This window comes from Manis pentadactyla, chromosome 1 (assembly GCF_030020395.1).
Source record: "Manis pentadactyla isolate mManPen7 chromosome 1, mManPen7.hap1, whole genome shotgun sequence".
Taxonomy (NCBI): Eukaryota; Metazoa; Chordata; class Mammalia; order Pholidota; family Manidae; genus Manis; species Manis pentadactyla.
The window spans coordinates 181,562,677-181,706,855 of NC_080019.1; the positions used below are offsets into that span (position 1 = coordinate 181,562,677).

The 144,179-nt window shown below is 38.8% G+C and overlaps 4 protein-coding genes and 1 long non-coding RNA gene across 12 annotated transcripts in view; 1 reads left to right on the top strand and 4 right to left on the bottom strand.

Annotated features, from left to right (window-relative positions):
* Positions 1 to 19,125: 19,125 nt before the first annotated feature.
* Positions 19,126 to 80,797, bottom strand: RNF168 (ring finger protein 168). Of its 2 annotated transcripts, XM_057503817.1 has the most exons (7): positions 80,137 to 80,797; positions 79,555 to 80,064; positions 43,061 to 43,137; positions 38,597 to 38,776; positions 36,499 to 36,614; positions 29,798 to 29,879; positions 19,126 to 25,040 (listed from the first exon to the last, which is right to left on the bottom strand). In XM_057503817.1, exons 2-7 carry the CDS (start codon positions 79,784 to 79,786, stop codon positions 24,081 to 24,083), a joined length of 1,647 nt encoding a protein of 548 aa, XP_057359800.1. In that variant the 5' UTR covers positions 79,787 to 80,064; positions 80,137 to 80,797; the 3' UTR covers positions 19,126 to 24,080. The 2 variants fall into 2 exon arrangements, with proteins under 2 accessions (XP_057359800.1, XP_036782196.2); XM_036926301.2 differs by lacking the exon at positions 80,137 to 80,797 and having other exon boundaries at positions 78,883 to 79,747.
* A 648-nt stretch (positions 80,798 to 81,445) lies between these two features.
* SMCO1 (single-pass membrane protein with coiled-coil domains 1) lies at positions 81,446 to 85,351 on the bottom strand. Its single transcript, XM_036926305.2, has 3 exons — positions 85,170 to 85,351; positions 82,563 to 82,712; positions 81,446 to 82,114 (listed from the first exon to the last, which is right to left on the bottom strand). The coding sequence occupies exons 1-3, from the start codon at positions 85,217 to 85,219 to the stop codon at positions 81,670 to 81,672; spliced, it is 645 nt and encodes a 214-aa protein (XP_036782200.1). The 5' UTR covers positions 85,220 to 85,351; the 3' UTR covers positions 81,446 to 81,669.
* An 8,481-nt stretch (positions 85,352 to 93,832) lies between these two features.
* On the bottom strand, positions 93,833 to 101,808 carry LOC118932653 (uncharacterized). Its single transcript, XR_005032832.2, has 3 exons — positions 101,316 to 101,808; positions 100,761 to 100,866; positions 93,833 to 100,059 (listed from the first exon to the last, which is right to left on the bottom strand). It is a non-coding gene; the product is annotated as an uncharacterized LOC118932653 (long non-coding RNA).
* A 47-nt stretch (positions 101,809 to 101,855) lies between these two features.
* On the top strand, positions 101,856 to 132,996 carry USP16 (ubiquitin specific peptidase 16). 7 transcript variants are annotated; one of them, XM_036926294.2, is made up of 19 exons: positions 101,884 to 101,990; positions 102,745 to 102,930; positions 104,919 to 105,020; positions 106,685 to 106,863; positions 109,911 to 110,014; positions 111,392 to 111,495; positions 112,407 to 112,594; positions 113,162 to 113,257; positions 113,793 to 113,923; positions 114,236 to 114,323; positions 115,350 to 115,428; positions 116,724 to 116,815; positions 117,166 to 117,222; positions 118,160 to 118,336; positions 126,299 to 126,965; positions 128,016 to 128,110; positions 129,001 to 129,087; positions 132,319 to 132,475; positions 132,578 to 132,996. In XM_036926294.2, the coding sequence occupies exons 3-19, from the start codon at positions 104,960 to 104,962 to the stop codon at positions 132,700 to 132,702; spliced, it is 2,487 nt and encodes an 828-aa protein (XP_036782189.2). In that variant the 5' UTR covers positions 101,884 to 101,990; positions 102,745 to 102,930; positions 104,919 to 104,959; the 3' UTR covers positions 132,703 to 132,996. The 7 variants fall into 7 exon arrangements, with proteins under 7 accessions (XP_036782188.2, XP_036782191.2, XP_057359784.1 ...); XM_036926293.2 differs by lacking the exon at positions 102,745 to 102,930 and having other exon boundaries at positions 101,856 to 101,990; XM_036926296.2 differs by lacking the exon at positions 102,745 to 102,930 and having other exon boundaries at positions 101,856 to 101,990; positions 112,410 to 112,594.
* A 1,138-nt stretch (positions 132,997 to 134,134) lies between these two features.
* CCT8 (chaperonin containing TCP1 subunit 8) overlaps positions 134,135 to 144,179 on the bottom strand; it is an 11,370-nt gene continuing 1,325 nt past the window's right edge. Inside the window, exons 2-15 of the mRNA XM_036926304.2 lie at positions 142,894 to 142,984; positions 142,122 to 142,201; positions 140,598 to 140,747; positions 139,911 to 140,091; positions 139,733 to 139,794; positions 138,694 to 138,831; positions 137,659 to 137,837; positions 136,905 to 136,971; positions 136,743 to 136,830; positions 136,536 to 136,651; positions 135,958 to 136,029; positions 135,715 to 135,879; positions 135,253 to 135,372; positions 134,135 to 134,377 (exon numbers count right to left, since the gene is read on the bottom strand). Of these exons, the coding sequence (XP_036782199.1) occupies positions 134,300 to 134,377; positions 135,253 to 135,372; positions 135,715 to 135,879; positions 135,958 to 136,029; positions 136,536 to 136,651; positions 136,743 to 136,830; positions 136,905 to 136,971; positions 137,659 to 137,837; positions 138,694 to 138,831; positions 139,733 to 139,794; positions 139,911 to 140,091; positions 140,598 to 140,747; positions 142,122 to 142,201; positions 142,894 to 142,984 (1,587 nt within the window). The 3' untranslated portion in view covers positions 134,135 to 134,299. The remainder of the gene's footprint in view (positions 134,378 to 135,252; positions 135,373 to 135,714; positions 135,880 to 135,957; positions 136,030 to 136,535; positions 136,652 to 136,742; positions 136,831 to 136,904; positions 136,972 to 137,658; positions 137,838 to 138,693; positions 138,832 to 139,732; positions 139,795 to 139,910; positions 140,092 to 140,597; positions 140,748 to 142,121; positions 142,202 to 142,893; positions 142,985 to 144,179) is intronic.

Here is a 144,179-nt window from a genome sequence, read left to right on the forward strand (position 1 = left end):
TTGATAACCCTTGAGGTCTTTTGCTCATGTTTGCAAGATAGCTTTCGCAGCTCCAGCCATTCACACCTATGTCTGAAGCAGGAAGAAAGGGGAAAGGCAAAGCAAAAATTGTCCCAGAAACCCCTAGCAGATTTCTGCATTTTTCTCACTGGCCATGATTATGGTAAAGGGCATAACTGCAAGAAAATAACTTCTCATCCAAAAGTCCCTGACTTTCCTGATGATGGGACCTAGATATGTGTCCCAAATTAGATTCCACAGGACAGAAACTCCCTTTTATAAAAAGCTGCTCAGGGCTGTGTTCATGATACTATCTGTGGCAATCAAAAAAAACTACCTACAAATTCTTTGACATGCCTCCATTCAAAAAATGGCACCTAACTTCTCCTTTCTGTAGTGTGGGCCAGATTTAATGACTTGCTTTTAATGAAAAGAACATGGTAGAAATGACAGCATGAGAGCACCCAGACTATGTCATAAAAGGCCCTGCTCCCTCTTGGATCACTTTCTCTGAGGAAAACCAGCTGCCATGTCATGAGAACACTCAAGCAGCTCTGTGGAGAGACCCATATGGCAAGGACTGGAGGCCTCCTGCCAACAGCCAGCACTGGCTTGCCGGCCTCAATCAAGTTTTTGGATGACTGTAGCCCCAGCTGTCATCTTGACTGTGACCTGATGAGAGCCTGTAGCCAGAACCACCGGAGATAATCTGCTCCAGAATTCTTGACCCACAGAAACAATGTGAAACAATAAATGTTTTCTGTCATTTTAAATCACTAAGTTTCAGATTAATTTGTTACATGGCAATTGACAATTCATGCATTGTCTCTGGGCTCCTTGGTTGTTATGCAAGCCTGGATCTAGGGTGATCTATTCATCTGTATCCATTGGGATGATACCTCTTTGTTATTCCCTCAAGAGTGTTCCTACTGGAATATGGATCCCATTCCCTCCACTCCCTTCCTCTGGGGAGTGTGAATCCTCTCATGGGCCTTGTAAACCTAGAAAGAAGAGGGGAGCCACTGCTTCAGGTTACAGGCACTTGAAGCCTAATGTTTCAGCCATGCTATCTGCCATCTTGCTTCTCAGACAAGATAGTCCAGTTTCGGGGCCTTGGCTATCTACCTAAGAGGGAAAATGGGTACCAACCAAACTACATACTGTGGGGACTCTAGTATTTTCTGGCTTCTGAGACAATGTTTTCCCCAAGATCAACTTAGCCTCTGCATTAATAGATGTGACTTCTCTTTGTGAATTTAGGAATTGTCCATTTTTACCACAAAGTAGTCGTGAGAGATGCTTGCACTTCCCTAAACTCTTGTCAGCAATCTTAAAATCTTAATTCCTCCCCTGGGTGCTGGGAGCTGGAGAGTGCTTTAGGGACCAGCTTCATCCTCCAAACTCAGTTTCTCCCCTCGTATCCGGGTCACCATTTTTACAGCAGATTAAGAGGTGTGCCAGTTTTGGAAGGGTTTTGAGATTCTCTGTTCTGACTGCTGCAGATTACACATCCTGTATCTATCTAGGAAATCTGATTATTCTGTAGGACCCTTTCATCTTGTTCCCATCACAAGCAAAGACTTTTGAGGGGTCACATCAACTCTACACACTGAATTTACAACCAGATCACAGCCTTTAGTCTCAGGATGACTTGGCTCTAATCCTAGTCTAGGGTGAGTAATCAGTCTTCAAGCAGATAAGAGTTGAATTCTAAGACATCCTGAATGAGCCCCACAAATAGCCAATACTGACCATGAACCCATAGTTGTACAATAGCTTTACTCTTCTATAAGGCAATTGAATTTCTACTGTGAGCCCCTGTTATCTGGGGTGGCAAAATTTAATTTCAAAGTTGGTTTCCTCATGCTTTACCTGAGTCATGCCTAAATTCTAGTGGGCCTTGCATTAGAGCCTTAGGGAATGAATGTGGTCCTTGGTTATCTCTGCACACCAGCATGTTTGAGATGTCAGCACAGCCTATCTGGTGCTTAGTGTTCCCACCCTGCCTCCCCACCAGAAATAGAGGGACTCTCCCTTGTTCTCATCTGCAGAATTTCTTTGGGCCCAAAGCCCTTGTGGCCTACATATCTGTGTTACTCCTGAGCATACCAGAAATGTTTTACTGTTTGCATCCCATAGTGGGGCAAGGGAAGCTCTAAGGTTGTCTCTCTGTTTCCCTGTTGTTCTGAACATGTTTCTGAGACACACAGGGGTCTGGGGTATAGGGTCTCCCTCTCTAAGGACACATACTGTACCTGAACTTGTAATGCTCCTTTTTCTTCCTACCCTACCAGCCCAGAGTTTCTTTATTTGGTCTGAGAACAGGGAATCCTGCTTTACTCATGTAGGGGAGCAGACAACCTTTTTTTCTCTGTCCTTTTAGTTTGGGTACTGGGGCTGTGCAAATTAAACTGACAAAAGATAAATTAACAAGGAAAAACTAGTTTATATGTGCAATGTAACTCAGTGATGAGTAATTCAAGCAGGGTTTAGAATTTGGGGCTTACATACCATCCATCTTCATAGGTAAATGGGAGTTGGGAGAAAGGCACTTTTAGGCAGATAAAGGACTTTTTAGACAGATTTTTAAAATTGGATTTTCAAGAGAACAAATAGGAGATAAGAAAAGTTGTAATGTGTGTCTGCACAGGTATGATTGGTCTTCCCATCTCCTTCAAGGTCATAACATTTCCCTGGAGAAGGAAGGTTTTATTCATGCTCTCCCTTCTTAGAGTAAATCTACCCTGAAGAGATATTTATGGCAGCTTATTTCCTAGACATTGTTGCTTTTAGTTATATAACGAAGCTCTGAGAAGGCTGATTTTCTGTACTTGTGGTTAATCTTAAAGATAAAAATTATTTACCAGCAAAAATAGGTTTATTCAGGAATAGAAGAGATTTGCAATACGGGACGTGCAAGGTACAGCAGAACCTCAGGCATGTCCAGAGAACAAAGGAGAGGAACACTCTTTTTTGAAGGAAAATGGCTGATAATTAGGAGGGCTGATCTAAACAAAAAGTCCATTGGAGGAAACTGGGAGTCCCACATGTTGTGGCTTTTCATTGGCTGAGTGTAACCATCTCTCATTGGCTGGGCTGTAGTGGGAGGTGGGAGGTGGAAGCTGCCTTCTACCTGCTTGCTGGTAACGTGGTTGAAACAGTGTGGTGTCCCTCTCTTCTGGTGGGATCTGTGTTTTACAAAGAGTGGTGGGCATGAGAGCTTCTTCTGTAGACCTCCAGAGGCCATGTCAGTGAGCTTTCCCTTAACTAATTTTCACACTGATTTTAAAGGTCCTAAAGATCTTAAAGATCTTAAAGGTCTTCAGCTTAAAATAATCTTTATGATAAGTGTGTATTTCAGGTGGGGTATCCCAATCCCCTTCACTCAACATCAGGCATTCTTTCAGATCTATTGTCTTGTGTTGGATTCTCTGGGGGATAGAGGTTGAGACTCAAAAAGCCTAAAACTAACTTCTTTTACCTGTGCTTTTTTTGTAGGTGAACCTTTGCTGACACAATAAATCTCAAATAGTCAGCTGGTTAAATGTGGGAAGGACCAAATAATGCAAGGACAGGGTAAAATATTGGTTAATATTTCAAAAACATATGCTGCCACACATATGTCATATCATTTCATCTTTTCAACAACTCTGTGAAGAAGATATTTTTGTCTCTGTTTTAACAGTTGAGGAAACACTCAGAGAGGCTGGGACTACATATCTAGAAGCCACATCTATCTGATTCTAGAACTGTATTCTTGCCATCTTACCATACACTATAGGCACTTGGAAGTGTAACCTTCAATGCTCCAGGCCTTGTCAGCCTGTGGGTAAATGGATTACATTAGCACTTGCCCAAAAGTTTGCTGGCAGGTCCCTCTGTTAGAGTAGGGAGAGCCAGGCAGAAGCAGGGAGAGAGAGGGGGCTTAAGCTGGCGTTTCATTTGGCTAGACACTTGCTTACATTCTACACATTCCATACAAGCTGTTCTCATGGGATGTGGGGGGTGAGAATACAGATAACAGAGCAGCCAAACCCAGCTGGTTCCAACATGGAGGGGAATTTGACCCAAACTTCACCCCAAAATGCATTACACACTCTTTAACATAGTAAAAATCACACCTCTCCATGCCAAGACGCTTTCAAGGAGAACCAAATATAGCCAAAAAAATTCCCACCCCGACTTGAAGGTGGAACAAGCCCAAACTCTGAAAAAACTCCACCTGTTCCGTTTGAAACCTAGCCCCACTTAGTGAATATTCATCTCATTTTGTATAAAAAAAGGCTTCCTATTCTGCCCACACCCCAACTCTTCAGCATGTACTTTTGTCTTTCTCTGAACTTTTATTCCCCAAATAAACTTTTAATGCTCAACTGCTTTTTGTGTCCATTCTTGAATTCTTCCTCGCAGTGAGACCAAGGCCCCATCTCCAATGACAATCCCTCATTTGTTCATATAAGATCTCAGCTCCCTTCAAAATGTCTCCCAAGAAGATTCTTACAGACGTTCAAGAACAAGTTTACCTTATCTATTAAGTATTGGTGCTCTCTTGTCTCTTCTTGGCAAGCAGAATGGACACAGAAATGATGCTACGGCTTTCTGTTGTTCCATGAATAATAAGGTCCTTTTTCTCTGACCCAGGAATCTCAGGTCTTCTGCTGCATCCATGAAACAGTAATAGGCTAACTTTTTAACTACTAAGTAGGGTAAAGTCATACCCCAGACTTGGCACCTGGCACAGGCTTGAGGTCAGACACTGTGTTGTGGTCATCACCTTAAGCTGTCCAGAGCTCAGGCAGAACTGGCTGCTGTAGCAGCAGCAGGAATAAGAGGCAGGTAAAGCCAAGGGAATGCAGAGAGGCGATGCAGTGTCCCTACTATGCTTCTCTCTCCTCAGATCTTGTACAGACACCATCCATGCTCACTCTCAACTAAGAATGGGAAAACCGGAAACATCAGGCAAGAGCTCCACTGGCCCATAGACACTAAACCACAAATCTACACAAGGCCCCTCTCATCTTGTTCCCTCTTTCCCTGTCACGACAGAAAGGCCATTCTTCTCCTATGCAAACCCTATCCCTTCTTTTGCTGGGTGTGTATATGAAAATGTTCTTTCACAACTGGACCCTCTCTAATGACACTTTAATATGCCCATGTTCTCCCCTTCCCACAAAAGCTGCATACTAATCTCTCCTACCTCCTCTTGAAATCAAACTTCTACAATGTTGACCACTTCTCCCAGGCCAAGTCACTGAACTGGGGCTTAATGACCAACCTAACTGCAGTTTCAGACTCTCCCAGAAGTGAGATTTTAAACCAATCAGTCTGGAATTTCTAATCACTTGTGAGATAACCTTCATAAGACCCTCTGGCTCTACCTCCTAAAGGAAGGTGATCTAACCTGAAATAATGCTTAATCTTTTCTTTTCCTAATAACTTTTTGCCCTAACCTCCTGTCTATAAAACCTTCTATTTGGCACAACCCCTCAGAGCATTTCTGTACTTGGTAGACAGGATGCTGCCAGAATCATGAATTGCTTAATAAAACCAACTAGATCTTCAAATTTACAGGGTTGAGTTTGTTTTTAACATAACTGTTTTCCATTTTCTCACTTCAGAACCCACCTGTAACTCCAGGGAGAAAATCCTGGGGCAAAATACCTTTGAAACCGAAATCAAAGGGAGAAATAAAGTGGGAGAAACCTGTTTATTGCTTATAAGCAATTGCCCCCTTCTGCTCACCATGTCTCTCACCACCTGGCTGCAGCAAAAATGGGGCCCCACCCAACCTCTCAGGTTCAGATATGCCTTCGCTGGCCTTTGTAATCACCTACTGATATGGAGATAAACTACTTCACCCAACCTCTTGGAAACACCCATTGATATGGAGATGCACTAAGGCCAGGCAAGAGCATGAAAATATTGCAATTTTACCCATAGCCCACCCCTCCAGAAATCTCGCCTCACAATCTACTCATTCCTCATCTTCTGCAATGACCCCTGTGTGAGAAAACTGGAGCACTGTAACCAGACTAATAACATACAATAGCAAGAGCAATAAAATCATGAAATCCTCAAGCCTGAAGATTCAACTAGGTTCAAAGTCCTATTCAGATTAAGTCCATAGTGACTATACCACAGGCAGTCAGTAGCTGAACAGGCAGGGTGTTCAAAGCAATCATCACGTGGCAGCTGCAGCCAGGGGGCAGGTCCAAGCCATAAGAATGGTAGAAAAAAATAAACTGAAGGGCAATAAGATAGATGTTTTAATGATACCAGCATAGGCAAATCTTGTCCATCAGGTAGGATGCATGCAAGAGAGTGGTCCTCTGGTAGAACAGTGGCAGGAATGGGATCTCATCCCAGTCTAGTATATCAGACTTTCACCCCATCCCTGTGGGAATTACAGATGGGTCAATATATGGGGCTCCAGGAGGTACATGCACTGGCCATAAAGATAAAACAAAATTTCCTGATAAGATGCTCTTATCTCCTGCACTTTTGGGGTACACTACTATGATCTTTGGGGGTCACTCTACTGTTATTCCAGGAATACATGGGAGGAAAGCTTCAAGGCCCTTTCCCCATGTGTCAAAATGTCCAGGGCCACATCCACTCAACAGAGTCTTCAGGGTTTAATGCAGTTGGGGCTGGCAGCAGGATGTGGCTCTGCTGGCCATATCCTGGCTTCAATAACTCCTCTTTGGTTTGCACATACAGTTGTATAGGAGAGGCAGCAATGTGTGTTAGCATGTCCACAGGGCTCAAGGTTCCTTTTCAGGGCTTCTTATTCAAACATCGTAGCACTGTCCATAAATGAACTGACCAGCCCCGTAGATTATTGGTGTCTGATTTCAGCCAGATTTCAACAAACCATTGTACCTCTCTATCATGCCTGCCCCAGTAGGTTTATACGGTACATGCAACTTCCACTTCATTCCTAATTGCTGCACCCATCCTTGTAACGCATGTCCAGTAAAGTGGGTGGTTTGATCTCTCTCAATTACATGCGGCTGCACCATAGGCTGCAAAGAGATGCTCTAGGCACCTTTTGGGGGTTTGCTGATCTGCACGATGTTCAGAAACAGCAACCAGTAGTCCAGTAGCCATGTCCACATAAGTCATGGCATACCAATACCCTTCTGATATGGGCAGAGGCCCAATACAGTCTATCTACCACTTGACAAGGGGTATTGGCCCCTTTACTATTGTTCCATGTTGCTGTGGGACTTGGTGAAAGCCCCTCTTAGAGCACACAAGGCACTCCTTCTGGGCTCTGCTGACTACTTCAAAGGTCAACAGCAAGCCCCATTGACAGGTTACAGGCCACATTGTCTTTTGCCCCGCATGCAACAAATGCTGATGTAACCATTGGACTACATCAGAGCCAGGCTTCCCTTCTAGCCAATGTACCCAATGTGTCTGCTTCATCATTCCCTGGGGATGCCAAAGGCAAATGGCCAGTCACATGATATATGGTAATGGTATTAGTCTGAACAGAGGCCCATAGGTCTTGCCACAGCTCTTGCCCTCAAAGGGGCCGGTGACCAACCATCCAGTTGGCATGATACCATGTTGGTAGTCATAGGGTCAAGCCCCAATAGATGGTCCAGCTGTCAGTGCAGACAACAATAGGGAGGGCTCCTGGGTGATCGCAAGCCATACTGCCCACAACTCAGCCCATTGACTGCTCTTCCCCTCTCCATCCTCCATCCATATTGTCTCAGTCTCAGGATGGAAAGCCACAGCCCTCCACTTTTGGGGCTGCCCACAGCTGGAGCTATCTGTGTACCAAGTGTCCCGACCCGCAGGACAGTCAATGGGGGTCGACGACCTGGAGGAGAGAATGAAGGGGCAAGGGACACAAAGAACGGACAGCAAGACAGGATATCTGATCAAGCTGACACAGTTTATTGTTTGCAGGCTCAATTTATACAGGTAGTGAGGAAGGGGTGGGTCAGAAGGTGATTGGGCCTTAGGTGGCGCCGGCGGGAGCGGAGGACCAGGAAGAGAAGCAGGGAGTTTGCCATTTTGTGGGTGGGGGCCCTTGGGAGGGAGGTTTTAAGGGTGGGGCTTTCGTAACCAAGCCTTCCTAAAGGCCCACAGGTTTGCTCCCAACAACCAAGCACCTTCAGGTATAGAGGCTTTTCTCTCCTGATAAGAACTTTCTGCTACCAATGGCTCAAAAGCAAGTTCTTGCTTTCCACTGGTGTATGTCACTGGCCTCAATAAGCGTTGGAGTTCTCTACTTAAGGAGTTAGTAGAGAGGCTGCTATGCTGCTGTAAATATGCACCCCATTTGGTCAGTGTAGGCGTCTGTGCCATGCCACTCCGTGGCCTTTGGGTCCAGTCTTGCACCCACCCCAGGATGGGACAGGTGGTTATTACCTTGGTTGGAACTGTTCTGGTGATGGGCTCTGTAGCCAGCAAGACAGTACATGGCAGCCAGTTCCTCTCTATTAAGGTGTACCAGACCTCTCTGCTCCTTTTCATAGTTGTGACCAGAATCCAATAGGTTGGAGTGTCCATTCAAGCCACTGCTGAAGACCCCATCCATAACCATCTTTGGTTACATGAACATCCAGCTCACAGGGCCATGATGAGCCCATTACACACAAGGCCTGTATGGCCTTGACTATTCGCTTAGCAGCAGTAAAAGCAGCTGTGCATACCTTATCCCAGTCCCACCTGATACCCTTTCGTACCAACCAGTATAAGGGCTTCAGAATTTGTGCTAAGTGAGGGATAAACACTCTCCAGTAGCCCAAAAGACCCCAAAACTCTTGTAATACTGCCACAGTGGTAGGGGTGGGGAAAGCCTGGACTTGTCTATGACGGTTTCAGGAATAACTCTTGTTTCACCCGACCAGACAACCCCCAAGAATTTTTTTTTTCTGTCTTCCTGTTCTGTCCTGCATCTTTTTTTTTTTCGGTATCATTAATCTACATTTATATGAGCAACATTATGGTTACTAGACTCCCCCCATCATCAAGTCCACCCCACATACCCCATTACAGTCACTGTCCATCAGCATGGACAGTGCTATAGAATCACTACTTGTCTTCTCTGTGCTGTACAGCCCTCCCCGTGCCCCTCCCCACATTATGTCTGCTAAAAGTAATGCCCCCCTTTTCCCCCTTGTCCCTCCCTTCCCACCCATCTTTCCCAGTGCCTTTCCCTTTGGTAACTGTTAGTCCATTCTTGGGTTCTGTGAGTCTGCTGCTGTTTGTGTGTGTGGGTTTTTTTTTGGTATCATTAATCTATAATTATATGAGGAACATTATGTTTACTAGACTCCCCCCATCACCAAGTCCCCCCACATACCCCATTACTGTCTCTGTCCATCAGTGTAGTAAGATGCTGTAGAATCACTACTTGTCTTCTCTGTGTTGTACAGCCCTCCCTGTGCCCCCCTCATTATACATGCTAATCATAATGCCCCCTTTCTCCCCCCGACCCTTATCCCTCCCTTCCCACCCATCCTCCCCAGTCCCTTTCTCTTTGGTAACTGTTAGTCCATGCTGTGACTCTGCTGCTGTTTTGTTCTTTCAGTTTTTGCTTTGTTCTTATACTCCACAGATGAGTGAAATCATTTGATACTTGTCTTTCTCCGCCTGGCATATTTCACTGAGCATAATACCCTCTAGCTCCATCCATGTTGTTGCAAATGGTAGGATTTGTTTTCTTCTTATGGGTGAATAATATTCCATTGTGTATATGTACCACATCTTCTTTATCCGTTCATCTACTGATGGACACTTAGGTTGCTTCCGTTTCTTGGCTATTGTAAATAGTGCTGCAATAAACATAAGGGTGCATATGTCTTTTTCAAACTGAGCCGCTGCATTCTTAGGGTAAATTCTTAGGAGTGGAATTCCTGGGTCAAATGGTATTTCTATTATTAGTTTTTCGAGGAACCTCCATACTGCTTTCCACAATGGTTGAACTAATTTACATCCTCACCAGCAGTGTAGGAGGGTTCCCCTTTCTCCACAAACTCGCCAACATTTGTTATTGTTTGTCTTTTGGATGGTGGCCATCCTTACTGGTATGTGGTGATATCTCATTGTGGTTTTAATTTGCATTTCTCTGATGATTATCGATGTGGAGTATCTTTTCATGTGTCTGTTGGCCATCTGAATTTCTTCTTTAGAGAAGTGTCTGTTCAGATCTGTGCCCATTTTTTAATTGGATTATTTGCTTTTTGTTTATTGAGGTGCATGAGCTCTTTATATATTTTGGATGTCAACCCTTTATCAGATCCATTATTTATGAATATATTCTCCCATATAGTAGGATGCCTTTTGGTTCTATTGATGATGCCCTTTGCTGTACAGAAGCTTTTTAGCTTGATATAGTTCCACTTGTTCATTTTTGCTTTTGTTTCTCTTGCCCAGGGAGATATGTTCATAAAGAAGTTGCTTATGTTTATGTCCAAGACATTTTTGCCTATGTTTTTTTCTAAGAGTTTTATGGTTTCATAACTTACATTCATGTCTTTGATCCATTTCAAGTTTACTTTTGTGTATGGGGTTAGACAATGATCCAGTTTCATTCTCTTACATGTAGCTGTCCAGTTTTGCCAACACCAGCTGTTGAAGAGGCTGTTATTTCCCCATTGTATGTCCAAGGCTCCTTTATCATATGTTAATTGACCATATACGTTTGGGTTAATATCTGGACTCTCTATTCTGTTCCACTGGTCTATGGGTCTGTTCTTGTGGCAGTAGCAAATTGTCTTGATTACTGTGGCTTTGTAATAGAGCTTGAAGTTGGGAAGCAAGATCCCCCCTGCTTTATTCTTCCTTCTCAGGATTGCTTTGGCTATTCAAGGTCTTTTGTGGTTCCATATGAATTTTAGAACTATTTGTTGCAGTTCATTGAAGAATGCTGTTGGTGTTTTGGTAGGGATTGCATTGAATCTGTATATTGCTTTAGGCAGGATGGCCATTTTGATGATATTAATTTTTCCTAGCCAAGAGCATGGGATGAGTTTCCATTTGTTAGTGTCCTCTTTAATTTCTCTTAAGAGTGTCTTGTAGTTTTCGGGGTATAGGTCTTTCACTTCCTTGGTTAGGTTTATTCCTAGGTATTTTCTTGTTTTTGATGCATTTGTGAATGGAATTGTTTTCCTGATTTCTCTTTCTGCTAGTTCGTCGTTAAGTGTATAGGAAAGCAACAGATTTCTGCATATTAGTTTTGTATCCTGCAACTTTGCTGAATTCAGATATTAGATCTAGTAGTTTTGGAGTGGATTCTTCAGGGTTTTTATGTACAATATCATGTCATGTGCAAATAGGGACAGTTTGACTTCCTCCTTACCAATCTGGATGCCTTGTATTTCTTTGTGTTGTCTGGTTGCTGTGGCTAGGACCTCCAATACTATGTTGAATTATTCAAGTGGGGAGAGTGGGCATCCTTGTCTTGTTCCTGATCTTAGGGGAAAGCTTTCAGCTTCTCAGTGTTAAGTATGATGTTGGCTGTGGGTTTGTCATATATGGCCTTTATTATATTGAGGTACTTGCCCTTTATACCCATTTTGTTGAGAGTTCTTATCATGAATGAATGTTGAATTTTGTCGAATGCTTTTTAAGCATCTATGGAGATGATCTTGTGTTTTTTGTCCTTCTTTTTGTTGATGTGGTTGATGATGTTGATGGATTTTCTAATGTTGTACCATCCTTGCATCCCTGAGATGAATCCCACTTGATCATGGTGTATGATCGTCTTGATGTATTTTTGAATTCAGTCTGCTAATATTTTGAGTATTTTAGCATCTATATTCATCAGGGATATTGGTCTGTAATTTTCTTTTTTGGTGGGGTCTTTGCCTGTTTTTGGTATTAGGGTGATGCTGGCTTAATAGAATGAGTTTGGAAGTATTTCCCTCCTTTTCTATTTTTTGGAAATCTTTATGGAGAATGGGTATTATGTCTTCTCTATATGTCTGATGAAATTCAGTGGTGAATCCATCTGGCACGGACCCCCAAGAATTTCCAGACCAACCTGGTCCCTGAACCTTGGTGCTATTCACAGCCCATCCTTTCTCTGTAGATGTTGCTGCAGTCTCAATACTGCCCCTTCTAAATCTGAAAGAGAATCAGATGTGACCATAATATCATCAGCATAGTAATACATCTACACTGTTTGCAGTTTCTTCCATAGTCCTGGGCTACAAGTTCATGACAGACGGTGGGACTGTGGAGGTATCCCTGTGGAAGGACAGTAAACGTCCACTTCCGGCCTTCCCACATGAAGGCAACCGGTTCCTGGCTTCCCTGTGCTATGTCAATAGAGAAGAAAACATTAGCAGGGTCTGCAACATAATGATACATCCCTAGTTCATGACTGATTCTTTCCATAAGGGCTTCTCTAGAGGGGATAAAAGCATGCAAAGGGGGTGTGACTTTATTCAATTCCCTGTAATCCTGTCATACACCAGGAGCTGTCTGGCTTTTTCACTGGCCACAGCAGGGGATTAAAAGGAGTATGAGTGGGCTTTATGATGTCCACCTTCTCCAACTCCTGTAGAGTTTCTCCAATTTCCTTGTGCCCCCAGGGATTTATACTGCTTAGTATTTGTCACCCACTGAGGTACAGGAAGAGCTACAGGTGGATACTGAGCATGTCCCCTCAGCCTTTACCACATAACCTCAGTCTGAACTCACCAGCAGTGGTCTGTAACCACAGGCCCTTCAGGACATCTACTCCCAAAATATATCCTGGAATGGGAGAAATGTACACAGTATACTCCTTTGGGGGTAAACACCCTATCCCCAATGGGATTTGGGCTTTCTTCACTCTGTCTCACCCCCATAGCCATATATCACAGCAGGGGTCCCAGGGAAATGCTTAGGGTTGCCATAATTCAGCGAACATTCAGCAGCTGTGTCCACCAGTTCCAGGACACACTGTACATTTTGGAGGACCGATGAATTGCTAATTCTACATGTGACCTTTGGTCCCCACGGTGAGGGCCTTGACCCTCCCCTCAGTCAAACTGCATCTCCCAATCATCCTCCTGTGGGGGTGAGGGCCCAGGCAGAGCCTGAGTACTGTCCCCAGGAAGCCTTACAGAGACACAGGCTGGACATGGGGTTTTGCCTCTGGTTTCCACATCCTGGACCTCAGCAGCTGAACTGCTTGCTCTGTCTTTAATTGGTGCCACAGTTCTAATAAGATCCTATCGGGTTGCCCATTAAGTTTTTCTTTCACTACCCTGGCCTCTATCAAACCAACCCACATTTGGGTCCTCAAGACCTTCACAGGGCCTTTTGCACCTTTCCTTTCAGTCGTAGCCTGTACTAAATCCTCTCTGTGCCCCATTGTTTCTGGGTGGCCCACCAAGTATTTGTTACCAAATATTCCGTGCTCTTATTGCTTCAACCTCCCCCAGGTCTGCTAAAGTATGAGTAGCCTCACTTATGGGTTATGAGTATATGAGACTCACTCATTATGTGGAGGACAAGAATAGTCACTAGGGACCCAAAGAGAGATGGGGGAGGCGTACGGAGCACCAGGTTTCTCTTTCCTACAGTGAACAACTCCTCATCGTGGCGCTAGGGGGCCATATTATAGATGACATTTTTCATGCCCAGCTTCTGTAACACCTGCTGGAGCTCTGCATATGTTTTCCAACTAGTGGATAAATATGGTAAATCACTCTGATTAGGCCAAAGTGCCCTGATCGCACGTGTCAGCCAATCCAGAAATGCCCGATTCCCTGAGGTGTGATGGGCACTTTGCAACTGCTGCTGGAGGGAAGGGTGAGTCATCAAGAAAGCCAATCTACTCATTTCATACCCCAACATAACAATGTTTTCCACCCCCATCTCCCAGAGATGCAAAAGTCACGTAGGCAGAGGTTCCACTGGCAGCCAAAAGTGGATGCTCATGTCCGCCAGCTCATCCTGGGTATAGGAACAGAGCATGGAGTGCTGCACAACTTGAGGAGGGGGCGGCTCCTCCCCCTGAGTTTTTAATTACAATCGGGTGGGCCTTTAATATGGGAGAGGCTGGTGCTTTGGGCGGTGGCCTTGGCAACAGATCAGCTGAGGGCCCACCCCTTCATCCTCTCCCAGCATCTCCTCTATCATCTCCAGGGCTGAGGGCACTGCTTTTTCCTCCTCCTCCCCCATGGCCTCCTGCAATGCAGCTTTTCCTGCTGCCTCCGCCCTCACTGCTAATATATCTTCCAGAAGCTTGCCCTGTCTTCTCAATAACTGTTTCTCTTTCTTAAGGGCATCCCATAGGTCATTGCACAGCTTTTCCTGGCAATGCCAAAGTGTCTTTCTCTCCTGGCAAAGTTTCTCTCTTTCCTCGATAACCCTTTCCACCATCTTTGAGGAAAAGACATCCCACAATCCAAGAAGCTACACGGCCACTCAGGGCCTCTAAGCAGTCTTCTATCTCACGGAGGGCTAATTCCACAGCTTCTTGTGTCGCCACCCTTCCCCAATTCTGGGGAAGGCCCTACCCATCTAGGAGGTACTTTACCCTAGGCTAGTTTCCCACTAGAGGGCTCCCCAATTGGAAGCCCCACAGATAGGGTGCTCCTGGGTGAAGCTGCACCCTCTACCACTGCAGCCACTGGGGCCTCCCCACCATCTCTAGAGGTAGCCTGTCCAAGGGTAGTACCCATGTAGACACACTTCAGGTTCAGAAGTCCTGCCAACTATGGCCAGATGTAACTCCAGGGGAAAATCCCGGGGCAAAATAGCTGTGAAACCGAAGTCAGTCAAAGGGAGAAATAAAGTGGGAGAAACCTGTTTATTGCTTACAAGCAGTTATCTACCTCTGCTTGCCATGTCTCTCGCCACCTGGCTGCAGCAAAAAAGGGGCTCAACCCAACCTCTCAGGTCCAGATATGCCCTTGCTCGCCCTTGTCATACCTGCTGATATGGAGATGGACTACTTCTCTCCACCCCTTGGAAACACCTGTTGATATGGAGATACACACTAAGGCCAGGCAAGAGTCTGGAAATATTGCAGTTTTACCCACATCAACTAATGTCCGAGTTATAAAAGACCAATACATGCAAAACATCACAGAAGTGTCTTTCTTCTGTGGTGCTGCTCCCATCCCTCCATAGGGGCTAAGGGAGGCTGCCCCAGGGTGTGCCACTGTGGCAGGCAGGTTATGTTGGAGTGGAAAAAAATCAAGGACTAAGGTAGAGGAACTGATCCAGGAGATCTGTCACCCCAGATAACTATGGACTAAGGTAGGGGAACTGATCCAGGAGATCTGTCACCCCAGATAACTATGCTACAATGTGAAGGAGATGTGGCAGCCAGGGAGGGATGTGGCTAAGTCCTCTCTGCGCCCCATTGTTTTTGTGTGGCCCACCAAGTATTACTAATATTTACTCTATTCCAGTGAATTTTCTTCCCTTTTCCTTTGAAGTCTCAGTCCCCTCGCCTTTCTCCTTAGTTCAGGATGACATGTGTACCTCACTTTCCCTGTCTTTGGAGTCTGTGTCTGTGGATTCCTTGTGCGTAGGTAATTAAACCTTGGTTGTTTTTTTTTCTCCTGTCAATCTGTCTCATGTCAAATGAGTCTTAGCCCACTACAAGAACCTCGAGAGGTAGAAGAAAATTCTTCCTTCCAACACTTCCTTATCGTGAGGGTTGAGGGGCAATCGCGAGATATGTGGTATGCTGGTTAGTAAGTTTAAGGAAAGAGCAGCAAGACCTCCTGTGAAGAGGTTTTTTTGGGGTGGCCATTCATGGGGAGGAAAGGCCATTTCAAGCTCAGCAGTTTCTCACTTCCTGCCATCTGACCTTAGTTAACTATTGATGCATAACCCTGTGATCCTAGGGTCTTCAAACAACACAAGTATATTATTGCACGCTCAGGATTCTGGGCACAGCTTAACTCCATTTTCTGTTTAGGATCTCACAAGCTGCAATCAAGGTGTTGGCCAGCGCTGGATTCTCCTTCGGAGGCTCCACGGGGGAAGGATCCGCTCCCTGCTTTCGTGGTTGCTGGCAGCAATCAATTCCCTGCAGCAAAACTTTAGTTTTTGGCTGGTTCTTGGTTGGAGACTGCCCTCAGCTTCTAGAAGCCATTTATAGCTCCTTGCTAAGTGAGGCTCCCCAACGTGGCTTCAAACACTCTTTACTAGAACAAGCAACCTGGGCAGCCAAAGAGGTGCAGTGGGTTTGGAGAACGTAGTGGGGATGAAGGGAAGTATCAAGGGATCCCCGCAGTGGCCAATCTCAGAAAAACATCAGCAAGCTTTTGTCTTCAGAGGGCGAGGGTCCCACTCTGTGTGGAACTCCTGTGAACAGATCTGAGAGCAAGTACAGCTGGGCATAAGTGCTGGAGGGGGCGTCAGGGGGCAAGTAGAGAGGAAAGGTGAGGAAATGATAGAAGCTCAGTGATGGCAAATGAGAGGGGATCCCTTTTGAAAGCAGAGCAGTTATCCCTTGGTAGCAGCCACTGGTGATGAAGGAAAGGAAATGGCTGGAGGTAAGAGACTTTCAGAAACAGAATGGGGTTCTGGTTTATATAGAAAAATAACAATAGCCAGCATATTGTGAGAAAAAAAGAGCAACGAGGGGTAACTTGCTGTGTCATAAAACTTCAGTCATTAAGTGGGCTATTAATGCATGAATGCATAGCATGCCGATGGACCAGAATAGGAAATCCAGATATAGAACCTAATATGTATAGGAATTTAATATATAATAAGTAGGCATCTGAGATTAGTGGCAATAATGCACTTTTTAAAAAATGGTGTTTTCCATAAACAATGGGAAAAGAGCCAGGCCATATCTTATTCCTTATGCCAGGTTAAACATCAAATGAGTCAAATATTGAAATATAAAAAATAAAACGACACACATATTGGAGGCAGGGGAGAAGGGTGACACCTTTATAGTTGTGGAGAAAATCCTAACAAAAAATTTCAAAACTCATTTTAAAAAATTATCGCAAAATCAGCATGGCAAGACGAAAAGCCTCATAACCACAGTTAAATGACAAATGACAAGCTGGTATCAAAGTATGAAATCAGCAGTCAATAACTGAGACCCCAAATCTGAGTTTAGTGCTTATGTGAAGGACAGGTATGCTGATGGTCATGTGATCAGCCTTGCACAAAGCAAACTGATCTTACCTATGGAGGCCTTAAGGTATTGTTTTGGAAGTGTGTTTACTGGCTTGAGACAACCTTGATTAGCAGACTTTCAGACCAAACTCATTGGTTGGTTTTCAGAGGTATGTTCAATGAACCACATTGTCATTGATTGATTAGACAAGTTTATAACCTGTTCTGGTGGTTACTTATTACCATGGCTACAAAACAATCTTTTCCTTGGAGTGTAGGGTCTCTTTTATTCCCGTGGGGAAATTTTTTTTGGTAACATATTACAAAGAAGGGGGTCAATTTTCCTAATATATAAAGAGCCCGTAGAAGTTGGGAAGAAAGCCTAACAACCCCACAGAAGAATACGCAAATAATGCAATCAGAAAAATAAATACAAAATGGGCCTAGAACATTGAGAGAAAAAAATCCCACAACCTCATTAAAAGTAAATTTTCTGTAGTAATTGCTCTCAAAAGACTCTGCAAAAAACCACAAACCACATTCCATAGAGTTAAGGTAAAATGTCAAAATCACTCTGATATTTAAAGATAATTTAATGAAAAAGGCCCCAAATTTAGAATAACATTTCAGAAAAATACATGATACATACATATATTTTTAAGCTAAAGAAAAGAGGTATGGTTGGGTCTGCTCTCATCGTGGCAGCTTTTGCTATTATGCAACATTAAAATTGTCTCTTCTTTCCTTCTAAAGACCCAAGTCTTAGGCAATTAAACCTTTTATCAATGCTGAAGGAATTTTCTTCTGAAAACGAACCAGGTAGTTTAATTTTCAGCTTTAAATGTTTTCTAAGCATTTTCCAATATAAAGAATCAAGTAATTTTTTTCGTTTACAAGGTGCTTTCCCAAACAACCATTCTTGAGATCCTGAGTAGTTGTATAAATCACAATACTTTAAGTTCTTTGGGAGTGAAAAGATTCTCACATGCTAAAACCAAATTTAGTATAATCAGTGCCTCTTGGTAAAATTATTATGCAATTCTTCTGTCATTTGATTTTCTGCAATAGGCTTGCTCTGGAGTTACGTATGATCTATTTCACTCACTCAAATGTCCTCCTTTAAATCTTATCATGGTGTTCTATTATTTCTTAGGCGCACCCTCCTAGGAGCTCTGGGAATTTAGTGATGCCTGAGACCTGAATGTTCTATAGAAATTTCAGAGTCCGGTACTTGGCATCCCTGTAGGTGAGGAATTGTTAAGCTGGTAGGGATTCGGGACAATGGTGGTGGCTTTAGGTGATTGTGTATGGTGTGGTACACACAAACCTTACTGTCTAATCATTGCTCTGGTCAAGCCGGGGACACTTGGATATGATCAGAGCAACAGAAATCAAATAGCCGGGAGGGCTCTCCAGTTTTCCTCTATGGCTCCTTAGTGAGGTTTTACCTCTCCTGGGCATTTGTGTTTAAGCCCATATTTTGCATTTTTTCCCTCCTCCTGAGCTCATTCTAGTAACCCAAACCGAGCTTGTTCCCCAGCTTTGAGGGTGGCAATCACTTCCTGCAGTTATCTTTGGGCTCAGGGTTCCTTTTGCTCCAAAACCTAATCAATTACCTATATAGTATACCTTCTGTTGAAATTCCTATTGTGGTTTTTGTTTTCTTATTTGGATCTCAAGCAATACATCCAGTATAACCTAGCTTTTCTAGTATAAACTGAGCAAGGGGTGAGGTCTCATCCCGATCCTGGGACTCAGCAAAGTCCGTGGTCAGTCAGCCTAACCTGCAGTAAAAAAGAGACACCCAACCTTTTTTTTGGTCTTAAGAGATAGAGAGGGATACAAAAAGTGGACACTCACTTTATGATCCCCAACTGGAGAAAGTTTTCTGAATTGAACTAGTTTCGCAGATAGAGCCTAATTGGAGCTGCCAGGGACAACAAAAGCCAAGGTGAAGGAGAATGTGAAGTAAGGAAACTCTACGTTGAACTCAGGGTCCATGTTCTCCAAACCCTATCAAGACAAGGCAAAACATTCTGGGGTGGGGGGGTGGGGGGTAAAAAGTCAGGCTCGAAATTTTAAGTCGTATTCATTAAGATTTCTACACAGGAAAAAGAAATGGGTAAACACATGGCGGTAGCTCAACTCTCATCTTTTTAATCTCCCGAAGTTATTAGCACTTTATACTCCATTATGCATACCAAATAAGACAGCCACAAAGCACTCCCTAAGAACTGGTTTTCTATAGGGACAAGGTCTCCTGTGACACAGGGAGCTGTGGACACATCTAGCAGAAGTGAGTAGAGTCTTCATCAGTAGACAAAAGATAATTTCAATTTCTTGGATGCCATATCTAGGGACTCACGGGAGCACAAAGTCACTGGATGGAGGAAGACTCTTCCCAAAGTGGGAATGGTGGAGGCGGGGTGAAGTATAGTCGGGGGAAGGAACTTATGAAGGTTCTTTTTTGAGTCAGGGCCTGTGTCAGGTCCTCTATATTACTTAACTCTTGACAGTAACTTGGTTACGTGAATCCCATTCATAAATTAAGAAAGCAAGGTAATGAAAGCCCACCTAAGGTCATACAGGTAGAAACCAAGGTTTAAGACGGAATTCTCTTCCCTCCTGCACTGTATACCCTTGGTCCAAACTTATGCACAAATTACTAGTTCCAAATTAAATTCCTTATGGATTAAATATTTGTGAACTAAGGAATCTAAAAGCCATTTAAAACTATTCTTAAATCACAGGCTCTATAGAAACAGGTGGCATGCGGTGCTGGCCCCTGGGATATAGTTCACAGATGCAGGGCTGGGGCTCTCAATGGACGCCTTGGTGTGTTCCACGGGCCTCTTGCCCCTGCTAGGGCCTGAACTCTAGTCTTCTGTCTTCACCAGCATTGTTGAGTCTGAAGACATCTTTCTGCTTTTCAAGCTTTTAGGCTCTGCCCTGACCAGTTTCAAAGTTCTGCAATTATCTTGATGGGAAAGCCAGCTCTGTGTTTGATGACCTTCAAGTTCCAATATTGTCACTCCAGCTTCATGAGGCCAAGTGCTCTGCCAGTTTCTGTTCATCAGCAGCAGCTCTAATCCTTGTCCTGATTCAGAATAGGAACATGCTACCAGCAAAACCACCTTTCAGATGCAAACATCAGTTCACCTCTTAATTCTCCCTTCTCTAGAATCTTAGCTCCTAAATTTAGTCCTCATTATTTCAGTAATTCTCTGATGCTTTTAAGTAGACAATTTTACATTTTTATCTGGCTTTTCTCATTGTTCTCAGCAGGATTGTAGGTCTGCTGCAATGCTACCTGGAAGGCATAATTTTTGCTTTCAAATTAATTTTAAAAATAGTTTAAAGCTAAATAAATTTAAAGTCATTCACAATGCTATTTCCAAAAATTCACAATGCTATTTTTTTCACACTGAAAAAGCATTTCTGAATTAAAATTTAAAGGCAAAGAAAGACCATCTATAGTGTTGTTGGCTGAGATGCATAAGCTTCCCTTATCCTGCAATACTTTTAAGATCATTTAAATTTTGACTAGATGATATACTGAGTATGATTGGAAAGTTCAAAAAGTATAAAATAGTAGATACTCATTCTTCCACTCCTATCTCCCAGCCACCCAGGTTCTCTCCACAGCAATGCCTATTTCTTTCTAGAGATAACTTATGCAAATATACACATATATATATTTTTGACAAATAGTTGCACACTATATATGCTATTCTACATCTTGTATTTTTAATTCTGTATCTTCTAGTTCTTTTCATACCCATAAAGTGGTTTTCTTGTTTAATCACTGTATAGTGTTCCACTGTATCATTTATCTAGTGTCTACTGATTCATTAAGGTTGTTTCTAAGCTTATTACAAAAAATGCCACACAAACATGTTCTGCACATACCAGTCTAAACACATGTGAAGACAGCTTTAAGAAATTTCTAGAGACATAGTTACCAAGTTTAACTCCATTGGAATTTTTAATTTTGTATTCATATACCAAGCAACATGAGTGCCAATTTCCCCACATTCTTGCCAAGGAAAAAATCCCACACTTATACACACAAAAACAAAAGCACCTTTCTTTTTACTAAGGGTAGAAAAATACTAGCATTAATGTTAAGTGATATTCATATTTTTGCATATTTAAGAGCCATTTATCTTTCCTGAGAACTGTTTCTTTGGGAACATAAGCTTTTCTAATTTTCCTTTTGTTTGTTACTATTTTTTAATGTATCAGCAGTTAACTTTACATAAAGAAAATTTAGTTGTCAATTGCATCTATTTCCTCTCCAGTTTGCCATGTCCTCCAATTTTCCTTTGATCGTTATATAGAACTTTTAATTTTTATTTTTAATTGTGGTAAAATATAAATGTCCACTTTATTTCTTACGATTATTTTACTTTTCAGATTCTAAACCTCTGCAGTTTTAGTACTTCCTGCAAAACAAAATACTCTCAGACCCCTTCCACAAAAATGAGAAGAAAAAGTAAAACATCCTAATGACCAACACAGAACATCAGTTTCTAATGAAAAGGCATACATACTTGGCAGGACTACCAGAAAGCCTAACAGAGAAATTAAAATTTACCTTAAAACCAACTTTAGTCAGGAAGACGTCTTCACAGACAAATCAGTGGTTAAATATATAAATCCTAAATTGTCACACCATTTTCCCCCCTTTTTGGTCATGGGCTATTTATTCCAGGAAGATTTAATTATATAACTTTTAATTTGAGGAGTTCTGGCAATGTCTACCCTAAAACGTAAAGTGAAATTGCTCTTAGAAAAATACTACTTTGATGATAATAGATTTTAGTTTATTTTAGGCAGATTTGGTTAGTTTCTGACTACACTTCATTAGTTATTACTCAGAAGGCAATCACATTTTTTTTTAAAAAGGGCAAACTAAGGCATAGAAGCCACAGGGCATAAATCTGCAAAGAAGTAAAAAGCTAACCTTCTCAAAGAATATTGCTTCCCTCTCACTTACCAAATTTACATTTCCTGTATGGCCCGGGAAGACGGCTGGTTAACCAGAGACGGGTAAGATTCCTCAAGGGAGGAACAACCTAAGACAGGCACAGTCGCAGGGGGACCATCAGGTGAGAAATTGGGGATTAACAGAGGTGAGGCTTAGAACCTCACCCCCACGGTTTTGAGAGAAATCTTCTGCATCTGTGGATGTTTTGTTGCCCTTGTCTAGCTTGGATTAATACTTAGTCTATAGGCACACACCTGATCGTCTACATTTGCCTCCTTACAGCACTAACTTATGCTTTCTATCTTTATCTTGCAACTACCTACCACTTCAGCATTTTATTTAAAAAAAATAATAATAAAATAAAATAAGGGAGAAATGTGGGATTCATATATAAATCAAGTATAAAAATCAAATGAATAATCATATCTGACTTGTTTATAGTTCACGATGCGTGATCAAAACCGAAAGTTTCTGTGATATGACTGCCCTTGCACTGTTCACCATGTAAGAACTTATTCACTATGTAAGAACTTGTTCGTTATGCTTCAGAAGATTGGAGACTGTTGAGAGTTAGGCTTGGCGTTGATTAATGATTGTGCATTGAGTCCCCTATACAGAATTTTATTGTTGTAAACAACCATTTGATCAATAAATATGAGAAGTGCCCTCTCAAAAAAAAGGGGACGAACTAAATTTTAAGTTAGCATCAAAATTCCACCCATAATTACCCAATATTGAAATAGATACCATCAAAAATGCAAAGATTAACAGAATTTCAGTTATAAGAAATTTGGAGGGGAAAAAAACCTCAATAATGTATAAAAATATTGACAAATTTAAGCTAGCATTTGCTGTAGGACATTTTATTGTATATTTTTTACCTTAAAAGGATGGATAATAGACAACAGAAATGCTGTTAAAACTTATTGTTTGCTCAGTTATTCATATTAATAAAACAAAAGATTAATAGTCCAATTTCACGAAAGGACGTCATTGCCTTCTGATTTAACTTTCAAGGGTAAGACAGGGCAAAACCCAAGTATCATACTTTTAATTTTTGTCCATCAATACAAATAAGTCAGTATCAATCAGTACAACCGATAACATGGAAATAAACATGGTTAAGTCTCAAGTTCCACAACATAGGGTATTGTGATATAACTCTCCTACAGTAAATTCCAATTTTATTTTTCTGGAATAGCAGATTAACAGAAATGTGCATCTTCAAAATTTCAAGTAATTTAGTAACTAATTTTGATGGGGACACTAGAAACTATGGTGTGAAAGCTGGAAAACCCAAATGTTTTGTGTCATTGTTTTAGCAAAGAAAGGACGAGAGAGAATGCTCTGCCAAACTACACCTACTACTCCATCCTGGACCGAGTTTCTGATCAGTCACTCATTCCATGCTTCCCAACTGTCAATCTACCCAACCCAGCCTCATCCCAACTCTTTAACTCCTTTTGCATCAAGCATCTAGTTTCCTGTTACTAATTCATAACTTTTGTGATTTCATGTTCATCCAACCCATTTGAAATAAAAGAAAATGCTATAATGCTTAAAATAACTGAAAAGGAGATGGAAACTGGATTACTTTAGTGTTAGGGAAGATGAATTTCAATATGGAAAAATAGCAAGAAAACTTAGATTTTAAACCCTGCCTGGATTCCTTAACTACTTGGTACAATGTAATATTGCTTTAATTACTAGTCAGGACAAAAGGTGAGCAAAGGCCATAAAACATGCATTTTGAGGAAAGAGAATGGCACTTCAAAGATTTCTTGGGAGTTGGCCAAAGCATTTTATACCTGTAAGGTATGGCATATCAGTTATGAAGGAAAGGGTTGGCACTCTTTACGACTGAGTTTAGTAGAAGCATATTTATATATTCCTCCCTTACAACCCCACAGTCCTTTAATTAAGGACAATGAATGTGTCCACAGAGAAGAATTAATGAAAAATTTATAGACTCGATAGAAAGGAGAGTTTCCCAATCCCACTTTACCAGATTATAGAACACCCATCTTTTACCCATGCATTACTTTGTGTACCTCTGAAACATCTGAAAAATACTTTTCTGTGACTTATTAGGCTGTAGGGAACGAGTATTTTTAGATACATTACAATTATCTCTAGCAGAATTTGGCATCTTTCTTCCACCAACATTAACCGAATGTTTCAACTGAACCTTAAAAGAAGGTTGCCAATTCTCATTTTTTGAGCCTCTCTGAGGTTTTGGATCCTCTGTACCGGTTTGCCTTTTAAAGTTCCTATCTTCGGAATTCTTCCTCTGTCCATTTTGCACTTTGCTTGGAGGTGAGGACGTAGGACGCAACTGATACTGACCTGGGGATCCTTTTTGCCGGTTTGGCGTCACTTGTTCTTTATCTACCTCTTTCTGAAGTTGCAATGCTAATAGCCTGTCCTGTTCTTCTTGTTTATGTCTCTCAAAAAGCAAATGTTCCAAATCTATCAGTTTTTGGGCAAAATTCATTTCTGTTTCCTCTTGGTCTGAGGAGGCTTTGGGGATTGTTTTCTTTCTTTTTGCAGAAAAGCATGGATCCCCGACTCCTTCAAACGAAGATTCCTGGTTTTTTCTTTTGGAAATATCCTCACTGATTAGTAGGTGAGACCCTTCATTTTCTGTCTCAACTGTGTTATTTCCAATTACCTGTGTTACACCTAATATAGTACACCCATTCTCTGTTTTGTCATAATTATTAACTGCAGCTTCTCCAGAGCAGGGAACTCTGGCTTTAGGTCCCACATGACTTACGACACATAACTCTTCATCATGATTGCTTAGACTTGTTTTGAGTTTTCCTTCAAGGCACCATTCTGTACCAGTCGCATATACCTGAGGCATAGGGGACTCTATTGAAGACTTTGCACCTTGTTCTGGAATTTCAGGGTGCATTTGCGGAGGAAGTGTTGGCATAGCTTCTTCAATTTCTATGTCTTGCCATGTAGGGCTTTTTACGTCATTACTGTCAGTTTCCTGAAGAAAACAGAAAAAGAGTGAGTGAACCAGGGGAAAACATCATGTCATAATATTTAAGTCTAATTATACTGGTGTCATAGTTGAGTGGTCACCTTAAGGTGTTAGTATTACTACTAAGGTTATTAATTCTTAATACTGTTTTTATTCTGTGTGCCAATTTAGATTAAAGTATTTTTTCATTTTCACTCCCATGAAAATCTACAGATTTAAAATCCACAAGCTAGATTCTACAGAAGGCTAATACATATGGTCAATTCTACATATGGAGAGGCACCAGGGCCTGACCTCTCTTTCACCTTATGAACTTCCTCTAGTCCAGGTGTTAACTCTTTTTTGTGGCACAGACTCTCCTCCTTTCAGCATTTTGGCGAAGCTTACAGACCTCTTCTGAGAATATTTTTAAATATGAAAATAAATACATGGAATTACAAAGGCAACAATTTATATTGCAACAATTATTAAAATATTAAAATGTATGATGTAATAATGTGTATCTATTAATACACTGAAGGTAAGATCTAGTGGAAAATCTAATAACCTGTAATATTGAAGTAGGAAGGGCATAAATGATATTTCAAGAATCTGCGACAAACATAATGCATGAACAACCTGTGCTCTCCTAGGACGACAGAGTCACAGGCACTGGCAATAGTACCATTGTTTGCTATGTTCATAACTAAAGGAAACACTAAAATAAGTAGTTAGGTCAAAGCAGAGATCTACAACTTCTTCCATGTAGTTCACATGTACTCCCTGGATTCTAACCATGCACCTTAGGTGAAGAACCCTTGCTTTTGCCAGTATAGTTCTTCTCATTTATAGGTTTTAGGTAAGTCAAAATCTAAGATTATTTTTGATCATGAAAAAGCCTTAAGAAGAAAGGCTTCAATGAATTTTCCTGAGAACAAAAATTAATCCTTGTTGTTGGATACCTTAAATCTGTTCTTTTACCTAGTTTGCTTCATTTATCATTCCTAGTAGTATTTCTTATGAAACAGTGTGGTTTACATTGGACAAATTCTAGGTTGCTTACCTAGCTTTGCTGTGAATTTGTGAACACCAGGGTAGGAAGAATATCACAGCCCTATGATGCCTTTCCCATCAACCGTCAGTTCCTGTATGAGCCAGATCATCTGGATTTGAATCCTCCCTTTATTATCTCTACTTAAGGGACTTTGGGCAAGTCTCTTATCTGTGTGCCTCAGCTTTCTCAACTGTAAAATGGGCACAAGGATAGCTTACAGAGTGGGTGGTTGTCATGACGATTAAAGATACATAATTTGGCACATAATGTCCATTAAATGATAGGTGCTATATAAAACTACCTTGTTAAAGTAGATAAATTTTAAGAACCTGTGAGTAAAGAGTTAACGAAACCTCTATGTAACTTGTATGCAGGCAATAGACCTTGGTGTCAGGTCACCTTTCCTAGTTCTGTTTTCCTGGAAACATGACAAAATGGAATGACACCTGTGTTACCAGGCCACATAACTTATGGTAAAAGTGACCCTCATTGGTCAACTGCATCTACACTAGGAGAACTCTGAGTGATCTATGAACATCTAGTGGGAAGATAAAGCTCAGGGCTTCCGTAAGTGACCTGCAACTCTTTTGACTGGGTGTGATTCTTACCAGGACCCCAGGAAGCTACACCCATGGGTTATTAAAACAAATAATAGACTCTTATGGGGCCTGGGGCTTGTAGGCCAGGGTGGTTACCACCCTTATTTGCACGTATTCATTTCCAGGTTGCCACTTGGCAGCTCTGCAATGGGGAGTCTTGCAGAACAGACATGGCTGTGCCATCCTACTAGCATGCTTTGTTTCCCATCCGGTAATCTTTATTTTATTTTATTTTATTTATTTATTTGTTAAATTAATTGATTTATTTATTTTGTTGTCATTAATCTACAATTACATGAAGAATATTATGTTTACTAGGGTCCCCCCTTCACCAAATCCCTCCCACAAACCCCATTACAGTACTGTCCATCAGCATAGTAAGATGCTGTAGAATCACTACTTGTCTTTTGTGTTGCACAGCCCTCCCCATGGCCCCCCCACCATTATACATTCTAATCGTAATGTCCCCTTTCTTTTTCCCCACCCTTATCCCTTCCTTCCCTCCCTTTCCCTTTGGTAACTGTTAGTCCATTCTTAGGTTCTATGATTCTGCTGCTGTTTTGTTCCTTCAGTCTTTCTTTGTTCCTATAGTCTTTGGGTTTGAGGTCTCTTGTAAGCAGCATAGATGTGGGTCTTGTTTTTTTATCCATCCTGTTATTCTGTGTCTTTGGATTGGTGCATTCAGTCCATTTACATTTAGGGTGATTATTGAAAGATATGTACTTATTGCCATTGCAGGCTTTAGATTCGTGGTTGCCAAAGGTTCAAGGTTAGCTTCTTTAGTATCTTACTGTCCAACTTAACTCACTTATTGAGCTATATTAAACACTGTCCGGTCATTCTTTATTTTTCTCCCTTCTTATTCCTCCTCCTCCATTCTTTATATGTTGCTTGTTTTATTCTGTGCTCTTTTGTGCTTCCTTTAGCTGCTTTTATGGGTAGTTGATTTTATTTTTTGCCTTTAGTTAGTATTTGGTTGGTCTGCTTTCTTTGCTGTGATTTTATTTTCTCTGGTGACATCTATTTAGCCTTAGGAGTGCTCCCATCTAGAGCAGTCCCTCTAAAATACCTTGTAGAGGTGGTTTCTGGGAGGCAAATTCCCTCAACTTTTGCTTGTCTGGGAATTGTTTAATCCCTCCTTCATATTTAAATGATAGTCATGCTGGATACAGTATTTTTGGTTCAAGGCCCTTCTCTTTCATTGCATTAAATATATCATGCCATTCTCTTCTGGCCGGTAAGGTTTCTGTTGAGAAGTCTGATGATAGCCTGATGGGTTTTCCTTTGTAGGTGACCTTTTTTCTCTCGCTGGCTGCCTTTAAAACTCTGTCCTTGTCCTTGATCTTTGCCATTTTAATTATTATGTGTCTTGGTGTTGTCCTCCTTGGGTCCTTTCTGTTGGGAGTTCTGTACACTTCCATGGTCTGATCGATTATTTCCTCCTCCAGTTTGGGGAAGTTTTCAGCAATTATTTCTTCAAATACACTTTCTATCCCTTTCTCTCTCTCTTCTTCTGGTACCCCTATAATGCGGATATTGTTCCTTTTGGATTCGTCACACAGTTCTCTTAATATTGTTTCATTCCGGAGATCCTTTTCTCTCTCTCTCTGCATCAGCTTCTATGCATTCCTGTTCTCTGGTTTCTATTCCATCAATGGCCTCTTGCATCTTATCCAGTCTGTTTATAAATCCTTCCAGAGATTGTTTCATTTCTGTAATCTCCTTCTGGACATCATCCCTTAGCTCTTGCATATTTCTCTGCAGCTCCATCAGCATGGTTATGAGCTTTATTTTTAATTCTTTTTCAGGAAGACTGGTTAGGTCTATCTCCTTCTCAGGGTTTGCCTCTGTGATCTTGGTCTGTATCAATTTCTTCTGCCTTTCCATGGCGATAGATATATTTGTGGGGAGCTGGTGTGTGTGTTGGGTAAGAGAAAGTCCCTTCTTGCCAGTTTGTGGCCTTCCTCTCCTGGGAGAACAGCGGCCTCTAGCGGCTTGTGCTGGGCAGCTGCGTGCAGACGGGGCTTCTGATCTTGCCCGGCCGCTATGGAGTTTATTTAGCTCTGCAGTTGCTGTGGGCGTGGCCTGCCTCAGGATGCTTCTCCAATATGGGGGAGCCACATTGGAGGGGGAACAGGAGGGAGGCTGTTTATCGGGTGAAGGGCCTCCGAGCTGCGCTGTGGAGGTTTGGGCACCCAGAGTTCCCCGGGATTCCCAGATGCTGGGCTAAGTGTCCTGGGGCACTTCCGTCCAGCTGTGAGGTCCCTGTCCCTCTAAGACTTTCAAAAAGCACTCACTTTTTTTTGTCCCGGGTGCGTCGGCTGCGGGGACCCGCTCACAGGTCTTACTGTCCTGTTTCCCTAGTATCCAGCACCCCATGCATGCACTGTGTCTGCACTCTGGTGCGGATGGCTAGGGCTGGGTGTTCAGCAGTCCTGGGCTCCCTCTCCCTCCCCGCTCCAACTCCTCTCCTCCCACGGGAGCTGGGGTGAGGGGCGCTTGGGTCCCGCCGGACCGCGGCTTGTATCTTACCCACTTTGCGAGGCGCTGGGTTCTCGTGGGTGTGGATGTAGTCTGGCTGTTGTCCTGTGTCTTCTGGTCTCTCTTTTAGGAAGGATTAGTGGTATTTGTTGTATTTTCAAAAATATATATGGTTTTGGGAGGAGATTTCCGCTGCTCTACTCACGCTGCCATCTTGGTTCTCTCTCATCCAGTAATCTTTTAAGTGAAGCTTGTACTATTGAGTTTCATGAGTTTGATTAGTTAGGCTAGGGATCCACAAACTATGACCATGCACCAAATTCAGCCTGCTGCTTGTTTATGTAAATAGCTTTACTGGAACAAAGATAAGCTCATTTGTACACATAGTTTATGGATGCTTTCTTACATGACAACAGCATGGCTGAAGAGTTGTGACAGATACCATATGGGCTGCAAAGCCTGAAGTATTTACTATCTGGCTTTTTAAAAAAAAGTTTGCTAACTTGTAATCTAGGTGAGCTTAAGATGACTAGGAAATGGTGTTCCATTACTATAGAGACTTAAAAAAAAAAACGTTAGGAAACTACTATTAGCAATCTAAAGCATTAATAAATTTGCCAAAGGAAGAACATTCTTTAGCATCCACATACCTTAGACATGGAGTTTTTCTTGCCTTCTTGTTCAACTTCAGGCTGTGATGCTGACCGAAACTGAGATATAGGTGACAAATACCTTAACAAAAAAAAGTTTACCAAAGCTTGAATGCTTTGAAAGAAAGTGGTATGCACTCAATATAACAAAGCCGGATTAACTGTTCACGCCAAAGGTTGTCTGGTTTGCTGCTTGGCTGATTTATCAGAAATAGTATATTCCATCTCCTTGTCTCAAGTATTTTGGCTTAATTCCAGGGCAAAATTTAAAAGCTGTGCTAATATTTCAATGAAAAACAGCATAAAAGAAAGAAAAAAAATCACATCTAAGTATTTCTTAATTTTCAAAAGAATTAAAAAAAGGTAGATAGCACCAAAACAATGCAAGACTGTATAGTCTTCCTAAAAGTAATGGAAGTGACATTTTAAATCAAGAGAGAGGATATGTTAACTCTGGCTGTTTACTATACAATACATCACGGTTACTGGGAGTAGGAAGGATTCCAACTGGGAAAGGGCACAAGTGAACAGAAATAATTCTGTACCTTAATCTGGAAGGTGATTTATACACAGGTAAAAATTCACCAAAAAGTACACTTAAAGTTAGTGCACTTTAATATATGTATGTTATACTTAAAAAAAGTTTACAATTACATCATCATGGAAACACTTATTCTTATCAGAAAAAAAATCACGGATTTTTATTAAAATCCCTGAAGGAGCCGCTTGTCTCCCATTTCAGAGACACTGACTATCCTGAGTTTCTTACCTTACTTTTAAAAATAGTTCTACCACATATCTATGTCCTAAACACTTAATTGCCTAGTATTGCATCATGCTGAACTTTATGGATATGAAGTCATACTACTATATGTATTCTTCCAGAGCCCTCTTCACCTATTTTCCTGAACCATGGATGTTTTCCTTAGCTAGAATTCATTTTCAATGCAGGAGAGTATTCAGTCCTACTGTCAGACATTTGGGTGCTTGTGCTCTTTGGTATTACATATAGTGCTGCTGAGAACATTTCTGGCCATCTTCTGGGGTTTCTTTAGTGGCTACAATACTCAAGAATCAGAGTATCAACCTTTACACTCCTGACCAAGTTTGTTAAGTGCCCCTTGTCCTTTACAATACTTAATATTGCTAAAGAGTTTAATTTTTTCAATAGGGTATGAAATGTTACCTCAATGTAATTTTACTTTGTTTTTTCCATGATTACTAATAAAGTTAAGTATTATTAGTACTTTTTCACATATACATTGCTTTTACGTTTAATTTTCTATGGAGTCAAAGTTTTTTGCCTATTTTTCTACTGATCTTTTTCTTATTCATAGGTGAGGAGTATTCTTTAATAGTAATTTTTTTAAGTTAAGTTAAAATATCTTCTTGAAGATACTTATCTTTTCATTCTCTAAGAGCATTTTGATAAAGACATCCTTTCTTCTTATAGTTTTAGTTATGTTTTGTTCTTTTAAAACATCCCTCCCAAAAGATAGTCTCCTTATCTTCTTAAAGTTTTGTGGTTGTGTCTTTTAATACAGGTCTTTAATTTACCTACATTTTTATAGATATTACGAGTAGAGATCCAAGCTCATTTAACCCCCATAAAATCAACTGTCCCAGCAGAACTTATTGAAAAGCTTGTCCTTTCCCCCAGACCAGAAATGACAACTACGATATTAGTTACCCAAAGTACCCCAAACCTTAGTGGCTTGAAACAGCAAACATTATCTCACATAGCCGCTGAGGGTCAGGAATCTAAGAGGAGCTTAGCTGGTTGGTTGAGGCTTGGATATTGAATGAGGGTCCAGTCAAGATGTTGGTCAGTCAGTCATCTGAGGGCTGGACTGGGGTTAGAGTATCACCTTCCAAGAAGGCTCATTCACGAAGGCTTTCTGGAGTTCTCATTTCTTTACTGGCTGGTGGCAGAAGCCCTCAGGTCCCTATCATGTGGGCTTCTCCATAAGGCTGCTCACAACATGACAGCTAACTTTCCCAGAGCAAGTAATCCAAAAAAGAGAACTCGCAGTGCCTTGTAAGACTTGGTCTCTGAAGTGTACAATGTCACTTCAAGTAATTTTATATACTTAAGTCCAGCCCACATTCAAGGAGAAGGGAAGTGGGCTCCATTTTTTTAAAGGGAGGAATATCAAGGAATTTGTAAGCGTATTTTACAAACACCAAAGCTATCACAAAGGCTCGAAAACTTGTGGTGCGCTTCTAAGGTTATCTATAACATTGCCTCAATCATTTGATCTATCCCTATGCCATTACACGTTTACTTACTATAAATTTGAAGCATCTAACCTTTCATCACACATTTTATTTTTCTTCGGGAGTACCTGAAGGCCCTTTCTCTTCCATATACATTTTATCAGTATGTCAAGTCAAAAAAGTTGGGATTCTGATTTCAACTGCACTGAATCTTTCATCAGTTTGGGGAGACCTGACAATTACCAAAATTATAATATTAGGCATCTTCCAATCCACAAATACTTTATACATTTCTTTAGTAAAAATTTATAATGTTATCCATAAGCTCTTATGGATTTTTCAAAAAATTCATTTCTAAGTATTTGTTACTTTCTGATGCTATTACAAAGAGAATATTTAAGTTACATTTGCAATAGACTTTGTACAGATTTTCTATCAAAGTTTCTAAACTCTTAATTCTAAAAATGTATCTCTGAACTCCAGAATTTCCTGTATAATTATTCCACCTCTAGTAACAATAGCTTTTTTCTTTCCTTTCCAAGTTCATATTTTTTATTTCCTTCTATTGTCTTACTGTGCCGACTGAAATCTCTAGCACAACATTAGAACAGAACAATAGTACAACAACATAAGTGGTAAATAGCAGGCCACCCTTGTATTTTCCTGGACTTAAAAATGAATGATTTCAATGATCAACTATAAGGTATAACATCTGATTAAATGTTTTTAGTAGATAACATTTAACAGGTTAAGTTTCTTTCTATTCCTATTTTAAGAATCATCATTACCATGCTTTCCATGTTTAAACAGTTAGTAGGTTAACTTGTACTGATTCATTTTCTAATACTAAGCCAGCAATGTATTCCTGGGATTGTCATTTTAAATATATTTTCAGCCTTTCTTCTTTTTCTGATATGGCACTTAAAAGCCTTCTAAATACCACCTTTAGCCACATTCCAGAAGCTTAATGCCTAACATTTTCAGTTCTATATTTCCATCAATTCTTTAACCAATGAGCTTCTTAGTAGTTTTTCTTAATTTTCAAGAACTTCAGTAATCATCTCATTAAATTTTAAATTTGAGATTAAATTCAGTAACATAAAATTAACCATTTGTAAGTGTGCAGTTAGGCAGCATTTGTAATTTCACAAAGTTGTGCAACCATCACCTCTATTATTCCAAAACATTTTCATCATCCCCAAAGAAGGCTCTGTATATATTAAGCAGTTAATTCCAATACCTACCAGCAACTCCTAATCTGCTTTCTGTCTCTATATATTTACCTATTCTAGCTATGTCACATAAATGAAATCATATAATAACCCTGTGTCTGACTTCTTTCACTAGTCTATGCCTGAGGTTTATTTAGGTTATAGCACATCTCAGTATGGCATTTCATTTTAGGGCTGACTATTCCATTGTATGGACATACCAAATTATGTGTATCCAGTCATCCTTCATTTAGGTTGTCTCTACCTTTTGGTTACTTAAAGTACTGACACAAATATTTGTGTTCAGGTATTTGCTTGAATAACTGTTTTCAATTCCTTTAGGTGATATTGCTGACTCAGATGATAATTCGGTTTAACTTCCTAAGAACTGCCAAACTGTTTTACACAGTGGCTGCAACATTGTACATTCTCACCAGCAATGTACAAGATCCCATTTCTCCATATCCTTGCCACCAAAACTTATTTTCCCCTTTTTTGGATTACAGACATCCTAGAAGGACTTAAGTGGTATCTCATTGTGGTTTTTATTTGTATTTCCCTAAGGACTAATGATGTCGAGCATCTTTTCATGTGCTTCTTGGGTATTCACTCATCTTTGGAGATCTACTCAAGTCCTTTGCCCATTTTTAAATTCAGCTGATTGCATTTTTTTGAGTTATGAGAGAATTCTTTATATATTCTGCATGATTTGATCTTACCTATTTTTAACTTTGTTTTAACTTTAATACATTAGTTTCACTAATTTCTCAATTTCTTTTAAATTCATTGTTTATTCTTGTAGTGCTGGCAATTTAAACATTTTTTATTGAAGTATATAGTTTATATATAATCTTATATTAGTTTCAAGTACAGAACACAGTGGTTAACCAGTTACCTGTGTTATTAAATCCTCACTCCAACTAGTGCGGTTACTGTCAACATAGAAAGACGGTACACAACTATTGGCTATATTTTCCATGCTGTACTACCATCCCTGTGAAAAACTTGTATTATCATTAAGAAATTTTGTGTCCCATTATCCCCTATGCATCCAAACCCCTCCCTCACAGTAACTGCCAGTCACCTCTCAGTGTCTGAGTCTACTGCAATTTTATTTTCTTGTTTTTAGATTCCACAAGTAAGTGAAATCATGTGGTATTTATCTTTCTTTGCCTGACTTATTTCACTTAGTATAATACCCTCTAAGTCTATCCATTTTATTGCAAACGGCAAGATTTCTTTCTTTCTAATGGCTGAATTATATTCCATCATGTATATGTACATCTTCTTTATCCATTCATTTATTCATGGACACGTAGGTTGCTTTTCTATCTTGGCTATTGTAAATAATGTGGTGATAACCACAGGGGTGCATATATCTTTGATTCAGGGGTTTTGTTTTCTTCAGGTATATTTTTAGAAGTGGAGTTACTGGATCAAATGGTATTTCTATTTTTAGTTTTTTTGAGGAACCTCCATCCTACTTTCCACAGCAGCTGTACCAAGTTGCATTCCCACCAATAGTGTAGGAGGGTTTCCTTTTCTCCCTATCATTGCCAACACTTGTTATTTGTCTTTTGAATAACAGCCATTATAACTAGTATGAGATGGTATCTCATTGTGGTTTTAATGTGCACTTCCCTGATGATTAGTGATGTGGAACATTTTTTCATGTGCCTGTTGGTCATTTTTATTTCTTCTTTGGAGAAATGTCTGATCATCAGGTCCCCTGAACATTTTTTAATTTGGTTATTTGTTTTTGGGTGTTTAGGCATATGACTTCTTTATGTATTTTGGATGTTAACCCCTTATCAGAAGAACCATTTACAAATATATTCTCCTATACCATAGGTTGTTTTGTTCTGCTGATGGTGTCCTCTGCTGTACAGCTTTTTAGTTTGATGTGGTCCCACTTGTTCATTTTTTTGTTTCCCTTGCCCAAGAGATGTGTCCAGGAAAAAATTGCCAATATTTATGTTCAAGAGATTTTTGCCTATGATTTCTAAGAGTTTTATGTTTTTATGACTTACATTCAGGCCTTTGATCCATTTCAAGTTTACTTTTGTGTATGGAGTTGACAGTAATCCAGTTTCATTCTCCTGTATATAGCTGTCCAGTTTTCCCAAAACCAGTTACTGGAGAGGTTGTCTTTCCCCCACCGTATATTCATGGTTCCTTTATTGTATATTAACTGACCACATACACATGGGTTTATGTCCGGGCTCTCTATTCTGTTCCATTGATCTATGGGTCTGTTCTTGCGCCAGTACTATATACTGCTTTGGTTACTGTAGTTTTGTAGTATAGCTTTAAGTCAAGAAGCATAATACCCCCAATACTTTTCTCTCAGGATTGCTTTGACTATTTGTGGTTTTTTGTGGTTCCATATGAATTTTAGAATTATTTGCTCTAGTTCATTGAAAAATGCTGGTGGTATTTGATAGGGATTGCACTGACTCTGCAAACTGCTTTGGGCAGGATGGCCATTTTGACAATACTAATTCTTCCTATCCATGAGCATGGGATAGATTTCCATTTTTTGTGTCTTTTTAAATCTCTCTCATGAGTGTCTTACAGTTTTCAGCAATTATTTCTTCAAAGCCACTCTCAAATCTCTGACTTCCTGACCCAAATCTCCACCACCACAAATCCAAAATTTCTATGAATCTTGGAAGAAGATAACCTGCACATATTGAAACAAAAGCCCTTATATAACTTTCACATCTACACTGTGGTTTTTAAACTTTTCCAACTATTTGTTACTATGTAAAAGCTTATTTCCTCAAAAAGTCATCAGTTTTACCTGTTGCATGTCAGAGGTGTACTGGGCAAACTAAATCACTCCATTGTTGAATACCTGAATCAAGCTTTTTGTATAGTACAGAAGAAATATAACAAAAACTGAGAAGAGGGTGAGGGAATGATCTAGATGCCAAATCGTAAATTCCTTCAACGAGGATGCCCTTACATGGGATCAGCTTTTCTTACTGGAATCTAAACCAAGAGAAAAATGAATCCAACAGGCTAATTTTGAGAAAATGGGAACAACATGGAAATTCTGAGCAATCAAGATAAAAAAAAGACTTCTTATCTTTCTTTACTTAGCCAGGAATCTATGCTATGTGAGTAGCTCCCTTATTTTCACTTTACATTAATCTCAGACTACCTGGAGGGACCTCAGGATCAAATTTTGATAATCAGTGGACTACATGAACAAAAATCAATGGCATACAGTAGGTGGTGAGTAAATAATTAATAGTCACATTCACTTACTTCTGAATATCTCCAGCATTTGTTTGTTTGTTCTTACTTTTATTTTGTGAGCTGGGTGTGACTGGACCAGATTTTCTGGAATTCAAGGGAGATGTCAAGATGCTTCCATCACAGTTCTTCAACAACAGAAAAGGCATAAAAGACATTATTACAAAGAATTTTATAATAAAATAAGCTATGTATTTGATGAATTCAGAATTCAGAAACAGAATTTTTCAGGAATTACACTCACATTAAAATTCTACATATCTGAATAATATAATGCAGAAATTAGTACACATAAGATTAAGCCCATCCAAATTTTAACTTCACATTATAAAGCAAAAATGGCATGATGATACTTATCTTAATAGCTGATAATTTAATTTTTCTTGTGAACAGTTTTACATAACTACTTTTATCTACTGGGGGAATTTAAAGGACTATGGATATATCTGGAATAAAAGTTAGTTTTTTATAAAAATAATTCAATTTGGGGATTTAAGGGCATATCAATAAATATAATCAGTATTTACCTGCTATACCAGTCTCATGTCTCTCACTATACTCTTGGAAAAATTAATATAATTGGTGATAGTAGACATTTGGTCTTGGACCACTAAACTTTCACCAGTGAAACAGAATTCTAAAATGTCATTAGATCTATTCTTATAATCCCTGTGAAAACAAGAAGTAGAACAACTTGTGAAGATAAAGATGACTCCAGATTGTCCTCTGATGTATTTTCTTTCCTAGTCTATTTGTTATTCTATTGGCCAATGTCTTTTAATGTTCTGATTATATACCTTTCCAAAGCTATTCTACTTAAATTTTAAAAAGAATATATTAAAAAGGACAAACAATCTATAACTTGGTTATATTGGTAGGCCTCTTATAAAAAAAAGGAAAAAAATCTCTATTTTGGAAATACAGTTGACCCTTGAAAATATGGGATTTTTTGCACAGGTGCATATATATGTGGAAATTTTTCAATAAACATATTAGGAAACTTTTTGGAGATTTGTGATAATTTGAAAAAACATTTTCTTTTGTCCAGTTTACTGTAAGAATACAGCATATAATACATATACGTAGTATATGCCAAACAACTGTTCATTTTATCAGTAAGGTTCTGGTCAACAGTAGGCTATTAGTAAAGTTTCTGGGAAGTCAGATGTATTTTCTACTGTGCAGGGGGTCAGCACCTGTAACCCACACACTGTTCAAGGGTCAAGTGTACTTCATTTTGGTAATTATACTGAAAGTTATTTTTTGTTTGAAATCAGAGGAATTGTTTCTCAAGGCTCTCAAACCTGAATATACATCAGACTTCTCTAGATGCCTCTGAGAATAGTATTCCCTAAATCCCATCCTCAGAGATTTTGATTCAGCAGATTTAGAACAGGTATGGGAATTTATATTTTAAAAGAACCCCAGGTGATCCTACTAGGTTCTTTCAAATCACTGGGTCCCAATGATCCCTTGGTTTTAAAATATATTGTTTAAAGTATATATATTTTATCACTCATTATTCCCAAGGCAGTAATTCAACTGTAGCAATATAATAAAATCCAGGTTTAATATGTTACTTCAGAATTTAGTGTACTCCACTTTCAAAAAGTGATATGCATCCTTATAATGGAATACTATGTCACTCTTAAAAAGAATTACATAGACTATATGTAGTAATATGAAAAATGTCTTTAGATGTACCATGTAAAAAAAAAGCAAGGAAAAAAACCATGAGTGATACATCCTTTTTAGGTGAATAAGAAAAAAGTTATGAGAAACTGTTAACAGTGCTAATCTTGGAGAAAGAGAGACTGCTGCAACGGAATAGGAATTGGAGTGGGGAGATGGAAGGGGGAACAGAAGCTTTCACTTTTCAGTGAATAGCTTTCTTGCATAACCTGAATTTACAAACATAAGAAAAATTTTGTTAAAGTATACCTGGATTAAAGAAAATGTGTAATAATAATATGCAAAAAAAATTGTTTTAAGTAGAGCAAGTATGTCAGAAATCAATTCTGGTTATGGTGAACACTTCTTCAGATCTTTGAAAACCACTCAGTCAAAGCAAGAGAATGTTAATACTTCAAAGTTATCCCCTAAAACTTACAATATTAATGCTTAACTTTCTTGCCAATTCTTCATCACTTTTCAGTTGTTCTTCCATCTCTCTTCGCCTTTTTTCTGCTTGTTCTTTTTCCTCTTCCTCCTCCTCTGCCAGTAATCTCTGTATGTATTCTTGACTGGCTTTGTTTTCTTCTTCCTCATTGGCTCGTCGTTCTGCCTCCACCTTAGGAATGATTAAAGAAGAAGAATCTTTCTCAGAACTTTTCAGTATACTTGCAAGATTTCTTAAGAATAGCAGAAGTTTAAAAAAGAACACAATGGCAGGAATTAATATTTCAAATGAAGTAAAAATCTGAAGAGGCAAATTCCCACATAACAGTCATCAAGAAGTCTCTCTCAGGAAGCCTCTCCCTGTCAGGTCAATAAATCTTTGATTGAAGCCTCATCCCTCCTCCCCTCAGTAGTTAATCACATATTCTATACACTTACATTGTGGCAGTGTTTCTAGGCAATATTCTTCCTCAGCAGCATGCCATGTGCTGACCACTTAGGCCTAAGTTTCTGAGCTAAACACTGTCAAAGGGGATGGAGAGATAAAAATGAGAGACTACTCAGGGCCTTGCCCTTGAAGGTAGGATGAGTCCCCAAACAATGGGCAGAAGTGGAGCAACTGCTGAATAAATAACCACAATGGTCAGTATATGATTTATAAATGGAAAGAAAAAAAGACACAGAAAAGCAAATAACTTTTCTAGATCAGTTAGTGGCAGAGTAGACTCAAACTCAGACTCCAGGACTTAATGCCACGCCTGTAGTCATTTAAACCACACTTCCTGAAAGAAATAATTGAAGGACCATTTTTAGAAATTCAAAGGATTTGACTCAAGAGTTAAGTCTTTGATCCAACTGAAGTGAAGGTGAAATGAGAGAAAGTTCATTAAAAAACTTCCAAGTTTTCTTGCTCATAAAGGAAAAGCCATAAAGGAAAGAGACTGCTTCTTCCTCCTCTGCAATGTTGTATATGCACCTGAGGTTTGAAACTGCAGTGATCTTGCTATAAGCCTGAGGACAGAGCCAGCTGACAAAAGTTAGCCAAGAAACGGAGCTAGAGTTCAGGATGAAACCAGCCCTTAAGCCCCCAGTACCTCTGGAATTCCAGTTAATTACATTTTTAAAATTGTTCTAAGGTAACTTAAGTTGGGCTTTCTTTTACTTGTGAAAACCATTCAACATGTTGAGACCTATTCTTACTATATTTTTGTAACGATTAAATTATTCCTGTGAAACCTTTACTTAAGAACACTGCTTAGATAATATGCTAACAATTAACTATCATAACTAGCAGTTTTTACAGAGCTTGCATAGTCCAATATAGTAGCCACTAGATGCTTGTGACTATCAAGCAGTTGAAATGTGACTAGTCCAAATTGATATGTATTATAAGTAAAAATTACACAAAGGATTTTAAAGACTAAGAAAAAATAATGTAAATCTCTCATAATTAATTTTTACATATAACTTTTTGAAATTAAGACTGGATAAAATGAAGGTTCCTATGGCCAGGATTCTCACCAGGCCCTGGTTGGTTAGCTCACTACACATGTGTGGGTAGTGCATCATTATTGACTCTATATAAAGAGCCCCTGCCCAGTGCTCTGGGCAACATGGTGGCACAGCTGCAAGGCTGCAGGAGGGCAGAGCAGAGGCTGGAGTGGTGGCAGTGCTGAGGACAGAGACTGGGACGGCTGTGCAGACAGAGAGGCCCAGAGGCAGAGACCAGCTTGCTGCATGCAGACTCACTCTGAGTGGACAGGATTCTAGTGATTGACCTGCCATGGTGGAAATAAAGTTGGGTATAAACCCTTTCACTCCAAGAACATTCTACTGTCATTTCTTTCGTCATACTGAATCCACCGTGAACTTGCCCAGGGCTAAACCCATTGGCAACACAATTGGCATAGGTGGCAGGATTTATTGTTGACCAAGGAAAAGAAAAGGCCCTCATGGAAGGAGTGTTTCAGCAGGCTATACCTATGGACAGGGAGGCATTCCAGTGTCCCCCAGTGGATATGTTGTACTGTGAAGGCTATTAGTAAAGTTTCTGGGAAGTCAGATGTATTTTCTACTGTGCAGGGGGTCTGGGTCCACCCCAAGAGAAAGAAAATTTGTTGCTGACTGAAATGGCGTCACTATGAAGTGCTGTGGAAATAGTAAAAGATGTCATGGCAGCCCGAGAGGAAGCGGCCGGAGAAGAAGCAGCATGAGAGCGCAGGCTGCCAGGTGCCATGGGGCAGGTGAAGGATGTAGTGGAGCCGTCAGCCCCAGAAATAGAGGTTTGACGAACAGGTGGGGGTGCAGGCCCTGCCAGTGCCAGAGGCACTGGCCCCTCCTTGGTTGAAACCCCACCTGGTTGAAAGCTGTTGGTGGAAAGCCAGAAGGACTTGGCAACTGTGGGTTCTTTCAGGAGAGGTGCAGCCCCCTCCTCAGGTTGTGGAGCACTCCATGATCAGCTTCTATCCTCAGGTTCAAGTACAAAAGGAATTATGGTCTGCTTCTCAAAGCAAGAATTTAATGGGCCCCATGAAGGTCATGAGGATTCAGGTGTGGGTTGGTTTGAAAAGGCAGAAGCAGATGTAAAGAAATTGGATGACTGGAGTGTGGCAGTGACTGGTACGGGAGTGGTGGTTCCGGCTGCTGAGGACGAAGCAGAAGGCAGAGATAAAGCAACAAGATCGGCCTGTGTGTCTGCAAGACTTTTTGCTAGAAAGGCTGGAGAAAGTGGGTATTGTAAGGCCCACCCATGGTCTTTTTGGTTAACTCATCTGAGTAGAACTGGTTTGAATATAGCCAAGATGATCACTTGGTAGCAGTGGATCTCCTCAGGCTTGAGGATTACTGTAATTTGTTGTAATTTTTTTTATTTGTGCATTATCGTAGATTATGGAATTTGAATACAATGTTCCTTGCACAGGGACCATTGCAGAGGATTGAGGGCACATAGATTGAGAGGCAAGAATCCTGAAGGGGTGGAATGTGGATAAAATTAAGGTTCTTGTGGCCAGGATTCTAACATGGCCCTGGCTGGCTAGCTCACTACACACATGTGGGCAATGCTTTGTTACTGACTTTATACAAAGAGCCCTGCTCAGTGCTCTGGGGGACATGGGGGCATTGCTGCAAGGCTGCAGGAGAGCAGAGCAGAGGCTTAATTGGTGGCAGCACCGAGGACAGAGACTGGGACGGCTGTGCAGGCAGAGAGGTCCAGAGGACGACTATGCGGGCAGAGGCCCAGAAGATGGCTGCCCAGAGGATGCTGTGCAGGTAGAGAAGCTAAGAGAATGGCTGTGCAGGCAGAGAGGCCCAGAGGCAGAGAACAGTTTGCTGCAGACAGACTTGCTCTGAGTGGACAGGATTCTAGTGATTGAACCGCCACCGTGGAAATAAACTTGGTTATAAACCCTTTCACCCCAAGAATGTTCTATTGTCATTTCTTTGGTCACATAGAATCCACAGTGAAGTTGCCCAGGGCTGAAACCCATTGGCAAGACAAAGACCTAATTATATAATCTGACATATAACTTTAATTTTATATAATACTCTCTATATTGACTACATAGAATATTTTAGATATTTTCGGTTAAAAATATGTATTAAAATTAATTTTATTTGTTTAAAAAAATCCTTTTAAAAAATGTGACTACTAGAAAAATTTAAATTATATATGGGCTCACATTCTATTTCTCTGGAATAATAGGGCTCTATAACTAAGCAGGGTAGTAGGAGGAATAGGAGGAACACTAGGGCTCTCCCAGTATTAGTGAAATTCAAAGGCTCTTCTGTAAGCACTACTCCCTCTCTTCCTATTTAGATACTTCACAATTAGCCCTTCGTGCCCTCCTCACTAAACCTCACTGATTTGACCCCCAAATTCATATGTTGAAGCCCCAATCCCCAATGTGATGTTATTTAGATAGGACCTTTATGAGGTAACTGGTCATGAGGGTGGAGTCCTCATGAAAGGGATTAGTGCCCTTACAAGAGAGAATGATCTCTGTCTCTCTCTCTTTCTCTCTGCCATAGGAGGACATAGCAAGGAGGTAGTTGTCTAAAAGCCAGAAAGCAGGCCCTCACCAACCCAGATCTGTAAGCACCTTAATCTTGGACTTCCCAGACCCAGAACTGTGAGAAATTTTTAGTCACTTCAATCTATGGTATGTATTTTTGTTATAGCAACCCAAAAGGACTAAGACACCCATAATCTACCATGTTTTTTTTATTCTTTAAGCTCAAACCTTCAGGGAAATGAAGAGCACCAATTATGTATAAATAAATTAAAGCTAATTTGTAACTATTTTTAACACATGTAAAAAATGGAGCCTTTATAAAGTACATTAAAATTATTTACATCTCAACACAGTATACTATTCATATGAGCACATAAAAGTGTAAAATCTGGAACTGAAAACAAAGCACAGAATTTTCCAAAAAAAACCAACTTAGTATCTACCTTACTTATCTCCTCTTCATATTCTCTTCTCAATTCCCCAGGTTTACATAATAGTCGAACTGGCTGACAGTCATCAACTGTTTAAGATCAAGAAAGATAATAATATTATAGACAACATAAGACTTTTATGGCTAGCTTCTTCTATTAAATCTAGTAATATATAAACATGTGAAACTAAAATAAATGTACAATTACTAATAGCTACAGCACTATCTTCTTCACGGAATTCCATTTTAAAAGAATGTTTTCTGGTTCAAAATGGCATGTAAATACATATATTTAGCTCCTTCTCCAGAATCCACTAAAATAACAGTAGCAGACTTAAAAAAAGTAATCCTACAGTAGCAAAGTGATTAGGGGAAGTATCAATCAGTAAACAAGAGAGTTCAGAGTGAGTAAGTGTGGGATAGGGACTTCAAAGTTTATGATTTGTTAGATCAGGACACTTGGCTGGTAGGCATTTCTTCCTACAAATGTGTGTAAACACACACATGCACATTTCAAAGGTTGTTTTTTTAAAGTAACCAAATTATATGGAGAAAGCCAGTGCAGTTAATATGAGAGGTGGAGACCCAGAACAAAGCCCACTGAAATCTGGTATAAAATCATAATGGCCAAGCTTAACCTCACTGTTTGCCAGGCTCACTGTTTGCCAGGCTCCAGTGACTACACATGTACACAAGGTTTTTCTGAAGTCTCAGTTTTAAATATGAAAGCAAAACCAAGGACCACCAGATGTTTGGAACAAATCTACAGGATTAAAGAGAAACACTAAGGGGATTAAAGAAGGCAGCATGAGAGGTGAGACAGAGACCTCCTCCTAAAACTACATTATAATACAAAAATATAATTAATACAACTAATCCAGAAAGAGCAATGGGAAGGAAGGCTGCACCAGACAGCATACACCTGGAGAAAAGACCAGACTGTATGGAACAGGGTAACGTACCAAAGCTACAACCCAGCAGGACCCAAGCCCTTCCCCCACCCCACCTCACTAGTGGGAGGAAGAAAAACAGAGTGGGCAGGGAGTGGAGGCCTGGAACTGCTGAACACCTAGCTCTGGAGATCTCCTCTGGGAGCATGGTGCTCTGGTGATTAGTGGGGTTGGAAAGCTAAGACAGGCGGGATACTTGCAGAGACTGAGTTCCAGCTGCTTGTGGAAAACGGACGCATATCCGCCTGATCTGGGTGGGTAGTATGAGAGACTTCCTAAAAGCGAGAAGGCTGCTAAAGGGGCAAGGATTGCACAGAGTGTACAGCTCAGGAGAAAGGACAGGTAGACAAAATTGGCTGGGTGCACTCTGCCCAGCAGGTTGGGAACTTTCACAGTCTTCAAGCACTCCCATCCCCCTGGCTGGCTTTGCAGCACCAAGGCCCCCCACTGTGATGTGCAGCCTGCTGCACCTTCCAGTCCATTCCTGGCTCGCAAACTGGCAAACCCTACCATGGCATCAGGCCAGACAGAGGGAGGCCCCGCCTACAGCAGCTATAAATACAAAGCATAGAAGCTTACACCTGTGTTTGGCGCACTGGTTCTGGCAGTGGAGACAGGCATAGCAGTTAGGAAGGAGGAAACAGCTCTTTCCTCCCCACAGGCAGCAGCACCACTCCTGTGTGACCTCCAACATCGCTCCAGGGGCTGAGCAGCTACAGGGAGTAGAGCTTCTGGGCCCTAGAGGGCGCCATATACAAATATGAAATGTCAAAGGAACCTGGTTCAAAGCAAAATCCTCAACAACAGAAAAAGGGTGGAGTGAGACTAAACTAACCAATCTTCCTGAAAGAGATTTCAAAATAACAATCATAAGCATGCTCATGGAAGCACAGAAAAATATTCAGGAACTCAGGAACGATTTTAGGATGGGGATCAAATCATTGAGTAATACAATGGAGGGTGTTAAAAGCAGATTAGATACAGTGGAGGAGATGACAAATGAAATAGAAATTAGAGAAGAGGAATACAAAGAAGCTGATGCACAGAGAAAAAAAAGGATCTCTAGGAATGAAAGAATACTGAGAGAACTGTGTGACCGATCCAAACAGAACAATATTCATATTATATGGGTACCAGAAGAAGAAGAGAGAAAAGGGGATAGAAAGTGTCTTTGAGGAAGTAATTGTTGAAAACTTCCCCAATCTGGAGAAAGAGATAGTCTCTCAGGCCAGGAAGGTGCACAGATCTCCCAACACAAGGGACCCAAGGGGTACAACACGAAGACATATAATAATTACAATGGCAAAGACCAAGGATAAAGACAGACAGTTAAAAGCACCCAGAGAGATCAAAAAAGTTCACATACAAAGGCAAACCCATCAGGCTATCATCAGACTTCTCAGCAGAAACCTCACAGGCCAGAAGGGAGTGGTATGATATATTTAATGCAATGAAGCAGAAGGGCCTCGAACCAAGAATACTCTATCCAGCAAGATTATCATTTAAATTTGAAGGAGGGATTAAACAATTTCCAGATAAGCAAAAGCTGAGAGAATTTACTCCCACAAAGCATCTCTACAGTGTATTTTGGAAGGACTGCTATAGATGGAAGTGTTCCTAAGGTTAAAAAACTGTCACCAGAGGTAATAAAAGGGGATAGACAAATAGTACAGAATATAATACCCAATATATAAGAATGGAGAAGAAAAAAAGGAGAGAAAAGAAAATAACCTTTAGATTGTGTTTGTAATAGCATACTATGTGAGTTAAGTTAGACACTTAGATAGTAAGAAAGTTACCCTTGAACTTCTGGTAACCACGAATCTAAAGCGTGCAATGGCAATAAGTATATACCTATCGATAATCACCCTAAAGGTAAATGATCTGAAAGCACCAATCAAAAAACAATGAGTCACTGAATGGATTAAAAAACACGACCCAACTACATGCTGCCTATGACAGACTCACCTTAAGCCCAAAGACATACACAGACTAAACATGAAGGGATGGAAAAAGGTATTTCATGCAACTAATACGGAGAAAAAAGTAGGAATTGCAGTACTTGTATCAGACAAAATAGACCTCAAAACAAAGAAAGTCACAAGAGACAATGACGGACATTACATAATGATAAAGGGATCAATCCAACAAGAGGACATGACCATTATACTTATCTATGCACCTAACACAAGAGCACCTACATATGTGAAACAAATACTAAAATAATTAAAAGGGGAAGTAGAATGCAATGCAATCATTCTAGGAGACTTCAACACTCCACTCACTCCAAAGGACAGATCAACCAGACAGAAAATAAGGAGAAAGAGGCACTGAACAACACATTAATACAGACAGACCTAACTGACATCTACAGAACACTCCACCCAAAAGCAGCAGGATACACATTCTTCTCAGGTGCACATGGAACATTTTCAAGAATAGATCATACACTAGGCCACAAAAAATTCCTCAGTAAATTAAAAAAGATTAAAATTGTACCAACCAGCTTCTCAGACCACAAAGGTATGAAACTAGAAAAAAATTACGCAAAGAAAATGAAAAAGCCCACAAACGCATGGAGGCTTAACAACATGCTCCTAAATAATCAATGGATCAATGACTGAATCAAAACACAAAATCTGTGGGACGCAGTGAAGGCCGTGCTAAGAGGGAAGAATACTACAATACAAGCCTACCTCAGGAAAGAACAATCCCATATGAAAAGTCTAAACTCACAAGTAACGAAACTAGAAAAAGAACAAATGAGGCCCAAAATCAGTAGAAGGACGGGCATAATAGAGATTAGAGCAGAAATAAATAAAATAGAGCAGAATAAAACAATAGAAAGAATCAATGAAAGTAGGACCTGGTTCTTTGAGAAAATAAAATAGATAAACCCCTAGCCAGACTTATCAAGAAAAAAAGAGTTTACACACATAAACAGAATCCGAAATGAGAAAGGAAAAATCATGATGGACACCACAGAAATACAAAGAATTATTAGAGAATACTATGAGAAATTATATGCTAACAAACTGGATAACGTAGAAGAAGTGGACAACTTTCTAGAAAAATACAACCTTCCAAGACTGACACAGAAAGAAACAGAAAATCTGACCAGACCAATTACCAGCAATGAAATTGAACTGGTAATCAAAAAATGACCTAAGAAAAAAACCCCTGAACAAGATGGCCTCACTGCTGAATTTTATCAAACGTTTAGTGAAGACCTAATGCCCATACTCCTTAAAGTTTTCCAAAGAATAGAAGACGGAATACTTCCAAACTCATTATAAGAACCCAGCATCACTCTAATATCAAAACAGGCAAAGAGAACAGAAAAAAAAGAAAATTACAGACCAATATCCCTGATGAACAGAGATATAAAAATACTCAAAAAAATATTAGCAAACCGAATTCAAAAATAAATAAAAAAGATCATCCATATCATGTTCAAGTGGGAATCATCACAGGGATGCAAGGATGGTACATTAGAAAATCCATCAACATCATCCATTACATCAACAAAAAGGACAAAAACCACATGATCATCTCCACAGACACTGAAAAAGCATTTGACAAAATTCAACATACATTAATGATAAATACTCTCAACAAAATGGGTATAGAGGGCAAGAATCTCAACATAAAAAAGGCCATATACGACAAACCCACAGCCAACATTACACTTAGTGAGAAACTGAAAGCTTTTCCTTTAAGATTGGGAACAAGACAAGGATGCCCACTCTCCCCACTTCTATTCAACATAGTACTGGAGGATCTAGCCACGGCCCTCAGACAACACAAAGAAATAAAAGGCAGCCCGATTTGCAAGGAAAAAGTTAGACTGTCCCTGTTTGCAGATGACATGATATTGTACATAAAAAACCCCTAAAGAATCCACTCCAAAACTACTAGATCTAGTATCTGAATTCAGCAAAGTTGCAGGATACAAAACTAATACACAGATATCTATTGTATTCCTATACACTAACAATGAACTAGCAGAGAGAGAAATCAGAAAAACAATTTCCATTTACAGTTGCATCAAAAAGAATAAAATACCTAGGAATAAACCTAACTGAGGAAGTGAAAGAGCTGTACCCTGAAAACTACAAGACACTCATGAGAGAAATTAAAGAAGATACCAACAAATGGAAAAATATCCCGTGCTCATGGATAGGAAGAATTAATATTGTTAAAATGGCCATCCTGCCTAAAGCAATCTACAGATTCAATGCAATTTCAATCAAAATACCAACAGCTCTTCAACGAACTAGAGAAAATCTAAAATTCATATGGAATCACAAAAGACTTCGACTACCCAAAGCAACCCTGAAAAGGAAGAATAAAGCAGGGCAGATTATGCTCCCCAACTTCAAGCTCTACTACAAAGCCATAGTAATCAAGACAATTTGGTACTGGCAGAAAAACAGACCCACAGACCAATGGAACAGACTAGAGAGCCCTGATATAAACCCAACCGTATATGGTCAATTAATATATGATAAAGGAGCCATGGATATACAATGGGGAAATGACAGCCTCTTCAACAGCTGGTGTTGGCAAAACTGGACAGCTACATGCAAGACAATGAAACTGGATTATTGTTTAATCCCATACACAAAAGTAAACTCGAAATGGATCAAAGACCTGAATGTGAGTCATGAAACCATAAAACTCTTAGAAGACAATATAGGAAAAAGTCTCCTGATTATAAGCATGAACAAATTCGTCCTGAACGCATCTCCTTGAGCAAGGGAAACAAAGGCAAAAACGAACTCATGTGACTACATCAAACTAAAACGCTTCTGTATGGCAAAGGACACCATCAGCAGAACAAAAGGCACCCTACAGTATGGGAGAATATATTTGTAAATGACATATCCGACAAGGGGTTAACATCTAAAATATATAAAGACCTCACACGCCTCAACACCCAAAAAGCAAATAACCCAATTAACAAATGGGCAGAGGACATGAAGAGACAGTTCTCCAAAGAAGAAATTCAGATGGCCAACAGACACATGAAAAGATGCTCCACATCCTAATTATCAGGGAAATGCAAATTAAAACCACAATGAGATATCCCCTCACACCAGTTAGGATGGCCAACATAGAAAAGACTAGGAACAACAAATGATGGTGAGGATGTGGAGAAAGGGGAACCCTCCTACACTGCTGGTGCGAATGTAAACTAGTTCAACCATGACAGAAAGCAGTATGGAGGTTCCTCAAAAAACGAAAAATAGAAATACCATTTGACCTCGGAATCCCACTCCATGGAATTTACCCAAAGAATATAACTTCTCAGATTCAAGAAGACATATGCACCCCTATGTTTATTGCAGCACTTTTTACAATGGCCAAGATATGGAAGCAATCTAAGTGTCCATCAGTAGATGAATGGATAAAGAAGACGTGGTACATATACACAATGGAATACTATTTGGCCATAAGAAAGAAACAAATCCTACCATTTGCAACAACATGGATGGAGCTGGAGGACATTATGCTCAGTGAAATAAGTCAGGCGGAGAAAGACAAGTGGGAACTGATTTCCCTCATTTGTGGAGTATAACAATGAGGCAAAACTGAAGGAACAAAATAGTGGTAGACTCACAGACTCCATGAAGGGACTAATGATTACCAAAGGGGAGGGGTGTGGGAGGGTGGGTGGCGAGGGAGGGAGAAGGGGATTGAGAGGTATTATGTTTAGTACACATGGTGTGGGGGATCACGGGGAGAACAGTGTAGCACAGAGAAGGCACATAGTGAATCTGTGGCATCTTACTACACTGATGGACAGTGACTGCATTGGGGTGTGGGTGGGGACTTGATAATATGGGCAAATGTACTAACCACATTGTTTATTCATGTGAAACCTTCATAAGAGTGTATATCAATAATACCTTAAGAAAAAATTAAGAAAAAATAGTTAAAATGGTAAATTTTATGCATATTTTACTACACATAAAAAGCTATAAAAAGTAACTCCCATTACACATTATATACAATAAAAATTGCTAACATAATTTACAAAATAATAAGCTTACTATATTAGTTTCAAAACATGAAATTAATCAAAACTCAATTAAGAATGTGTGGTACTGGAAGGTGGAGCCAAGATGGCGGCATAAGTAGGACAGTGGGAATCTCCTCCCAAAAACATACATATTTTTGAAAATACAACAAATACAATTAATCCTAAAAAGAGACCAGAAGACACAGGACAACAGCCAGACTACATCCACACCTGCGAGAACCCAGCGCCTGGTGAAAGGGGTAAGAAACAAGCCCCCGCCCGGCGGGACCCGAGCGCCCCTCACCCCAGCTCCCGGCGGGAGGAGAGGAGTCAGAATGGGGAGGGAGAGGGAACCCAGGACTGCTAAACACCCAGCCCCAGCCATCCGCACCAGAGTGCAGACACAGTGCATGCGTGGGGTACTGGATACTAGGGAAACAGGACAGTAAGAACTTTGAGTGGGTCCCGCAGCCAGTACCCCTGTGACAAAGAAAAACGAGTGCTTTTTGAAAGTCTTTAAGGGACAGGGACCCCACAGCTGGATGGAAGCATCCCAGGTCACAGTCAAGCAGCTGGAAATTCCAGGGAACTCCGGGTGCATTAACCCCGTGGGCAACAGCTCTGAGAACCCTCATGGAGGTAAACAGCCAAACAGCACCCCCCACCCCGTCATTAACCCTCCGGGCCCCGCCATAGCAGAGTGGCGGCCTGAGGCTGGCCACGCCCACAGCAAGGGAGCTTCCTCCATTCCGGCTGGGCAAGATACAGAGACCCATTCTACACGCAATTGCCCAACACAAGCCACTAGGGGTCGCAGTTGTCCCAGTAAAGAAAGGCCAGGAGCAAGTGGAAAGCCTTGGCTCTCCCAGCTGACAGACGAGTCAATAGCTCACCATTGCACCTATCAACATGAAAAGGCAAAAAAATTTGATCCAGACAAGACTAACCCAGACAGCTTCGACATCTACCCCTGAGAAGATAACCCGGGGAGATAGATTTAACCAGTCTTCCTGAAAAAGAATTCAAAACAAAAGTCATAACTATGCTGATGGACTTGCAGACAAATATGAAAGAACTAAGGAGGGAGAATACAGAAATAAAACAAGCTCTGGAAGGACTTCACAATAGAATGGACGAGATGCAAGAGATCATTAATGGACTAGAAAACAGAGAACAGGAACGCAGAGAAGCTGATGCAGAGAGAGATAAAAGGATTTCCAGGAATGAAAGAATTTTAAGAGAACTGAGTGACCAATCTAAAAGGAACAATATCTGCATTATAGGGGTACCAGAAGAAGAAGAAGAGAGAAAAAGGGATAGAAAATGTCTTTGAAGAAATAATTGCTGAGAACTTCCCCAAACTAGGAGAGGAAATGGCCTCTCACACCACAGAGGTACACAGAACTCCCATGACAAGGGATCCAAGGAGGGCAACACCAAGACACATAATAATTAAAACGGCAAAGATCAAAGACAAGAACAAAGTATTAAAGGCAGCCAGAGAGAATAAAAAGGTCACCTACAAAGGAAAACCCATCAGGCTATCATCAGACTTCTCAACAGAAACCCTACAGGCCAGAAGAGAATGGCATGATATACTTAATGCAATGAAACAGAAGGGCCTCGAACCAAGAATACTGTATCCAGCACGATTATCATTTAAATATGAAGGAGGGATTAAACAATTCCCAGACAAGCAAAAGTTGAGGGAATTTGCCTCCCACAAACCACCTCTACAGGGCATCTTACAGGGACTGCTCTAGATGGGAGCACTCCTAAGAAGAGCACAGAACAAAACACCCAACATATGAAGAAGGGAGGAGGAGGAATAAGAAGGGAGAGAAATAAAGAATCATCAGACCATGTTTATAATAGCTCAATAAGCGAGTTAAGTTAGACAGTAAGATAGTAAAGAAGCTAACTTAAAAATCTTGGTAACCACAAAATTAAACCCTGCAATGGCAATAAGTACATACCTTTCAATAATCACCCTAAATGTAAATGGCCTGAATGCACCAATCAAACAACACAGAGTAATAGAATGGATAAAAAAGCAAGACCCATCTATATGCTGCTTACAAGAGACTCACCTCAAACCCAAAGACATGCACAGACTTAAAGTCAAGGGATGGAAAAAGATATTTCATGTGAACAACAGAGAGAAAAAAGCAGGTGTTGCAATACTAGTATCAGACAAAATAGACTTCAAAATAAAGAAAGTAACAAAAGACAAAGAAGGACATTACATAATGATAAAGGGCTCAGTCCAACAAGGGGATATAACGATTATAAATATATATACACCCAATACAGGAGCACCAACATATGTGAAACAAATACTAACAGAATTAAAGGAGGAAACAGAATGCAATGTATTCATTCTGGGAGACTTCAACACACTACTCACTCCAAAGGACAGATCCACCAGACAGAAAATAAGTAAGGACACAGAGGCACTGAACAACACACTAGAACAGATGGACCTAATAGACATCTACAGAACTCTACATCCAAAAGCAACAGGATACACATTCTTCTCAAGTGCACATGGAACATTCTCCAGAATAGACCACATACTAGGCCACAAAAAGAGCCTCAGTAAAATCCAAAAGATTGAAATCCTACCAACCAACTTTTCAGACCACAAAGGCATAAAACTAGAAATAAACTGTACAAAGAAAGCAAAAAGGCTCACAAAACACATGGAGGCTTAACAACACGCTCCTAAATAATCAATGGATCAATGACCAAATCAAAATGGAGATCCAGCAATATATGGAAACAAACGACAACAACAACACAAAGCCCCAACTACTGTGGGATACAGCAAAAGCAGTCTTAAGAGGAAAGTATATAGCAATCCAGGCATATTTAAAGAAGGAAGAACAATCCCAAATGAATGGTCTAATGTCACAATTATCGAAATTGGAAAAAGAAGAACAAATGAGGTCTAAGGTCAGCAGAAGGAGGGACATAATAAAGATCAGAGAAGAAATAAATAAAATTGAGAAGAATAAAACAACAGCAAAAATCAATGAAACCAAGAGCTGGTTCTTCGAGAAAATAAACAAAATAGATAAGCCTCTAGCCAGACTTATTAAGAGGAAAAGAGAGTCAACACAAATCAACAGAATCAGAAACGAGAAAGGAAAAATCACGACGGACCCCACAGAAATACAAAGAATTATTAGAGAGTACTATGAAAACCTATATGCTAACAAGCTGGAAAACCTAGGAGAAATGGACAACTTCCTAGAAAAATACAACCTTCCAAGACTGAACCAGAAAGGAACAGAAAATCTAAACAGACCAATTACCAGCAACGGAATTGAAGTGGTAATCAAAAAACTACCCAAGAACAAAACCCCCGGGCCAGATGGATTTACCTCGGAATTTTATCAGAAACGCAGAGAAGACATAATACCCATTCTCCTTAAAAGTTTTCCAAAAAATAGAAGAGGAGGGAATACTCCCAAACTCATTCTATGAAGCCAGTATCACCCTAATACCAAAACCAGTCAAAGACCCCACCAAAAAGAAAACTACAGACCAATATCCCTGATGAACGTAGATGCAAAAATACTCAACAAAATATTAGCAAACCGAATTCAAAAATACATCAAAAGGATCATACACCATGACCAAGTGGGATTCATCCCAGGGATGCAAGGATGGTACAACATTCGAAAGTCCATCAACATCATCCACCACATCAACAAAAAGAAAGACAAAAACCACATGATCATCTCCATAGATGCTGAAAAAGCATTCGATAAAATTCAACATCCATTCATGATAAAAACTCTCAACAAAATGGGCATAGAGGGCAAGTACCTCAACATAATAAAGGCCATATATGATAAACCCACAGCCAACATCATACTGAACAGCAAGAAGCTGAAAGCTTTTCCTCTGCGATCAGGAATAAGACAGGAATGCCCACTATCCCAACTGTTATTCAACATAGTACTGGAGGTCCTAGCCACGGCAATTAGACAAAACAAAGAAATACAAGGAATCCAGATTGGTAAAGAAGAGGTCAAACTGTCACTATTTGCAGATGACATGATATTGTACATAAAAAACCCTGTAGACTCCACTCCGAAACTACTAGAGCTAATATCAGAATTCAGCAAAGTTGCAGGATACAAAATTAACACACAGAAATCTGTGGCTTTCCTATACACTAACAATAAACTAATAGAAAGAGAAATGAGGAAGACAATTCCATTCACAATTGCATCAAAAAGAATAAAATACCTAGGAATAAACCTAACCAAGGAAGTGAAAGACCTATACCCTGAAAAGTATAAGACACTCTTAAGATAAATTAAAGAGGTCACTAACAAATGGAAACTCATCCCATGCTCCTGGCTAGGAAGAATTAATATCGTCAAAATGGCCATCCTGCCCAGAGCAATATACAGGTTTGATGCAATCCCTATCAAACAACCAACAGCATTCTTCAATGAACTGGAACAAATAGTTCAAAAATTCATATGGAAACACCAAAGACTCCGAATAGCTAAAGCAATCCTGAGAAGGAAGAATAAAGAGGGGGGGATCTCACTCCCCAACTTTAAGCTCTACTACAAAGCCACAGTAATCAAGACAATTTGGTACTGGCACAAGAACAGAGCCACAGACCAATGGAACAAAACAGAGACTCCAAACGTTAACCCAAACATATATGGTCAACTAATATTCAACAAAGGGGCCATGGACATACAATGGGGAAATGACAGCCTCTTCAACAGATGGTGCTGGCAAAACTGGACAGCTACATGTAAAAGAATGAAACTGGATCACTGTCTAACTCCATACACAAAAGTAAATTCGAAATGGATCAAAGACTTGAATGTAAGTCATGAAACCATAAAACTCTTAGAAAAAAACATAGGCAAAAATCTCTTAGACATAAACATGAGTGACCTCTTCTTGAACATATCTCCCCGGGCAAGGGAAACAAACACAAAAATGAACAAATGGGACTATATCAAGCTGAAAAGCTTCTGTACAGCAAAGGACACCATCAATAGAACAAAAAGGTATCCTACAGTATGGGAGAATATATTCTTAAATGACAAATCTGATATAGGGTTGACATCCAAAATATATAAAGAGCTCACACACCTCAACAAAGAAAAAGCAAATAATCCAATTAAAAAATGGGCAGAGGAGCTGAATAGACAGTTCTCTAAAGAAGAAATTCAGATGGCCAACAGACACATGAAAAGATGCTCCACATCACTTCTCATCAGAGAAATGCAAATTAAAACCACAATGAGATATCATCTCACACCAGTAAGGATGGCTACCATCCAAAAGACAAACAACAACAAATGTTGGCAAGGTTGTGGAGAAAGGGGAACCCTCCTACACTGCTCTTGGGAATGTAAATTAGTTCAACCATTGTGGAAAGCAGTATGGAGGTTCCTCAAAATGCTCAAAATAGAAATACCATTTGACCCAGGAATTCCACTTCTAGGAATTTACCCCAAGAATGCAGCACTCCAGTTTGAAAAAGACAGAAGCACCCCTATGTTTATTGCTGCACTATTTACAATAGCCAAGATATGGAAGCAACCTAAATGTCCATCAGTAGATGAATGGATAAAGAAGATGTGGTACATATACACAATGGAATATTACTCAGCCATAAGAAAAAAACAAATCCTACCATTCGCAACAACATGGATGGAACTAGAGGGTATTATGCTCAGTGAAATAATCCAGGCGGAGAAAGACAAGTACCAAATGATTTCACTCATATGTGGAGTATAAGAACAAAAGAAAACTGAAGGAACAAAACAGCAGCAGAAGCACAGAACCCAAGAATGGACTAATAGTTACCAAAGGGAAAGGGACTGGGGAGGACGGATGGGAAGGGAGGGATAAGGGTGGGAAAAGAAGAAAGGGGGCATTTCGATTAGCATGTATGGTGTTGGGGGGGCACGGGGAGGGCTGTGCAACACAGAGAAGACAAGTAGTGATTTTACAGCATCTTACTATGTTGATGGACAGTGACTGTGAACGGGGATGTGGGGGGGACTTAGTGAAGGGGGGAGCCTAGTAAACATAATGTCCTTCATGTAACTGTAGATTAGTGATACCAAAATAAAATAAAAAAAAAAAAAGAAAAAGAATGTGTGATACTGACACAAATATCAAGAGATTTAAAAAATAAAAAGACTGAAAACAGCCCTGGAACATAGGCATTTGATTAGGGAAACAACATAAAATGAAGACATATCATTCACCAAGCAGTGTGGTTATAATTGGCAATCCCTTGTACTCCATGTAAGAACTTGTTCGTTAAGCTTCAAAAGATTGGAGACTGATGAAAATTAGGCTTGGGATGGATTAATGATTGTGCATTCAGCATTGACCCGATAGAGAATTTTATTGTTGTCAACAACCATTTGATCAATAAATATGAGAGATGCCCTCACAAAAAAAAAAAGTACACACTTCCAATTGTAAAATAAATAAGTAACCGGGATGTAATGTATAGCATAAGGAATATAGTCAAAATATTGTAACAACTTGGTATGGTGATAGCTGGTACCTAGAATTATCATGTATATAAATGTTGAATCACTGTGTTGTACACCTGAAACTAATGTAATACTGTGTGTCAACTACCCTTCAATAAAAAAATATATATAAAAAAAAATAATAATAATTGGCAATCCCTGAGGGAAAGAAACTAAGATGCCTGCCTCATACAAAATTCAAATTCTAGGCGAATTAAAAATTTTTTTTACAGAAACAAACTGTCAATGACTGAAAGGAAATTATGGGAAATTCAAAATCTTAAAACAGGATGGATTTCCTGAATAACAGAAGCAATCCAAACAATCAAAACCTCTATATGGTAGAAAAAATCATAAAGTTAAAAACGAACAACAATCTGGGATAAGTTATTTACAAGCACATAAATTAATAGAGAATGAATGTCCAGAATATAACAAGAACTTCTACAGATTAAGAAAATCACACTAAGATAATGGGCAGAGGAAAGGAACTGGAGATTTATAGGAGATAAGTATAGTAGGAAGAGAATTTTTAAAAAACTTGGAACTACTAAAAATTTTAAAGTTTACTTATTGGACACAAGGTAAATCTAAACTAAGATTAATTACTCTTTCAGCCAAAGGCACAACAAATTAAAATTGTCTTAATATACTTCTAATATCTAGGTACAGTAATTATTTGCTCTTCTTAAACAATTTCTAAGTGTATGAAGAATTTGAACAAAATCAGTCTTGTAGACTAAATATGACTATGACAGTAAATTTCCTCCAACTGTTGGAAACAATTCTCAACACTGCTTAATTTTGGTCAACTCTAAAGTTTCTGTTAGGGATTGAGTTTATTCTCTTGGTTCTTGTCCCTGCTGCAAAAAATAATTGAAAGGCAGAAACATGGTAGCAAAGCAGAATGAAAATTTTGTTTGAATACACTCCAAGTTTTATTTGAATACACTCCAAGGGAGGAGCATGCTAGAGTCAAGGTAGAGAAAGGCAAGAAAGGGAAGCTTATTTAACTCCTGCTCAGCATTGGGCAAATCCCTTGCCAACTTCTAAAGCCAGGGTTATCTGGCATCCAGTGTCTGCTTGAATCTGCACAATATGGGAACTAAGTGCTTACCATCCCAGGACTTGGGGGAGCCACAGAGAGCACTGAATGGAGTGAGACTATGTTCTGAGAACTTCCCAAAGCAAAGAAAGGAGATTTTCAGGCAGGCTACTAAAAAGCATTATTGTACAGTTACAGTCCTGTCTGGGTCACCCAGGTGACGGGAACTTGCAAGCCCAAATCAGAGCTCTTAGTAGACCCTCCCTACTTATCTGGAGTAGAACAGAGAAGAAAGGGGACTACAGGCAACCTCAGAGAGGAGGTGCACTTATGGGTTTAGGGTCTGGGGTTCATAGGGCCTTTTTGGGTAGGAGTTAGCATAAGGCATGATGTATACAGGTGATTCATAATTCCTTTGAAGTTTTGTTTTAAGAATAAGGTTATTTAGGTGACTGTGTTGGATTGGACTTCAGCATTTGTTGTCCACATAGGTTTACTTACACTTCAGAGGTCTGTCTCCTGCCCTGGTTACAGAGTTACTTAATTAAGGAACTGGAAGAAGAGGAAGAACAGCATATAGGTTAAGTTAAAGAATAAGCTGGGTCTTTTTCACAGGCTAAATAGATTTTACAATGGCGAGATCTAATTGGTACAATGAAGACATGGACAGCACTCAGATGATTTCTTTATCTAGGGAATATCTGGACATTCCAAGTTGCTCCTAGCCTTTGGAACTTCAACTAATTAACCTATTAACTCTTGTGAGTCCTTTTTGGCTCTCCAGTTTTATCTGGTTTAACTTTCTGAGTCCTTTTAGTGGGCTTTACTGGCTTTATTCTCTCCCCACCCTAATCATGTCTGTTTTTCTGCCTAACATTCCCACTGTACTTAATACTGCTTTTTTTTACCATAAGTGTTCTTCCTCAGTAGCCAGGATTCATTAAAAGTTTATTCCCATTAAATAAATAAATAAATAAATAGATAAATAGATAAATAAAGTTTATTCTCCTACTTTTAATTTCATTCTGAAGGATAAATCCAAGTTAAAGAATTGAATGTCCAATACTGAACTAAAAGTGAAAATAAAACCTAACTTGAACAAATAAAATTATTCTTCCATCACTCAACTTGACTCTACCTGCATCTTCATGGAAATAAACAGTTTTCTTCTCCCAGTTACATTTGCTCAGCAGCACCAAGATCCCTCTGAAACCTGTAGAGGAATCCTCCTTCACTCTTCCTAGCTTCTAGTTTTGGTGTTCCTTGGCTGTCTTCACATAATGTTTTCACTGTGTATCTTTATACCATCTTCCTTCAGTGTGTGTCTTTGTGTCCAAATTCCCCCTGTACAAGCAACCATAATGAATTAGTGATTAACTTGATTACCTCGATAAACATCCTATTTCCAAGAAAGGTCACACTCTGAAAAGTATTCGGGGTCAGGACTCCAACATATCTTTTTGGGGAGACACAATTTAACATGTAACAATGTATAGTATGTCCTCACTACATTGTACACACATTACTGAGAGAAATTAAAGAAGACCTAAGTAAATGGAGATAGATAGTATTTTCACTGGTGTGAAGTCTCTATATTGCTAAGATGTCAATTCTCCCCAGACTGATCTATGGTTTCAACACAACCCCACATTTCTACCAGACTTTCAGTAGAAATTGACAGGTTGATTAAAACATTTATATGGAAATAGAAAGGACCTAGAATAAATACCAAAACCAACATGAAAAATAAAGTTGGAAAACTACCACTATGTGCCTTCAAGACTTACTATAAAACTACAGTAATCAAGAGTGTGATTTTAACAATGGAATCAGTGAATCGATCAGTAGAATAGAACAGATCCATACTAACAAGAAAAACCTTTTTAACAAAGGTGCAGGAATAAATGATATCCATATAGGAAAAAATTAACCCCAATTCCTCTCTCACACACCATTCAAAAATCAACTTGAAATGGACCACAGATCTAAACATAAAAGCTGAAACTATACAGCTTTTAGAAAAAAACAGGTAAGTTATATTCCTATGGGATAAGGAAAGCTTCTTAGATAGGACACAGAAAGTAATAACTGTAAAAGTTTATGAAGTAGACTTCATGAAAATGAAAGATTTCAGCTCATCAAAAGACACCATTAAGAAAATAAGTAGCAAGCCACAGACTATAAGAAATTATTCACAAAACATATCTGGTAAAGTACTGCTATCCAAAATATATGAAGAACTACTACAATAATACAAAGATAAACAACTCAAGGGGCAAAAGACTGAAACAGACAATTCACAATGGAAGATGCACAAATGGCCAGTAAACAATAAAAAAAGACTCAACTTCATTAGTCACCTGGAAAATGGAAATTAAAATTATGATGAGATACTATAATAAACCCATCAGAACAGTTAAAATTAAAAAGATAACACCTAATGTTGGTGAGGATGTTGTAAGTGAACTGAATGTGTCCCTCAAAATTTGGTTGAAAACCTACTTCAATATGAGGTGGCATCTTGGGAAGTAATTAGGTCATGAGGGTAGAGCCCTCATAATTGGGATTAGTTCCCTTATAAAGGAAAAGAGAGCTATAAATAGCTCTCCACCATGTGAGGACATAACCAGGAGGAGGCCCAACAAGGGACCATGCTGGCCAGCACATCTGATCTTTAGACTTCTCCCAGACTCCAGAACTGTGGGACATAAATTACTATTGTTTAAGCCCAGTCTAAGGTATACCTTGTTTTATTGCACTTTATAGATAACTGTGTTTTTTTACAAATTGGGAGGTTTGTGGCAACCCTGCGTTGTTTATCAGCACTATTTTTCCAACAGCATTTGCTCACTTCATATCTCTGTGTCACATTTTAGTACTACTCACAATATTCCAAACTATTTTTTTTTTTTAGTTAAACTTAGTGAGGAAGGCACATCAAAAGCTGAGACAGGCTGAAAGCCAGTAGACTTGTGATTTGTACACTTTCATAGGTATTTTATACTTCAGTAAAATTTACATGAAACACAAAGTGAGGAGGATCAACTTTCAGAATGGTAGAGTAAGGAGATCTGCACACCTATTTTTCAACAAAACCACCATCACTGGAGAAAGGTATAAAAAACTGGTCCTAAAAGTCCCTGGAAATTGCCCTTAGGAGTATATACAGCAAATGCAGCACTTCACCCACAAAATCTACTAAAAAGCGGCACTTGGGCCACAATTTGTTCCCTACCACCCAGCTAAACCAAAGGAAAGCTCCAGTCCAAGTGAGCATGGCCAAGACAGGGATTCCCGTTTCCTCAGCTCCCAATCAAGAATTATAGCATCCCTCCGAGAAGAGCAGACTGTCAGTATTTCTTATCCCTTCCAGTCCAATGTTGCAGAGGCACCATAGGTGAGTGGAGCTGACAGTCTGTGGGCTTCCTTCCTCAATCCATTTCCCACTCATAGAATGGAAGTCTTACCCCAAGGCACAGCAGGCACAGAATGTGAGGTGGCCCATCACCCTCATCACAGCTCACTCTTAAGGCAAAGGATTTAGGAGAGACAAGCCAATAAGACCAGAGGTTACCATGCCTGCCCACCAATCTGCTCATAAAGAGAAAAAGGAAGCCATTGTCTCTGCCTGTAGCTCCAGAGATTTTGCCCAGGGAAAGAGGCAGGCCCTAAGAACTGAAGGCTTCAAAGAAACTGACTTATTTAGAAAAGAATGTGGAGAAGTTCTAGCATAAGGGCACTCTTGAACATAATGGCAATTTTAGTGGTAAGCACTTAAGAGGAGGCTAGTGGGTGATGTCAGCAAAATGGCAGAGAAGGCAGCTCCAAGCTCTAACTTCTCCATAGAAACTATCAGAGTCAACATCGTCAGAACTCTGGAAAATAATCAAAGGTTTACAGAAACCAAGAAAATGATGAATCAAGAAAAAGACCAGGAGGAGAAAGACAAATGCCATATGATTTCACTTATATGTGGAATCTAAAAACAAACAAAAAGAACAAAACACCAGTAGACTCACAGATACTGAGAATGATTTGGTGGTTACCATGGGTGAGGGGTTGGGGCAAGGGAATGGGGACAGAGAGGCATAAAAATTTCAATCATAATGTAAGTTATTCACAGGGATGGAAGTGCAGCATGGAGAATATAGTCATGGGTTCTGTAACATCTTCCTATGTTGACAGATAGTAACTGCACTAGTTAAGGTGAGGATTTGATAATGTGTGTAATTGTTCAATCACTATGTTGTGTATGTGATGATACGGTATGTCAACTATACTTCAGTAAAAAAAATGAATCAAAAAGAAAAAGGCAACTTCAAAACAGTTAAGAACGTTTTGTGGTATTTGTACTTGCTTCTGCTCTACCTCCTCCTCGGTCTTAAACAGGGAAACCCAAGTTCTCAGAGGGAAACACTGGTCCCTGGTTCTAGAGGGAGCAGAACAGACCGAGAGTAAGGCACATCCTCAGAAAACACCCAAGAAGACCCAAAGCTTTCACCTTGGGCTGATCCACGGTCTAGGTGCAAGCCTGGCTAAGTGCGGAAGGACAGCTTTGGCACAGAACCAATGTGCCATGACAGAAAGGTACTTTCTTGTTTTGTTTCTTTTTGCTATTGTTTTTCAGCTCCTGACATTCAAGGAAATCTGACACAAGGTAAGGCACAGAGCCTCAGTGACCACACACAAGAAGGAACACAGTTTTTGCAAAAAAAAAGTTTGGGAAAGTCAGTAAACAAATGGACTATTACATTACAACTTTCAAAAAAAAAGGTTCTTTCCCAAAGAAAGGGAAGAATCTGATTTCCAGGGTTCCCACATTAAAATATTCAAATGTTCAATTTTTCCCCAAAACAACAAGGCACACAAAAAACAAGAAAGTGTGAACAATTCAAAGGAACAAAATAAATGAATAGAAACAATCCCTGAGGAAGTCCAGACATCAGACTTAGTAGATAAAAACTTTAAAACAGCAATGTCTTATGAACAAATGATACTGGGAAAACTGGATATCTACATGAAAAGAATGAAATTGGACCCTTATCTTACACTATATACAAAAATTAACACAATCAATTAAAGACTTAAATACAAGACCTGAAATTATAAAGCTGCTGGAAGAAAACAGGGAAAAATCTTATGCCATTGGATTAAGCAGTGATTTCTTAGATATGACACCAAAAAGCATAAGCAATAAAAGCAAAAAGAGACAAATGGAACAAATTCTGACACCTGCTACATGTGGATGAATCTTGGAGACATAATGCTAAGTGTAATAAGTGAGAGACAAAAGGACAAATACATATTATGATTGCGTTAATATGACTTATCTAAAGGAATCAAATTTGTAGAGACAAAGTAGAATGGTTATTGCCACGGACTGGAGGGAGAAGGAATTGAGGAGTTATTATTTAATGGGCATAGAGTTTCAGCTCTTTGGGAAGATCAAAGAGTTCTGTAGATGATGGTGATGGTTGCACACCGACATAATGTACTTAATGCCATTAAATTGTATGCTTACAATGGTTGAAATGGTAAATTTTGTTATGTATACTTTACCACAATAAAAAAACTATACTCCAAGATACCGTTTCACACCTACTAGGATAGCTATATTTAAAAACAAAACAGAAAATAACAAGAAATGGTGAGGATATGGAGAAAGTGGAACCTTTATATACTGCTGGTGGGAATGTAAATGGTGTAGCCCTGTAGAAAAGTTTGGCAGGTTCTCAAAAAGCCAAACATAGAATTATCACATGATTCAGAAATTCCTGGGTACATATATAAAAGAACTGAAAACGCATTCAAACAAATAATTGAAAGCTGAATGTTCATTATCATTATTTAAAGAGCAAAAGGGTGGAAGCAACCCAAATGTCCACTAATGGATAAAGGATTAAACAAAATATAATATATCCAAAAGAGGATCAGCCCTAAAATGAAATGAAATACTGATACATGCTAAAAGCATGCATAAAACTTGGAAACATGCTGAGTGAAAGAAGGCAGACAACACAAAAGATCACATACTGTATGAATACATTGAGATATCTATAACATGTAAATTCACAGGGACAAAGTAGATTAGAAACTTGGGAGCATGCTTAATGGTTAAAGAATTTGGGATGATGAAAATGTTGTGGAAACAGTAGTGATGGCCACACCACACTGTACATGTAATTAATGCCACTGAAATGTACTCTTCAAAAAGGTTAAAATGGGAAATTCTACGAGTTTTGAAAAAAAAAAAAGTTAAATACCAAAACCATTGAATCACACTTTAAATAGATCAACTGTATGCAATATTTCAATAACACACTTAATAAACTGTAACTACTGTTAAAAAAAATAATTAAAATGGCAAGTTTTGTAATATACACAGACAATTAAAAAAAAAAAAAAGCCAGTACACCAGAGCAGTTACCACATTCAAAGCACTCACAAGAAATACGGAATGCCTTACTGATCAAGCTGCTAGGATAAAGAGTTTAGTTCTGGGCAGACTGATCAATGACTCACCACAGTGGAGAACTTTAAATAAAAATGACTGAATTAGTCCCAGGAGCCAAGATGGCGGCGTGAGTAGGGCTGCAGAAATCTCTTCCCCAAATCACATATATTTTTGAAAATACAACACATACAACTATCCCTAAAAGAGAGACCAGAAGATACAGTACAACAGCCAGGCTACATCTACACCTGCGAGAACCCAGCGCCTCACGAAGGAGGTAGGATATAAGCTGCAGCCCAGCGGGACCGGAGAGCCTCCCCCAGCCCAGCTCCCCGGCGGGAGAGAGGAGTTGGAGCGGGGAGGGAGAGGGAGCCCAGGACTGCTAAACACGAGCCCTAGCCATCCGCACTGGGAGCGCAGACACACAGCACGTGGTGTGCTGGATACTAGGGAAATGGAACAGTAAAACCTGCAAGTGGGTTCCCACAGCCAGCACCCCTGGAACAAAAGAAAAGTGAGTGCTTTCTGAAAGTCTTAAAGGGACAGGAGCCTCACAGCTGGATGGAAGCATCCTGGGACACTCAGCAGGGCAGCTGGGAATCTCAGGGAACTCCGGGGGCTCTAACCTCATGGGCGGCAGTGCAGCTCTGAGGCCCCTCACGGCAACAAATAGCCTCTCGCGTGTTCCCCCTCCAGCGCACCCTGCCATAACGGTGCAGTAGCCTGAGACCGGCCACGCCCACAGCAGCCACCCGGGCCAGACTCAGAGGTCCCATCAGCCCGCGGTTGCCCATCACAAGTCGCTAGGGGTCGCCGTTCTCACAGGAAGGGAAGGCGACAGGCAAGCAGGAAGGGACTTTGTTCTCCCAGCTGACACACACGCCAACTGCCTATGACTACCTCTATCGCCATGAAAATGCAGAAGAATTTGATACAGACAAGAATAACCCAGACAACCCTGAGAGGGAACCTGGGGAGATAGATTTAACCAATCTTCCTGAAAAAGAATTCAAAATAAAGGTCATAACCATGATGATGGAGCTGCAGAGAAAAATGCAAGAGCAAACAGATAAAATTGGGAGGCAGAATACAGAAATAAAACAATCTCTGGAAGGACTTAAAAGCAGAATGGATGAAGTGCAAGAGGCCGTTAATGGAACAGAAATCAGACAACCGGAATGCAGAGAAGCTGAGGCAGAGAGAGATAAAAGGATCTCCAGGAATGAAAGAATATTAAGAGAACTGTGTGACCAACCCAAACGGAACAATATCCGCATTATAGGGGTACCAGAAGAGAGAGAAAAAGGGATAGAAAGTATATTTGAAGAAATAATTGCTGAAAACTTTCCCAAACTGGGGAGGAAATAGTCGCTCAGACCATGGAAGCCCACAGAACTCCCAAAAGAAGGGACCCAAGGAAGACAATACCAAGACACATAATAATTAAAATGGCAAAGATCAAGGACAAGGACAGAGTATTAAAGGCAGCCAGCGAGAGAAAAAAGGTCACCTACAAAAGAAAACCCATCAGGCTATCATCAGACTTCTCAACAGAAACCTTACAGGTCAGAAGACAATGGCATGATATATTTAATGCAATGAAACAGAAGGGCCTTGAACCAAGGATACTGTATCCAGCACAATTATCATTTAAATATGAAGGAGGGATTAAACAATTCCCAGACACGCAAAAGGTGGGGGAATTTGCATCTCACAAACCACCTCTACAGGGTATTTTAGAGGGACTGCTCTAGATTAGAGCACTCCTAAGGCTAAATAGATGTCACCAGAGAAAATAAAATCACAGCAAAGAAAGTAGACCAATCAAATACTAAATAAAGGCAAAAAATAAAATCAACTACCCACAAAAGCAGTCAAAGGAAACACAAAAGAGCACAAAATAAAACACCTAACATAAAGAATGGAGGAGGAGGAGTAAGAAGAAAGAGAAATAAAGAATCATCAGACTGTGTTTATAAGAGCTCGATAAATAGGTAAAGTTAGACAGTAAGATAGTAAAGAAGCTAACCTTGAACCTTTAGTAACCAAGAATCTAAAGCCTGCAATGGCAAGAACTACATATCTTTCAATAATCACCCTAAATGCAAATGGACTGAATGCACCAATCAAAAGACACAGAATAATAGAACGGATAAAAAAGGAAGACCCATCTATATGCTGCTTACAAGAGACTCACGTCAAACCCAAAGACATGCACAGATTAAAAGTTCAGGGATGGAAAAAGATATTTCATGCAAACAACAGGGAGAAAAAAGCAGGTGTTGCAATACTACTATCAGACAAAATAGACTTCAAAACAAAGAAAGTAACAAGAGATAAAGAAGGACATTACATAATGACAAAGGGCTCAGTCCAACAAGAGGATATAACCATTATAAACATATATGTACCCATTACAGGAGCACCAACATATGTGAAACAAATAGTAACAGATTTAAAGGAGGAAATAGAATGCAATGCATTCATTCTGGGAGACTTTAACACACCACTCACTCCAAAGATCCACCAGACAGAAAATAAGTAAGGACACAGAGGCACTGAACAACACACTAGAACAGATGGACCTAACAGACATCTACAGAACTCGACACCCAAAAGCAGCAGGATACACATTCTTCTCAAGTGCACATGGAACATTCTCCAGAATAGACAACATACCAGGCCACAAGAAGAGCCTCAGTAAATTCAAAAAGATTGAAATTCTACCAACCAACTTTTCAGACCACAAAGGTCAAAAACTAGAAATAAATTGCACAAAGAAAGCAAAAAGACTCACAAACACATTGAGGCTTAAAAACATGCTCCTAAATAAATCAATGGGTGAATGACCAAGTGAAAACAGAGATCAAGCAATATATGGAGACAAATGACAACAACAGCACAAAGCCCCAACTTCTGTGGGATGCAGCAAAGGCAGTTCTAAGAGGAAAGTATATAGCAATCCAGGCATATTTGAAGAAGGAAGAACAAACCCAAATGAACGGTCTAAAGTCACAATAATCGAAATTGGAAAAAGAAGAACAAATGAGGCCTAAAGTCAGCAGAAAGAGGGACATAATAAAGATCAGAGAAGAAATAAATAAAATACAGAAGAATAAAATAGAAAAAAATCAATGAAACAAGAACTGGTTCTTTGAGAAAATAAACAAAATAGATAAGCCTCTAGCCAGACTTATTAAGAGAAAAAGAGAATCAACACACATCAACTGAATCAGAAATGAGAAAGGAAAAATCACGACAGACCCCAGAGAAGTACAAAGAATTGTTAGAGAATACTATGAAAACCTATATGCTAACAAGTTGGAAAACCTAGAAGAAATGGACAACTTCCTAGAAAAATACAACCTTCCAAGTCTGAACAAGGAAGAAACAGAAAATCGAAACAGACCAATTACTAGTAACGAAATTGAAGCGGTAATCAAAAAACTACCCAAGAGCAAACCCCCAGGCCAGATGGATTTACCTTGGAATTTTATCAGACATAAAGGAAAGACATAAAACCCATTCTCCTTAAAGTTTTCCAAAAAATAGAAGAAGAGGGAATACTCCCAAACTCATTCTATGAAGCAAGCACTACCCTAATACGAACACCAGGCAAACACCCTACCAAAAAAGAAAATTAAAGACCAATATCTCTGATGAACATAGATGCAAAAATACTCAACAAAAGATTAGCAAATCCACTTCAAAAATACATCAAGAGGATCATACACCATGACCAAGTGGGATTCATCTCAGGGATGCAAGGATGTTACAACATTCGAAAATCCATCACATCATGATCAGATGATCATCTCCATAGATGCTGAAAAATCATTTGACAAAATTCAACATCCATTCATGACAAAAACTCTCAACAAAATGGGCATAGAGGGCAAGTACCTCAACATAATAAAGGCCATATATGATAAACCCACAGCCAACATCATACTAACAGCGAGAAGCTAAAAGCTTTCCCTCTAAGAACGGGAATAAGACAGGAATGCCCACTCTCCCCACTGTTATTCAACATAGTACTGGAGGTCCTAGCCACAGCAACTAGACAAAACAAAGAAATACAAGGAATCCAGATTGGTAAAGAAGAATTCAAACTGTCAGTACTTGCAGATGACATGATATAACATAAAAAACCCTGAAGACTCCACTCCAAAACTACTAGAATATCGGAATTCAGCAAAGTTGCAGGATACAAAATTAATACACAGAAATCTGTGGCTTTCCTATACACTAACAATGAACCAACAGAAAGAGAAATCAGGAAAACAATTCCATTCCCAACTGCATCAAAAAGAATAAAATACCTAGGAATAAACCTAACCAAGGAAGTGAAAGACCTATACCCTGAAAACTAAAAGACGCTCTTAAGAGAAATTAAAGAGGACACTAACAAATGGAAACTCATCCCATGCTCTTAGCTAGGAATTAATATTGTCAAAATGGCCATCCTGCCTAGAGCAATCTACAGATTCAGTGCAATCCCTATTAAATTACCAATAGCATTCTTCAACAAACTGAAACAAAGAGTTCAAAAATTCATATGGAGGAGGGGGCAGAAGATGGCGGCGTGAGTAGAGCAGCGGAAATCTCCTCCCAAAACAACATATATCTATGAAAATATAACAAAGACAACACTTCCTAAAATAAAGACCAGAGGACACAGGAAAATATCCAGACCACATCTGCACCTGAGAGAACCCAGCGCCTCGCGAAGGTGTAAGATACAAGCCCCGGTCCCGCGGGAGCCGAGCGCCCCTCCCCCCAGCTCCCGGAGGGAGAAGAGCAGGCAGAGCGGGAGGGAGACGGAGCCCAGGACTGCCGAACACCCAGCCCCAGCCATCCGAGCCAGAGTGCAGGGCGCTCGATACTAGGAAAACAGGGCAGCAAGAACAGTGAGCGGGCACTGGAGGCTGGGCGACAGAGGGCATAAGAAAAGCGCGCGACCATTTTTTTTTTTTTGCTTTCTTGCTGTTTTGTTTTGGCGAGCACTTTTTGGAAGTCTTAAAGGGATAGGGACCCCAATACTAGGGAAACAGGGCAGAAAGACCGGTGAGCAGAGGCCTGAGGCTGGCACCGCAGAAAAAAGAAAAACGAACGACCACCTTTTTTTTTTTTTCTTTTTTTTTAATTAAAAAAAATTTTTTTTCTTTTTTTCTTGGTGGGTGTTGTTTTGTTTTGGCGGGTGCTTTTTGGAAGTCTTAAAGGGGCAGGGCGGGTTACTTAATCCAGAGGTAGGGAATCCGGGATCTCTGGGCACCCTAACCCCTGGGCTGCAGGGAGCAGGGAGGCCCCTTACGGAGATAAATAGCCTCCCAGCCGCTCCTGCTCCAACGCGACTCCACCATTTTGGAGTAGCTGCCCGAGCCAGGCCACGCCCACAGCAACAGCGGAGATTAACTCCATAGCAGCCGGGCAGGAAGCAGAAACCCTGTCTGCGCGCAGCTGCGCAGCACAAGCCACTAGAGGCCGCTGTTCTCCCAGGAGAGGAGGGCCACAAACCAACAAGAAAGGAAGTCCTTCCAGCCGTCACTCGTCCCAGTTCTGCAGACTATTCCTATCACCATGAAAAGGCAAAGCTACAGGCAGACAAAGATCACAGAGACAACACCAGAGAAGGAGACAGACCTAACCAGTCTCCCTGAAAAAGAATTCAAAATAAGAATCATAAACATGCTGACAGAGATGCAGAGAAATACGCAAGAGAAATGGGATGAAGTCCGAAAGGAGATCACAGATGCCAGAAAGGAGATCGCACAAATGAAACAAACTCTGGAAGGGTTTATAAGCAGAATGGATAGAATGCAAGAGGCCATTGATGGAATTGAAATCAGAGAACAGGAACGCATAGAAGCTGACATAGAGAGAGACAAAAGGATCTCCAGGAATGAAACAATATTAAGAGAACTGTGTGACCAATCCAAAAGGAACAATATCCGTATTATAGGGGTCCCAGAAGAAGAAGAGAGAGGAAAAGAGATGGAAAGTATCTTAGAAGAAATAATTGCTGAAAACTTCCCCACACTGGGGGAGGAAGTAATCGAACAGACCACGGAAATACACAGAACCCCCAACAGAAAGGATCCAAGAAGGGCAACACCAAGACACATAATAATTAAAATGGCAAAGATCAAGGACAAGGAAAGAGTGTTAAAGGCAGCTAGAGAGAAAAAGGTCACCTATAAAGGGAAACCCATCAGGCTAACGTCAGATTTCTCAACAGAAACCGTACAGGCCAGAAGAGAATGGCATGATATATTTAATACAATGAAACAGAAGGGCCTTGAACCAAGGATACTGTATCCAGCACGACTATCATTCAAATATGACGGTGGGATTAAACAATTCCCAGACAAACAAAAGCTGAGGGAATTTGCTTTCCACAAACCACCTCTACAGAACATCTTACAGGGACTGCTCTAGATGGGAGCACTCCTAGAAAGAGCACAGCACAAAACACCCAACATATGAAGAATCGAGGAGGAGGAACAAGAAGGGAGAGAAGAAAAGAATCTCCAGACAGTGTATATAACAGCTCAATAAGCGAGCTAAGTTAGGCAGTAAGATACTAAAGAGGCTAACCTTGAACCTTTGGTAACCACGAATTTAAAGCCTGCAATGGCAATAAGTACATATCTTTCAATAGTCACCCTAAATGTTAATGGGTTGAATGCACCAATCAAAAGACACAGAGTAACAGAATGGATAAAAAAGCAAGACCCATCTATATGCTGCTTACAAGAAACTCACCTCAAACCCAAAGACATGTACAGACTAAAAGTCAAGGGATGGAAAAACATATTTCAAGCAAACAACAGTGAGAAGAAAGCAGGGGTTGCAGTACTAATATCAGACAAAATAGACTTCAAAACAAAGAAAGTAACAAGAGATAAAGAAGGACACTACATAATGATAAAGGGCTCAGTCAAACAAGAGGATATAACCATTCTAAATATATATGCACCCAACACAGGAGCACCAGCATATGTGAAACAAATACTAACAGAACTAAAGGGGGATATAGACTGCAATGCATTCATTCTAGGAGACTTCAACACACCACTCACCCCAAAGGATAGATCCACTGGGCAGAAAATAAGTAAGGACACGGAAGCACTGAACAACACAGTAGAGCAGATGGACCTAATAGACATCTATAGAACTCTACATCCAAAAGCAGCGGGATATACATTCTTCTCAAGTACACATGGAACATTCTCCAGAATAGAACACATACTAGACCACAAAAAGAGCCTCAGAAAATTCCAAAAGATTGAAATCCTACCAACCAACTTTTCGGACCACAAAGGCATAAAACTAGAAATAAACTGTACAAAGAAAGCAAAGAGGCTCACAAACACATGGAGGCTTAACAACACGCTCCTAAATAATCAATGGATCAATGACCAAATCAAAATGGAGATCCAGCAATATATGGAAACAAATGACAACAACAACACTAAGCCCCAACTTCTGTGGGACACAGCAAAAGCAGTCTTAAGAGGAAAGTATATAGCAATCCAAGCATATTTAAAAAAGGAAGAGCAATCTCAAATGAATGGTCTAATGTCACAATTATCGAAATTGGAAAAAAGAAGAACAGATGAGGCCTAAGGTCAGCAGAAGGAGGGACATAATAAAGATCAGAGAAGAAATAAATAAAATTGAGAAGAATAAAACAATAGCAAAAATCAATGAAACCAAGAGCTGGTTCTTTGAGAAAATAAACAAAATAGATAAGCCTCTAGCCAGACTTATTAAGAAGAAAAGAGAGTCAACACAAATCAACAGTATCAGAAACGAGAAAGGAAAAATCACGACGGACCCCACGGAAATGCAAAGAATTATTGGAGAATACTATGAAAACCTATATGCTAACAAGCTGGGAAACTTAGGAGAAATGGACAACTTCCTAGAAAAATATAACCTTCCAAGATTGACCCAGGAAGAAACAGAAAATCTAAACAGACCAATTACCAGCAACGAAATTGAAGCAGTAATCAAAAAACTACCAAGGAACAAAACGCCCGGGCCAGATGGATTTACCTCGGAATTTTATCAGACATACAGGGAAGACATAATACCCATTCTCCTTAAAGTTTTCCAAAAAATAGAGGAGGAGGGGATACTCCCAAACTCATTCTATGAAGCTAACATCACCCTAATACCAAAACCAGGCAAAGACCCCACCAAAAAAGAAAACTACAGACCAATATCCCTGATGAACGTCGATGCAAAAATACTCAACAAAATATTAGCAAACCGAATTCAAAACTACATCAAAAGGATCATACACCATGACCAAGTGGGATTCATCCCAGGGATGCAAGGATGGTACAACATTCGAAAGTCCATCAACATCATCCACCACATCAACAAAAAGAAAGACAAAAACCACATGATCATCTCCATAGATGCTGAAAAAGCATTTGACAAAGTTCAACATCCATTCATGTTAAAAACTCTCAGCAAAATGGGAATAGAGGGCAAGTACCTCAACATAATAAAGGCCATCTATGATAAACCCACAGCCAACATTATATTGAACAGCGAGAAGCTGAAAGCATTTCCTCTGAGATCGGGAACTAGACAGGGATGCCCACTCTCTCCACTGTTATTTAACATAGTACTGGAGGTCCTAGCCACGGCAATCAGACAAAATAAAGAAATACAAGGAATCCAGATTGGTAAAGAAGAAGTTAAACTGTCACTATTTGCAGATGACATGATACTGTACATAAAAAACCCTAAAGACTCCACCCCAAAACTACTAGAACTGATATCGGAATACAGCAAAGTTGCAGGATACAAAATCAACACACAGAAATCTGTGGCTTTCCTATATACTAACAATGAACCAACAGAAAGAGAAATCAGGAAAACAACTCCATTCACAATTGCATCCAAAAAAATAAAATACCTAGGAATAAACCTAACCAAAGAAGTGAAAGACTTATACTCTGAAAACTACAAGTCACTCTTAAGAGAAATTAAAGGGGACACTAACAGATGGAAACTCATCCCATGCTCGTGGCTAGGAAGAATTAATATCGTCAAAATGGCCATCCTGCCCAAAGCAATATACAGATTTGATGCAATCCCTATGAAACTACCAGCAACATTCTTCAATGAACTGGAACAAATAATTCAAAAATTCATATGGAAACACCAAAGACCCCGAATAGCCAAAGCAATCCTGAGAAAGAAGAATAAAGTAGGGGGGATCTCACTCCCCAACTTCAAGCTCTACTATAAAGCCATAGTAATCAAGACAATTTGGTACTGGCACAAGAGTAGAGCCACAGACCAATGAAACAGACTAGAGAATCCAGACATTAACCCAGACATATATGGTCAATTAATATTTGATAAAGGAGCCATGGACATACAATGGCGAAATGACAGTCTCTTCAACAGGTGGTGCTGGCAAAACTGGACAGCTACATGTAGGAGAATGAAACTGGACCATTGTCTAACCCCATATACAAAAGTAAACTCAAAATGGATCAAAGACCTGAATGTAAGCCATGAAACCATTAAACTCTTGGAAGAAAACATAGGCGAAAACCTCTTAGACATAAACATGAGTGACCTCTTCTTGAACATATCTCCCCGGGCAAGGAAAACAACTGCAAAAATGAGTAAGTGGGACTATATTAAGCTGAAAAGCTTCTGTACAGCAAAAGACACCATCAATAGAACAAGAAGGATCCCTACAGTATGGGAGAATATATTTGAAAATGACACATCCAATAAAGGCTTGACGTCCAGAATATATAAGGAGCTCACACGCCTCAACAAACAAAAAACAAATAACCCAATTAAAAAATGGGCAGAGGAACTGAACAGACAGTTCTCCAAAAAAGAAATACAGATGGCCAACAGACACATGAAAAGATGCTCCACATCGCTAATTATCAGAGAAATGCAAATTAAAACTACAATGAGGTATCACCTCACACCAGTAAGGATGGCTGCCATCCAAAAGACAAACAACAACAAATGTTGGCGAGGCTGTGGAGAAAGGGGAACCCTCCTACACTGCTGGTGGGAATGTAAACTAGTTCAACCATTGTGGAAAGCAGTATGGAGGTATATCAAAATGCTCAAAACAGACTTACCATTTGACCCAGGAATGGCACTCCTAGGAATTTACCCTAAGAACGCAGCAATCAAGTTTGAGAAAGACAGATGCACCCCTATGTTTATTGCAGCACTATTTACAATAGCCAAGAATTGGAAGCAACCTAAATGTCCATCAATAGATGAATGGATAAAGAAGATGTGGTACACATACACAATGGAATACTACTCAGCCATAAGAAAAGGGCAAATCCAATCATTTGCAGCAACATGGATGGAGCTGGAGGGTATTATGCTCAGTGAAACAAGCCAAGCGGAGAAAGAGAAATACCAAATGATTTCACTTATCTGTGGAATATAAGAACAAAGGAAAAACTGAAGGAACAAAACAGCAGCAGAATCACAGAACTCAAGAATGGACTAACAGGTACCAAAGGGAAAGGGACTGGGGAGGATGGGTGGGTAGGGAGGGATAAGGGGGGGAGAAGTAGGGGGGTATTAAGATTAACATACATGGGGGGGTAGGAGAAAAGGGAGGGCTGTACAACACAGAGAAGGCAAGTAGTGATTCTACAACATTTTGCTATGCTGATGGACAGTGACTGTAAAGGGGTTTATAGGGGAGACCTGGTATAGGGGAGAGCCTAGTAAACATAATATTCGTCATGTAAGTGTAGATTAGTGATACCAAAAACAAAGCAAAAAAAAAAAAAAAAGGGCAGTTCCTGTGTGGTAACCTCCAACGAGTTCTACACAAGGGTATAAGGGGCATATAAAAGTGTAGGCAAAGGGTCTGTTTGTGTTTATACAGAGGATCAAAGCCTAATTGGGCTACCCTGAAAATGAACTAAGATACGATATGAAAAAGAACTTCCAACATCTGCACTCTCTGGAAGACTCATGCCAGAAGATGATCATCAAAAAACCCCAACAAAGATCCACGCACTGCTACAGCTGTAGATGCACTCATCCCACCAGTTCCTGGACTTGCCATGGGAATGAGGAAGGAGATATCTAAACTGGCCTGTGCATACAGTAAAACAACAAATTTGACTGGATCTATACTGTTGGAACTCAACCAAGAATTTGGAGAAGTGCAAATTGTAGCGCTCCAAACTCTTACAACTACAGAGTATTTACTGTTAAAAGAACATATGGCATGTGAACAGTCCCCAGGAATGGGTTGTTTTAATTTGTCTGATTTCTCTCAGACTGTTCAAGTTCAGTTGGACAATATCCACCATATCATAGATAAGTTTTCACAAATGCCTAAGGTGCCTTAATGGTTTTCTTGGTTTCACTGGAGATGGCTGGTAATTACAGATATGCTTTGGTTATGTAACTATACTGCTATTATGTTAATGTGTGTGCGCAATTTAAGTAGTAGCTTAAAACCTATATATGCTGAAGTTACTCTACAAGAAGATATGTCAAAGAAATAATCAATCTTCCCATGTTTTCTTCCGTCTGCTACTTCTATAGCTTTTCTTCTTCCTTCCTAATTACAACCCTTAAATAGAATTCGTGCCTCATATCAAATTTACCGAGTATCATAACTCCTCCAAGTGGTAAAGATACCTCAAGACAAATGCTGGGCATAGAAGCCACAGGGCATAAATATGCAAAGAAGTAAAAAGCTAACCTTTTCAAACGATAAGGCTTCTCTCTCACTTACCAACTTTACATTTCCCTGTATGGCCCCGGAAGATGACTGGTTAGCCAGAGACGGGTAAGATTCCTCAAGGGAGGAACAACCTAAGACAGGCACAGTCGCAGGGGGGCCATCAGGTGAGAAATTGGGGATCAACAGAGCTGAGGCTTAGAACCTCACCCCCTCTGTTCTGAGAGAAATCTTCTGCATACGTGGATGTTTTATTGCCCTTGTCTAGCTTGGATTAACACATAGTCTACAGGCACACACCTGATCATCTACATTTGCTCTCTTACAACACTAAACTATGTTTTCTACCTTTATCTTGTATCTACCTACCACTTCAGCATTTTATTAAAAATAATAATAATAAAGAGAGAAATGTGGTATCCACATATAAATGAAGTATAAAAACCAAATGAGTATTCATATTTGAACTGACTGTTTAGAGTTCATAATGCATGAGCAAAACCGAAAGTTTCTGTGATGACTGCCCTTGTACTGTTCACTATGTAACTTATTCATTATGTAAGAATTTGTTCTACATGTAAGAACTTGTTTGTTATGCCTCAGAAGATTGGAGACTGACGAAAATTAGGCTTGGGGTGGATTAATGATTGTGCATTGAGCATTGACTCCCTTATACAGAATTTTATTGTCGTTAACAACCATTTGATCAATAAATATGAGAGATGCCCTCACAAAAAAAAAAAAAAAAAAAAAAAGGACAGACTTCCAATGGTAAAATTAATAAGTAACCGGGATGTAATGTATAGCATAAGGAATATAGTCAAGATATTGTAACAGCTTGGTAGGGTGATAGCTGGAACCTAGAATTATGTATATAAATGTTCTACCACTGTGTTGTACACTTGAAACTAATGTAATGTAATACTGTGCGTCAACTACCCTTCAATAAAAAATAATTATTAAAAAAAAAAAAAAATTCATATGAAACCACCAAAGATCCCAAATAGCCACAGCAATCCTGAGAAGGAGGAATAAAGTGGGGGGGGGGCGGGATCTCATGTCTTGCTCCCCAACTTCAAGCTCTACTACAAAGCCACAGTAATCAAGACAATTTGGTACTGGCACAAGAACAGAGCCACAGACCAGTGGAACAGAGACTCCAGACATTAACCCAAACATATATGGTCAATTAATATACGATAAAGGAGCCATGGACATACAATGGGGGAATGACAGCCTCTTCAACAGTTGGTGTTGGCAAAACTGGACAGCTACATGTAAGAGAATGAAACTGGATCACTGTCTAACCCCATACACAAAAGCAAATTTGAAATGTATCAAAGACCTGAATGTAATCATGAAACCATAAAACTCTTAGAAACAAACAGGCATAAATCTCTTGGACATAAACATGAGTAACTTCTTCATGAACATATCTCCCCAGGCAAGGGAAACAAAAGCAAAAATGAGCAAGTAGGACCATATCAAGCTGAAAAGCTTTTGTACAGCAAAGACACCACCAACAGAGCAGAAAGGCATCCTATAGTATGGGAGAATATATTTGTAAATGACATATTGGACAAGGGGTTAACATCCAAAATACATAAAGAACTTACACACCTCAACACCCAAAAAGCAAATAACACAATTAAAAAATGGGCAGAGGATATGAAGAGACAGTTCTCCGAAGAAGAAATTCAGATGGCCAACAGACACATGAAAAGATGCTCCATATCACTAATCATCAGGGAAATCCAAATTAAAACCACAATGAGATATCACCTCACACCAGTAAGGATGGCCAGCATCGAAAAGACTAAGAACAACAAATGCTGGTGAGGATGCTCAGAAAGGGGAACCCTCCTGCACTGCTGGTAGGAATGTAAGCTAATTCAACCATTGTAGAAAGCAGTATGGAGGTTCCTCAAAAAACCAAAAATAGAAATACCATTTGACCCCGGAATCCCACTCCTTGAAATATACCCAAAGAATACAACTTCTCAGATTCAAAAAGACATGTGCACCCCTATGTTTATTGCAGCACTTTTTACAATAGCCACGATATGGAAGCAACATAAGTGTCCATCTGTAGATGAATGGATAAAGAAGATGTGGTACATACATACAATGGAATACTATTCAGCCATAAGAAAGAAACAAATCCTACCATTTCCAACAGCATGGATGGAGCTAGAGGGTATTATGCTCAGTGAAATAAGTCAGTTGGAGAAAGACAAGTACCAGATGATTTCACTCATCTGTGGAGCATAAGAACAAAGCAAAAACTGAAGGAATAAAACAGCAGCAGACTCACAGAACCCAAGAATAGACTAACAGTTACCAAAGGGAAAGGGACTGGGGAGGATGGGTGGGAAGGTAGGGATAAGGCGAAAAAGGGGTATTATGATTAGCACACATAATGTAGTGGGTGCGGCATGGGGAAGGCAGTATAGCACAGAGAAGACAAGTAGTGATTTTATAGCATCTTACTATGCTGATGGACAGTGACTGTAATGGGGTATCTGGTGGGGACTTGATAATGGCGGGAATCTAGTAACCACAATGTTGCTCATGTAATTGTGTATCAATGATACCTTAATTAAAAAAAAGGACTGAACTAGATGGAATTAGCCTCAGAAAACGATTTTAGGCTGCTTGAATGCTTAAGAATTAAATGGAGAGGTAGAAGCAAGCAAGTTACTTAAAGTAATTGAAAGTAAAACATTAACACAGGAATCCAGTCACTTCCTTATTAGTGGTGTTGCTGTACTACGCATATTACTGATCGGTGAATATTTATGTAACTTTTCATATGACTGAAGGCTCCATGCAGACAATTCTTGTGGGGTTTTTTTCTTCCCCTTTCTCTTCTTTAACCCAGCAAACACCAACTGAACACAGCCTGGGCATTGTAACAATTAAGAATATTTTGCCATTGACCTTAAGCGATATTTTGGGGTCGGTAAAACCCAACCCCCCGAGAAAAATCCAGACGAATACTAACTGGACGTTTTCTTTTATCCTTTTAAGAAATGGACTAGTGCTGATCCACTTTTTTAAAGGGTATTGTTTTTTTAGCCAACAAACACATTGGGTTTTTACTCACCGATTTCCTCTGATTCCTGCCCAGAGGCTCTAAGCTTGCATTCCTTTGGATAGTGTTTTTGAATTATCTCCCACAGTTCCATATTAACAAGAGAATTTCTGCGGGTATGGTACCGGGTCCAGGAAGAGACCCGGCGGCGACAGAAGGGACAGCATAAACTTGCCTTTTCGACAGTCGACTGGAAACATGGATTACAGAGCGTGTGGTTACAAGGGAGTGTTACGGGCTCGATTAGGATTTCCACACAGATCCCGCACTGGCATTCCGACAAGGAAGGGATGGCGTATTTGCGCGCAGCCATTTTAATATGGTAATGAGGCACAGTCTACATCAGCACCTGAAAAGAACCGTATTTCTGGCCCAACTCCAGAGAATGCAAATTCCCAGTTTTGTGTTTAATTATGCCCAGAAGCATATCAGAATTCAGAGACTGGGAACATGAAAGACGTCTCGAAGCAAAAAGGTGCGCTCTGCTGGCCCGGTAAACAATCATATATGCTAGGAGGCGGTGACTTAGTCCATGTTTAAGACAAACGTCAGATAAAACACATTTCGGTCGAGAGACCCTGGCTGCTCCGAAGCATCACATAACTGGTGCAGTAGGGCGCGTGGTGGGCTCCAGCTTCCAGGCGCGGCGGGAGGCCTGAGCCAAGTGCCAGCCCTTGCTCTTACCAGGTGAGGATGCTTCCTTCGCCCGGGCTGCAAAGCCCGGCGGAGCCTCAGCAGCAAGAAGAACGCTATTTCCGCCGGGACGCCGGGCTCTGATGGAGCAAGACTTACGTTTCCCGTTGCTGTGGGGACAGCGCACGAGCTTCAGCGGTCCAGCGTTCCGGCGTCTTCGCTGTCTCACTGCGTTCTGAGCCCCTTGGTCCCCTCTCTTCAGTATGCTAAAGAGCCCGATCATGAACGAAGTGCAGGAGCAACCCGTTCAGGGGTACTGACGCCATGCCTGCCCGCCAAAAAATGGCCCCACCCCTCAAAGAACAGCCTATGGGCAGAGACGTCAAGTGTTCGGCAGCGGTGGACTTCCGAGGCGGTGCGCTCTCTGGCCCCGCCCCTAGCCTGGGAGTCGCTGTCCCTCCGGCTGCGGAGAGAGCGGAGCCGAATCTTAACGTTTCCAGCTGTCAGAGGCTTCGGAACCCCGAGTGTCGCGAGATTAGTCTCTATGCTAAAAAGGGAAACCTCAAAACAAATTGAAACACTGAACAGTTATTTCTTAAATTCTTCCCTCGGTACGCCTCAGAGTACAGAAACCTCAAAACAAATTGAAACACTGAACAGTTATTTCTTTAATTCTTCCTCCGGTACGCCTCAGAGTACTTTTCTGTGTCTGTTAATTTGTAGCTAAACCTCTTAAGTCGCTTTCCAAAGTTGGCTAGGAAATGATGAGGATTAGGTAAAGACTGTGATCCCTAGTACTTAAGAACCAAGCCTCAGAGCCAGGAAGTAGTATGGTGGTTCCCAGGGACTGGGAGAGTTACTGTGTTGTGGGTATAGTTTCAGTTTTCAGATGGAGGTGGTGATGGTTGCACAATATTATGAATGTACTTAACACCACTTAACTGTACACTTAGAAATGGTTAAGATGGTAAATTTCACGTGTATTTTACAATAAAAAAGGTTTTTGGAAAGAAAAAGAACGACGCATGAGTTTTTTGAGGAAATGTTTCCTCTGCCTAGGGCTGCAGTTGCATTTCTGGAATCTCTGGCTTTTCCTTCCACTTCTGGACTTCCGTGAAACATTGCACTGAACAGTACAGGCGCTTGCTTCCCAGTGGCTGCTGGGAGGGCTAAGATGATGCATCCTGGAAATACTATGATTGAGTCACTCGCCATGGGGCAAACTTAGGCCAAGTGAAAACAGACTGAGCAATGTGAGCACAACAGAGAAATCCTTTTCTCCTTCTTTCCAAGGCATGGTTTCTCCATTGTGTCTGGAGAAGGACAAGAGTCAGTGTAAGTATCTACCGAGCAAGCTGCTGTGTCTCACAGATTATTCTCAATGAGGGACCAGCAAGGTGCATCATCTTGTATTACTTCCCATCTTTCTCTACGTCATATGCTCTAGAGTGTTTATTTGTACCTCCCAAATAAAGCATCAGCACTTAACCTTTACCTGAAGGACAAGGTACACATTTTTAAATGTTTCTGTTATCCATAGCACCTAGATAATGGCATTCGGTGTTCAATAAGTATTATAAACATATGGTCAATGTGTGAGAGTTCCCTTTCTAATATAGCTTTTACTAGAGAGCAGATGCATGTCAACATACAATACATATTAGGTGTTTTTAAATGTTTTGTCTTTAGGTAATACATATACATGGTTTGAAATTCAGAATGGATTACCAATGAAAAGAGCTCCTCCTACCTTTGACCCCTAGCCTCTTAGTTTTCTTCTTAAGGCAACCAGTGTTATCACTTTATTATGTATCTCTCCAGAAGTTTATGAGGTTTATAGGTATATTTGCATATATAGGTGTGTGTGTGTGTAACACACATGCATGTTTGCTTTTGCCTTTTTTCCACTTACCAATATATATTGAAAACAAATACTTTAAAACACATTTTGGTGGTAACTGTATTTCATTGTATAGTTATACAAAGAGTGTCTTCATTCTCTTATATTGCTACACAGAGTACATCTATTGTATTATCATAATTTGTTTAAAATGCCCCTCACTTTTGCTAAAAACAATAAAACTGCAATAAATTATACATACATATTGTTTCCCATTTGCAAGATAAACTACTAGAAGTGGAATCTCTGGGTCCCAGGGGAACAGGTTAATTTTTGACTGATGGTATCATCTCTTTTAGGGATGACTTTTGCTCTTCTGGGGCCTTTACTGCTTTCCCCTTCTCAATGACCTGAACTGCCCTCAGCAAACCATCCTGCAGAGCCTGGTGCTTTACCATGTTAGTGATCAAGAAAGTGATATCCCTGATGTACATCTGCCTCACTTTAGCAATGTAGTGTTCTGCCTTGTTACCATGTGCAATAAAGAAGGTACAAAGTGCTGTGATATCTCCTTCTTGCAGCCCATACTCCTCCAGGACAGACTCCCATACAACTCTAATGTGCTTGTTCTTGACTTTTCGTCTAAGGACAGAGGCTAAGGTGGGAAGACCTCTCATCAGGTCTGGCAGCTTCTCAAGCACACGGGTGTGCAAGCAGATGAGTACTTCAATGACGTAGCTATATAATATACTCAATTCCGTTGAAGTGAACCTATAAAAAATACAGACAGCTTCTTAAGCAGCAGAACTTTCTATGTGCAAACATAAAATGAATTCTATTAGGATAAGTCAGAGAAATACAAACCTGCTAGGAGAACCAGTTGTTGTATTTCAGAAAATATTTCAGATATAGGGCCTACTCTAAGCCACTCATAGTTCTCAGGCCACTCATAAGTTTCTCAATGGCAGAGGGGTTAACATTATCTATCGCTGTGTAAGTTAAGATTTTAGCAAATCAGAGATTGTAATTGAGATATTTACTACAGTGCTGGCATAAAAACAGGTGCTCAAATTAATCTTTTTTGATTGAAAAAAACTAAGAAAATATTGTTTCTTCACAATCCATTGTTGGAATCGTATTAAGAAATTCAGTTTTAGAATGACCACTGTGAACTTTCAGAAAGCCATGAAAGTCCACTGATGTCTCATTAGATACTCACCCGAGTGCCAGAACTGCTGTCCACAGCTCATCTTGAGCTATCTGGCTTGCCAAAGTCTTGCTATGCTGTTCAAATTTCTGTGTCAGATTATCCTTGCTGAAATCCAATTCTTTAAACTGCGCTTCTAAAGCTTGGAGTTTGTGGTCTACTCTATAGGATAAAATAATCAGTTAGTTTAGGTCAGGGGATAAAACCAAAGTTTTGCCTTAAGAGAAGGCTCGAGTACATTGTTTACAACCACTACCAAATTTGGATAGCTATTTAAATGTAACATTATGAACAGATATTCCCATTTGCCATCCACTAGCTATCATCCTAGTTCCTGTATTCCTTTTACTGTACTTTTGGATTGTCTAGTTACTTTAATTGTCTTTTGGATTGTCTAGTTATCTGCCACGCCTTGTCTTTTACACTGTACTTTGTACTTGAAAAGCACTTCATACAAGCATTACTTTGATTCTCACAACTATAAGAAGTGATGCAGTCATTTTTATTATTTTACAGAAACAAATAGAGACCTAATATCATGTAAACAGCTAGTGCTATCTCTACCTTAATTCTGACGCCCAAATTCTATCCTTCCTCCACTGATAAGCTCTAATTCCACTGCCTGCTTGAATACCCCAGCCTTTCTACCTGCTGATCTCCTCCCTACCCACTTAATTCTCACAGGACTGCCTTTACCACCTGTCAATCCCCCACTCTTGCTTTCAGAGTTGGCTTTTCATGAACGAAATTGTAAGCTCTTGGATCGAGGGGATCAGAGACTAGTCCTTGGACATCTTTATACTGCCCCCAATACCTAGTAGAGGCTTTACAAATAAGTAATAAAAGGCATATTGTATGATTGACATCTGTGATACAAATTAGATGCTGAACTGTGTAACCCAACATGGGGATTTCAGTAGCCCTGAACAAATGCTAATCATCATGGGCACTGTGGCACCGGAATTACATCTCACTGAACCATAGAGAACTGGAACAACTACACAACTCACTCATTTGATCACACTGTATTTCATGAAGGAAGTGATACACAAAACACATACCATTTCCCTGAACTTTTATGTTGTCAGTGACCTGAATATCTGTGTGGTGTCGAGGTTCTGTCCTGACCATCTTCTCTTCTCAGTTCTTACTTTCTCCCAAGGCTAATTCAGCTTCAGGTTCCTCCTCTCTCCTAAGCTCTAGAACTGTATTTTCAACTCTGTTTTGTACATTTCCACTTGGATGGAGATGTCAAACTCAACTGTCCTAAACTAAACCTACTACTTATACTCATCACCGCCTCCCTCTTCAGAAATCACTGCAGTGGAATTATCTCACTGCTTTGGATTCTACTTAAGACATAGATAAGTCTCAGTATGAAATATTTTTGTAGGAGTAGAAGCCTGCATGACCTAATATGCTGGCAATCTCTGTTTACACATCAAAACAATGTCTGACATACTGTTTGCACTAACTTTTAGACCTCTAAGACTATACTGCATATAGGTCATCTATCTTGAATTCCAGAGGAACTCTGGCTTTTCAGTCAGTTTAAAATTTTACAATTGCAGTTCTTTGGAATTCCCTCACTAAAAGGTATTCCCAGACCATTCTAATACATCCTAAACAACATGTCTGCAAATCTGAGTCTGTTTTCTCCTACAGTTCCCCAGCTGTTCATGACATCACCATCTGTTCAATTGCTGGAACTAGACATCTCAGAATAATTCTCATCTTTTCTTTCTTCCTCCGCCATTAAGTCTCTAATCTCTCCCTTCTTCTCCATCTCCACTAAATCAGTTAATCACCATCTCTGACCTAGACCTAGGATTACAGTAGCCTAGCTGGATCTCTGCTTTCAGTTTCTGCAACCACTAATCCATCTTCCAGAAATGTGCTTCTGAAACACAGTTCTGAGCCTGTCATTCAACTGGTTAGATATGTTTTGTGTTGCCCTGACTTGCCCAGTGATATTGTTAGTGCTGAGGTGGATCTCCTCAGCAGGAAGCATAAAGCCCTTCACCTATTGCTCCCATCATTTTCCAGTTCTCTCACATCCTAGTCACTGACCACATGAGATAACTAGCTGCCAACTGAAAGGAGTATGCAATTTCAAGCTTCTATAGCTTACATCTACTGTTTCCTCAATCTACAATTCTCATAAAGTCCTATTCACACTAGAATCCATCTTAAACATCCCTCTATGAAGGGCTTTTTCCTAGTGTCAAAGGTAAAATTGCTTGATCCTCTCTGTGTTCTCACAGCCCTTGAGGAACGCTACCGTTAAAAGGTCGATCACAGTAAGTTGTATTTTTGAATACTTCTGATAGCCCTACATGCTGTAAGCCCCTTGAAGGCAGAAACCACATTTTATTTATTTTTGCATACCTAGCATTTAGCACATGCATTAATTGAATGAGATTACAGCACCTAGGAGTATATTTGTCTTTATTATTAATTTATATTATTTTCTTGGAAGACCTAAACCAATTGAACAGAAACAGAATTTTAATTAGCATGTCTGTAGTTCTTTGCCTATTTTTACTCTTCATTCTTCTCTTGCCCATCTTCCCAGAAAAGCAGACCTATACTTGCTCCCTCCCTGTAGCCCTTATCAACCTTTTCATTGCCTCCTTTAAGGATATCAGGGTTGTGGTTTCATTGTTCATCTTCTTAAGGCAAAAAGATAAGAAACAAAACAAGCAAAACAAAAACCCAATAGAAGTTTGAATCCAGTACTTCTTGCTGTCTTCCACTCAGCAACAGGCAACAGCAGCATGAGTATTCTATCTAAATTCTGTCAGGAAGGTCACTCAGTACCAGAAGCTTTTAATAGCTTGTACATCCAAATATAGTTCCAAAGAACTGATTGTGTGAACACAGGTGTCCTGAATTGCACTATAATATTTGCCTTTGACAAACGAGCCATAGTACGTCAACACAGCAGAACCTGATGCAATTGTGGTTTTTCGTACATTCTGGTAAATGTATATACAATAAATATATACATATACTAGGATTGAATTTGATGAAAAGATTACTCTCAAATTTTAACAGCTTAATTATTCAACTATAATCTAAGTTAGGTTTGAAGAGAGCCCCAGACCTTTTATGATACATCTATACTAAAAAATCTAAATATTCTTAGAAACTAACAAATATTTATTGAGAGCTTCTAGTATTAGATTAGTATTGGAAATAACAGACATGAAACTGGATTCCTGAATTCAGGGAGGTTAAATTAACTGGGGAGATAGGGCATATACTTAAAAAGAAAATGTATATAAAGTGTTGTGTGCAAAATAGGTACAGATTATAAGAATCACAGAAAATGAGAGAGTATGTCACTGAAGACTTGGGTAATTGAAAAACACTTACATGGAAGGTACGATTTGGGATTGGCCTTAAAGGAAATGTAGGTCTTTGATTATTAGAGAAGACAGGAAAGTATTACAAACTGGAGAAATTGTGTGAACAAAATCACAGAGGTGGCAAGGTATGTGATCCATTGGGGAATAATGAGTGGGTATGTCTTAAGAAAAAGATTCATGTGAGGAAAAGAAAAACAACATTTAAACGGGTAAGAGCCAGGTCATGGGTTTATTCATTTCTTGAATAATTTATTCACTTATTCAATATTTACTGAACACCATAAATATCAGTTAAATGGATAAAACCTAGGAATGAATGGTATTGAGAAGACAATGATGAGTAAGGCAAAACTCTTGCCCTAAGGTGTATACTAGCAAGGAGATAGAAAACAAGGAATTACAAAAGAGTAGAAGGTTCTGGATAGCCTGGTAAGAAGCTTGCACATATGTGAACTCTTGGTTCTGTAAAGTTAATCTAGCAGTGGTGTTTAGGATGGATCCAAGTGGGAATAAAACCGTAGGTAGAGAAGCCCCTCAGGAGATGGCCATCACAATCAGAAGTAGGATGTTAAGGGTCTAGATCACAATATTGGTCCTAGGAGTAGAAAGACAAAGGGACAGATCTAAGACACATTATAACTCCCCCCAGGACTCCTGGAGTTGGAGTCTCCTGTGAACTTTTTGGTGTTCTGACTAAGTCCTTTCTTGACTCAGTGGTAAAACATTCCGAGGGTCTTTGTGTTCTACCCATTACCCATCTTTCCCAACCCCCCTGCCTGCTGCTTTTATCTCATTAACAGAATACAAATTTTGTTAAATAGTAGGCAACCATGTGCTCTGGGGGGCTTGGCCCCTCCCCAGTCACAGGGGGCAAATCTTAATTTGACTAAACCAATCATAGTAATTTTATTATTGTTGTCATTATCATTGGTTTAGGAATGAGCAGGTGGCAGAATTCTGGCCTATGAAATATGAGAGGAGGTCTACTGAGGGGCTTCTGAGAAAAATTTTTTTAATGTGATAAAATATACCTAACAAAATTTACCATTTTTGTGGGGGTATGTGCGAAACAGATGAAGGTAGTACACACCCATTTTGTCCCAAAAGGTAGAAATTTCCAGTTATAAAGTTGTGGATAAAATGAGAGTTCCTGTGGCCAGGATTCTCACCTGGTCCTGGTTGACTAGCTCACTGCACACCTGTGGGCAATACATGGCTGTTGACTCTATAGTAAGAGCTCCGCCCAGTGCTCTGGGCGCGACATGGTGGCAGGGCTGCAAGGCTGCAGGAGAGCAGAGCAGAGGCCGGAGTGGTGGCAGCACCAAGGACTGAGGCCCAGAGGATGGCGGTGCAGGACAACTGTGCAGAGAAGCCCAGAGGACAGCTATGTGGACAGAGGGGCGCAGAAACAGAGACTGGCTTGCTGCATACAGACTCGCTCTGAGTGAATGGGATTCCAGTGACTGACCTGCCACCTGGAAATAAAGTTGGGTATAACCCTTTCACTCCAAAGAAAGTTTTGTTGTTGATTTCTTTGGTCACACTGAATCCATAGTGAACTTGCCTGGGGCTGAAACCCATTGGCAAGACAAAAGCACATAAGCCCTGGGGATGTAATGAACAGTATGGAGACTATAGCATATAACACTGTATTATATATTTGAAAGTTGCTAAGAGAGTAGATCTTAAAAATTCTCATCATAGGAAAAAAATTTGTAACTGTGTGGTGATGAATGTTAACCAGAATTCACAATGTATACTTTTACTGAATCATTACATTGTACATCTGAAACTAGTATAATGTTTTTATTTTATTTTTATTTTGGTATCATTAATCTACAATTACAGAAAGAACATTGTTTACTAGGTTCCCCCCTTCACCAAGTCCCCCCCACATACCCATTCACAGTCACTGTCCATCTGCGTAGTAAGATGCTGTAAAATCACTACTTGTCTTCTCTGTGTTGTGCAGCCCTCCCCGTGCCCCCCACGCACTATGCCTGCTAATCGTAATGCCCTCTTTCTTTTTCCCGCCCTTATCCCTCCCTTCCCACCCATCCTCTCCAGTCCCTTTCCCTTTGGTAACTATTAGTCCATTCTTGGGTTCTGTGATTCTGCTGCTGTTTTGTTCCTTCGGTTTTCCTTTGTTCTTATACTCCACATATGAGTGAAATCATTTGGTACTTGTCTTTCTCTGCCTGGCTTATTTCACTGAGCATAATACCCTCTAGCTCCATCCATGTTGTTGCGAATGGTAGGATTTGTTTTTTTCTTATGGCTGCGTAATATTCCATTGTGTATATGTACCACATCTTCTTTATCCATTCATCTACTGATAGACATTTAGGTTGCTTCCATATCTTGGCTATTGTAAACAGTGCAGCAATAAACATAGGGGTGCATTTGTCTTTTTCAAACTGGAGTGCTGCATTCTTAGGGTAAATTCCTAGAAGTGGAATTCCTGGGTCAAATGGTATTTCTATTTTGAGCATTCTGAGGAACCTCCATACTGCTTTCCACAATGGTTGAACTAGTTTATATTCCCATCAGCAGTGTAGGAGGGTTCCCCTTTCTCCACAACCTCGCCAACATTTGTTGTTGTTGTCTTTTCGATGATGGCGATCCTTACTGGTGTGAGGTGATATCTCATTGTGGTTTTAATTTGCATTTCTCTGATGATTAGTGATGTGGAGCATCTTTTCATGTGCCTGTTGTAGTATAATGTTTTTATGTCACCTGAAACTAATACAAATAGTATATGTCAGTTTAAAAAATGTGCCACTTTTGACCATTTTAAAGTACAATTCTGTGGCATTAAGTATATTTACACATTGTCCAACCATCAGCACCACCCATCTCCAGACCTTTCTCAACTTTCTTGACTGAAATGCTATACCTAATAAACACCAACTCCACACTCTCCACTCTTCTCAGCCTGAAACCACGATTCTACTTTTTGTCTCAATAAAGTTGACTACTCTAGTCCTCTCATAAGTGGAATTGTATAATATTTGTTCTTTGTGACTTGGAGGAAAGGTTTCAGATGATAAAATGAAACATGAGAGAAAATGGGCTCTCTTCACCCCTCAAATATTGTTGAATCTTCATGCAATGCCCAGAACTGCAGCCACACTATTGCAATGATGAAAGGAACCAGCCTCAGAAAGCAAGCCAGGAAAGCAGGGCAGAATAATAACATTCCATTGTCTGGATGCACTACAGCTTACCCATTCACTTACTGAAGAAAGCTTGGGTGCTTCCAAGTTTTGGCAATTATGAATAAAGCTGATATAACCATCCATGTGCAGGTTTTTGTGTGGACATTAGTTTTCAATTTATTTGGGTAAATACCAAGGAATTCAATGGCTGGATTGCATGGTAAGCATATGTTCAGTTTTGAAAGAAACTGACAAGTTGTCTTCCAAAATGGCCGTACCATTTTACATTTCTGCCGGCTGGCTCCACATCCTTGTCAGCATTTGGTGTTATCAGCATTTTATTTTGGCCATTCTAATAGGTGTGTAGTGGTACCTCATTAGTTTAGTTTGCCTTTCCCACAATGTCACAAATGATGTTGAACATCTTTTCATATGCTTACTTGTCATCTGCATATCTTCTTTGTTGAACTGTCTGTTAAAGTGCTTTGTCCTTTTAAAAATCTGGTTAGTTGTTTTCTTATTGTTGAGATTGGAGAGTTTTTTAACAGTTGTGTCTTTTTCAAATATTTTCTCCCACAGACCTTTTTGTAATAGAGCCTAGGTTCCTGCCTGTTTTCCGTTACAGGGTATAGATCTTTGAAAGAGTGCTATGCTCAAGAGCTGAACAGCAGTGCCGCCAAGTAGTACTTTGCTCTGCTAAAATAAGCATCTAAAATAGCAGCAGGTTTTTTAAAAATTAAGGTATCATTGATATACAATCTTTTCTTTTTAATTTATTTTTAATTTTATTTTTTTCCTTTTTTAAATTTTGGTATCATTAATATACAATTACATGAGCAACATTGTGGTTACTAGATTCCCGCCATTATCAACTCCCCACCACATAACCCATTACAGTCACTGTCCATCAGTGTAGTAAGATGCTACAGAATCACTACTTGTCTTCTCTGTGCTACACTGCCTTCCCTGTGCTCCCTGCTACATTATGTGTGCTATTCGTAATGCCCCTTATTCCCCTTCTCCCTCCATTTCCACCCTTCACCCCCAGTACCTTTCCTTTGGCAACTGTTAGTCCATTCTCGGGTTCTGAGAGTCTGCTGCTGTTTTATTCCTTCAATTTTTGCTTTGTCTTATGCTCCACGGATGAGTGAAATCATTTGGTACTTGTCTTTCTCTGCTTGGCTTATTTCACTGAGCATAATACCCTCTAGCTCCATCCATGTTGTTGTGAATGGTAGGATTTGTTTTCTTCTTATGACTGAATAATATCCCATTGTATATATGTACCACATCTTCTTTATCCATTCATCTACTGATGGACACTAAGGTTGCTTCCATTTCTTGGCTATTGTAAATAGTGCTGCAATAAACATAGGGGTGCATATGTCTTTTTGAGACTGGGCTCCTGCATTCTTAGGGTAAATTTCTAGGAGTGGAATTCCTGGGTCAAATGGTATTTCTATTTTTAGTTTTTTGAGGAACCTCCATATTGTTTCCACAATGGTTGAACTAGTTTACATTCCCACCAGCAGTGTAGGAGGGTTCCCCTTTCTCTGCATCCTCGCCAGCATTTGTTGTTCCTAGTCTTTTGGATATTGGCCATTCTAACTGGTGTGAGGTGATATCTCATTGTGGTTTTAATTTGCAGTTCTCTGATGATTAGCTATGCGGAGCATCTTTTCATGTGCCTGTTGGCCATCTGAATTTCTTCTTCGGAGAACTGTCTCTTCATATCCTCTGCCCATTTTTTAATAGGGTTATTTGCTTTTTGGGTGTTGAGGTACATGGGTTTGATATACAATCTTATGAAGGTTTCACATGAGCAACATTATGGTTTCAATATTCAACTATATTATCAAGTGCCCCCTGAAACCCCACTGCAATCACTGTCCATCAGTATAGTAAAATGTTATATAGAGTCACTACTTGTCTTCTCTGCTATACTGCCTTCCCTGTGACCCACCTATATTATGTGTGCTAATTATAATGCCCTTAATCCCTTTCTTCCTCCTTCCCCACCCACCTTCCCCAACCTTTGGTAACATCTAGTCCCTTCATGGAGTCTGTAAGTCTGCTGTTGTTGTTCCTTCAGTTTTGCTTTGTTGTTTTACTCCACAAATGAGTGAAATCATTTGGTACTTGTCTTTCTGTGCCTGGCTTATTTCACTGAGCATAATACCCTCTAGCTCCATCCATGTTGTTGCAAATGGTAGGATTTGTTTTCTTCTTATGGCTGAATAACATTTCATTGTGTAAATGTACCACATCTTCTTTATCCATTCATCTACTGATAAAATAGCACTGGGTTTTTGTTGTTTTTGTAGAACTGAATCAAGTACTACAACTCAAAGTTGACTACTTTGAGTACTATACTTTGAGTGCTGAACTCAAAGTACAGACACAAATAGAGTTAATGTTATTTCCAGAGGTCTCTGATCCAGAGATAAGATATGGGAGTTTTTGCCAGAGATTAGGTTACCATTAGTAAGCTTACTACTAATGGACACTTTGCCCTTAGGAGTTCTTGTAACAGTTGCACACGTGGACAGAAATATGATTTGTTGAAAGGATACTTTGACAGGGGAACTGCCAACCTGGTTTTGCCCATTTTGACTTTCCCTGCAGTGCAATCTTCAACAAGATGCATTCAGTCCAGATAGTTTTCTATATCAATATGAAAGGGGTCATCTTCTTAATTAAAGACTACAAAACGATTCATTTAGAATGTCTGCTAATATTCTAGAAAGAGAATTCCATACATTTCATGAGTTCTATCACCAGACTCAACCTTGCACTCAGCCCAAAGCAAAATCTCAACAACAGTGCCAATTCTAGGCAATCACTCCATTTGCTTGCAAACTGCTTTGTTTGTTTGCTCCTCCCTCATTTCTAGATTTCATTTTCTAAAATCTTGTTTGGTGTCCTTCAGACCAAAATATTCCTGGGCTCTGATCAGATCGGCACATGTTCTTGTTTTACCACTTATTAGCTCTGTGAGCTTGTGAAGCAGGTTACTTAATATGTCTCAGCCCGTTTCTATACTTGTGAAATAGGGATCATAGTATTATCAAAAGAATGTTAGAGGGATTTAGCCTCAGTTGCCCACAGAAGGAACCTACTGGTTAATGTACTTTGTGCTAGCTTTCTCGCTTCTCTGTCTCACTTTCCTACTTCTGTACTGTAGGTACTTCCTGGAAATACTGCCTCACCTATCTGGAATTCTCATCTCAGCTTCGGCTCTGGAGTAAACCAAATTAATACTACATCCCCACTGTCTGTGTGACAGTTCTTTTTCAAACCTTAACCTCAAAGAACTTCAGGAGACCTTACCAGCTAGGTCATCTATTGACCCCAAAATGTGTGTGTGTTAGTTTCAATTTTATTTTACATATATACACATATTTGTAGACAGTGGGGTTCTTATGGAAGCTTCTATTAAGGAACTGGTGAAAAACATAAAAATAGTTTTACCTACTTAAAACCTGCCGAACTAATAAAAACAATAAGTTTAAAAAAAATCAAAGTATAACACAAAAAGCTACTTATTATAAGCCTGATGACTGTGATGTTGTGATATGATAATAAATATATATTTGGTCTTTGTCCCAGTGCTTGGCACAGAGTTTCTAAAACTCTTGTAACTTCCTAAGTGATAAGAACCATAGGAACATCTTTTGACAAAAATGTTTTTTGTCCCTGGCTCCTGAAACAGGTAAAAGGAGTACCTTCTATTTTTACTGTTTTTTATCCCTAGTTACTGAAATAGCTCTGGAGTGATAAAAGTGAAAGTAATGCCCTTCATTATTCATAGAAGCCTTTTCAACCACCCAGAGTTTTATGTCGACCAATTTTTAGAAAGCCCCTAGGATGTGGTGGGGCTGGTTGCCTGGGAAACTGACAGTGTGATCAGAGAGCTGGAACTTTTAGCCCCACCCTATGCCCTCTGGAGAGGGAGGAGCGACTGAAGGTCACAGTAATCACTAATGGCCAACAGTTTAATCAATCATGCTGTATTGAAGCCTCCGAAAAATCCTAACTAAAGCGGTTTGGAGAGCTTCAGGTTTGGTGAACATGAACACATCCATATCCCAACAGGGTGGTGTACCCCAAACTCCACTGGGACAGAGGCTCCTATGCTTGGGACCTTTCTGGACCTTACACTATGTATCTCTTCATCTGGTTATTCATTTTTAATCTTTAGTATATCCTTGGTAATAAATCACTAAGTAAACTTTGCCTGGGTTTTATGAGTCAGCCTAGCAAATTTGAAACTTGAGGAGGGGGTAATGGGAACCCCTGGTTTATAGCTAGTCAGTCAGAATACAGGTGACATCTTGGGACTTTTGATTGGCATCTGAAGTGGGGATAGCCTTGTGCAATGAAAACCTTTACCTGTGGGGTCAGCACTAACTCCAGGCAGTTAGTTTAAGAATTGAGTTAAATTATAGAACACTTAGCTGGTGTTCCCCCAAAATTATAGAATTGCTTGGTGTGGAAAACCCCCACGCATCTGGTGTCAGAGGTATTGAGTGTAGGGAGCAAATAGTGTTTTTCCTTTCAATGATTTATGACAAAGTGAACACACTCATATAACATTAACCTAAATAAAGAAATAGAATTATTGCCAACATGCCTCATGGCCTTTCACAGTTACTGCTCTCTCTCTTCCCAAAACATTACCACTATGTCTTCTTAGTGTTTATTTTGCCTGTTTTTGAACTCTTTGTAAATGAAATCACACAGTATGTATTTTAAACAGCTTTATTTATATAATTCATATATCATATACTTGACTCCTCTTAAATGTACAATTAAAGAGTTTTTGGCATGTTCATAGAGTTGTGCAACCATCACAACAATTAATCAATTTTGAACATTTACATCACCACAGAAAGAAACCCTGTACCCATTAGCAGTCAGTCCCCATTCCTTCCAAATCCTCTTCCTTCTTCCCTCAGCACTAGCAACTATTAATTTCCTTTCTGTCTCTACAGATTTGCCTACTCTATATAGTTCATATAAATGGAATCAAGTAATATGTAGTCTTTTGTGATTGGCTTCTTTTACTTAGCATAATGTTTCCAAGGTTCATCCATATTATAGCATGTATCTGTATTCCATTCCTTTCTACGGCCAAAACTTATTTCATTATATGGTGCTGTGGACTGAATTGTGCTGCTCCCAAATTCATACGATGAAGCCTTAACCTCCAAAGTGACTGTATTTGGAAATAGGTACTTTAAGGAGATAATTAAGCTTATATGAGGTCATAATGGTGGAACCTTAATCCAATATAACTAGTATCTTTATAAGAAGAGACACCAGGGATGTGTATGCATAAGAGAAAAGGCTACATGAGGACTGTAAGTCCAGGGAGAAGAAATCCCAGGGCAAAATGCCTCTAAAAACCGAGATCAGTCAAAGGGAGAAATAAAGTTTAAAACCCATTTATTGCTTACAAACTGCAGTCCAGGGCCATCTCTCTTCTCTGCTCCTGAATAAGCCAGCCCCTCCCTTTAAACTCTCAGGTTGAGACACACCCTCGGTTGCCCAGGTAATTACCCATTGATATAGAGATGAATTTCTCGCCACCCGTGAGGATATACAAATGCACTAAAGCCAGGTGAGCTACTCTGGAAATGTTACAATTTTACCCACAAGGACACAGCAAGAAGGCGGCCATCTGCAAGCCATGGAGAGAGGTACGAGAAACCAAACCTGCCAACACCTTTGTAAGTCTGGGGAGAGGAAATTCCGGGGCAAAATACCTCTAAGAACCGAGATCAGTCAAAGGCAGAAATACAGTTTAAAATCCGTTTATTGCTTACAAACTGCAGTCCGGGGCTGTTTCTCTCTTTCCTGCTCCAGCAAAAGCAAAACTGGCCCTCCTCTCTCCTCTCTGGTACAGATAAGCTTTCCTTGCCCATTGATATGGAGATGAACTTCTCTCCATCCTTGAGGAATAATGCAAATGCACTAAAGCCATACTTCTTTCCACCTCTGAATGCCTATTGATATGCAGATGTACTAAAGCCAGGCAAGATATTCTGGAAATGTTATAATTTTACCCACATCTTTATCATGGACTTCCAGACTCCAGAACTATAACAGATAAAGTTCTGTTGTTTCCATCCAGTCTGTGGTATTCTGTTATGGCAGCCCTAATAGACAAACACAAGAACCAAATGGAAATTCTAGAGCTGACAATGTAATATCCTAAACTAAAAATTCACTGGATAAATTAGGCACTCGACGAAAAGATCAATGAATCTGAAGTCAGGGTAATACAAACTCTAAACTGAGAATAAGGCTGAAAAACAGTAACAGAGCCTCAGTAATTTGGGAGACAATATCAAGAGTTCTGATTCGTGTTTTGGAGTTCCAACACTCCAGGCTGGCAGTAAAAATGTCTGATGATGGTAATGTTTCCAAATTTGATAACATATATAATTTCAAGAAGTTCAAAGAAGGCCAAGGAAAATAAACATAAGGCAAAGCATACCAATGGTGATTATAGTTGATAACACTATATGTAACTGAATTTTGCTAAGACAGTGGAACTTAAATGTTCTCACCAAAAAAAAAAAGGTAAATATGTAAGGTGATGGATGTAACAATTAACTAGATTGGGGAAATCCTTTCACAATGTATGTTTACATCAAACCATCACATTGTACACTTTAAATATCTTATGACTTTATTTGTCAATAAAGCTGGAAAAAATCATACCAAAGCATATCAAAATCAAATTTTTGAAAAACAGTGATGAAGAGAACATCTTAAAGGCACCAAAGAAAAAAGATGTATTAAGTACAGAGGAATAAAAATAGACATTACTGCTGATTTCTCATCAGAAACAATATAAACCAGGAGAAATTGGATTATCATCCTGAATGATGAAACAAAACAAAAACAAGGGGGAAAAAACTATAGAACCCACCATTCTCTACCCAGTAAAAGTATTCTTCAAATTGAAGGTAAAATAAAGACATCTGTAAACAAAAAAATCACATTGGAGTAGGACGGGCCATTAATCCAATATTACTGTGTTGTATTAGTTCCTTTGGGTTGCTATAAAAAGTCACAAATTGGGTAGCTTAGAGACAACAGAAATTTATTTCTCACAGTTCCGTGGGCTGGGAAGTTCAAAATCAAGGCACCAGCATTGTTGCCTTCTGAAGATGGCTCTCTTCCTGTTAAATAGTAGGCAACTTCGTGCTGAGTCCTCATATACTGGAAGGGGTAGCATCTCTCCGGGGCCTTTTTTGTAAAGCACCAATCCTTTTTATGAGGCTTTCACAATTATAACCTAAGCATATTCCAAAGGCCCCACCTCTCAATACCTTCAGGGTTAGGCTTCAACATATGAATTTTTTGGAGGACACATTCAGATCAATCAAGTGTCTTCCTTCATAAGAGGTGAAGAGACACACAGACACAAACAGGGGCACTGCTATGTGACAGCAAAGGCAGACTGTAGCTCTATAGCTGCAAGCCCAGGAATGCCAGGGCTAGCTAGAAAACCACCAGAAGCTAGGAAGAGGCAAGGAAGGATTCTTCCCTAGAGGTCTGAAGCCCTGGTGACACCTTTTAGCCTCTAGATTATTCTTAAGACATATTGTTTTATGTCTTAAGCCACCCAGTTTATGGTACTTTGTTATGACAGCCCTAAGAAACTAGATTATGTGACACTTGAGAAATGAAAATGTATACCACAAAAAGATTTATATATGAATATTTATAGCAGTTTTACCCATAGTAGCCTGAATTAGAGCTGTAAGCAGTTAGATAGACATGAGCAGGAAGGGAGAAAGGAGGATGAAAGACCACCCAGTCTCTAACCAGTCTCCACTTAGTCTCTGTCTAGAGACTGCCCTGTCTCTCTTAGACCAACCCCTTTTACAGTTCAGCACAAACTGGTAAGCAAAATATATGGGTCCTGGGACCTTCCTGATTGTGGCACATATGTACTTAAGGAAGACCTTGTTGCTAACGACACTGAGGCCATTACAGTATCATTATTATATCATTTACACTGCGGTCGTGGGTTTTACTTGGATGCTCATGAGAAAATGATGAACACAAACTTGTGCAAAGAGGCTGAAGGGGTGGAACCAGGAGGGTCTAAAGGATGATGTAAGAATGACAAAATAGGAGGGAGAAAACAAGTAACTCCCCCATAAAAAGACACAATGTAAAACCTGGTGGGCACCCTCAGGGTCAGCCACTCCTCTGTTTTTGGAGCATATTTTCCTTTCAATTTGCTAAATTAAAAAAGCCCTTTGCAGTGTCAACTATCAGGACTCTTGACTTAATTCTTTCCTTCAGGAAGACAAAAACTGAGGAATTCCACAATCCCAGTAACTGAGGAATCCCACAGTCCACTGCCCAGTAACATATTCAGTCCAAGTTTCCATCAATAGGTGAATGGGTTGACAAGTAGTGGTATAGTCATACAATGGAATACTATTCAGCATTAAAATGGAATATACTATGGATAAATACAACATGTACAAATCTCAAAAACATTAAGCTGAGGCAAAAAAGAGGCTATATTGTATGATTCTATTTGCTTAAAGTTTGAGGATAGCAAAACTAATCTGCAGTGAGAGAGCAGTTTTGTGATAGTTACACAGATAAGTGGCTGTAAACATTTGTCAAAGTTCATTGAGCTGTATACTTAAATTTTTATTTATGTAAATTGTACTCAATGTAGTTGATCAAAAATATATACTGTAAAAAGTTGAAAGGAATATTCATGGCAGCATTATTCATAATAGCCAAGAAGTTGAAACAATTCAAATGTCTATCAATTTGTAGGTAGATGAATAAAATGTGGCACAGCAATATGTATTAATCTTCTTAGGCTACCATAACAGAATACTAAAAATTGGATGGCTTATGCAACCGAAAATTATTTTCTCACAGTTCTGGAGTCTGGAAGTCCAAGATTAAGGGGTTGGCAGGTTTGGTTTCTCCTCATACCTCGCCCCATGGTTTGTAAATGGCTCCCTTCTTGCTGTGTCCTCATGTGGCTTTTCTTCTTGTGCATACAGAGCCCTGGTGTTTCTTCTTAGGACACTAGTCATATTGAATTAGGGTCCCACCCTGGTGATTTCATTTCATTTTATGTTCATTACCCCTTTAAAGTCCCTATCTCCAAATACAGCCACACTGGCAGTAAAGAGCTTCAACACACGAATTTGGAGGGGACACAGTTCAGACCATGACAATTTTTTTTCATAGTTTTCATTTCTTCCCCTTTTGCTCATGTTTTCCTGAAATCCTTGAAAATATTTATAATAGTTCCTTTAAAAGTTGACTTTGTCATTTAATTCCATCATCTGTGTCATATATATAGTTCTGTATCTCCTGACTGATATTTCTCTTGATTATAGGTCACATTTTGCTGACTTTCAATATCTAGGATATTTTTTAGAAAGTTCACTCATTTTAAGTGATGATTCAGTGGTATTTAGTCGATTGACAAATTTGTGCAACCATCACCACAATCTGATTTTTAGGACATTTTCATTCACCATAAAGAAATCCCATGCCCTTTAGCAGTCACTCCCCATTCCTCTCGCGCTCCCAGTCCTAGTCAAACGATAATCTACTTCTCGTCTCTATAGATTTGCCTATTCTTGCTGTCGTCTAGTAATTTCGATTGAATGTTGGGTCGTGGTGGAGGAGCGTGGGTCCCGGCTGTGCGCAGGGCCCGGAGCCGGCTCTAACCAATGAGAGGTGTGTAGCGGTGGAAAGGTGGTGCCACCAAGCGGCCAAGCTCGGGGTTGGCTGACCTCTGCGGCGTGGGAAACCCCGGTCCGGCTGAGCACTAGGTTCACTTCGGGCTGTGGACCCCCTCTGTTCCTGTAACCCCAGGTTTCTTGGCTGCACGGACAAATCAATTTTCAAACGGATGGAGCCTGGGAATTCCAATGCTAGGCAACCCGTGACCTACGAACCGCTCCAGCGCCGAAGCCTAGGGGAAGTGGGATAGCACCCCCTCCCCGACCAGCCCCAGCGTGGCGCATGCGGGCCGCTGGGCGCGGAAGCTGCTTCCCTGCGGGCGGGTGAGTCCCGGAATGAGGCGGACCATTGAGATTTCTTGGCTCTACTACGTTCTCAGTCACAGAGTTTTTATTCTGTCCCCATTGCGATGTCCCAGTTGCTGCCACTGTCAGAAGTAAAGACTGCACTGTCAAGGAATGGTCCATGAAAGTAACGCATTGGTAAATTCGAACATGTGTAGGAATCATTCGGGGATGTTGATTTAATGCAGCTCCGAATTCGGTAGTAGGGGCTGGGGGTCCCATATTCTGCGTTCCTGGTATGTCACCACGCAACACGGATACTGCTGGTTCCTGACTGACAAGAGCAGTAAGGCAGCAGGGGGAGGTGATCGTGGATGGTGGCTGTGGTGACTTAGGAAGGGCCATGTGCATGCACCGAAATTTATCACTGGAGTAAAAGGGCAGGTTGAAGGTGACTCAAACCTGAGAGTAATTAGAAATGTTTTTATTCACAATTTATACACAATTTGTTTTTTTTGTCTTTGTTACATATTCATTTTAGAAATCTTGTAAGTTTTTGTGTAAGCACTGATATTCACTGATTTCAGGTATTATTGCTGACTTCCAGTTTTTTCTTTTACAAAATATTAGTACATAGCTCTTCATAGTTGCACCTTCTACGTGGTGTTTATGAGCATTCTTCAATGTCATTAAATATTTTTTCTCCCAACTTTTCTGAACAACTTCAAGCATACAGAAAAGTTGAGAGAATTTTACAGTGAAGCAGTGAAGGAATCTCAAGGGGGCGATGATTTTGCTCCTCTGGACACTGGTAATGTCTGAAGACCTTTGGGATTGTTATATCTGGAGGGCTGTTCTGGCATCTACCAAATAGAGCCATAATCCGTTGGTTTTTTTTTTTTTTTTTTTCCTGCTGTTCAACTTCCTACAGTGCACAGGACATACCCTGCAACAAAGAATTCGCTGGTCCAAATGTTCTTGGTGCTGAGGTTATCATACAACTCAGACCTTTCACATTTTATTCTACCAGCTTCGTCATGTATTTAATCCATCCATCAGTCTATCTATTTTGATGCATTTCAAAGTAAACTGCAGACATAAGCATTCTTTCCCTAAGTATGTCAACATGTGTAACATTAGGATTCAGATTGGTTAGTTTTTCTTTTGAGGTAAAAATGAAATATACATCTTAAATGTGTATTTGCTGAGTTTTGACAAGGGCATATACCTGTGTAATTCCAAACCCTATTAAGTTATAAACATTACCAACACTCCAGAAAGTTCCTTCATGCTCCTTTCCAGTCAGTCCCCACCCAAATCCACAGACGTAACTACTGTTGATTTTTTTTCCCTTCATAATTAGTTTTGCCTGTTCTAGAACATGATATGGATGGAATTATACAGTAGGTAAATTTGTGTAAGGCTTCTTTCAGTACAGTATTTTAAAGATCCATCCTTGTTCTTGTATGAGTTTCTTTTTATTGCTTAGTAGTATTCTACTGTATGACTATACCACTTTTTCTATTCTTTTAATGGAAACGTGAACTGTTTTCACTTTTTGGCTATTATAAGTAGGGCTGCTGTGAACATACAGCATTTCATTTCTAATGACCGTATTTATTCAATAAGTATTTATTAAGCACTTACCATGTTCCAGATGTTTCTACGTTGTAGACATACAGTCATGAACAAGACAAAGATGTCCCATCTCTCAAACAGCTTACATTTGCACATTTCTGTGTATGAATGGAGGCTGGAGGAAGGGCAAGGAGATAAATATATAGGTAAATATGAAAGAAAAATACCAGACAGTGATAATTCTTGGGCAGAGAAGTAAAATAAGGTAATGTGAGCAGGTGGCTCTGTAACCTAGTTTGGGTGGGAACAGAATTACAGTAAGATACCAACCAGGAATGTCAAGGGGAAAATTATTCTATGCAGGGGAAGCACGTATTATAGTGACCTTAAGGCTGTGTTTTAGTGAAGAGAAAAAAAAAGTGTGCCGAGTGAAGAAAGCTTAGTGAAAAAGCTTTTACAAATTATTGTATCAGCAGTAAAAGCAGGAGAGCCACTTTCCTCCCTATTTAACCATTGTTACTGTCGTCAATTCAACAGGTTAGGAAGCTACTTTAAATCTTATTAACAAGGACAAACATTTCTTTTTATGTTTTATGGCCAATTGGTCGTTTTATTGTGAATTACCTGTTTAAATTCCTTGCAGTTTTTCTATTGGCACCTGTATACCCCCCTTTTTTTCCTTGCCATTACTGTATCTTCTCTGTAAGACTGGACTCCAGGGCGGCGAGTATTTACTTCATAGCGTGCTTGGAGCTTTTTGGCATTTAGAGTTTGACCGAATAAACAGTAAATATTTGAAAATTTCACCCTCCGTTGGTAAGGTTAGTTCAAGAACATTTACGAACTCAACTTTAGAAGTTGACAGGGCAGAACTAGGGGAACTGCATTAAATTTATATGTTCCCTCCTTACCAGCCTTCACATGTAATGTGTTTGAGTAAGGTAACCATCCAGGGGTCTCCGACCGTTGATCACCACCAGATACCCATACTTCGGGAGCATTAAATAACCTCACTGTTAACATGCGAACATGGAAAACTCATTAATAAACTCCTCGCCGCTGTTGCGTCCAGACTTCCTGCGCGAGCAGAGCGCAGGCTCCTATTAACTAGCGTCAGCGCCGCGGGACGCTGGGTCCAAAGCCACTCCCCATAATGCCGCGTACCGGAAGTTGTTGCTTTTAAGGGGTCACGCTGGCTTCTGCTCCGTCGCTCTCTATTCGTCAGCCGGAGGAGGACGCAGTTGGCTGCCCAGCCCAAGGGCTCATTAGGGGATGCAGTTATGGGTGCTGTCGCCGTGGGTGAGTTCTGGTGTTACTGACTCTCATTTTACCGCGCCAAGACGCTGGATTTCCTGCCCCGACTTCGTTCCCTTCTCGAAGGTCGCTCTTCCTCAAGCACGTTACCCGGCCTCTGCGGGGTACCGCGTCTTCATTGGCTTCATGTCCTGTCAGTTCTAGGAATTGGCCAATGAGTTGGTGCTTGCGCCTCTCTCGACCCCGCGGACCCCGAGGTTCTCTGGTGGGTGCAGAGCAGTTGGGAGGAAAAGGGAGGTGTGGCGGGCGCCGCGCGACTAGGGGCACAGTGCGGCTCAGGGCTGAGTTCCTGCCGCGTCCATGTGGTGGTTAATAGGAAGAGCAGGATCTGTCACCCAACCGGTTCACTGCACTAGGGTAGGTCAGATTTACGCAAAACTTGAAAGCCACGTCTGAGACCTGCTCACAAAGTTTTCCAAATGCTTCCATTTTTAATGAAACCGAGAGGATATGGGAAGACTGGAGGTGGGTAGGGGGGCAGAGAGGGAAGAGAACTGGATTAAAGGGAGCTTTGATTTAAATATTGTGTGGAGTCCTGCAAAGAGTACTTTGGCTAAGAAGCTAATTATCATCTGAGGACTTGTCTGAAAAGCTTAATAGGTTTACTATGGTTTTTAGCTGATGGTACTCTCAGTACTCTTCTCACGACTCATTAGGTGCTTTCATAGTTGCCGAAAATTTATTGGAGCGCTTTACACAGCGTTGAAGTGACTCCCTCCCTCCTGTCTTCCTTCTGCAGCAATTACAGTTCGTCTGTCAAGTTTTCCTTTGGAGTGTGGGCTGCTGCATTTCTCAAAGATTTGCTAGTGCCGTCTTCACTGCTGAAGACTCCTCCATTCTATACTTTTCTCTTTTTCGTTGGAACTTGTTTGTTTCATTCTTATGTATCTGCCTTTGCACCTTAAAATCATCCTTTATGCCTCAGGTACTGTTCTCTTTGTCTATTTAAATATAAGAAGTATTTCTTTAGGACCTGCTATGTACTCACACAGTGTTAGATGCTATAGGCAATTCAGAAGTGAGGCTTGAAACCATTTCTTCTCCTAGGACTTTAGATTCCAGTTAGAGAAATAGCACATGTCCAGGTTAAAGATTTAAGAGCAGCCCACTATAGTATCTGATTAGGGGACAGAATCAATAGTGCTCACTATCAAGGCTGGGGAAGTTTCTTTTGAGAGGTTAGGGTAGAATGGTTGCCAAGGTTTCCTTGAAATTAGAATCTTGGAGGATTGGTAAAAATGGAAAGAAATCAAAGGCATAGAGGTTGGGGGTAAAGTGTTTTGGAGTGGAGGATACTGGAGAGACTGGCTTGATTGGAGTGGAAAGAGTGGTGATTTTAGAACCCAAAGATCTGCGTTTTAGCTCTCTCTCTGCCACCCTGTCTGTGATCTTTCATCATTTAGTTTCTGCGTTTCCTCCTTTAGGGAAATGCCCCATTTGAAGGGTTGTGAATGAGAAAATGTTTATGAAAGGGCTTGTAAGATCAAAAGTACCATGTAATTAAACTTTAGTGGTTCTTTGAGAAATAATGAGAGTCAAGATTACCAGAATGGATAATTTATAAAAGACCATGAGGACACAACTCCAAAGTGTGGCTGGAAAACTGTTAAATGCTTTTAATTAGGAGAGTGATGTGATAAAAATGGCATTAGAAGATACATCTTGTACCAGAATGCGGCATAAATTAGAGGGAAGAATTTAGGTGTTATTTTTTTCCCTCATATCTACAGTTCTAAATAAGATAAATCATGCTACTTTAGGGTGAGAAAAAGTACATAAAACATACCCTTGTTTTATATGTACTCATATACTTGGTGTTGTTAGTTGTTAATTCATTTATTTTGTAAACATGGAACCTTGTTACATTTTAGATTATCCTTGGAAAAGGTAGCAGTTACTCAATTACTAGATGTAGCACTCATCTTTTATACAAACCTTTTTGAATTATGTTTAATTACTCTAACCCATAAAGATCCAAAAGAGGAACACTTCTAAGACTAAGTCTGGGCAGGATGACAGTTAAGTATTAGAATTAATTGGGAAGTGTTTTCAAAACATGTCCCAGGTCCTACTTTCCACTTATATAATCAGAATTTAATAAGCATCCCAGGTAAAATAACTATTATAACTATTTAATTGATTTTTTGACACTAAGTTGTTCTACTGTATGTAAAATACAACTTCTCAAAATCACTATTCAAAGTTAGGTAGTCCTGTATATACTTTCAGCACTTTTCATGTTTTCTAATTGTCAGTTGTTGACTAAAAAGGTGAAGATTTAATCTGCAGCTAGTTTGTCATAGTTTTCCAAACTGATTTTGGTAATAATACAATAAATAGTTGAGAATGCAGTTGTAATCAATTCTCAGCTCATATCCATAGGAAATCCTGATGTTGAAAATGCCAAAGGTGTCACTTTATATTTGGCTTTGATACTGTTTTGTAAGTTTTCTGACTCCCTTAGGAGACTGTTTTCGGCACTAAATTTTTCTTACAGCAATTATAAATTTAATTTGCATAGATTGCAGTGCTAAGAAAAGCTGAGAAGGAAGGGAAATTATCTTAAATTTCAAAATGCCAGCGACATTCCATACTTATGTAGTGAGAAAATTTGTAATAGTGTAAGGTGCTGAGGCTTTTCAAGAGCTCTATAAGAAGACATAGGTTCTTTCCTGACATTTATACTTACTTACCCTTTCTAAGAGTCAGTTTCCTAAGCTATGAAAAACAGGGTAATAACTATCCTATTTGCTTCGGAGTTCTTATTGAAAACTAGAAGATATATGTGAATGGTCTTTGTAAATTATAAAGTGTGGTAGACATGCAAAATATATATGGCTTAGTTACATTATTTCCTAGAGAAATATAAAACATACTTTCTTTTTGTCAAGCTAATTTTATCTTGTTTTCTAGATTGTTATTTTGTGTCAGTAAGTAATCCATAAAGTGCCAGCATGGGAAAGAAACGGACAAAGGGCAAAACTGTTCCAATTGATGAATCTTCTGAATCTTTAGGTATATTTCACCAATTGAATCTTTAAAGTCATGTTTGTATCTATATATTTGTATATGTAAATATGGGATCAAAGTGTACATTCTGTAATTTGCATTTTGACCTAATGTTTATATCTACGTGTCATTTAATAATGTTTATAGTATTTTTAATGGCATGATATTCCAATGATGACCCAGGGTGCATATTGCTCAGTGTATTTAGGTACTCTGTTTTTTCAGTGTTATGAATGGAGTGATAGTAAACATTTTTGTACCTAAACCTGTGCATATCCAGTTATCTTCTTAGTACAGATTTTAAAAGTAGAATTGCTGAATTAAATGGCATAAATATTTTCAAATCTTTTTTGGTTCAATTGTCAAATTGCCTTCCAAAAATGTTTTACTAATTTATAGGCCCCCTAGGCAGCGTAATAAAGTGCGCTCATTTTTTTGAACCAACACTGGTTGGTGTCATTTAAAAAAAATCTCTGCTGATTTGCTTGTTGAAAAAGGTTGCTTGTTGAAAAAGGTATCTTCTTTTTTAAATTTGTGATTTTTGTTTGTTTACTAGGAGTTAGTAGTTTTTCACATGATCCCATTTTTGCATTTATTTTCTTTTGGTGCAAGTTCATTGTACATAAAGCTAAATGTGCCAGTTGACTACTTTCTAAACCTTGAGGGTCGCTGAGATCACTGAAGCCCTTTAGAGTGGCTTGTGAAGAAGCTCTTTACTGATTTGGCCCTAACAGGGTTTTCAGTCTCAGGCCCAGCTACTTGTTTTTACGCCAGTCTGAGGAGGAAGCATGCCCTTTGCCTTTTGAGACCTCCATGTTTTTGTTCCTGGGATATGGCCTTTTCAGTTGTTCTTTACTTCTTGGGGTCATAGTTTAAAGTGTGAGCTTTGAAATCAAAATTATTTGAATCCAAATTCTGGCATAATCCCTCAGTGGTTATATTACCTTGGGCACTAAATCTTCATGTTCTCATCTGTTATTGGGGATAGTAGTGTCTTTTTTCTGGGGTAGTTGGGAGGATTAAATGAGATAATGTCGGCAGAACATTTAGCACAGTGTCCAGGCTTGTAGTAAGTGCTTAGTCAATACCAGAACATTTTATTACTCTTAATATCTTTGCAGACTGTACAGATGTTATCTTCCCTGTGAAACTTTCATTGGCTTTAGCCTTCTCTTCTTGTACTACTGTAGCATGTTTTGGAAATTCTTACAAATTTATTTATTTATCTGCCTCTCCTTCCAGAATGAGAACCACTCGAAGAGAAGAGCTATGACTTGGTTGCCTTTGGGGTCCCTGGGCTCTCCCACGGAGCTGGGCCTGTTATAGTTGTATTGTTGACTGAATGAGGGACCTTCTGCAGAAGCCTTTTAAGATAAAGAGAATACTTATGATAAAAGGCCTTAATTTAAAGGAAATAAATAGATTGAAGTGAATTTGGGGTGGTGGTGGTAATACCTAGGACTTCAAACAAGCGAAGTTTCAAATTTGTATAAAATCTCTTGCTCACCTAATCATCTCATATTTTTAAATATCAAAAATTTAAGTTTCCATATTATCTAACCTTTTGTTCACAGAGTAAATTTATTTTTGAAGTTCAAATGAAGGTTAAGTTTTGAGATTAATTGAAGGCATGTTTTACCTCATTACTCCTTTATTATTTGTTTTAATAGAACCTATGTGCAGACACATTAGAAAAGGATTGGAACAAGGTAATTTGAAAAGGGCTTTATTGAATGTAGAATGGAATATTTGTCAAGATTGTAAGACGGACAATAAAGTAAAAGATAAATCTGAAGAAGAAACGGAAGAAACCCCTTCAGTTTGGCTATGTCTTAAATGTGGCCATCAGGTATGCTTAGATTTTGACCAATACGGGATTTAAAAAAATTCTTTGGATTTATTTTAGAAGGTATTATCTAAAAACATAGTGTAGGTAATTAGGAAGCCAGCTGGCACAGGTCATGTTCCCTGGGACAGTTTCTGAGATTGGTGTTCAGCTGGCTTATTGGGAAGTGTTCTCAGGCCCCACACTAAGAAAAGAGGGAAGCAGGATTAGGCAGAGGGACGTTGAACTGAGAGGCAGTGCTGTAGGCCTCAGTTGATCTTACAATGAACTCTGGCCTTCAGAGGTGTTTTGAATTGAGGCAAGGGACCAGACCTATGTATGGTGCTAGACCAGTCATTGGATTGGGGTGCCCCTAGGGAGTGGGCCTAACCTTGGGTAAGGTAGCTGCTTTCCACTAAGGATAATTCCTGGGGATGGACAGACAACCTGTGAGCTGTCAGCAGGCCACATTCTGGCATCTGGGAAAATGAGTTCCTTGGTCTTGGGAGTGGGAGTTTTCTGAGTGGCAGAACAGCTCATAGGTATTTCCATGGTACTAAAGGTCAGGGCCTCTTAGTCACCCTTAGGGGTGGCAAGTTAAGTTTATATGTTAGGAGCCTGGACTACGAGGCAGTCCTGTCATAAAACTTCACAAGGAGGCTGAGAGTTACTTTTTGCTTTTGCTTTTTTCTAAATTGAAATTCTCATTGAGGTCATTATAGATTCACTTGCAGTATAAAAAATAATACATAAATATCCCTGTAACTTTGCTCAGTTTCCTCTGGTGGTAACATGTTATAAAACTATGGTATAATATCACAATTAAGATATTAACATTAATAGTCTGCAGTCTTAATCAGATCTCCCCAGTTTTACTTCTCTGCATTTGTGTGTATGTGTGCTGTGCATTGTTTATATGTGTATATTTAAGTTCTTTACGGGTTTATCACCTGTGTAGATTGGTGTATCCACCACAGTCAGTATACTGAATAATTCCCATTAGATGGATCTCTCATGTTGCCCTTTTAAAATCATACCCACCCTACTGCCATCCCTCCCTCTAGCCATTGGCAGCGACTAATCTGTTCTCCATTTCTAAAGTTTTGTTATTTGAAAAATGCTGTGTAAGTGGAATCATACAGTGTACAACATTTTGGGATGGGCTTTTTTCACTTGGCATAATCACCTGGAGATTCATCAAAGTTTATCGTAGTTTGGTACTATTTCATGCTGCAGATGTACACAGTTGAACTGTTTACCTGTTGTAGGACATCTGGGCTGATCTCATTTTTGGTGATTATGAATAAAGGTGCTATGAACATATTTTGTACAAGTTTTTGTGTGAACTTGAGATTTCATTTCTCTGTGAAGAATGTCCAGGAGCTGCAATTGCTGGGTATTATGATAGTTGCTGTTTAGTTTTTAAGAAACTGACATTGTTTCCCAGAGTAGCTGTACCATTTTATATTCCTATCAGCAATACATGAGTGATCCACTTTCTCTGCATCCTTGTCACCATTTAGTATTGTCACAGCTTTCTAACTATTCTGATAAATAGTGTTATCTCATTGTGGTCAGACAATTTTTAAAAATGTGTATTTTACAAAAGAATATTTATTTGTATTGGAAAGGTTTTTTTTGGACTTCTTGAATACATATGGTGAGCATGAAGATATTTTGTTACTTCAGATTTTCCAGAATACATTTCCTACTGTGAATTTTATTTATTTTACTACCTTTTTAATTCCTAAGGTCAAGACAGTGTCAATATTGTTAACTTTCGTACCACTGTAGTTGTCTTTTGCACTGTAAGCAAGTGATTCTTCATTGTTGTTAGAGGATAACTCATCTCATTCTAATGTTTCAAATGATATCAAATGGTGTTATAATTGTCAAAATGAATATCAAATTTTAATTCATTGATTTTAGAATTGTGTGGGAATTAAGTCAGTAGGGTTTGATATTATAGTTAAAAGATTAGAAGCCATTAATAAGTATTTCCCCTCCAGAGTATATTTTTAGTTATTATAGAAACAGGACCACTTGCTGTAATGCAATGCAAGGTTGTTGGTGGCCTGGTTCAAATAGATACACAGTGAAGATACATTTCTTAGTGATATAACCAGCTGGAGGCAGAAAATGTGGTCATGTTCTTTTATGAATAAGCCTAACATCTTGCAGGTGAAAATCTGTTTACGTGTTCAGTTAATGCTGATTGACCTCCTGCCATTTGCTAGATTTTTTTGTAACAGAAAGATTAATTCTGTTTTTTGTGCCTTGAGGATTTATTGTCCAGGAGAGAAAGGATATAAACATTAACAACTTTCATATAGGGCAGAACATAAGGAATGTTACCAGGAATCTACACCATGTTTTGTAGGAATTTGTTTACAGGAAGAATACAGTGTTTTCTCATCTGGGAGGATAAGCAAAGGCTTCTGAGAGGAGGTGGCCTTTGAGCAAGATGCTGAAGACTGAGTGGGATTTGATCAGTGGTGTAACGGTAAAGGATTCCAAGACAAATGGAATAATGTGAACAAAATTGTATTGTGAAAGTGCTAAGTGTGGCTTTTGCTGGTAGATGGAATGTGAATATAGGAGTTGACCCTGGAAAGGTAGGTTGGAGTCAGAGGATATTAGTTTTGTTGATTGGAGTTTAAGAGCAATTCATAATTTTTGAATTGAGTATATGAAGAGAGTTTTGTTTTAGGGAAACATTAAGCTGAAAAAATATTTATTTAAAGAAAGAGTTTGAAGTTAGGAAAGTACTTAGGAAGCTGTTAAATAGTCCCAACTGGACCAGTGAATGCCTTCATTAGCATGGTTTAGTTGGGACTGGAAAGAACAAGCTGAGATGAAGAGTACTTTCAGTGCATGGTGTCTAATTACCTTTGTCTTTACATGTCCTCATAAGTAAGCTTTAACAAAATCTGGCCCCTCTCTGAATATTATTTCAGAATTTTAAGAATGTTAAACTTTCTCAAGCCACTTCCTTGTTCATCATAGATTATGAATTGTCTCCTTTTTTGGTGAATTTTTGTGGCTTTAAGTTTATGATTATGATTCTCTAGGGCTGTGGCAGAAATTCTCAGGAGCAGCATGCCTTGAAGCACTATATGACACCAAGATCTGAACCTCATTGTCTGGTTCTTAGTTTGGACAACTGGAGTGTATGGTGAGTTTTAACTCCTGTGCTGTTTGACTGGAAATCATTTCAAATATTGGAGGTGTTTGAAATGTTTAAGGAGCAAGAAAGTTGGAATGTTTATAGTACAGTTGAGCTGAACAACATGGGTTTGAACTGCATCCATTTATATGTGGATTAAAAAAAAATGTAGCATCTGTAATTGGATGTAAGGCAGTAGATTCCATGGGTGATGTGGTGGATGAAAATGGACAAATAATCGTATATAATGGCCAGAACAGGGATCAAACCCTCTACCTTGGTGTTATTAGTGCTATGCTGTAACAAAATGAGGTGACTGGCCACTATAGAGACTAGATAGAAACACCCGAGAGGAGCAGAGATGGTGGAGGCCCTGGTCAGGCAACTCAGAGGAAGGAGGAGGGAAGTGCGCCCCTCCCAGCTGGGGTCTTACCCATTTGCAGACAGGTGTCAACCCTGGCAGGGACCAGTAGAGCAGCTAGTATACACCCTTTGCTTGCTCTCTTTTTCGTGTGGATCCCACAACCCTACCATTTCTTTCTCCTGTTCTACTCTGTTGCACCTGAAGTTAATTGACCCATTTTATATACAGTAGACTATTAGTAGTTTTCGGGAGTCAAAAGTTAAATGCAGTTTTGACTCTGGGAGTCAGCATTCCTAATCCCTTTTGCATTGTTCAAAGGTCAGCTGTATTTGTTTAAATACCAGCACCTTCGAAGGCTGGAGAAATAATGTTATAAGAAGTTTTTGTTTTCTATTGTACAAACACAGAAGTTGTAGCGTATAGAAGACTTAGGCATCTACCCTTTTGTTTTTCTAGCTTGTAATATTGTAAAACATATATGGTGGGTTGTTTTTAGTTTAAAAATTGAGACACTAAACAAATTTCAGGTGAACTGAGAATATAGTAAAATTTTGTCAGTGGATTTGCATGAATATTAATGTCAGGCTGATTTGTGTATTTCCTAGTTTTTAACATCATTAGAACACATTTTCACATCTTCAAAAACATTTATTTACACAGTAGTGTTCATTAAGCATCATCTATCAGTTGTATAATTTGTTAATTTTGATAGTATAGGACTGTAGTTTGAAATATGTGTAGGAAAAATTTCTGACTTTGACTTATAAATAGTGATTTCAGTAAAATGTTGGAGTTTTTTCATTGTTTTTGTATGTAGGCATCATTTGGACTAATCTTATCAATAGTAAGCCAGAGTTAATATGGATAGTCTTTCAAGAAAACATAGGCTTTTTATTTTAATTTCTCTAATAGAATAATTTGGTGGTTACCAGTAACTTTGGGTCCCAGGAATTAAAGTTTGTCTCCTTTTTTTTTGGTTGCCAGTTTGTCACTTTTCTTCTCTGTGATCTTTTGGGACACAGGTGTTACCTATGTGATGATGAAGTCCAGTATTGTAGTTCTAACCGATTGGGTCAGGTGGTTGATTATGTTAGAAAACAAGCTGGTATTACAACTCCAAAATCAGGTAAAATCACTTAAAAAAAAGTGTTGATTTATATATCTGCTGATATTTAGATTAATTTACTTTACTATCCAGCATTGGATATAACTGAATAACATTAATGATTATGGTTTCCTTTAAACTATGAAACTTTTTGGTTAAGAATGTAAGACAATGGGGATATAGATAATTATAAGGTGTTAGAATTAGAAGGGAATCTGAGAAACAATCTAGTCAGGTATGATGAGGTCTGGACTAAGTAATGGGCAGTACCATTCTGCTCCATGCCCTGGCCCAGGCTTGATGTAGTCCTGCCTTATGCTGAATTTACTTTGTTACACTTGTTTGGATAATACGAAAGTAAAGTGCTTCTAGCACTTTCAAAAGGTCAGATAGTTCTCAGGTTTTTCATGCATAATTCAGTTAATTGGATTGGAACTCATCATCTGCTTTAAGGTCTTTTAGATTTTTATCGTCACAGAAGTATCTTTGGCAGAGCTAGAATTGTTGGTTCCTAATTTTGAGATTTGTATTTGACCCATGGAATTCATTTAAAAATTTATTTCATGTCCACATTCTTTACTTGATTGTTTAAACTCTAATTTCACAAGGTAAGATGTACTCATTTGTAAAAAACTTCTTTGCAATAAAAAAGGAATAAAAAAGGAAGGTTTATACTGAAGCATGTACTGCGTGGTTTCATTTGTCACAGTAATGCTTATATCACTTCTGAATTTTTTTTGATTGTTAGTTTTTCTTTCTCTATGGTGATTTATTTATATTTATTACAAACTATTTAAAATCAGACATGTGGCAAATAAAGATATGTGGTAATATTCCCAAATTTGATTACACTGTCCTAAGTATAAATTTTCATTTGGTATGGCTGTATTACATATTTTGCTAAACTTTTTTTTTCTGCCTTTTTTTTAAAGCAGCAAAAGAAAATGGTAACATTGAACTTGAAAATAAAAAATTAGAAAAGGAGAGTAAAAATGAACAAGAGAGGGAAAAAAAGGACAACATGGCTAAAGAAAATCCTTCTATGAATTCTAGTTCTCAAATAACCGTGAAAGGACTCAGTAATTTGGGAAATACCTGTTTCTTCAATGCAGTTATGCAGGTGCCAGGATTAATTTTTTCTCCCTTTAAAAAAATCTGATGTTTTCCTCATAAGATTTTTTGGATATTTGTAATCTGTAGTATTGACTATTTCCCCACTGAGCAATTTATTTCTGTGTTTTCAAAGAAAGCTCAAGGAAGTGTTTACTTTACATGACAGCAAGACACTGCTGAACACCGTAGTGGAATAGGGTTCAAAACAAACATGGCCTCTGTTCTCATGGAACTTGCAGTGGGGCAGGAGAAGCACAGGATAACTTAGTAGATTAACAGTTAAAAGTGCTGGTGACTGCTGCTCCTCGTGGTGGTGGTGGTGGTGGTGGTATAGCTGCTTCTCACTGGGTGGTGGGAGAATCACCTATTGAGGTGATTCTGATTTCTGAACTAAAGTCTGTATGGGCCAAATAGAGTGGGGAGAAGAGCATGCCATTACTTTTTGTTTCCAAGATAGATACAATAAATGATTGCAGTGTTGATATTGATTTTCTGTTTCATCAGAACAGACACTTAAATACTTGAATGAATTGATTTGCCATTAAATAATTTTTCTTTCTACCCGACATTCCAGAATTTGTCACAAACACCAGTGCTTAGAGAACTACTAAAAGAAGTAAAAATGTCTGGAACAATTGTAAAAATTGAGCCACCTGATTTGGCACTAACAGTATGTACTTAAAATTTTTCTTTTCTAATTAGTAATTTTCTTCTCTGAATATTTACACTCAATTTTAAAGAATTGATGCTCACTTTTACCTTTTTTGTTTGATTTGGTTTTAGGCTACCAAGTTTAACATTTTCAGGCTAAAAGAAATTATAAGGGGCTTTGCATTTATTTGATCTGTGTATGCCATGTTCTGCTGTGCTCTAGTGTTTGTCTTCCTTCTTAGGAATGTTGTTGGCATTTATGAACTCTGAGGCATGCATTATTATTTTTAACATATTTTAAGATGACTTAAATACTGTGTAGCCAAATGAATTTTACCTTATCCATTTTTATTAATTACATTTGTGCTGTGGTTCTTTCGGTTCCACAGTAAACTAAATTCTTCACAAAACAGAAACTGTACACCTTTGGGTGTGCATTTTGAACTTTTAAATGGGACAGCTCTGTCAGGAACATTGGCAATGTAGACTGCATTTGGTAAAATAAATGATTCCAAAATTTGACTGAAGACAGTAATTTTTATTCCCACATTCAGGAACCCTTAGAAATAAACCTTGAGCCTCCAGGCCCTCTTACTTTAGCCATGAGCCAGTTTCTTAATGAGATGCAAGAGACCAAAAAGGGAATCGTGACACCTAAAGAACTCTTTTCTCAGGTCTGTAAAAAGTGAGTATCTGCTTTGATTATGCTTTCCGTGCATCAGTAAGATGCTGAGAAACAATATGAAAAAATTTGTATCATTAGAGGCAACCCAGTACATATATTAAAACATGGTTTATTTCACTTGGATTAAAAAATGTGAACTTTATGTGAAGATTAAATCTGCCAAGGGTGGTGTTGAACTAAACAGAAATTTTGAGAAACTAGAATATGCTGAGATTTGGAATATGATCCTAAGATTTTGTACAAATTGTTTCATATTTAGTAGACTCATCATTGCTTTTCTTTCTGATTTCTTTCTTTCCTTTTTTCCTGTAGAGCAGTGCGGTTTAAAGGCTATCAGCAACAAGACAGCCAGGAGCTACTTCGCTATTTACTGGATGGAATGAGAGCAGAAGAACACCAAGTTAGCATATTTTGACCAGTGTATTTTCTAATCTCCTCTTCATTAGCTTGTCTGTCATTTGATGTCTTAAGGGCTTTTAAAGCAATGAAAACTAGTTATTGAGGCCATCATATTTTAAACCTTTTTTCTGTACTGGCCTTTTATATTTTAATCATTAGAATGAAGAGAATTAGAAATGATTCTCCTTTTCTTGATGCTCTATTTACTTAATATTTATAACATTATTATCCTTAAAGAGTTTATTGCCTCTACCAGGAGAGCTAAAAAGTATTGGAAAATATTTCTTCCCAAACTATTCCCGGTTGCAGGGCACCCTTAAATTCTTGGAGTTTGATTTAACACAGCTGTTTGAATCTGGGAAGTATTTTCATTTTTGAGTCCGGGGACATTTGTTGCATTTTTAACAAATTAACAAATTTTTTTTAGTTGCTGGGATGTAATGTGTTTGGGGATATGAATATAATTAATAATAGTAATAACTGATAAAAACTAATACTTATTTTGCTCTTATTTTATGTCAAGCACTATTCTCAGTATTGTGTATGAATTACCCTACTTAATCCTCAGGACCAGTTTATGAGGCTGATGATGTTACTATTTTCTTACACCATAGATTCTGCAGCTAGGGTGTAGAGAAATTCAGCACGTGGGTCATGGTCACCCAGTAGTGATGGAACTGAGTCTGTCCCTATAGGTCTCATTTAACCATTCTGTTTCTAGGACATATTTCAGGGGTCTTTCAAAGGAGGTGGGCATGTTCTGAAAAGCTCTGGTTTGAGTAGGTTAAAATCTTGAAATGCTAAGACAGTGCCTTTATTTAAAGGGTAGTGATTGATTTATAAGTGTAATTCTTTTTAGCTCCTTGAATTAATTTTGAAAATGTGATTTTAGAAATAATAACTTTTATTCAGTAAGTTTGGGGAGCTCATTCTTAATGGCTTTCTTGACTTTATTAGATTTTTTCTAAGGAAAATAACTGTAAAATTTAAGATTCAATAGTATATGTATCAATTTTATTACTTTTAGAGAGTGAGTAAAGGAATTCTGAAAGCATTTGGTAATTCTACTGAAAAATTGGATGAAGAACTAAAAAATAAAGTTAAAGGTAATGTCTGGCTTTTTTAACTAAAACACTATACTTGAATTCTGCTGTACCTTAGCACAAATTGCTGGCATATGTATTTCAAATCCATAGTTACTAACATATAATTTCTTTTTATCACTGCTGACTTAAAAAAATTACTCACAACTCCAAAGGTGGACATGTTAGAAAAAAATGACCTTTAGTTGGGTTCTTTTTATACAATATTGTGAAATTTGTAAAGATGTAAGATGACATCACAATTTTTCAAAAGCTTGTATTTCTAATTAACAGTGATATTGTGTGAATGACACTTGTCTGTGTGAGTTGTCAGTAGCTGATTTATTAATCTTAGAGCCAACTGTTATTTTGTATAGCATTTAAAAACTTAGTACAGTTTTGTCCAATACTTTCTGTGATGATGGAACTCTTCTATATCTGTGCTGCCCAATATAATCACCACTTGCCACATCTGGCTATTGAGTCCTTGAAATGTGACTGGTCCAACTGAGGGGCTAATTTTTATTTTTATTAATTTAAGTGGCCACAAGTGACTAGTGACTACTCTATTTTGAAGCACAGTTTAGAATCAACACATAGCAGCTGTTTGCCTCCTTGGTGTCCTTGAGGGTCTGGCTAGTAACAGAGAATCATGCCTGCTGGCACTTTGTGTTATAAAATGTGTTTCTGTATAAATGGACACCTATCATTTGAGTAAGGCTTATAAATTTCATGTATTTAGAAAACTGGGTGACCAGCTGGTAAAGTTACATCACTTTATTCTAAACTTGCCAAGATTATTTTTGGGAACATTGAAAAATAAAAGGAGGATTTTTATCTGAAATGTTTTCCTGAGGTTTTTTTTTTGGTTTGGTTTTGATTTTAAATAGAGTTTAGTCTTAAGAGTTCATAAAACAAGTTACACGCAGTCTCTCCTTGTTGCTAAATATTAGAATGTTAGAGCTAGAAGTGAGCTAGAAGATCATCCAGCCTAGCTCAATCTGCTCATTTAAAAGTGGAGATATTGATATATAGAAAGTCTCACTGACTCACACGGTTTACTTTCCACTGACTAGAGCTTGGATAAGAACTTTTTTCTGTTTTGTAAGATGTGATTATGTTAAATTATGTTATGCTCAAAAGTGTTGTATATACTGCTGACTGTATAGCATAAACATAAAAGTATGGTAATTATGAATAGTGGAGAACAAGTCTATGGGATAGGAAATTAAAAATAGAATTTTAGGGTTAGGTAAGTAGTTTTAACTTACTTAACTAATTATATAAAGGTAATTGGTCAACTTTTTTTCTCCTTATAGATTATGAAAAAAAAAAAGCAGTACCAAGTTTTGTGGACCGCATCTTTGGTGGTGAACTAACTAGTACAATAATGTGTGATGAATGCAGAACTGTAAGTAGATGTAGTGTGGACTGGATTTATTCATTGATATTAGTAGAGTATAGTTTATCAATAGTTTCTTTCAAAAACAAATGTCTATTTTTATAAGATGGTCTTTGCAAACATGCAAATGTGCATAATTATTCTCGATTTATGATCACTTCATATACCTGGACAAAGTTAGTTTAACATTTTAATTTATTTTCCCTAACCCAAAGTTCTCAATACTGTGTAACTTTTCATTTTCTTAAGACTTTATTTTAAACCTTAGTTTCTCCCTGCTCCACTCTGCTGATTGTACCATATACTGTTTAAAGTGAATCTTTTTCTTCCTCTTACATTTTCTTTTTTGGTTGGTTAAGGTCTCCTTGGTTCATGAATCTTTCCTTGATTTGTCTCTGCCAGTTTTAGATGATCAGGTAAGACTTACGGAGTTTATTTTATTTAAGTAGGTTTTTTTTTTTCCCAGTGTTAGATTTTATGGAGGAAGCCTGTTACCTTTCTCAAATTTGTATATTACTAGCCCTTGGAGAAGTTTTTCTTAATGTATTTGAGATAAAAGAATTTTAAAGATTTGAGTAAAGAATAGGGTGATTGCTTTTTTTTTTTAAAAAAAGAGGATGGTGTATCTGGAATTCTTTGTAATTAACCTCATTAGTGTACATTCAGGAAAGTATTTTCTTCATATTTAAAGTTACTATTCATTTTCATTACTTAAGACTAACCACAAATCCCTTACAGTCTTAAGTTCATAAATGTTAATATAGATTCTCTTAGTTTTAAGCCATACTAATCTGGTTCCTATCAAATAGTAGTAGAAAAAAAGAGAACGTGTTATGGATATTGAATAGGTCATTATTCAACTTATTATGAATTAGGGTCCTTTAATCATTGTTACTTACTGATTAAAGTCAAAGTCTTACCAAACTTACTTTATTACCTCTTTCTCTACAACTATCATTTACATGCAAAGAAAGAAGAATAAACAGGATACCTGTAGTAGAACATTCCCATGTAAATGACTTGCAAACAGAAAGTGCATTTAGAAATGGACATAATTAAAGCATGATACAGCATGTATCTAATACAGTTCATTATATTCCCTTCTATCATACTTGCATGTGAAGTTGTCTTCTTTACTGTTTTGTTTGTTTGTTTGCTTGTTTTCTCAGTATGTGAAGATTGCTTGGTAGTAATTGAGCTGAATTAATTTATCCTGGATACATTTTCAAACATTTTAGAAAATAAATTTAGTGTAAAACAGGAGTAGAAAAATATTTTGGTAACATGAAATCTCTTCACCAAGCAGCAGTTGTAGAACTTTATTTTGGGCCTATATTTTCTCCATGTTTTAAGAGTGGTAAGAAAAGTATTAATGATAAAAATCTGAAAAAGACAATGGAGGATGAAGATAAAGACAGTGAGGAAGAAAATGATAACAACAGTTACATAAAAGAGAGAAATGATATTCCTTCAGGAACGAGTAAGCACTTACAGAAAAAAGCCAAGAAGCAAGCCAAGAAGCAAGCGAAGGTGAGCAGACAGGAAGAATGCCATGCTCCCTGATGTGTAGTTTCTGTTGTTGAGTTTGAAGTTGGAACCATTGGTATGTGTGTCTGTGACTTTGCATAAAAAAAACTTTCCTTTGGCAGTTAGAGACCTAGCTCACTTGTCTGCAGGGAAATTGCTTTAAGTAAATGCGAAAAAAAGGTGCTTTTTCTCCCAGTCCTGCATACTTATAACAACTTAAAAAAAAAGTATCATTGATATACAATCTTATGAAGGTTTCACATGAACAGCATTCACCCATATTATCAAGTTCTCACCCCCACCCCCATTGCAGTCACTATCTATCAGTGCAGTAAGATGCTATAGAGTCATTACTTGTCTTCTCTGTGCTGTACTGTCTTCCCTGTGACCTAACCTATGTTGTGTTTGCCAATTATGTTGCCCCTTAATCCCCTTCTCCTTCCCTCCCCACCCACACTTGCCACCCACTTTCCCTTTGGTAACCACTAGTCCCTTCTTGGAGTCTGTGTTGAACCTTCAGTTTTGCTTTGTTGTTACGTGCCACAAATGAGTGAAATCATTTGGTGTTTGTCTTTCTTAACCTGGCTTATTTCACTGAGCATAATACCCTGTAGCTTCATCCTTGTTGTTGCAAATGGTAGGATTTGTTTTCTTTTTATGGCTGAATAATATTCCCTTGTGTATATGTATCACATCTTCTTTATCCATTCATCTATTATTGATGGACACTTAAGTTGCTTCCATATCTTGGCTGCATATGTCTTTTTGAATCTGGGATCTTGTTTTCTTTGGGTAAATTCCTAGGTGTGGAATTCCTGGGTCAAATGGTATTTCTACTTTTGGTTTTTTGAGGAACCTCCATACTGATTTCCACAATGGTTGAACTAATTTACATTTTCACCAACAGTGTAGGAAGGTTCGCCTTTCTCCACATCCTCTCCAGCATTTGTTGTTGTTTGTCTGTTGGATGTTGACCATCCTAACTGGTGTGAGGTGATACCTCATTGTGGTTTAAACTTGTATTTCTCTGATGATTACTGATGTGGAGCATCTTTTCATGTGCCTGTTGGTCATTTGAATTTCTTCTTCGGAGAAGTGTCTGTTCAGATCCTCTGCCCATTTTTTAATTGGCTTATTTGTGTCTTGGGGTTGAGGTATGCGAGTTCTTTATACATTTTTGATGTTAACCCCTTATTGGATAAGTTATCTACAAAAATATTCTCCCATACTGTAGGATGTCGTTTTGTTCTGCTGATGGTGTCCTTTGCTCTACAGAAGTTTTTTAGCTTGATGTAGTCCCATTTCTTCAGTTTTTATTTTATTTCCCTTGCCTGAGGAGGTGCATTCAGGAAAAAGTTGCTCATATTTATATTCAAGAGATTTTTGTCTATGTTGTCTTCTAACAGTTTTATGGTTTCATGACCTACATTCAGGTCTTTGATCCATTTCAAGTTTACTTTTGTGTGTGGGGTTAGACAGTAATCTAGTTTCATTCTCTTGCATGTAGCTGCCCAGTTTTGCCAACACCAGTTGTTGAAGAGGCTGTCATTTCCCCATTCTATATCTGTGGCTCCTTTATTGTACATTAATTAAACATATATCAGTGGGTTTATATCTGGGCGTTCTATTCTGTTCCATTGATTTATGGGTCTGTTCTTGTGCCAGTACCAAATTGTCTTGATTACTGTGGCTCTGTAGTAGAGCTTTAAGTTATAGTGCATAATCTCCCCAGCTTTATTCTTCCATCTTAGGATTGCTTTGGCTATTTGGGGTCTTTTGTGGTTTCATATGAATTTTAGAACTACTTGTTCTAGTTTGTTGAAGAATGCTGTTGGTATTTTCATAGGAATTGTTTTGAATCTGTACATTGCTTTAGGCAGGATGGCCATTTTGACAATATTAATTATTCCTGTCCATGAGCATGGGATATATTTCCATTTATCAGTGTCTTCTTTAAATTCTCTCATGAGTGTTTTATAGTTTTCAGAGTATAGGTCTTTCACCACCTTGGTTAGGTTTATTCCTAGGTATTTTATTCTTTTTGAGGCAATTGTAGATGGAGTTGTTTTCCTGATTTCTCTTTCTGCTGGTTCATTGTTATTATATAGGAATGCAGCAGATTTCTGTGTATTAATTTTGTATCATGCAACTTTGCTGAATTTAATTATTACTTTTAGTAGTCTTTTGGTGGATTCTTTAGGGTTTTCTGTGTACAATATCATGTCATCTGCAAACAGTGATAGTTTAACTTCTTCCTTACGAATCTGGATGCCTTTTATTTTTTGTGTTGTCTCATTGCTGTAGCTAAGAACTCCAATACTATATTGAATAACAGTGGTGATAAGTGGGCATTCCTTGTCTTGTTCCCGATCTTAGAGGAAAAGCTTTCAGCTTCTTGCTGTTAAGTGTGATGTTGGCTGTGGGTTTGTCATATGTGGCCTTTATTATGTTGAGGTACTTGCCCTCTGTACCCATTTTGTTGCGAGATTTGATCATGAATGTTGTTGAATTTTGTCAAATGCTTTTTCAGCTTCTATGGAGATGACCATATGATTTTTGTCCTTTTTGTTGATGTGATGTATGATGTTGATGGATTTTTGAATATTGTACCGTTGTTGCATCCCTTAAATCCCACTTGGTCATGATGGATGATCTTTTTGCTGTATTTTTGAATTCAGTTTGCTAGTATTTTGCTGAGTATTTTTGCATCTATGTTCATGAGGGATATTGGTCTCTAGTTTTCTTTTTTTGTGGTGTCTTTGCCTGGTTTTGGTATTAGAGTGATGCTAGCCTCATAGAATGAGTTTGGAAGTATTCCCTCCTCTTCTGCTTTTTGGAAAACTTTTAAGGAGGATGGGTATTAGCTCTTCTTTAAATGTTTGATAAAAGTTAGCAGTGAAATCGTCTGGTCCAGGAGTTTTGTTCTTAGGTAGTTTTTTTTATTACCGGTTTGATATCATTGCTGGTAATTGGTCTGTTCAGATTTTCTGTTTCCTCCTCGGTCAGTCTTGGAAGGTTGTATTTTTCTAGAAAGTTTTCCATTTCTTGTAGGTTATCCAATTTCTTGGCATATAATTTTTCATAGTATTCTCTAATAATTTTTGTATTTCTGTGGTGTCTGTAGTGATTCTTCCTTTTTCATTTCTGATTCTGTTTATTTGTATAGACTCTTTTTTTCTTGGTAAGTCTGGCTAGGGGTTTCTCTCTTTTATGTTCTCAAAGAACCAGCTCCTGGTTTCATCCTTTTGATTGTTTTATTCTTTTCAATTTCATTTATTTCTGCTCTGATCTTTATTATGTCCCTACTTCTACTGACTTTGGGCCTCACTTGTTGTTTTTCTAGTTTCATTAATTGTGAGTTTAGAGTGTTCAGGATTGTTCTTGTTTCTTGAGGTAAGCCTGTATTGCTGTATACTTTCCTCTTAGAACTGCCTTCACTGTATCCCACAGGTTTTGGGCTGTTGTTTTTATTTGTCTCCATATATTGCTTGATTTTTTGTTTTAATTTGTTCATTGATCCATTGACTATTTAGGTGCACGTTGTTAAGCCTCCATGTGTATGTGAGCTTTTTTTTCCTTGCATAATTTTTTTCTAGTTTCATACCTTTGTGGCCTGAGTATCTGGTTGGTATAATTTCAATCTTTTAAAATTTATTGAGGCTCTTTTTGTGGCCTAGTATGTGATCTATTCTGGAAAATGTTTCATGTGCACTTGAGAAGAATGTGTATCCTGTTGCTTTTGAGTGGAGTGTTCTGTAGACATTTATTAGGACCATCTGTTCTAATACGTTGTCAGTGCCTCTGTCTCCTTACCTATTTTGTGTCTGGTTGATATATCTTTTGGTGTGAATGGTGTGTTGAATTCTCCTAAGATGAATGTGTTGCATTCTGTTTCCTCCTTTAATTCTGTTAGTATTTGTTTTGCATGTTTAGGTGATCCTATATTAGGTGCATAGATATTTATAATGGTTATATCCTTTTGTTGGACTGACCCCTTTATCATTCTGGAATGTCCTCCTTTGTTTCTTGTTACTTCTTTGTTTTGAAATCTATTTTGTCTGATGTAAGTACTGCTACTCCTGCTTTTTCTCCCTATTATTTGCACGAAATACCTTTTTCCATCCCTTCACTTTTATTTTGTGTATGTCTTTGAGTTTGAAGTGAGTCTCTTGTAGGCAGCATATAGATAGGTATTGTTTTTTTAATCCATTCTCTTACTCTGTGTCTTTTGATTGGTGCATTCAGTCCATTTACATTTAGGGTGATTATCGATAGGTATGTACTTTTTCCAATTGTAGGTTTTAGATTTGTGGTTACCAAAGGTTCAAGGGCACCTTCCTTACTATTTAACATTCTGTCTTAACTTGCCTAGTTCAGTATTTCAAACACAATCTAAAGGTTCTTTTTTTTTTCTCCCTTGTTGTTCTTCCTTGTCCATACTTTATATATTAGGTGTCCTATCCTGTACTTTGTGTATTCCTTGACTAACTTTGTGAGTAGTTGATTTAATTTTGTATTTGTTTAGTAATTAATCGGTCTAGTTCCTTTACTTTCATTTATGGTGGCAGCTACTTAGCCTTAAGAGCACTTCTGTCTAGAGCAGCCCCTTTAAGATATACTATAGAGAAAGTTTGGTGGTGGTGAAATCCCTCAACTTTTGCTTAGCTGGAAATTGTTAATGCCTGCTTCAGATTTAAATGGGAATATTTCCAGGTGGAATATTGATTGGAGGCCCTTCTGTTTCATTGCATTAAATATATCATGCCACTCCCTTCTGGCCTGTAAGGTTTCTGCTGAGAAGTCTGCTAATAGCCTGATAGGGTTTTCTTTTTAAGTGATCTTTTTTTCTCTCTTTGGCTTCTTTGAATACTTTCTCCTTGTACTTGATCTTTGCCATTTTAATTATTATATGTCTTGGTGTTGTCTTCCTAGGGTTGCTTGTATTGGAAGATCTGTGTACTTCCATGATCTGAGAGACTATTTCCTTCGCCAGATTGGGATGTTTTCAATAATTATTTCCTCAAAGAGACTATCTCTCTCTCCTTCTGGAACCCTAATAATGCAAATAGTGTTCTGTTTGGACTGGTTACACAGCCATCTTTTTATTCTTTCATTCCTAGAGATTCTTTTTTCTCTCTGTCCCTCAGCTTCTTTGTATTCCTGTTCTCTAATTTCTATTTCTTTTACTGTCTCCTCTACTTCATCTAATCTGCTTTTAAATCCCTCCATTGTATGTTTCATTTCAGATACTGTATTTTTCAAAGTTTCTCTTTGTTGATGTCCTCCCTGAGATCTTGAATATTTTTCTGTAGCTCTGTGAGCATGCTTATGACTTTTAATATGAAATCTTTATCTAAAAGTTTGGTGATTTCAGTTTCACCAAGCCCTCTTTCTGGTGTTTTTTCTTGTAATTTTGTTTGGACCAAATGACTTTGCTGCTTTATTTTTTTAGTGTTTCCTATGGAGTAATAACTTTGTGTAAGGCAGTGCTCTCTAGGGGGCAGAAGCTCTACTCTCTGGGGCTGCCATGTGCCTGTAGCAATGGCATGGGTCATAGTCGAGTGGAACTGGGACCTGTCAGTATAAAAGAGCTCAGCTGGGAGGGTTTCCTGCCTTCTCAGCTGTAATGCCTGCCTCCACTGCCAGGCTGTCTGCTGTGTGCACAGGGAAGAGCCTCTGTGCTATACTCCTGTAAGCTGCCTTGGGTGGGGCCACTCTGGCTGCTCTGATGCAATGAGGGGGTGGCAGGTGAGTGGGAGGGCAACTGCTGGAAGCAGCAGAAGGCTGTGTACCACAGTGGGGGACCTCGAGGCTGTGTTGCTAGCTAGGGGGGTGGAGCGTCTGAAGCTCCTGAGTGTTCCCAACCTACTGGGCTGAGCATGTTGGATAGGTTTCTCCTGAGCAGCGAGCTCTGTGTACTCTTTGCCCCTTTAGCGCCCCTATAACTGCTGGGAAGTCCTTCAAACTGCCCACCTTTCTTTTGTCCCAGCGTGGCTGGTTGTGTGCATACCTGTTCTATACAAGCGGCTGGAATCTCAGTCCGAGTGTTCTGCCTGTCATTGCTTTCCAACCCCACTAATCTCCAGAGCATCATGTAATGTGGGTTTCTGCTCCTGGAGCAGATCTTCAAGGTTGGGTGTTCAGCTGCTTCGTTTTTCTTCTTGCCTGTGGCTGGGGTGGGGAGAGGGCTTGGGTCCCACCGGATCTTGGCTTTGCTACTTTACCTTTTTCTGTGAGGTCTTCTTTTTTTCTCTTGATGTAGGCAGTCTGTTCTGCAGTCTTCAGTTGCTTTTTCAGGATTAGTTGTATTTGCTATATTTTTGTGTTTTATGTGATTTGGAAGTTTCTGTTTTTCTCATGCTGCTGTCTTTTTTCCGAGTCTACTTATAACAACTTAATAAAAAAAAGTTCATTTTTAACAATGTTTTGAGTTATTAATATGTTGACATTCAAAAGTAGTACAGTAAAACTCCCCCTCCACTCCTTTTTATGATATAGACAATCACTTTCATTAGGCTCTTATATGTTCTGTTGGAATTTCTTTTGGAAAATATGACCAAATACAAATATGGGGTCTTGTTTTTCCTTCCTTTAAAAAATTATACACAGTGTTCTGTAGCTTTTTTGTTTTTCTGTTTCTAGTTAGATTCTTGGAGATTTTTCTGTTTTAGGACACAAGAATTCTTTTTTTAACAGCTGTATAGTAATCTGTTGTATAGATGTACCATGGTTTATTTAAGCATTTTTCTATTGGTTTAAGTGGTTTGTAGTCTTTCACTATAATGGCCATTGCTACAGTGAATAACCCCTATACATATGTCATACATAGGGTACATTTTGAGAAGAGGGGCATTTGAAGTTTTAATAAATATCACCTAATTGCCCTCCACAAAGGTTGTACCAATTCATATTCCCACCAGTAACACAGGAGACTTCCCATTTCTCCTTATCCTTGACAGCAGTGTGTTATCAAGCTTGGGGATTTCTGGATGGAAAATACGTCAGTGCAACTTTATTTTCCATTTATTTCAATGTAAGTGAAATAAACATGTTTTAATGTTTAAGAGTCATTTATTTTTCTTTTTGAAGTATTTACTTATAACCTTTCCCCACTTTTCTTATACATGTACCTCTATTTTTATCTTTAACACATCATAAGATTTGTGTCTTGTGTTCTGTATACTGTCCTCAGCTTTCTGGTATTACAGATTAGCCTCACCAGGGACTCTCCTTTCAATTACAAAAACAATGCTAATCCCTTGCATCTTTAAGCATTACAGTGACAGGAATCTTGATGAAATGCCTTTTTCTCTTCTACTTGGAAATAGGCTGCAAAGGGCAAAGAAGGCACCTTTATGGGATAAAATCCTTCACTGTCCTCTATTTGTGTGGCTTCTTTGTTTCTGCTCTGATCTTTGGACATTTGTTTCCTGAAATATTTTGCTCTATCCCTCTGTCCAAAGCAGTTCTATATTTTGCATTCTTGAGTTTTCCGTTTGTTTTCTCCTCCCGGAAACCTTAACCCACTAATGGTAACTCACATGGACACACCCCTTCCTAGTGCATATGTAGTCAGTTTCACCTCATGTGTAGTGCTTGGCTGCTTGGGTCCAGTAGTCTTACTTTCTCCCTTGGTCACATCTCTTAGAACAGAGACCATGTCTTGCACATTTTTATTTGCCCCAGAGTGGTAATTTGATGATTGGTTATTGGTTTATTCCTGCTAATCTGTTGTATAGATGTACCATGGTTTATTTAAGCATTTTTCTATTGGTTTTATTTAATTAAAAGAGAATTAAAGAACTCTCTTATAATTTATTTCATCTTTGATAGTTAAAAGAACTTTTAGGAAGAGAATTCTTGGAGTATATTCTTCTTTATTAACATACTTATTTTTTACTGAAAAGCAAGAAAACATGATGTGGTATATGTACACTCTTTCTCTTTTTTTTTTTTTTAACACAGAACCAACGAAGGCAACAAAAAATTCAAGGAAAAGTTCTTCATTTAAATGATATCTGTACCATTGACCATCCTGAAGATAATGATTATGAGGTTGAAATGTCACTTCAGGGAGAAGGGGATATTAAATCCAACCATAGTTTACAAGAGGAAGTTATACATAAAGAATATTGTGTTATTAATCAGAGGGATTTGAATGGCCGAGAAAAAATGATAGAAACTGTAAATGACAATCAAAAATCCACAGAGGAAGTAGATATGAAAAATGTCAATATAGATAATAATTTGGAGGTTTTGGCATTTTTTCCCACTGAATGTACTCAGAATTTAAATGGCACCTACCTGAAGGAAGGGAACAATGGAGAAGTGGACATTTCCAGTGGTTTCAAAAACCTTAACTTGAATGCTGTTCTTCAACCTGATGAAATAGATATAGAGATTCTGAGTGACAGTCATACTCCTGGGACCAAGTCATATGAGGTTGTAAATGAGGACCCAGAAACTGCTTTCTGTACTCTTGCAAACAGGGAAGATTTCAATACTGATGAGTGTTCAGTACAACATTGTTTATATCAGTTCACCCGAAATGAGAAACTTCGAGATGCAAATAAACTGCTTTGTGAAGTATGCACCCAGAGACAGTGTAGTGGACCAAAGGCAAATATAAAAGGTATTTAGATTCTCTTACAGAAAGTATGTAAAATGTTCAGGGGCATATTTTGCACCGCATAGGTGGAGTACTCCTATTTTAATTGTATCTGGATTTGGACAGCATCAGTAAGTTCCCTCTTTTGTATAAATATTTTAATAGATAAGCAGTACTTCATTGAAGTGGCTAGTAAGTACTGTGGAATCCCAACAGCAGTTAAAGTGGGACAGCTTGCTCTCCAACACCTCTCCCTGTGGGTAAAGCACCCTCCTAGGATGTTATCACTACAGGGTCCTTCCACATAGTGGCTGTTACTTTGTATCCTCAATTTCCTATCATCATTTGTGATGGTTCTCATCTCCTCTGCACCCAGGAAGCCACAAAAATTCATCAGTGTACTAAAGTGACATGACTGTCACAAAGTATTGGGAGGACAGGGTTTTCTTACAGTCTCCCCTCAGATATGGAACAGAAAGATACTGGTAATTCCATTCTCCCCCTTTTTCTTTTGTGGTTGGGTAAGTGGGACAGGGAGAGATCATGGATTCCTAAGGATTCTTACTAGAATTGTTAAAACATTTAAAAAGTCTAGCTTTTTATTTACATGTTGAAAAAGTGAATTGTGTCGATTTTGTAACAGTCCTGTTGGCTTTAGAGCAGGCATAAACTATGGTCTACAGCCCGAATTTGGCTTGCTGCCACCTGTTTCTGCATGATCTTTGAGCTAAAAATGTTTATTGGTGAATATTCAAAAATGATTTGATGGTAGAGAATACTAACTTTGAACCCCTGTTATTAGGTGTTATCTCCAAAATAATTCCATTTTTCTCTTCAGTATACTACAGTCATATTCAATTATTATATATTTTGAATTAAGTCAGTAAAAATTTCCAATACCTACAAAATATCCTTGATGTTTTCCTGTTGGTCCACAGAGCCTAAAATATTCATCTGGTTCTTTCCAGAAAATTTACTGATCCTTGCTTTAGATATTTGAAATGATTTTATAGCAAATCTCAGTGCTTTAGAGGTCTAAAATGATTTTCACATTGCTAAAATTTCTTCTTTTAGGTGAAGGAAAACATGTTTACACCAATGCCAAAAAGCAGATGCTAATTTCTCTTGCTCCTCCTGTTCTCACTCTTCATTTTAAGAGATTTCAGCAGGTACCCCCTTGTTTATTACCCAGAATTTAAGTATTTAACACCTGCTTTATATGTTAATTATGCCAACATATTACTGTATTTCTTTGGTTTTCTGTTGTATCTTAATTCTAACTTGAGAGTAGAAAAGTGAAGAAATGTTTATAGGTAAGACAAAAGATTTGATGGAGAAGGTGGAAGAGAGAAATTAAGGCACAATCCTTCTTTAGTTGTACTAGTATTTATGTTAATCTTTTTAGTAATATTAGCAATCTTACTTTAATCTTTATTTCAGGTGATAAAAAAGACCAGTTTACTAGCTGTATCTCACACTTAAGAAATTTAGTGATGTTTTTGTTTTGTATTATCTTATATTGATATAAAATAAAGACATTGATACCTTGGATTTTCATCATTTTGTTGACCCTGTCTTGAAGACTTTTGCTATAAGCAGGGCACATTTTAAACTCAGTTCCAAATTTCATTTCCAAAGTGCCTTTAGAATGCTTGTCTGCCTTTAGTCGGTATGGGCTTGTCTAATTGGATGGGTCTCTATGCACAATTCACTGAGCTCTAGTAGGGAGTGAGGCAGTGTGCTTCATAGAAGCTATTTTGCTATAGCATGTTTTAAGCACTCAAAACCTGTGGTCTAATCTGGCCTTTCTGGGTAGCTAAAGCAGAAAGACTGAGAATTTTCTCACTGGAGCAGCTTTCTTAACGTGTTAGTACATGTGTTGTGCGTGGACTTAGCAAAAACAAACTAACTTGGAGTCAGTCAGTGCCCACGAAGAATACAAAGATTGAACTAGGATTGGATGTTCATGTTCTTTTGGGCATTGGAGTAAGACCACAGTTTACCTAATGTGTACAGCTTTTCCAGGAAAAGAACTCAATCCATTATCTTTCTTTTTCAGGCCGGTTTCAATCTACGCAAAGTTAACAGACACATAAAATTTCCGGAAGTCTTAGATTTGGCTCCTTTTTGTACCCTGAAATGTAAGGTATGTGAAAGTGGTCTTTTTGGGAAAGTCCCTTTTAAAGGGAAATTATAGTTTACCAAATACTTCAATAGCTGCTTACTGAAGTATGAAGTTGGTAAGTACTGAGTAGAGTGGGTTTTTGATCTTTGTACCCCATCATTTCAAGGTCTGATGAATCGTTTTGTACATTAGGTTATTTCAGTTCAGCATTTTTTTAAACCCTATATTGTTCAGACATTGTCTTGGTTGCTGAGAGTACCTAACTAAAGGTAAGCAGATATGTTAATGGATAATCTTAATTTAGAATGGGTGAGTTTTAATCTTGGTATGCACAGAGCTTGAGTGGTATGCACTTAACCCAGTATGTTGGGGGTTCAGGGAAGCTCCGTGAAGTAGAGCTGCTTCCACTACCAGTTAAAGCAGTAAGTGTTAATGTGAGGAGTCAAGAGGGAACGAGTTAGTGTATTACCTAGGATACTTGCTGAAGCATACAGGCTGGATTTTAGGAGGAAAGGACTAGTTGTAGAGAAACTAGTTAAAAAGCTATTGAATTCAGTCAACAGATGATGATGGCTTCAACTAGGGCAGGACCAGGGGAGACTGAAAGAATATTCCAGGAGGTAAAATTAATGAGACTGATAACAGTTGGTTCTGGAAAATGAGGCAGAAGCCTTGAAATGGATTGATGAGGGCACAGAAAGAGTTCAACATGATTCCTGGGGTCTGGCTTGAGTGAGTAGGTAGACGGTAGATGAGAGGGCCATAAACTGAGGTAGTAAATACAGGAAGAACAAGTTGGGAAGAGGAGAAAGGACAATGAGTTTAGCTTTGGATACATTGCATTTCAGATATTTTTGAAATATTCATGTGGCTATGTATAAAGTATTTTGATGTACATATGAGAGACCCAGGTTAGGCCTGGAGGTGAAGATTTAGAAGTTAATATGTAAGTGGAGGTTGAAACTATGAGAGGGTAAGAGCTTGTGTGGAGAGCAGGGAAGAGAAAGAGAAGAGATGGTGAATGAGAACTCTGGCGACTGGGTGGAAGAAGTGTAGGTAGAAGAGGACACCACCAAGAATCTAATGAATTTCCATGTTGAGGAATTTGGAGAATCAGAGAAGCTGTACTGTTGTACTGTACTCAGATTTAAAATACTTCATCATGAACATAGTTAGACTTCATGTACAAAATTTGAAATGATGGAAATTCTCCCTCCCTCTGAATTAAAAATTCTCCAGGAAGGGTATTTCAGAGCTGGTGGATAGAGTGAATTACTTTTAGGTTATCACAATAGGGTAGGGCCACTTTTGTTGGTAAATAGAAATACCTTTGGTTGGATTAGTTTGAACACAGGGTCATCAAGAATCCATCTTTTGCTTAAAATGCCATTGCCCTGTGTTTAAGCTTCAAGGAAAAGACAAAGCTCCCTCCGTGTCAGACTGTCAGAGAAAAAGACTACAAAGTATTTTAATGAATTAGACAATATAAAAGACATGGCAAAATTTTCAAGAAATGTTGGTAATTTTAGTGAAGAAATGAAGCTGAGAAAAATGAATGAGAGTATTGGAAATAAAGCATGTAGATATATTAGAGGCTTTGTTGAAAGGGAAAAGTGGTGGATCATGCAAGGTTTTTTTTTTTTAAGTCTGGGTTGTCTACAAATCTAGAAGTAGCCTACAAACTCTAAAGGAAATCTCTAAGTTGAAAATATGGAAAAGAGAGATAATTGAGCAAGACGGTAGAGAAGGCTGGAAGGGCTGGGATGAAGACTTAAGTGGAGCATCATCTCTGAACAAGGAGAAGGTGCTTCACTTTCCTGACAGTGGGCAACTTGTAGTTGGGTACATTGTGTATTTGTCTTAACTTCCTGAAGTGAGAGTTGGTCATCTATAGGAAAAAAGAGTTGGGGGATAAGGACAGGCTAGACGAGTGGTGAGGTTTGGGCCAGTTGCTGTGAAGGACATCCATGGAAGAGGCAGCTAAGGACAAGTTACAAGATGATGCTAACAACAGAGGATTCTGACGACTCAATGAATTACTGATTGGCAGGGTTACATAATTTTGTTTCCTAGCAATAGTGGTAGTCTGGGTGTGGGCTTGGGAATTCAGTGGGGTTTTGTGATGAATTTGATGTGGTGGTAAGGCTGGTGATGGGTGTGAGATTACTTGTAAAAGTGATACATGTGGTCAGGGTTCTCAGCTTCCATGTGCATATGAATCACTGGGGATCAGTAGGTCTGGGTGTGGGCCTGGGATTCTGTGTTTGTAATAAACACTCAGGTAATGCTGCTGTAGCTGTTCCACTACTATTTTGAATAGTGAAGATAAAGACTTCATGTGAGAATGGGGCCAAAAGAGGCTTTGTTAGGAGGCTGGGAGAAAATGAGGATTGGAAGATTCTGTTAGGTTAAAGAGTATAGCTGAGATGAGAATTGGAAGAATGGGAGAATTGTGGACTGAGACTAGAAAATTAGTAAGATTTCTGACATCAAACAGTTCTGAGTCATGACCAATTCCAGAATATAGTACTGGTTGTGAATTGGCTCTCATGGAATGGCAGTGACATTCCTGTGAAGCTCACCGATGGAAAGTGAAATCCCTAAGTGGACAGTGATGCCCATTCGGGAAGACTTTTTATAAGAGAACATAAATAAAGTGGCCCCCAACTTGGAGAATGCCTTTCCCCATTGCCAACCAGCGCTATAGCATACGGGACCTTAAAAGAATAAGCATTCTCCACTTGAGGTGGTTGAGAGCTTGCATGTGCTTCTCACCAAATTCTTTGGGGGTTATTTGGAAATGTTAAGGGGTAGTTTTTGGCATGTCTTAATGCTGTCCCCTTGCTGTTACAAGCTTACCTTCTGGGCAGGAACTAGAATGTTAGAGTAGTAGTTGAGCTACTTTGGAATTGTTTGATCCCAAGACTCCCAAAGAAACCGGCAAGTTTAGATCCCAAGACTTCCAAAGAAACTGGCAAGTTTAGTTCAGTTATTTAAGTATTTGGGCCAGGAAGCTGATTATAGCAAGTGGCTGCTGGCTTACGGTTCTTCTAGCAGATAAATGGTGACTTTCCAATGAAAACCTAAGTGTGACACTGCTCAGGCTGAGAAGAGCAGTCTGGTTCAGACTCATGATTTCCGCATTCTCAGAGTAAAGGTTAGAGACCCTTTGCATAGTTTAAAATTACCTTGCCGATGGCATTTGTATAAATGGGACTAGAACTAACCTCTGACTTCTATTCCTTTTCAAAGAATGTTGCTGAAGAAAATACAAGGGTACTATATTCCCTATATGGAGTTGTTGAGCACAGTGGCACCATGAGGTCAGGGCATTATACTGCCTACGCAAAGACAAGAACTGCAAATAGTCATCTCTTTAATCTTGTTCTCCATGGTGATATTCCACAAGGTAGGATGTCTTAGAAAGTACTGGTATTCAGATCTATGGCAAAACCAAAAAATAATGACTTTGAATCTTCGTTTATTTTAATTTTACATTGCCTCTTGACAGATTTTGAAATGCAGTCAACCAAAGGGCAGTGGTTTCACATCAGCGATTCCCATGTGCAAGCTGTACCTACAACTAAAGTCCTGAATTCACAAGCGTACCTCCTATTTTATGAGAGAATACTATAACAATTTCAAAAAGTGCTTTCTCTAGAAACATGTTTATGGCTTTTATAATGGCTGTAATAATAATAATAAAGAGGTAAAGACTATATCATGTTCACTTAAAATTAAGTACCTGCCAGAAAAAAATCATGTTTATTGAAATACTGAAGGAAAAATATACAGTGGTTTTGTATTGTTGTAGTGGTTTTTATTCCTGCTTCCAGTTTCTGGAAAGGATTCTGAATTACTTAAGTCCTCTGTGCTTAAATATGTCTGGGTGGTGGTTCACAACACAACAATAAACTGACTTACCCCCAAGACTTGTTTTCTTACTTGAAGACTTAAAGTTGCATTGACTTAACCCTCCGGTAGGTAACACTTTAGTTTCAGACTGGCTGTGTTAACGTAAAAAGCATAGCTATTTGCTGTTGACAGCAGTATATAATTGAGAGAAAACACACATATTAGTAATTCTTCTGATGCCATACAGTATGCATAAGCTGGAGTATAGGCTTAACTCTTCACTTACTATATATAGTTATGACCCAAGGTAGATACTCTTGGGACTCTGTAAATATTAGGTACCAGGTCTCCTTAATACCAGCATGCCAGAGAAAGCCTGTGAACTGTCACTAGTAAGTTCCTTTACCCAAGCCAGCCAGTATTTCTGAGCCATATGTGACCCTAAGAGCCTTGGGGAGTCCAAGCCTGTCTAAATTTCCTGTAAGGGTCTCTATTGTAATTTCTCTGACATACAATGGACCATACCATTCTTGCTATGCAGCCAGGAGAGAGGTATCACTCAATACTTGAGTTTCTAACATGCAGGCAGCCCCACTGCTCCCAAATTCCTTTGAAATACCAGGAACAAAAATTTCAGTGTTCAAGGACCTTATATAACCAACATATAGTAGCACCATGTCCCATAAATCTGTAAATTTAAAACCTTATACAATATTCTTTGCTTTTCAAAACTGATGTAATTTATGCATATTAAGTGACATTTTTGCAGTTGTATTCCAAGTATCTATCTCTGTATTTAGCTACTAGAATGTAAGTATTTTCAATCAGCCATTCAAATCATTCACTGCTGTTAAAACAAGTATCAGAATCTCAGGATTTCCAGAGCTGTGAAAAAAAACAAAACAAAAAACCCCCTTCAAAATCTAGTCCAGGGATTAACACACTTATTGTAAACAGTCAGAGAATGAATAATGTATACTTTGCAGGCCACTTGGTCTCCATCACAGCTACTCAATGCCATTTCTTATAGAAAGCAGCCACTGGAAATATGTTAATATATGAATATGGCTGTGTTTTAAAAACATTTATGTATAAAAATATGCTGTAGGCCAGATAAATATTGGAATAGGTCCCTAATTACTGAAGTGACTTGCCTCAGGTCCCACAGCTAATTTCGTTAACAAGGTTGAGACAAAAAGGCCATTTAGATCCATTAACAGTGGTCATCAATGAGGCTTTAATAGTAACAATATGTTTACTGTATCATCCAACTGTGGAAACAAACATAAAACAATTCTTAATTTAAGGAGAATATGGAAACAGGTAATTCCTAGACTTGCTATAAACATAGCTTTCACCTACAGTAATATCAAGCCACTTAATCATTTTGGTCATCATCCCAGTCTTTCTTCCCACTTGGAGGCTTGGGCCCACCACCTGGTTTTGCCATGATGATCTGTGAAACAAAAACCACAGGAGTTTACTTACAAACTCAACCTTTAAAATGAAGAGAAAGAGTATTTTTCTCTAAGACTGATTCAAAATTAAGCAATCACCTCAATATAAGAAATATATTATACCCTGCATATGAACTACTAACACAAAGCTCGTCAGTGTCCTATTTCTGTGGAAATTAATAGCAACAAAATTCACACACATTAGTGAAGGGCATTCCAAGACGTGCATATTAATAACCCACTGAGTTTAATGTGAAAAATACTTGCAGGAATCACTGGCATAAATCAATCAGTTTGGCACCTGATTTGCTACTTATATAAGATTCGTCTTGCCAACCACCTTTATCCCAATTTCCTTGAGGTTTAGGAGCTTTAGGTCCACCTGCCATTTTTGCCATTATAATCTAAAGTGATTGATATATAAATACATGTAATATATATTCAAAGTTTGATACTGAAATTTTCTAGTACCTGTAAGTGGGAATCATTCCAGTGGCAGCAAATGTGTGTTCATAAAAAAAAACTCAAGCACCTAGTTCTCTGGTAACTTACATACAATCGAAGACTCTAATTTATCTAGAATAAACTACTCAACACTTCCAAATTTTAATGATCTAGCTTTCTTAAAGGATTTACATTTGGGGAATAAAAGGGTGACTGTGAGCTCTGGGCTCAAATTTGGTAGATGCTGAATTTTATAAACTAAATCAGTTGGCTTTTCTCAAAGTACAACTCAAATTCTTAACTATACTTTCTGAATCTCAAAATTGGAAATTGCATTCATTGCTTCCTAACTATATATGATTAAGAACATACACTATAGAACCATATGAACATTAGTATGTTTAAATATCACAATTTCACTTTTACTCACCTGATCCACTCTAAGTACAGTGACAGCAGCATTAGTAGCCAGTTTGATAGCCCAGTATTTTCCCAGGTAAGTGTCTAGAATACCAGCTTCCAACATGTCCTTTACAGCAGGAACTTCAGCCTGTCAACACAAAACAATTTCGTTCTTTCACTTTAAATTCTTTTATGTGAACATCTTTATACTCAGTAATAAAAACACATGGCTCCTTAGGTACTACTAGAGAGTAATCCGGCAATAGTAGCACTCTATATATAGCCCTATATGTACTACAGGTTATGAAAAACTGAAGGAAAACAAGTCTCTATCAGATAAACAATGTAAGAGCTAATTGCTATGAAAATCATTTGCTTACAAATCAGAACATTTTCTTACTGTCTTTCCCTTTAAACTTAATACTTCTATTTTTAGGTTGTGCATTCACAAAATACGACTTAAGTTCAGTTTTTTTTTTCTTCCAAGTACCTCAATATCTAATCCAACATTTTTATTTCCTTCTTGATGTACAGCGTAAAGTTTAGAGATTACTTCATTGGCTTTAACTCCAGAATTCTCTGCCAGTGCACGGGGAATAGCTTCAAATGCCTCAGCAAACTTCTTAATGGCATATTGTTCAAGTCCAGGACATGTCTAGAACAAAAATGTGTTTACTATTGTATTTTATTCAAGCAATGAGAAGAATGTCATTTTAGACAGAAAAAGCTGTACCTCTCCATATGATGTGATCCGCTTGGCTAACTCAATTTCTGTTGCTCCACCTCCAGGTACAAGACGTTTATCCTATAATATGTAATAGAAGAAAAAAAATCACCAAGAAGCAGTTTTCAGTTTTCTAGTCTTCTCAGATTCCAGTACTCCGCCAGACTAGAGTTTTAAATCAGACATTGTTACTCAAATTCTAATTAGAGATTTTATAAAAATGAAGTGATTTGGGTAAATTATTTTACTGTACAGTGGTATATAAACCAAATGGGAACAACTTACCTACATTTCCACAGGTATGGCACTAAGAATAGCACTTAAGCAAATGAAGGTACATTATTGAAAACTAATCTTTCCCTTTGAACAGCTGAAAAACAACCCTTGCTTTGCTCTTCATTTGTTTGCATAATCACTTTAAAATATAGTAATATTCATATGCAATGGACACTTTATGGTCTTAAGCAAAAAAGGTGCTTGGCTTTAAACAAGTCACTCATTTTGGAAGTTTTCAGGATGTTCAGTAGACTGCCAACTGTTTTTGAGGCCTTAAAAATTACTACATCAAGACTGCAGCTAATACTAACCCTTGTGAGAACTTTGAAAGTATTAACACCATCATCTACAGCCCTTTCTATATCATCCATCAGATTGTCTGTAGAGCCACGAAGCACTATGGTAGAAATGGCACCGTCTTCCTTTTCTGTCAATAAATTTAAATATATTAACATATTAATAAAAGAATGAACACTCTACACTTACATAAACATACTTTACCATAACTACATACATACCATGCTTAAAAACTACCACCTGTGTGTCTCCAACTTCTGAGAGGTAAACTCTGTCACAACGTCCCATTTCCTCAGGGACAGGAGCAGTCTGCAAGAAAGTGACTGTTTTAATAAAAATTCAAAGAGGTTCAACTACCTTTTAGTGTTGTCCAAAATACATACCAATCTAGGAAGCGCTGTAGCACCAACTGTTTTACATAGCCTTCTGAGATCCCATTTTGAGTTTAGCCTTAAAAAAAAAACCTTCATAGTTTAATTTCATCAGATATAATAAAAGGCTGAGATTAAACAGGAAACATATGAGTCCACAAGTCACACACTTTGATCCTGAAGGTTCAAGCTCAGAATAGGTCTGGACTACACTACCCAATCCAGACACAGGCATTTATTGCATTATTTTAGATTGGGGAGAGTTCAAGTCTCCTTTGGATGCCAAAGGTTTATAGTTCTAAAATACTAGGGAAGCCCTGGTATATAGAAAACTTTTGCTTTATTTCAGGCAATTCTGTGAGGAAGAGAACAGTGATTTATTCTGCACATTAGGTGCTAGGAGAGGTGGGAATGGGCAGGTAAATTGTCTTGTACCCCATGAATGAGATAAGGGATTAAAAGTTATGTTCCTGACCCCACACTCTAGGTGTACCAGGTTTGTGCCTGGTCTCTTAAGCTGTTCCTTTTGCCTGGAATACTTTTCCCCCTGCCTCTTCAAATAACATGTTTATTGTTCCTTTGGCTCAAAGCTTAAAGTTTTCTGAGATGTTTATTATTCTCCTAAATCCAATCGAGTCCTTCTGCTTTTTGGTCCAGTACCTTTGTACTTGCCTTTTTCAAACAGTCTTCACAGTGTGCTGAATTAATATTTCATCACCAAAAAACAATTTACCGTACAGGTTAATAGAATGCAGCTCTCACTTACCTCACCAACATGATATTGTACTTGTTTGCATAATGAAGAGCCATGTCCGCCACTCTGCCACCTGTTACTATGACATTTGCACCAGTACCGGCTATAGCTTTGACTTGTGTATCCATGAGATTTTCTTCTCCCTTACTAAAATTCATCAATTCTTCAGCATTCTTTATCAATACTGTTCCCTAGCAAAACAAGCAAGCACCCTCTTTAAAATCATTTTATTACTTTGGTGTTCAAAGTCGTAGAGGCTCATCTTACTGAAGAAATAAATGGGAGAAAATATAAAGATAAAAATGCATGCATTATGAAGCAGTATATAAAATCTGTTTGAGTCAGCTTGCTTAGAAACCCCACACTCAAAACTGATGCATTTGCTCTTTTGATAGGCACTTTGGTAGAAAAGTTGGAGAAACACTCTAATTTTAGGCATGTTGGGCAGGTGTCTTGACAGATATCAGCCTGTGTACCAAAACAAACGTTGTGGTTTTCAAACTTTTTCTAAAATGTTGACTAGATGACCTACTGCCCTCCCGACTCCCCCAAATCTGTGAAATTTTTAAAAACACCAACAACCCAGATTTAAAGAATTTAGGGATGAAGTCAGTAGTGACCTATAAACATAAACTTCCTAACAGTGTATTTTTAAAAACAAACATCAATTTTAAATTACCATATTTTTTGTTTCAGGATGCTACAGAATCTCAACATTTTAAAGAATATTTTAATAAAGAGCACACAGGTACTCACATTCTCTTCAGTGAGTATTTTACTTGCTGTGTACGTAAGAATTACTAGAAGTCAAGAGCTGTATATTAGAATTATCAACAATACTGCCACCACCTAATGTTTCAAATGTAGTATATGAATTAGGTATTCAAAGAATGTAAATCTGACTTTAAAAAAGATATATTCTTGCAGTTTTCAGTAACTGAGTAATTCACTGGATTAAGAAAAAGTTTTTATCTAAATCCCTCATAAAATATTAATCTAAAAGGGCATCCTCAAATTTTTACCTTTAAGGTTTTCAAGTCTACATACCTTAGTTTCTGTTATCATGCCATCAAAAGGACAAGAGTACACTGCGATTTTTGCACCTTTGACAGATGTTACATCACCTTCGGTTTCTTTCTTAAAAACTATGCCATGAAATACTGAAGAGGAATAGATACCAGAGCCCTATGGAGTTGAATACCAACATCATCAGTGCGCTCATGGAACTGACATTAGGGTTAAGTAGTTGAATATGCATATACCAAAAATATCCTTTTCTAACTAAAGTAATACACCAAAGCAGTGACTCCTAGAGTAAGGAGTGGGGACGTAGCATAAAACACACCAGGCTGCTCAAGGTAGGCATCACTGTGGGAATCAGCCACTGTGATGAAGGGGTGGGGAGGCTTCAGTGTATTGGGAGAACCAAAGGCAGAGGACACCTGGTCTAAGCCTGTCACCCAGTCATTGACCAAATACTTAGTGCCAATATACCAGGCAAAGTTGTCAGTACTGGGGACAGAATAGGGAACAATGCAAAGTTTCTGATCTCACAAGCTTATAGTTTAATGGGGGAATGGAGTGGGCAGTACATGAATCAGAAAACACAGTTAGCAAATAGACTTACATAAGATAGACAACTACAACTACAGGTTTTACTGTATCTCGCACAAATCGTTAATCAAAAATACACCTTTATTTCAATACTACCATTAAAGTATGAATTTTATTACTATAGAGCAACAGGACAACTTCTATTAAGAACTGGCTTCTAAGCTTATTGTTATAATTAAGCAATTAAGCACCTATGAAGAAAACAAAAAATCAGTATTTTTGTTTATGCACTATTCTCAACCTTTCAAGCTGTCGTGGAAAAATGATGACATTACAAGAGATAATATGTCAATACCCACTTAGATATAACAGCCAGTAATATCACAGTGTAGCAATATAAAATGTTACAAATGATGCCTCAAAAGGTGGGAAGTTGGAGGTAAAATTTAGGTTTAGATCAACAGTTTCTTTTTCTTTTTGGGAAAATACAGCTGACCTATCTAGATAACGTCAATGCATTTTCTAAACTTACCAGAATCTTACAAACTCTGATGTTATCAACATTGAAATGGCCAGATTCAGGAAAAATAGATACTGTTAAGAAAATGAGACGTATCATCAAAAGATATTCTAGGACAAAAGATAAAATAGCTTAAGTCACATTAAGACATTTTTATTTTGATTCTTTTCATTTACTGATATTTACTCACCACACGCCTGAGCAATAAGTTTGGCCAGAAACACTTCATTACCATACTGTTTACTCATAATGGAGGTACGAAGCAGAGATGACACTTCCTCAACATCTCGAAGATTTTTTGCAGAACAACATACCAAATCAGGAAGAATCTCATGGGCTTTTCTGCAGGCTGTTTCATAACCCTGTATAACCTTAATGTAAAGAGCAAAAACATTTCTTCAAAAGATTTAATTTTGACATAATGTAGAAAGGGGTTTAATTTTGATAACCTGATATGGATATTTTTTTAATACAAAATGACAAAGTATACTTCTAGAATAGTATTCATGGCAGAGTCCCCTACTTTTTGATGTTTTTTTCGTTTTCTTAAAGTGGAATATAGTTGATAGATAATACTATATTAGTTTCCAGCTACAAGATATTGAGCAAGATTTTTCTAAGTTTCACTTTCCTCCTCTAAAATGGGATTAATTTTGAAAGGCCTCATTTATAGGATATTCTATCCTTGTGACATAGAATGAGAAATTGCAGTGTGAACCTTATGTATTACAATGCATGGTACAGAGTAAACTGCTCAATGTTAGCTATTACTATAATGATTCCTTTTTAAGTTTGAAGCAAAAGGTATATACACACACATACAAACATATATATGGGCAGAAATTAAACAGGAGTACATTATAAAATGGACACTCACCTCTGAAACTGACAGGCCAATTCTCAAAAGCTCTTCAGCTAATTCCAGAAGGGCTCCCGCAAATACCAGAACAAAGTTTGTGCCATCTCCAACCTCTTGCTCTTGCATGTGAGAGGCCATTACAATCATTTTTGCAGCAGGATGCTGTACCTGGGTTTGAATTTAACTATCAAGTTAAAACACATTACCCTTAAAGCAATATAAAATAATTTCCATTTTTTCTTCAATTAACAGACTCCCATCTTCCTGTGGGCCAGCAAACTCCATTTGGTTACACTGTTATAAACTTATAATGTGGTCCTAAGCATACAAAGTGAAATTGAAAAGACAAGTTAAAAAACATGATAATTCCAACCATCAAACCTAGGCATTTTAAAAAGAGGCATCGAGAGCTAAAATAGGTGCCATTTAATTTCGTCATGAGTCTTAATTTCTATATATTGTAAGGAGTATTGCTTGTGGTTTTTAAAAAAGGGACTATGTTTCTTAAAAATTACGTCAAAATTTTAAGTGCTTTTTCTGTAGGATTTAGGTGTTTAGAAACAAGCACTAACAACTGACAAGTGAGAATACTGCAAAGCTGACACTATTGTTTTATTAAGACAGCATTCCCATCATGCTTCAGTAACTCCTGAGATCACAGTGTACAAACACTAACATTCACAATTAGACCCTCCACAAATATCTTACAGAAATGTTTTGTTCAATACAAAGCAGTTAGAGAAAAGTTAACATATCTCTGTAAGAGTTTTGTTTAAGAGGATTAGGTTCTGGTTCTTTAAGAGTTAAGTTCAGGAAATTTCTCAGTTTAAAATTTTCTTCAACTACAAAACAGCTGGATGAGGAATGGCTATATTGTTCAGGTGCCAGACTTTCCTCATAGCCCCTGCTGGAGTTGTCTATTACACAGGCTGGTACCAAACCTGCACGTAGCAAAAGCAAAGACACCGACTGTTTTTTTCACAAAGCTTAATGAATGGTTTCTTTTAAACCACTGTTATTTATCAGTTGTTTCTGCATTATGGAACCATTCACTTCAGTGTCATACTCTATAGAATGAGACAACATACTCAATTTTATATGATTATTAGGAAATAAACATTTATTACAACAAACCCATAAATTTTTAAGTCAGGAAATTTAAAAATTTGAGTGTTAAACCTAAAGAGAATTTTGTAATTAGAAATATCTATATAACAAATTTCCAAGTTAGAAGAAAAAGGCCCTTTTTACCCAATCTGAATGCTAATATACTTAATTTTTTAATTAAGGTATTATTGATATACATTCTTATAAAGGTTTCACATGAAAAAACAACGTGGTTACTACATTCACCCATATTATCAAGTCCCCCCCATACCCCATTGAAATCACTGTTCATCAGTGTAGTAAGATGCCACAGAGTCACTATTTGTCTTCTCTGTGCTACAGTTCTTCCCTGTGACCCCCCCCCACACACCATGTGTATACTTAATTTTTAATGTCACCAAAACTTTTTTTTTTTAAAAAAGAAATGTAACTTACTTCTAGCTCTCTTAAAATAGTAGCTGCATCATTTGTCACAAACAACTTCTCCAGGTGGTTGATAACCATTTTGTTCATTCCTCAGAAATAATAGTTAGAAAAAGAAATCCATCATTAATCAAATCTTTCTCTAAATACCCAGGAAAATCTAGTCAAGTAATATAACCTTGTATCCATTTCCTAAAATGACTTTGTAAGAACTCAACATGTACTATCTATTCTTTAAAACTATCTTACGGCCCCATGGCTTTCCCTGACTGCATGCCCATATTGTTTTGTCCTTTTCTAATCTCCTGTATTGTTTACTAGAGAATGCCAATCGTGTCACATTTTCAATAACTGTAAATTATATTAACATGTACGAAGACCAAAAGACCAAAAATAATCTACTTTAAAGTTTATTTAGTTTTTTGTTTATTCCATAAGTCTGTTATCCATTAAAATTGGTTCATGGTAAATGACAGGAGAGAATTTCCTCCCTTCAACGATAATGTCACAATGAACTTTAGGTACTATATTAATGGCAAAGCACCATAATTTTTCAATCCTCCCAGTAGGATAAAAAGTAACATTCTGATTTCTATTTTCCTAAAGTGATTCGAGTTGCTGATTAAAAATTGGTTAATAATGTACTGTGTTACTATGAAATCTTTCCAAGCCATACTGTATTATGACAAAACTCAACTTACATATACTTCTCAGAATGAGTCTGAAAAAGCCAGTATGCCAAATTCTGTTACTGTATTTTTAAAAATATGAATTAAAAAATTACCATTTGGTCCATATGCTGTCCGGGTCGTTTGGGCAAGCTCCTTGCAAGCCTGTATGTTCTTGTACACAGCCTCTTCTAATCCTGAAAAATGCTGTGAAAATAAATTTCTGGTTAGACTGACAGTGAAACAAGTATTTTCTTCATCTGTAAAATTGGGGTAGGGGGAGGCAGTAATAATAATACCTGCCTCACAGGATTGTTGAGACAACCAAGCAAAGTTTCTGTATGTAAAGTATGATGCTTGGTAATTGTAAGTGATCCATACATTTGCTCACGAGTTGAATAATTAAAGCATGATATTTTTACAGACCACAGGTACCTACCTACCTACCCATCAAAGCATAAGGCCTATAATTTTTTTTAATGTAGTGAAAAGGGCAGGGAAGAGCACTAAGACTGATTAGAGAAAGCATATGAATTAGGTCGGGTAAAAATACCGTTTCACAGTTTATCAGTGCTTTCTGACTAAAAGCTGAAATGTGGTATATATTTTTTTATTATGTTAGAGCCTAATAATTATGAAGGCAAAAACTTTTAGTATACAGACTTTGCAACATTCTCTTCAATTTTAATACGATTCCAATGTGTACAAACTGAAAAACTGAATCGTTCGCAGTACTAAAATTCTCAAATTTTCACTAGACATCTTTTTAGTGTTGGGTTTTACATGTGGCCTCAGGTCTTATAAGCTTGCTCTTTGTTCATGTCAAAATTTTTCTAGAGCTGCTATGCTCAGTTTAGTAGTCATTAAGTATACAAAGCTATTTAAATTTTAAGTAATTAAGAAAATCTTTCTCAATTGCACTAGCCACAGTTTAAGTGCCCCATAGCTACGCACGGCTTGTACATAGGGTAATGGACAGCACTGATTTAGAATATTTCCATCACTGCAACAAGTCCTATTTTAGAATATAAGGCATGGCTTTTGTAATATTCACAAAAGGAACTGTTATCCAAACAAGGTTAATAACTATTATTTTAGAAGTAGTGTCTTCGGAGTCTAGAGCTAGCTGGACTCCTCTTACACCAGCGTTTAGTCTCACTTCCAAGGCTTACATGCCTGCTTCTTCCACTTACCCATTCTCTGAGTAACAGCCATCTGATCACAAATCAGATCCCATCAAACCCTTCAGTGGTTTCCCATCACTCTTGGGATAGAATGTAAATTCCTCCTCAGGCTACCAGGCCCTACATGTACTGGCCCTTGCCTACAGCTCCTCTAAAATTCATCCTTTTCCATTTTTGCCTTCCCTTGGCGAGCTTCAGTCCACCACCTTTCTTAGTGT

Coding starts and splice junctions, on each gene's coding strand:
- RNF168 (XM_036926301.2), bottom strand. CDS start 79,183: ATGGCTGCGCGCAAATACGCCATCCCTTCCTTGTCGGAATGCCAGTGC. Junction 38,777..43,060: donor ATGAAGAGGAGATAAGTAAG/GTAGATACTAAG, acceptor ATCATTCCTAAG/GTGGAGGCAGAACGACGAGC. Junction 36,615..38,596: donor GAAAGTTAAGCATTAATATT/GTAAGTTTTAGG, acceptor CTGTTGTTGAAG/AACTGTGATGGAAGCATCTT.
- USP16 (XM_036926293.2), top strand. CDS start 104,960: ATGGGAAAGAAACGGACAAAGGGCAAAACTGTTCCAATTGATGAATCT. Junction 105,021..106,684: donor TGAATCTTCTGAATCTTTAG/GTATATTTCACC, acceptor TTGTTTTAATAG/AACCTATGTGCAGACACATT. Junction 106,864..109,910: donor GTCTTAAATGTGGCCATCAG/GTATGCTTAGAT, acceptor ATGATTCTCTAG/GGCTGTGGCAGAAATTCTCA.
- SMCO1 (XM_036926305.2), bottom strand. CDS start 85,219: ATGAACAATGAAACCACAACCCTGATATCCTTAAAGGAGGCAATGAAA. Junction 82,713..85,169: donor TTAAAGGAGGCAATGAAAAG/GTTGATAAGGGC, acceptor TTTATCCTATAG/AGTAGACCACAAACTCCAAG. Junction 82,115..82,562: donor ACAGCAGTTCTGGCACTCGG/GTGAGTATCTAA, acceptor TATTTTTTATAG/GTTCACTTCAACGGAATTGA.